General features: G+C 41.6%; 8 protein-coding genes and 1 long non-coding RNA gene across 14 annotated transcripts in view; 4 read left to right on the top strand and 5 right to left on the bottom strand.

Moving 5' to 3' along the window:
- The window catches only part of LOC144703679 (RNA methyltransferase family protein), a 3466-nt gene extending 412 nt beyond the window's left edge, over window positions 1-3054 (top strand). Inside the window, exons 1-10 of the mRNA XM_078575908.1 lie at window positions 1-44; window positions 128-370; window positions 448-612; window positions 726-835; window positions 1157-1265; window positions 1692-1847; window positions 2010-2125; window positions 2216-2382; window positions 2540-2670; window positions 2781-3054. The exon at window positions 1-44 is cut by the window's left edge and continues 412 nt beyond it. Of these exons, the coding sequence (XP_078432034.1) occupies window positions 1-44; window positions 128-370; window positions 448-612; window positions 726-835; window positions 1157-1265; window positions 1692-1847; window positions 2010-2125; window positions 2216-2382; window positions 2540-2670; window positions 2781-2891 (1352 nt within the window). The 3' untranslated portion in view covers window positions 2892-3054. The remainder of the gene's footprint in view (window positions 45-127; window positions 371-447; window positions 613-725; window positions 836-1156; window positions 1266-1691; window positions 1848-2009; window positions 2126-2215; window positions 2383-2539; window positions 2671-2780) is intronic.
- A 31-nt stretch (window positions 3055-3085) lies between these two features.
- LOC144703680 (protein HEADING DATE 3B-like) lies at window positions 3086-6039 on the bottom strand. Of its 2 annotated transcripts, XM_078575909.1 has the most exons (5): window positions 5741-6039; window positions 5284-5451; window positions 4497-4897; window positions 3902-3953; window positions 3086-3829 (listed from the first exon to the last, which is right to left on the bottom strand). In XM_078575909.1, the coding sequence occupies exons 1-5, from the start codon at window positions 5858-5860 to the stop codon at window positions 3236-3238; spliced, it is 1335 nt and encodes a 444-aa protein (XP_078432035.1). In that variant the 5' UTR covers window positions 5861-6039; the 3' UTR covers window positions 3086-3235. The 2 variants fall into 2 exon arrangements, with proteins under 2 accessions (XP_078432035.1, XP_078432036.1); XM_078575910.1 differs by lacking the exon at window positions 5284-5451.
- A 192-nt stretch (window positions 6040-6231) lies between these two features.
- LOC144703682 (sphinganine C4-monooxygenase 1-like) lies at window positions 6232-7173 on the top strand. The gene is made up of 2 exons (XM_078575911.1): window positions 6232-6465; window positions 6538-7173. The coding sequence occupies exons 1-2, from the start codon at window positions 6232-6234 to the stop codon at window positions 7072-7074; spliced, it is 771 nt and encodes a 256-aa protein (XP_078432037.1). The 3' UTR covers window positions 7075-7173.
- A 23686-nt stretch (window positions 7174-30859) lies between these two features.
- Window positions 30860-32254, bottom strand: LOC144703678 (uncharacterized). Its single transcript, XM_078575907.1, has 2 exons — window positions 31978-32254; window positions 30860-31914 (listed from the first exon to the last, which is right to left on the bottom strand). Exon 2 carries the CDS (start codon window positions 31888-31890, stop codon window positions 30991-30993), a length of 900 nt encoding a protein of 299 aa, XP_078432033.1. The 5' UTR covers window positions 31891-31914; window positions 31978-32254; the 3' UTR covers window positions 30860-30990.
- Window positions 32255-37222: 4968 nt separating this feature from the next.
- On the bottom strand, window positions 37223-38184 carry LOC144703194 (uncharacterized). The gene is made up of 3 exons (XR_013581493.1): window positions 38056-38184; window positions 37941-37990; window positions 37223-37853 (listed from the first exon to the last, which is right to left on the bottom strand). It is a non-coding gene; the product is annotated as an uncharacterized LOC144703194 (long non-coding RNA).
- Window positions 38185-52841: 14657 nt separating this feature from the next.
- On the bottom strand, window positions 52842-64598 carry LOC144703676 (3'-5' exonuclease domain-containing protein / K homology domain-containing protein / KH domain-containing protein). 2 transcript variants are annotated; one of them, XM_078575904.1, is made up of 11 exons: window positions 64452-64598; window positions 62821-62990; window positions 58615-58746; window positions 58453-58503; window positions 58184-58277; window positions 55804-55850; window positions 55285-55501; window positions 54101-54230; window positions 53967-54009; window positions 53821-53894; window positions 52842-53253 (listed from the first exon to the last, which is right to left on the bottom strand). In XM_078575904.1, exons 1-11 carry the CDS (start codon window positions 64510-64512, stop codon window positions 53199-53201), a joined length of 1074 nt encoding a protein of 357 aa, XP_078432030.1. In that variant the 5' UTR covers window positions 64513-64598; the 3' UTR covers window positions 52842-53198. The 2 variants fall into 2 exon arrangements, with proteins under 2 accessions (XP_078432030.1, XP_078432031.1); XM_078575905.1 differs by having other exon boundaries at window positions 52842-53198.
- Window positions 64599-64756: 158 nt separating this feature from the next.
- On the top strand, window positions 64757-69269 carry LOC144703677 (Homeodomain-like/winged-helix DNA-binding family protein). Its single transcript, XM_078575906.1, has 6 exons — window positions 64757-64976; window positions 65386-65579; window positions 66976-67060; window positions 68059-68142; window positions 68203-68488; window positions 68565-69269. Exons 1-6 carry the CDS (start codon window positions 64827-64829, stop codon window positions 68594-68596), a joined length of 831 nt encoding a protein of 276 aa, XP_078432032.1. The 5' UTR covers window positions 64757-64826; the 3' UTR covers window positions 68597-69269.
- DWA1 (DWD (DDB1-binding WD40 protein) hypersensitive to ABA 1) lies at window positions 68604-94051 on the bottom strand. Of its 4 annotated transcripts, none has more exons than XR_013581592.1 (14): window positions 93750-94051; window positions 93425-93661; window positions 93094-93146; window positions 92904-93011; window positions 91756-91811; window positions 87284-87329; window positions 84163-84223; window positions 81057-81110; window positions 80863-80943; window positions 69663-69702; window positions 69362-69471; window positions 69105-69215; window positions 68888-68994; window positions 68604-68799 (listed from the first exon to the last, which is right to left on the bottom strand). XR_013581592.1 is itself a non-coding variant. In XM_078575901.1 (14 exons), exons 2-14 carry the CDS (start codon window positions 93635-93637, stop codon window positions 68719-68721), a joined length of 1131 nt encoding a protein of 376 aa, XP_078432027.1. In that variant the 5' UTR covers window positions 93638-93676; window positions 93750-94051; the 3' UTR covers window positions 68604-68718. The 4 variants fall into 4 exon arrangements, 3 of the variants coding, with proteins under 3 accessions (XP_078432027.1, XP_078432029.1, XP_078432026.1); XM_078575901.1 differs by having other exon boundaries at window positions 68888-69004; window positions 93425-93676; XM_078575903.1 differs by having other exon boundaries at window positions 68888-69004; window positions 93425-93667.
- On the top strand, window positions 94035-101963 carry TAG1 (membrane bound O-acyl transferase (MBOAT) family protein). Its single transcript, XM_078575899.1, has 16 exons — window positions 94035-94492; window positions 94668-94748; window positions 94854-94927; window positions 95022-95097; window positions 95789-95856; window positions 96352-96472; window positions 98994-99092; window positions 99591-99692; window positions 99775-99911; window positions 100302-100383; window positions 100499-100519; window positions 100800-100862; window positions 100939-100986; window positions 101222-101284; window positions 101504-101557; window positions 101641-101963. The coding sequence occupies exons 1-16, from the start codon at window positions 94082-94084 to the stop codon at window positions 101749-101751; spliced, it is 1611 nt and encodes a 536-aa protein (XP_078432025.1). The 5' UTR covers window positions 94035-94081; the 3' UTR covers window positions 101752-101963.
- Window positions 101964-144179: the final 42216 nt, after the last annotated feature.

Below are 144179 nucleotides of genomic sequence, written 5' to 3'. Positions count from 1 at the left end.
GATTCATCGGCCGTGTTACGCGCAAGAAAGGGAATTACGCTGAGGTGATCCTTTTTTTATGATAATTTAGCTTTTATAACTTCGGATTTGCATAATGTTTGTAACCCTTTGTTCTGATTTTGTGTAGGTGCAAAAGGTGGAGACGCTTACTCCTCATCGGGACTATGTCGAAGCTCCGTGCAAGTACGCTTCGGATTGCGGGGGTTGTAAAACTCAGAATTTGATGTATGATGCCCAAGTCAGGGCGAAAGAAGAACAAGTTCGGGATTTAATCACTCATGTTGGGAGATTCTCCCTTAATGATCCGGAATTTGCTTCCCTATTTCGGCCTATTGTTCCATGTGACTTACACTACCATTATCGAAATAAGGTTAACACACTTTTTGAGATTTTGTTTAGGGTACATTTTTATTAGACGGTGGATCAGGCAGACTCCGATCTTTGCAGATGGAGTTTTCTTTTGGAAATCAGAAATGGGTTCCTGAAGATCAGTTTTCTGGGACCAAATGTTCAGATTTTGATGGGTTTGCGTTGGGTCTGCACGCTCCTGGTCATTTTGATAAAGTTCTTCATGTTGACAAATGCTTGTTGCAGAGCGAAGCGGCTAACATGGTAGGTGACCATTGTCAATTTTAATTTCAACATCGTCTTGATTAATAATGATCAGCGTAGGTCGTTTGATTGTCTTTATCTCCAACGGAAATGTGATTTATGCTCATTACTAGGTTCTCGCAGTTGTGCAAAACACGTGCACTGAACCTGCGTTTGGTCTTACTCCATACAATGTTCACACTCATGTTGGGTTTCTTAAGCATCTCATGCTGCGAAGTGGCAGGTATTTGTGAAGTCTCTAGAAATACTTATCCGATTTATGGTGAATAAGCGTAATCTACTTACCGGAAATACTAGAGTCATATCTGAGCGATCTATTTACTCTTTACACATGCCGGTTAATCGGAATGGATTGGCAAAAATATTGCCTTCTACTAATTGCTTTACTGGACCCATGATTTTATGTTCAGTAATGTACTGCCAATCTGATTGGTATCGACACCTTAAATTTTCCTCTAGTTTTACCGTGAAGTTACTCTGATCACTTTCTTTCCTTTTGCGCCTTGGATCCTTTGTGAACTAAGCTTTTTTTTTTCTCTTTAAGGGACATTGCTAGCGGCCTTCCTCAACTCATGGTTAATTTTGTGACTTCGTCTGACAATCCTGGTTTATTGTCACCTCTGGTCGATAAAATTGTGAATATTCCTGAAGTGGTTTGTTGCTTAATCTTTGCTTCATTATTCAAACTTTCGCTTGCTTCAAAATTTCAGTTATTCATCCAAACCTGTCTCGATCGAGCTTTTTTATTAACCGTCAGTCATGAAAGCGTTTTTGTTGATGTATTAATTGCTTCCAACCGATATTTTATCTTATACGGCGGTGAATCTACGCAAGGAATTGTGATGAACTACCGGAATTGTGATGAATCTATGCGGAAGCAAACTTTTTATTTCATTTTATCGACCAGCTGTTTAAGTTTTAGGTTTTAGTATCCAGGGTTTAAGATGTGTATAGGGTTAAGCGTTCAAGGTTTAGGGTTTAGGTTTTATGAATCACTGTTTCGGATTGAGGGTTTTAGGAATATTTTCTTTTGTCAGGGATTTGATTCTTTTTATAACTTGTCAACATGTTTTCTACAGGTGAGTGTTGTCAATAATGTTAATACATCAGTTGGCAATACATCTCTCGGGGAGAAAGAAAATGTTCTCTACGGAAAGTCAACTATCACAGAAACCTTAAGAGGCTTGACGTTCCAGATATCTGCCAATTCTTTCTTCCAAACGAACACTCACCAGGTCCACGCTTAGTCCCTCTCGTTGTCGGCTGTTATTGTCTCTCGTTTTAGAGAATCTTAAAATTTCTATTTTCAAAATAACTTTTTTGACTGTTAAAAAGTTTGATTCCTCAGAATAAAAAGTTTGATTCGACAGAATAAGTAATTGAAAATTGATCTTCAGGCGGAAGTCCTTTATAAGCTTATAGAAGAGTGCGCCGGTCTCACAGGAGATGGTTCGGAGGTTATTCTTGATCTCTTCTGCGGCACCGGCACGATTGGTCTGACTCTTGCGAGAAGGTCAATCAGATTTTATCTTCAGTGTCAATTCATTTTTGACATCGATCAAGAAAAAATGTCTGATTCTGCTCCTTTTTTGGTAATTTTCAGAGCTCGTCACGTTTATGGTTACGAAGTAGTTGCTGATGCTATATCAGATGCCCGTCGAAATGCGGAAATTAACGGCATAAAAAATGCAACGTTCATCCAAGGCGATCTAAATAAAATCACCGATGATTTTGGAAAAGACTTCCCCCAGCCTGATGTTGTTATTACTGGTAAATTTTACGCGACGAATTAACTTTGCCTGTTGTTATACGCCAGATTAGTGCGAACTAACATCTTCATCTAACTCCAAGATCGAATGTGCCCAAATATTTTTAACATACTATTATGTTTACCCAAAAACTCATTGGAAGTACCGTAACTGTGCAGATCCTAATCGCCCTGGTATGCACATGAAGCTGATCAAGTTCTTACTGAAACTAAGAGCCAAGAGAATTGTCTACGTCTCCTGCAATCCAGCCACATGTGCCCGTGATCTCGATTATCTTTGCCACGGGGTGGTATGTTCTCATTCCTCTCTCCCTCTCTCTAACTAATGATCAAATCCCTAGTTTTTACGGATTTTTGAACGATAATTAATCCTGGGCACTTGATTGGATCGTGTACACAGCCAGAGAAGAATATTGAGGGCTGCTACAGGCTACGGAGTCTGCAGCCCGTGGACATGTTCCCCCATACCCCCCACATCGAATGCGTTTGCCTCCTGGAAATCGATTCTTAATTAGAAGACATCGACGACCCACGAAACATATACATGTAAGCCATTTACTTCGTTCCACAGCTTCTTACACTACAACGATTTATCCAATTATCTTCTTGTCGGCTGTACTACTGATGTAATGGATCCTTGGAATTTTGATCAAAATAGATGATTCTGGCAGTCACCTTGATTTATAGGAGAGAGAGAGAGAGAGAAACCTGCCAAAGACCTGATTAGTCCATTGCAGGGATGCAAAATATTTGTTCATTACAAAGGGGAAAAAGGAAGGCCGTATAGGATCATATCATGCTAACTGCATATTCATCAACTCAAAGTTACACAATAATGCATTAGCAAAGGTCAAGTTATATACATTTATACTGCTGTCTTTCTCTCTGTATGCTCTGGAGAATTCTAGCTGCTGATTCAGGGGTTGACATGGGGTTATCTGGGGCCACCTTGATCACTTGACTCGGCGGCGCAGAGCCTTGGAGAGAAGAAATCCAGGGAAGAGGAGTAACGCAAGCCCTCGGAATTTGCACATCACTACTGGTACTCTTTCCGGATCTATGAACAGCAGACAAATCTAGTTGAGAAAAGGGTTTCGTCGTGGGTAATTCCCCATTGCAAGAACTCCAAGAATCCTGTTTCAGCAGGTCAACTTCTGTAATCACCGGAGAGTAAGGGCTGGTGCAATGGTACGGCTTGTAAATTAGGCCTTCAGTGGGGGACATGATCGGTATTAACCACTGGTTGCTATTTTCCATCGTCTTGAAGCGCGTTGGAAGAGGAGTGCAATCAGATGAAACTGGGTATGTAGATGCCTTCTGATTTGAGATCAACGGCTGTGGGTTGGCCAGAAAGTAATCTGGGTCTTTAGTGAGGTCCTCAGGCTGTACATTCAAGGGTGGGATTTCTCCAAGGAGCACTTGCGGTGATCCTGAGAGTAACTCTTGAACCTGTTTTCGGAAGGGATTTTTAGATTCTCCTTAAAAAAACAAGATATAATGTTTATGAATGAAAATTCTTACTTTAATCAGTCGATGCAGCTCGAATATCTGCATGCCGAAGACCCTCTGTTGTCTGCAAACAGTTAAAGTTGTTTCTCTATCAGATCATATAGTTTATCATGACATATTTCGACGAGATTTTCCTATTCATACAGATACGGATGAGATGATATATCAAGGAGCTAAATTTCGGGTAAATGGAATCAATCAACATTACAGTTGACATTTTCATTCGTTAACACTCCAGATTATAAAAGTTCATAAGACCCATTCAGTGGTATAGTTCTCACTCGTGCTGAATAAACTTAAGTGTATAATAACTGTGCAAGGAAAGGCTGACAGCAAAAGAATGAAAAATTTTAAATTCTGACAGCAAAAAACTGACATCGAATTGAGACAATGGCGATTCTCAGCTCATTGATGCATTCCCTGGGTAGAATTGACATACCTAAAATTCACCCTTTATAATCATAACCCTTAAGTGAGGAGAAGATATAAAACACAACCCTTTATCACATGAATGGCGCAGCAGAGGGCAGTGAACAGGTATAAGATCCAAGGCCGAGAATTACAAGAACAATCCTTTCAAGAAAAATTATTCAAGAACAACACTTACTTGGCGATTGTCCTCCGCAATTTCCAAAAGTACTTGGTACCAATCAAACCCACAACATCATCAGGAGATATTTCACATCCTGCTTCTCCTTCTACAGGTGTCACATGATCATTCAACTCTGCAACAGAACCTTCAACTGTTAAACCTTCACATGAAGAACTTACACGGCGATCCTCCTCGTCTATTAAACCTCCGGAGCAAAGCTCGCCTCTTCCATAAGAGAAATCCAGGTTAGTATTTCCAGATTTAGAGCTTTTAGCTTTTTCTGACTTTCTCTCTTTATTGAGATGATTTTCCAAAGGTTTTGTTCCTTCAGCTGCTGCCTCTCTTTCCTCAAAGTTCTTCACATTCGGAGCAGCAGTCGCTTTCTCTCTGTTCACCAGACGGTGATCTTTGTCTGGCTGAAAAAAGGGCCATCACGAACATAATCATCATGATAATCATCATCATTGTCGTGTCATCATCATTAGATTCAGGCTCCCTTTGCAAGCGTTAAGTAAATCACTTTAATAATTAAAAACAATTCGAGCGTACATATCAGAGTAAGAGGAAACCTTTTTTGTATCAACCAGAAATTTTACTGCCAATATTTCTTCTGATCAGTAAAATCAACCAACTAACAAATCAGTAGCCCTTTATCTAAAAACAACCTCTGGCCAAAACGAGTTATCATGCGGTTTTTTGATGGATTTAGGGCGCAGAAACAAGGAAAAGGAAAAATCTTTTCCGTGGGTAAAAGAATCATTCATCTCAATTATTTCGAAAGCGCAAGCAGGCCAATCCTCACCAGTTTATTGCTGGAGGCGGATATCATTCGCTCGAATGTGAGATAAAAGGAGCTCCTCTCCAGCAACGTTTTCTCACCGACGCTATTAACTTCTTCAATGGCAACTGAATTAATGCTAGAACTTGCGGACTTACGCGAATTCGCTGTCTTCCCCGAATTCCCACACCCCTGCGGAAATTAAAAATAATAATGATACCACGTCGAAATGGATCTTGAGATTTAGCAACACTGTTCTAACGTTTTAATATTCAGATTCTTTCTCCTCGAAGAATCGTTGCAACCGGGTCCGATTTTTAAAGATAATGCTGAAGCAAGAGCACCGCGGATCCCCCAATTTTAACGATTCGCGATGGGGCACAGACAGCGTTTCCACTTGCTAGATTGATCAGACTACGCAGCTAGGGCTCAAGGAATTCTCAAAGGGCGAAGAGGATAAATAGCCATTGAAGATTCAAACCTGGCAAAACGAGGACGGACGATCCGATTTCAACATGTGAGAAGGGATGGTGAACATCTCGTACAACTCCATCTTGTTCTTGGGCGGATCCCCCTCTTCATCTTCTCTCCCCCTCTTCATCCTTCAAAATCCGCATACCCCAGAAGAGAAACAGAGGATTAAACAACGAATCTTCTTCCTTGTCAAGCAGACGTTGATGGGCACTTGAGCAGGCCCCACTCTTCGTCTGACCAACTATCTCAAATTCTCAATAAAATGGCCGGCCACTTAGTTTTCCACGACGACCCGCGTCGTAGAATACAACGTCGGTTTCCCCCTGCGGCGCCGCATGAAACCCTTTAGAAAAAAACACGTCTTTCTTCACCAGAACAGCGGAGCCCACGGTTTCCAGCCCACGGAAATCCGGCTAAGGACGGAAATATAAACCGGGTCATCGCCATCTCCAAAACCCATCTCAGAATTCTCTCGATCTAGTTCGGAAGATCAGAAAGATGGAAACTTGCGTTTGTAGGTTGCGGATGGAGATCCGGGCAGCGCTCATCCCCTTCGTCGTCTACTGGGTTTACTCTGCTCTTTACATGGCGCTTGACTACGGCGGCAAGTTCAATTTCCGCCGCCGGCCGGACGACGAAGACAAGAAGAACTTAGCCTCCAAGCGCCAAGTCTTCTTCGGCGTCCTCATCCACCAAGCCTTTCAAGCCGCCCTCACCCTCTACCTCTTCAAGGTAAGCGCTTATAACTATCTCAAATTCCAACTGAACTCTTCAAATTTCTTACTGAACTCTCTTCCTGGGCAGATCGTAGCGGGAGGATGCTCCACCTCGTCATCCCAGCCGTTCGTTTTCATCATGGGGAGGCTGGCCGCGGCGATGGTGGTGATGGACACGTGGCAGTATTTCCTGCACAGGTTCATGCACTCGAACGCGCTGCTCTATCGCTATTCTCACGCCAAGCACCATCGTTTGGTAGCGCCGTACGCGTTCGGGGCGTTGTATTATCACACGCCGGAGGGGCTTCTGCTGAACACCGTCGGCGGGTTCGTCGCCATGGCCGCGGCCAGGCTGCCGCCGTGCGCTTCCGTTCTCTTCTTCTCGCTCGTTAACGTGAGAACGATCGATATACACTGCGGGATGTGGCTTCCGAGGCACCCTCTTAATCGTCTCTTCGGCAATAACGCTGCTTTCCACGAGTTGCACCACCGGCAAGGCGGCGGGGAGTTCAACTTCTCGCAGCCGTTCTTCGTGTTCTGGGACAAGATCTTGGGGACCCATATGCCGTACGCTGTGGAGGAGGAGGAAGGAGGGGGATTTCATGTCAAGCCGGCTAAGGCTTAGATCTTCTTCCCTTGGACAGGCTTACTGTTTTGAAGATTTGTTTTTTTTTTGGTTGATCTGAATACAAAACCGGGAATCGTCGTCTCTCGATCAGGAAAATTGAATTCGCGATGTTTATTTCGCTGACCCATCTTCGTATCTCTAAACAAAGACAGACCCATGTTACGGATTCAACTCTATCTGTTGGATTTCTGATGTAGGGGATAATGGAGGAGGGGGGAGGGGGCTTTGTCAAGCCGGTTAAGGCTTAGATCTTCTTCCCTTGGACAGGCTTAATGTTTTCAAGATTTGTTTTTTTTTTTTGGTTAATCTGAATACAAAACCGGGATTCGTCGTCTCTCGATCAAGAAAATTGAACTCGCGATGTTTATTTCGCTGACCCATCTTCAGATCTCTAAAACAAGACATGCCCATGTTACGGATTCAACTCAGTCCGTTGGATTTCTGATCTTAGAAGATAATGGTTTGAAATATCGGATCAGAAATACAACGGATTGAGTTGCAATAGATATTTTAAGAAAGAAGAACTTGATATCTTTGAATTGATCTCCGAGTTGGGGGCCAAATGGGGTTGTGAGGGAAGATTTTTTTGGAGTTTTTTATTTCCATCGTCTCTGACTCTGACATTTGGCTACTGCGACGACTGAACATTATTTTAATGCGAATATTGGACTTTTTGAGTTCAAAGGATGGGTTTTGTTGACATCGGAAAATAGGCTTACCTTACCAACGAACGTCGTTTCTCTACCATTGTCAAACTTTCTGGTGAAGAGTGGCTGACTATGAAGTATAAATAGGTCAACCAATAAAGAAAAAAATTACAAAAGAAGAATTCTTCCTTCTCTCTCTTGCCATGAGTGAGAAAAAAGAAGACCGGTCTTCAAAAATTCAAATTTTCAGGCTGATCGAGGGAAAAACTGAAGAAGCACCTGAAGAGAAACTTATTTATCATTGATTTCTGAATCTGTAGAATCCAAAATCCATGAAAAATTCAAGAAACCTCCTGCAAAGTTTGGTGAACAAGATCAAAACTCCAATCTTGGACAGATTTTTGACAGTGACATGATTTCCGATGGACCATTAGTGTAGGACAATGTAGAAATACATCTTTAATCTACAAACCTTCTTCTACTTGAAACAACCAATCCTTGAATCCATAGAACTGGCCTATTCAACCCTTAAGTCCATAGGGGGTTGTGTTTGAGTTTAAAAACATTACAACACTTAGAGGGGAGAAACATGTATCTCAATAAAAGAAGAGCACGCCAATAATAATCCTTCAAGGTTATTATGAGGCCACTAAAGGTTTAGGGTTGTCCATAAGGATAGTACCCTTTAAAATATAACTTAATACATTGAAAAAAAAACTTGGCAGGGATGAAATAGAAGATCAGATGCATCATAGGTGTATGCAAAATTATTATGCAGATTCTAGGGCATGTAGAATCTGTTAGTAGATATTGTGTAGCTCAAGGAGTTTCTGATATTACAATATGAAAGATCTACTCCTTTGAAAAGGTGTAACAGAGATATTTTGCATTTTTTGCTAGAAGAAGAATCTGTTAGAAGATTTTGTGGGTCTCTTGGTGATTTTTACTGGTATTGTCCACTTCTAGAAGATTCTCCATCTTATGCCACCACCTGGAAATGAGGCTCATGAAATGGGCTTCTAGGCTATATAAATTCCACAATCTTACTTTTACTACACTGCATTCAAGAGTATCTTTTACAACAAATCTAGTTTTTTGTATTGGCAAAAAACACGGTGCTGGGTACAGCCAACCCAAGGGTTGTGCCCGTAAACCGATTCCAGCCATGCCCTGGATGCCACCCAAGGGGGTATTATATATTAAGTGGAGTGTTTATAAGCGTTTATAGGCGTGGAGCAAGCATAAATGTCCCAATTACACACAGACCCTACTATCCCACGCCCATGATGCAAAAAGAAACGAAACAAGAGATGATACCGAGGCTGCTCCTAGAGAAAGCCATAGGCTCCCACCTCGTGCGCATGTCCCTTGGAGTTGGTGCTACATGGAGTATGAGGGTCCTTGTGCCATCTTTGGATGTGAGTGTGGAGGTGCGCTGAGGGACATCAGCTAGGCAGGAGGTCACTCACTCCCGCCACTAGTGCTCAATGCGATACTCCATTCTCGAGGGCTAGCCTTCGATAGGAGGTGACACATGTGGAGAGCAGGCAAGCCGAGGTTCTCTACACGATGACAACCACGAGCTGCAAGGGGGAGGCCCTGCCAAGTAATGAAGAGGGACGGGGTGAGGGAGTGATAAGTCAAAATTTAGGGGTTTAACCTAGTCGATGTTTTAATTTCGAGACTTATGCAATAAATTTATAATAATCCCTAATTTACTTATTACTTAAGTAATTGGTGAGTAAGGGGTCGAACCATAGAGAAGGTTAGTCATTAAGATTGTTTTTTTAAAACAATTTTATGATTAAGAAAGTGGTTGAGATGAGAGATTGAAAGAAAATATTTTAAATGAACATTAATATTTTAAAGTAACTAAGTGAAATTTATAAGTTCTTAATTCATATTCATAAGTATTAAGAACTTAAAACAGAGCCTATAATTATATTAAAATTATCAAATGATGTTTGGATGAGTGAAATTAAGTAATTATAATGAGAAACCCTAATTAGGTATTTCTTATGAAAACCCTAATTATGAACAGATATTTTCACCTCTTAATCCCTACTCATAGGGTTTAACCTATAACAAAGAGTGAAGTTATATAAGAATGTAAAATGGAAAGAAAGATGGGGAGAAATTAAATAAAAATCTTAATTAAGTGTTTAGGACTTACCTTTTCCTTTGGTGATGCTCCCAAGCATTAATCTCCCTTCATGAGCCCATATATTGCGCTTGATGCCATGACATGTTGTAGAAGACACGAAGATAGATCAAGATAGGTAAGGAAATCACTTTAGAAAGAAGCAAAAGACCTAAATTGGCACTCCAACGCCTTTGTTTTACAAGGTCTCCAAGATGGAGAAAGTCAAAAAGAGTAAAAGGAAATTTCGAACCTCTGCACCTCTATTTATAGAGGTCACTAGTCCATTGGAAGAGTGGGAAGAGAGTAAACTGCCAAAAAACTTTTAGCCACAAACTCCTCTAGAATGAGAAGTTATGGCCCTTTGAAAATTGCCTCATTTTCCTATTTTTTAGGCATTTTCCAAAATTTTATGATTTTTTATGGCCTTTTTTTTATTTATGATGATCGGATCAATGCTACACCCTCAAGTCATCTGATCATCAAGAGGGGGATTGATTTTGGCCGCTTGATCCTCCTCTTCAAATGCGGTCTTTTCTAGCTGTCTGATCTTGTTCCTTTATAATGGGATCGATCGTGTACAGTCCAATTGATGTGCCCTTTGATCTGAAGAAAAATACAAAAGAACAGGAGGTGAGCTTACCTCCAAATATCCTAATCCGATGGCTCTAATCCGGCCACGTTGCACATTTATGCAAATGGAGTTAGTCCCATGTGAAAAAATTTCAAAGTATTTTAGTTATAAAAAACGAGGCATATGTTAACTAACTGAAATTGTGCACATGCGTGCCCCTTGCTCCTCTCATATGCGCACACCTGTGCACACACGTGTGCCCCATCAGTGCCACCTGCACTCCCCATGGCGCTTACATGGCACGCCACATAGGTGTGCCTTCCACGTCAACCCAGTGGATAAGGCCCCTTTTTGTGATTTTAAGCTGAAAAATACTTAAAAAATATTCAAAATTTCAAAATTAAATATCTTCCAAATTACAACTTCTTTTTTTAAAAAAATTCACCAAATTAAATCTTTTTTAAATCCATTATTCACTAAAATCATAAATCCTCATAATATCGTTATTTAATTTTGATATTGGTTAATTAGTGAATTTATCTATTTTTGGTAAAATTACCTAATTCATGATAACACGCATAATTATTCTTAATTATGCCCTAGAATGTGTGTATTATTATGCTTATTTAGATGTTATCAGCGAGGATACCACGTAGTTTGCAAGGGCATCTACTGTCTACTTCCCCTTGCGATACTAGTGGCAAATTCTGGTCATGCAGGGCCGAAACCGCATGATGTCTTTCCATACACTCTGGAGATGCCATTGTGAGCATGAGCCTGCATGGAGCATGCTGACAAATGACGAAGCAAAAATGGGGTGTTAATTTTGTGTCGTTGCTATTATATTCGCTTCAATCAAATAAAATGTTTTTAATTTGTAAACTTACCCAAAGATGTATAAGTGAGAGTAAGGTCATCTCCACAGGGATTGGCTCTTAGCGTCGAAGTTAACTAATGAGTAGGAGAGCAAACAAACACCACTAGGTGTTTGTTGTAATGTCTAAGAGATAATAAGAAATAATTTAACAATGATTTATAAGGGAAGTTCTCTCTAAAGATTTTATTTAGTTCTAAAATTTTTTATTTATGTAGTAGAGGTATATTAGTGATATTTGGAATTTTTTGAAGAATTTTGAGAATTCTCTTGTCAGGGAAATTTTGAGAATCAAATCTTGCACATAAGCTGTTCAATAAAATGCATACTAGAACAAAATGGATTTATATGTATTTTTTTATAAGGAACAAGAGTTGTTTTTATGGTATTTTATCTTAATATGCACATAGAATAGGAAGTTTATCTTTCTAGATTTTATTGTATATTTATTATTAATTTTTAATTGGTTTAAAATTTTTTAAAATGGTTGTTTAAAAATTGTTTAGCAGATATGCACATCAAGTGTTTGAGGAAACGTGTGAATGAGTTTTCTGTTCTTTTTATTCTTTTTGCTCAAAATTAAAATTGAAATTGATTTTGAGAAATGGATTGAGGATGATTACTCAATCCTTTCTTGTACCAAATGATATATCAATTAAAACTAAAGTAAAATCAAATTACTTACCGTATTTTGGCTGTGGATGGAGGCCGCCAACGGGTCCAGACCCTGTTTCGGCCGAGTTTTCCTTCAGGTAAGAATCCTCGTTCTCCGTCTTCCATCTTCTCTCTTTCTAATCTCCCTTCAGGCCATGTCTCTGTCACCGCTGTTGACCGAGAGACCGATGAGAAATGAGAAGAAGACGGAGGATCTTACCCTCCGTCGTTTTTTATTATTTCAAATAAGGAATTCAAATTTGGTGGCGAAAGATGTGCGTTCAGGGCGATACAAATGAATTTTATAGGTTAGGACTTCTTCAGAGATTCTCTTCAACGATGTGGGATCATTTCCCCTTGCTTTTCAGCGACGGGACGACGGCGATTTGCCTCCTCATCGTCAGAATTTGGTCGTCAACGATGAAGATGGCGACCAAAGGTGGCAATAGGTTTTCGGTGATCCAGGTCTGTTAGATTCTCTGTTACAGGGTTCAATGGCTACGATTAAATCGTGGCCGTGGACCCTCTTTATTTTCGGTAGACCCTGCTCCGTCAATAGTGCCACATCAGCTCCGATTGTCCATGTGCGCGCATCGGATTTGCCACGACAATGTGACTGCTGAGCTATTGCCTGAAAACATAATAAAAACAAGAAACATATAAGGAGTTGATCTTGACCATTCGATCTTCAAAAAGAAGATCGACAATCAAGATTATATCATCATCTTTAAGGAAGGCCCAAATAGACACCGGCTTTGGGCTGGGTTAGCTCGAAGCCCGGTCTAGTTTTATTTCTGTTTTTCTTAAGATCTCAGCCCGATGGGTCGTGATCATACTCTCGCCCATCCTTGGCCCAGCCTGATCCTTTGGAAAGCAACGTTATATGACTCCCATATTGCTCGTTTTAAGAAATGCAAGCGATATATAAATTTTGAGATTCATTACGATTCGAATTGAATTATCATGTAGGGACTTACCTTGGGCGCGTGCTACAATTACCTTTGGGCTGCATTGAGGGGTCGGCCTTGGCTGTACCGGTGGGTGCCACTATGAGGTTGCGGCCTTGGCTGTGGCTGTGGGTGGCGCCTGTGGTGCGGCTAGGGTTGGGAAGTTTGTGTTTCATCGTCAAACGAACACTGTTCGACGACGAACAAACATAACAAAAATTGTGTTCATGTTTGTGTTTGGTTTGTTCTTGTTCGTTCACGAATGAACACGAATGAGACGTGCATCTAGAACCTTCCATTTTAATAATTGAAAATAACGAGCTATTTAAGTTAAATTTTCCTTTAGGGTCTGGAACGCGAACAAAAATTCAAAGATCCATCGACCCAACAGAGGAAGAGAGATCGCGATCTATTGACAAATTGATATCACTCGACAGATTAAATCACAAAATTATGGTTAGGAGCCTGAATATTAATTCAAACTCCATTGATCCAACATAGAATCATTGTCGCGATACATCATGAAATCGATTTTTCAAGACGGATTAAATCGCAAAATTGGGTGCAGCAGGAAGATCTGTTGATCAAATAGAGGAAGAGCAATCATGATCAACCGGCAAATCGATATTTCAGGGAGGGGGAATGATTCAAGATGGATTAAATCACAAAATTCAGTGAAGCAGAAGATCCGTTGATCCAATAGAGGAAGAGCGATCACGGTTAATCAGAAAATCGATATTTCAGTGGGGGGGGGGGAGAAATCGATTTTTCAAGACAGATTAAATCTCAAAATTAGGTGCAGTAGGAAGATCCGTCGATCCAACAGAGGAAGAGCGATCGCGATCAATTGCCAAATTGATATTTCAAGAGGGCAGAGGGTGGGGGGGGGGGGAGGAAAACCTAACAGGATGCATTGGGAAGCTAACATGTTTGTGAACGGTTTGTATGTTCACAAACCGTTTGCGAACAAGTTTGTGACCAATTTTTTATGTTCGTGTTCGTTCGTTCGTTCACATGTTTGCGAAAGAACAAGATTTTTTTCCCAACCTTAGGTGCGGCCTTGGCTGCCCACCCTGTATGCTCCTTGGAGCCCATTATTTATTTATTTATATTATTATTTTTATTATTTTCATTTTCTTTCTACTTTAATCAACAAGTTTCACACTAACTTTTTAATAATGCAAAAATTCATTAAAAATATGACATTTTACATTGTGACTGAATAATTTCATGAAAATGGAATTCAACATAAAAATGTATGTTCATTTAATTACATGATTTCATAAACCCTTAAAAATGTTTATTTGCATGCATGATTTATGGTACATCAACCAAAAACTGTGAGTCATATTCTATAATGATGTTGTGAAGGTTGCACTCCACGGAGAGGTGCAGAACATCACGTCTCACCATAGCCTCAATTGCTATGTTAGTTTGGACTCCACAGAAATATGAGAAGGCAAAAAGGATACTCCCTATGTGATCTCGTAGAATACCACTCCCTCGGATGGCCGCACCATCCACATTGAGCTTTAGAATACCCATTGATGGTGGATGCCAATGGACAATATGTCGCCAAGTGGTGATGGGGGGCAAGGTTGCCGGGATGCCCAAGTGCCAAGTAAATAACACGTAACTAGGGAGCTCCATGAAATGGGTGGGATGAGGTGGTGTCTGCACCTTAACCGGTGTTTAATGCATCACATGGCTTCCTATGCTCACATGGGGGACCCTTCAAAACGAGAAGAATTTCACCCTTTCCATATCTCCCATAATAGGTAAGCTATGGTGATGTGCAGACAGGGGCTCTGCTTAGAGAGTGTTGATGCGATAAAGATCTTGTCAAAAGGAGTGTGGGCACGTAAGAGCGGGCACCAATGATGAGTAAATTGGCTCCAAGATTCTATATCAATCTTACAATGGAAGAAAAGGTGTTCCATAGTCTCAACCTGAGGTGAGACGAGGCAGTATTGGCATCATGAACTGAGTGAGTGACCGATATGGGTTACCGTTAATTAGTAGGGAGGCCACGGTGCATGAGCCTTCAAAGGAAGAATGAGACGCGAGTGATAATCGATGGACGCCATATGTGGCAGCCCCATGACTGTATAGGAAATTTCTCTCGAAAATGGTCGTAAGAGGAGAGACAAGAAAAACTCCCATCAATCATGAACGTCCAAATAGGTTGATCACGAGAGGGCCCTATGGCAATAACCATTTCATGTGATAAAGCATCTAACGGGAGACCATGTTGCTCCCATAGGAGTCGCATGTTCCCTATTAGCAACTATGCCACAGTCAACCATAGTCTATGATGGACAAAATGAGGGTGGCAGTCTAAGAGTGTGTCGGTGAGCAAGGTATCATACCATCACTAATCATGCTTGGACCGACGTGTAAACAGGTCAGATCAGACTCCCCTTATCAAAAATAATATAAGGTATCATATCTCTAGCCAATGTCGCTACCAAGTCCGCCACCTTTTGTCGCCCTTGATATCAGACTCCCTACGAGTCCACTCATCGTACTTATATGAGATGAAGCTCCCCAACAGGTAGCTTGTGGTTCACATATGCCACACAAGCTTCTTTTGAAGCACTTCTTGGACGTTCTGAGGGCACCTGACCCCTAGAAGGTATCATATCTCTTCCATCGGCCACCATAGTTTCTGCCTAGAAACTCATCTTTGTCTATGGCCTCTGTCAAGATGTGCACATATATGCTCCATAAGGTGAAGAACATCGAACGATGACAACTATATCACTAGGGTATGCAACATAATGCTCATGATGACGTATCAGATTAGTTGGATGCGCTTCCCACAGGATGGAAAGCGGAGTTTCCATCCGTCTAGTTTCTTTCTTAGCTTGGCCATCAAGGCATCAATTTTAATGACTTCATGCTCGACCAAGAAATATGGGCATCCAAGATAGGCGAAAGGAAGGTATCCTCATGAGTATCCCAAATATTGCATGATGATAGGTGAGCGCTTCATGGTGGTGGATGGGCCAGCTATAAAATTACTCGTTGATACATTGACGAGCTAGCCAAAAGCTCGCTCGTACGCATTGATTACACTATAAGTCCCTTAATGGTTTTTTTAGATCTATTAAGGAAAAGGATAGCATCATCTTTGAATAGAGAATGCATGATCAGGCAACCCCTTTTCAAAAAATACGGTTGGATAAATCCGTGAGCAATTGCTCATGTGAGTGATCGACTAAAGACCTCCTCCATCGATATGAAAAGGGTGGGCGAGATAAGGTCACCTTTCTGTAGACCTTGTGTGGCAGTGAAGAAACAAGTAGAGTTTTCATCCACCCAGAGAGAAAAGTGATTATCTCTAATACAAGCATCAACTAGTTTGATGAATGCATCAGTGAAACCAAAGCGACATAACACTTTGATGAGAAAATTCCACTTGACTCTATCAAAAGCCTTCTCCATATTGAGTTTGATAATGACTTTCAAACCTGAAATATGAGTGTCCTCTGACCGTGCTTACTCATGAACTAGCATGATAAAAACACAATATTCTGGAGATATGAGTCTATTAAGGAAGGTCCCTAGTCGATTTCTAATAATTCTGGATGTAACTTAATAGCATACATTACAAAGACTAATGGGGTGAAAGTCTCTAAAAGAAACTCAATTTTGGATGTAATATTGAGTTTGATAATGACTTTCAAACCCGGAATATGAGTGTCCTCTGACTGTGCTTACTTATGAACTAGCATGATAAAATCACAATATTCAGGAGATATGAGTCTATTAAGGAAGGTCCCTAGTCGATTTCTAATAATTTTGGATGTAACTTTATAGCATACATTACAAAGACTAATGGGGCGAAAGTCTCTAAAAGAAACTCGATTTTGGATGTAATATTGAGTTTGATACTGACTTTCAAACCCGGAATATTAGTGTCCAGTGACTGTGCTTACTCATGAACTAGCATGATAAAATCACAATGTTCAGGAGATATGAGTCTATTAAGGAAGGTCCCTGGTCGATTTCTAATAATTTTGGATGTAAATTTATAGCATACATTACAAAGACTAATGGGGCGAAAGTCTCTAAAAGAAACTCGATTTTGGATGTAATATTGAGTTTGATACTGACTTTCAAACCCGGAATATTAGTGTCCAGTGACTGTGCTTACTCATGAACTAGCATGATAAAATCACAATGTTCAGGAGATATGAGTCTATTAAGGAAGGTCCCTGGTCGATTTCTAATAATTTTGGATGTAAATTTATAGCATACATTACAAAGACTAATGGGGCGAAAGTCTCTAAAATAAACTGGATTTTCAGATTTTGGGATGAGCGCAAGAAAAGTGGATTTCCAACTTCTAGGAAAGACTTTACGTATGAAGATCTCCTTGATAGCTCGCACTAAGTCTGTGCCTATGATATCCCAACAAACTCTGTAGGATTCAGCTGAAAATCCATCCGGACCTAAGGCCTCCTTGCTAAAGGAGAAGACCACCTCTTTGATTTTTCTGCTTGTAGGAAGGCGTGTTAATATGGCATTTTCTTGGTTGGTCATCGAGTGTGGGATGGAGGCTAGTACATCCTTTTCCACCTCAGTCACCTGTGAGGTACGGAGGGAACTAAAGTAAGTGATCCTAGCCATCACTAAGTGATCAAGGTTCTGATTATACTCCCCTAATAGGGTCTTATAATTAGGTCGAGTTGTGTGTCGAATCGAAGCGTGAAAGAAAAATGTGTTTGTGTCACCCTCTTGAAGCCATTGGATATATGATTTCTAGATATAGTAAATCTCTTGCTGCTGCATGACATCCTCCGTTGAATAATCTCTTGTCCAAAAATTACCAGAGCTTATTCGAGGAGTAACAGTAGACATGATCCATTCCGAGTTTCCTTAGGATGGATTGGGAATTATCCGATGTAGTCATCAATTCAATAAGCCCAATTATTCCTAGTTTGTGCTTATTGACGAGTGAGAGAAGATGGGAGTGGGTGACTCACATGGCGCACCCTCGATCGGGTGTAATATATGTGACATATGTGTGGGGTATCCGAGTGATGATGGGGGGGGGGCATGTCCACATCTGAACCCTTAGATATGGAGTCATCATCATCCTCTTGGTCCGTGGAGGCAAGTCCACTGGTATCTACCTTGCTAGGGATAGTGGCTTGACATTTGGTCAAGCATTCTTCTCTAGAAAGTGGTATGTGAGATGGATGGACACTGGGTGGTGATAGGGGGTGGGGTTGTGATGCTGGACGTCATCGAGGCCGTTGTCCGATCGGTACCGAGATGAGGCTCGGTACCTAGATAGTGGTGTCGGACGTCGACAATGTCAGATAGATAAACCCTAACGGGTATATGTAACTACGATGCACAATGGATGTGTCTTACGGTAGTACTTGCAGGCCTCGACTCAAGGGAGATGCTGAGCTCCGAGCTCCGAAGGGATCACCGACGACGGCAACGTTAGTCTCTCAAACCTTGTCAGAGGGAACGTTGACGTTTACGAGCCAAACAAAATCAATCCGTAGGGCTCGCACGTGATAGGCGGACTCGTCCGCACCGGTAAGACGCTCAATTGTGTATGTCGTTTTCTCTCAATTTCCTCTCTCACCCGAAAAGGATAATATAATGAGCGGGCCGGAGGACGGTGTACCTCATCATCGTGTGGCTCGTGTGTAGAGTCTTCGTCAATTGTGATGTTCGGCCCGTGCACGGTGAGGAGGTGCAAGAGAGGATCGGTGAGGCTCAACTGGCAAACTAGCGCAAGAGCGGTAGGGGAGGCAGGGGGAAGGGAGGCGGTGGAGCGACCAACGATGGTGACGCGGCTCGAGCAACTTGGCCGGTCCCATCAGGGCTAACATACGATTGTCGGCCCGGGCGAGTTGTTCAGCAAGTGTAGGCAACAACGATCATTCACTTGCGGGGGTGCAGTCTGGGTCGCGTCCGGTAGTCGATGGCAAGCCAAGCCATCACGCACCGACAACTAGTGGTTCAGACGTCCTACGGATCCAAGGCCAGGTCCAATCAGGTTCTGTTCGGATCGTCAACGTGACACGCGTCCACCGGCTGATGGCAATGGGATGCAATTCCCAGGCCGAATGCAGTGCGAGGGCGGCGGCTAGACCCTTGGGTAAACCAGCCACGATCTGAGGCGTTCGCGCAGTTCACTTTCGGAGAACTGCGGCAGCCCACGGGAATTCAAGTAGGCTTATCGAGAGTTCAGCAACAGCAAGAACCTCTATGGACGGTCTAGGTCTAGGGCGTGCCGATCAAAGTCGATTGAGGACCAGCAATAATCAGGTGAGAGGTCCTCGCCAGGGAGGCTGGTGTAACGGCGGCGTCGGCCTCTCTTTTGAACGGTCGAAATCCTGAGCGGCCCGTAGTGCAGTGAAAGATCAATCTCGTTGAGGTCCTCATGCCAATGGAGAATGCAGTCAGAATCCCAATTCTTTAGCGCAGCGTCAGGTGGGGGGTCGCGATTCCCTTGCGTCGCGACAAGAGGAAGGACGCGGCGGGGTGCGATCGTTGACAGGGCGGATGCAGAAAGAAACGTATGCTTTGGCCATGATCCTTTGGCAGCGAGATTCTCCATGATGGATAGAGCTGAGGTGGAAGTTTAGGATGGGGTCGGGGAAGATCATTGGATTTTCCCTACTCCTTCAGACTGCTCCCTCCCGAGGTACTACACTATTCTCCCTCTCCTCCCACTCTTCTTTCTCTCTGAACAAGGGATGAGACCAAAAAAGAACGAACAAACTGCTTCAACAATTCTTACTGCTCTGATTTCATTAGGGCGCCACCTTTTCCTTAAGTAGGGGAATTAATGGGCCCTAATGGACCCTTAAGGGAGGGGGAAGATGAATTCCATTAAGGGGCCCCTTATATAATGGCCCCCCCGTTACAAAATAGAGGAAAATAACATAAAAATAGGAAAGGAAAGGGGAAACGGAGGGGATCCAAAAGGCTGAGGACACCTCCCTACACAATGACAAGACACAGAAGCACAAACTAAACAATGAACGCGTCGCAATGTGACGAAGGCGACTCAACGAGTTTGAAAAACACGAAACACCACTAACAAAGAAGATGAGAAATCAAAACACGATAGACGGGCATAATTCACCCGGCAGTCGACGACGATGGCAGCGGCGCGGATGACGTCTTCGACGGATCTAGATGGCGTGCGCCATCAGGTTGGAGGGTGGGAAAGGGATGTCGAATGGCTAAGGGAGGGGGGATGTGGGATGGGAGAGGGGTGGGCGTCGAGTGGGTAAGGGGTGTGATGGGGGATGGGAGAGGGGTGTGTGCCTGGTGGCGAGGGGGAGATGGGTGACGGGTGGGGGGCATCGGGTGGCAAGGTTGGGGTGTAATGGAGGGAGGAGGAAGATGGCTAGGGCTGGGGGTTGTCAAGTGTGGGCAGGGAGTACAAATAGGGAGAGGTGTAGAGGATGACAGACCAACAACAGGTGATGATGGGGTGAGAGAGGAGGAAGGCTGGCTCGAAGAGTGCGTAGTGGTGGGAGAGGCATGCTTGGCCTGACTCACTGCTACCTCCGTGTGGTATCGAGCATTAATCCCATATAGGGATTTTAGGAGAGAAAACATGTTCGAGGTCGGTGCGTGGACTGTGGCCTCTTTGCCCTTGCTTGATGGTACCACCTTAAGGGGAGTTTTGGGGCACTTGGCAGTGCCCTTTTTCACCCATTGCTGTACTGCTGAGATGGTACCACCACGTAGAGGTGGGCCGTCGCTGATTAGGGAGGCACCCTTGGGTAGTGTTCATTGGCTCTACAATGTAATCATTGTAGGGCAAGGGGGGAAGTAAGTCGTCGATAGAGGGTCGGGTAGTTTGCATCGCCTTTTGACGACACGTGTGGATGGTATGCCATGGTTAATTCTCGTACATTAATAATCATATATAAGTGCGTGCATTAATAATCATTAACAAATATATTTTTTCTTGAGATTTAATTATTAAACAGCACTAGAAAAGTAAATATTCCAATCAATAAAAAAATAAAAAATAAAAGGTATAAATTTGTTTTTCCTTTGCAGATCTCCAAGGACAATAAACCAGTGACATTTTAGAAGAAAATTTTGAGATCAATGTGACACGTGAAGCTGAATTTTGACATCGATGTGAATACGTTGAAAAGATGCAAAATATTAAGATCTATTGATTGAATGATACTGAATTTCTGGAGAGTCTCAGTGAATAAATAAATTTATTGTACCAATATTAAGATATTCAAAATTATAGATAAATATTTTAGATTTGAAGATGAGGAGATTTGAGACTTAAAAGATCTTACTTAGGAGTTGAAAGAGCTGAAAATGGTTAAAATAAGGACTGATGTGGATTTAGTATGGAGATACAAAAAAGGGACATTGATGGAGTTATAAATCCAGCTTAATCAAATAGGTTAAAATTTTAGGGATTGATACAAATATTGTGAGAAGCTGAATTTGTGAGTGTGTTACATATTAGGATATAATATTAAGGTTGAGATAACTTCATGAATACTACACTGTTTTTGGTTTTCTCTGATAAGATTTCAGAGAGAAATCCATGGTATGATATGCCGTGGACATGAGAACAATTAACAAGAAAAAAATTTCCTAATATCTCTCCCATCTCTCTAGTTCATGTAATTTCCATTATTGATATTTTTTCCTGCCAAGCGCTGGCCCAATCACTGAGTTGCCACCACACACTGCTGCCCACCTCAAGAAAAATAAAAGATGAGTACTCCCCCCTCTTTTCATATAATCATTATTCTGTCTTCTATGCTGTTCTATTGTTTCTTTGCTGGATCTCTTCTTCCTTCCTTTTGTTATCTTATTCATTCATTTATTTATTCTTTATTCTCATTCATCATCTCTTATTTTGTTCTACTATATTATATTTCTCATCTTTTGATTTGATATGTCATTATCTCTTATCCTCCTTTCGTCCTTTATTTGTTCACTTTTGATGTTATTTTCATTAAATTCATTTCTCAATTTCTTCTTGTTTAATCCCCTCTCATCTTCTTTTGCATGAATTGCTCTACCCTTCTCTTATTTATTTTTTTGGACTACCTCTTCTCTATTCTCCCCTTATTTACTTCATAAGTTCTTTTTTTCTAGTTTTATTGATAGATTCTTCTTTCCATTGATGTGGCCTCCTTGATATGACCAGTTTGATTTTTTTGTCTTTTTGGGCTCATCTGGTCTCTGACAACCAACATGGTGAAAGATTTTGAGGATATACGATGAAGAAGAATAAGCAAGATGAGATAAGGGAGATCAAGATACTAAGAAGATGCTAATTGTAATAATACATATTGGGTGGTATTTACAGTAACAAAAAAAAATTGTAACTTTCTATTTCCTTATAATGCAGTAATCTATCCATTATAATAATCTTATTTATTTTTATTTGAAGCCATCAATTCTCATTCTATCTATCTTTAATCATAGGCATTTATCGTTAATCCTATATTGAACCTTGGACACTAATCTCATAACCAGTATATGGTATATGAACAATTCTTAAGAGCTATAGTTGAGCAAAATCTTTTTGGCTGAGGGTGATGCCGATGTATTTGTTCCTTTTAATGGTACTCCTTATTACCTGGCACCTCCCTAAGTCGACATCATCCTAGCATCAGCCTTTATTTTGAGGATATTGATGTAAAATTTTCAAATATCAGACACCATATTTTCAATATTTTTACAATAAGTAAAAATGTGATTAAAGAAATAAATTCGTACACTATTTTAATATTATTAAAATAAATAAAACTAAGTGATTTAACACAGCAAGTATGTACACTAATAAAAATATCTAAGATCTCTCTGCAATATTAAATGTCTTCTTTTATTTAGAATCATAGGAATGTACCCTAATAAGGCATAAAATTAACTACATTTATTATAAACCAGAAATTGGGTAAAAAGATGTTGTTTTAGGCTATGATTTATGAAACAATATTTCTAAAATTTTCATAAGTAGGAGATAAGGGTGGTATCCTTAGGGATCCGGTGGCAAGTTACTAAATTTTGGCTTAAAAATATTTAGCAATATTTTAAGTGGTGTTTTTATATTTTTTTGGTATTTAGGATACTTTCTTGGAAGATATTACACTAATATTAAATAAAAATTAAAAATAATTTAATTAAATATATTTTTTCTGTTTTTAAAAGATTAGAATAAGTGTATATTATTTTTGGAACTTTTGGGATTTTCAAGATGATACAATAAATGTAAAAGATTCAAATACCCTTTGCTGGCATTTTTATGAAAGTTTTTGTAATGTTTGGAGATTGTGCTAACCAGGTTGTTATACAGGTGATAACAAACAAATTACAACTTTAATTTATGATATTTACATGTTTTATGCATTAAAATAATTAAATATGTGTGTTATCAAGCTTAAGAGACTCAAACCTAATTTAGGATTGATATTATGATTTTTTGGATTTAAGTGAAAATTTTAATTTTACAATACAAAATTCTGACATATTCTGAAAGAAGATAATTTTAGAATACAAAATATATTTTTATAATTTTTTGGATGTAGACTCAAAGAGATATGAATTTTCTAAGTTGATATATATATATATATTTTATGACTTAGAATTTATTTTAAAAGAATTTATTAAAAATTTTCCACAATTAAAATGCGACAACCACATGATGCCATTTGATTCGTCGAATGGCGACCAATCGTGGCAATCCACAATGAATAGCTGCACTAATCATTGTGAAAAAACTCAATTATGGCATTGCAGAATTATTTTTTGACACACTAACATTTTTTTCGCAGGGGGCGACGTGGACAAATGAGAAAAAGGATCCATTTATCTGTAGTAAATGCTGACAAGAATCGAGAAAAGCAAGGTATAAAAACATGATAAAAGAAAAGTCAAAAGTTGCAGCGGTACACGTTAACAAAGATAAAAAAGACAAAACAATGGTGATGTGACACACAGAAAAATGTGCCACATCAGAGATTGAAAATGAGATCTTCCCTTTTTTTCTGATGTGAATGATGCACGTCAGCGCGTCATTTACTTAAAAAGAAAAAATGGAATATTCCGTGACGTGGTGTAGGTTGACGAACGCCACATTATGGAATAATCAATTAACTAATAAAAATCATCTTTTGTCCTTTTCCCCTACAGGTACATGTCACGACTTTGAAAGGTGTGAGCACATAATACAAGGCGATGAGGAATTTAGACGAGTTGATAGTTCAATCAAAACAAAAAAGATGAAGCATCTGCACCGATGTTGAGGAGAGAGAAAAATATGATGGAAATATATGTGTCCGACAAGCCAATCACACATTCGACATTTCATTCCATTTTCATTAATAGAACATATTCATTATAGTGCACGTGTGATGCTTATAATGAACTCCGTGAACACATGATCAGACTTAATGAATTATGATGAGACTGTAATACGGAGATCACTAATCTTTCAGCATGTGTTCTAAACATTCCTATTCGAAGGATATGCGAGAAAGACATCGAAGTATCCAGATAGAATAGCATTCTCTAGCCTCACTCATATGATGAGTATGGCTGTTCCCCTAGCCATTAGTGTGGAGACTCTAAGGATAGATAGTGGGTGCTCTTTAGTGGAAAGAGTTCACTAAATTAATCCATACGAATCCCTGAATGTTATTATACCGAACTATCAATCAGGTTGCTTCACGTCACAGTTGTGTAAGTGTTCCTTAGACCTGAGACACCAAAGACGTCTTGTGAACGGACGGTTGTACTTTGGGTAATGAGTCTCTAATCATGGGATTCTAAACGGTCTTACTTTGGGTACATCAAGAAGTTCGCGAAGACGATTGAGTGGTCAAGTTGGGATCGTCCACCCTTGGTATAAGAGGTGACAGCTCAAGGAAGACAATGCGATGAAGTCCTTGGCCAAGGCAGTGAAATATCAGAGAAGAGTTTTCCGATTATTTCTGAATGCATCAGTACTAACTCGGATGATCGATTAGGGTTTGACAGTTGACCATACCCTAAGTCATCCGAGGAGCATCAAGTGGATGAGGGATGATATATACATGGTAACTGATGATGAACAGGTTCTAAGAGTGAGTTGATACACACTCCTTTGTATCTTCTAGGACACGAGGTGTAGCTTGGCAACCCACGTGTTAGAGACTCGACCTATCGATTGGGTTAAATCGATCCGACATTAATTAATCTATATGATGATATATTTAATTAATTTGGAAGGCAAATAAAGGTTATTGGGCCGCCAGAGTCGATAACTAGACTGATACATGGGCCTAGAGGGTCACACGCAAATGGTCTTTTGGACGTCGGAAGATATACTTAAGTTTTAGGGTTTTTTATGAAAAATACCCACTTAGTATAAATAGATGAAGATTCTAAACAAAATTTGACCCAGGACAGAATTGTTAAGGGGGCCTTTCGCTTCTTCCCCTTCTCCCACAACCCCTCTCCACTCTTGATGCAATCGGGATGACGTAACGAGGGCGAAGGAGGTATAACGGGGCTCGTCAATGAGAAGGTGGAGATACGACGTGTCGAAGATCGCAAGGATTCATCTAGAGGCTGCACAATTGAGCAGGTCGACTTGTCTCGCTTTGGGATCCAAGAAATCTTGGATGTGATCCGTGCAAAGGTACTTTGTTTTAATGATTTTCTCCGATGCCGTTTGATTCTGTTATGTGTCTTCCGCTATGGAACGGTTTGATTTGTTCATCCATATCAAGGCCTCTAGAACTAAACAGAAAGAAGAAAACCAAAACGGTGGGTATTGAATTTTCACCAAATCTTGAATATTGGAGTCTCAATTATGTATTCCATGAGAAACTGAAACATATATAGGAAGATAAATTTTTTCAATATACTGAACCAAATCATATATATCCATTAACATATCAACTGCCTACTTCATGCCTCCCACCGTTCTGCATTATCTTTAAACATTAACGATAATCACACTGGTATTTTTATCACTATTTTTGATGGTATCTTTGTTCTCTTAGTAATATGACTATCTGCCATCATTTGAAGACCAATTTTTTCCATAATAATGCCCTTTTATCCTAAAAAATACCATAACTGATACCATTATTAGTAACATTTCAATTTTTGGGATACCAAAGATGATGATGCCATGTAATAACAATCTCCAAAGTGAATGTCAAGTAGATCTGATATAGTTAGTAAATTCAGATCCATCATTTCACAGAGAGAGAGGGAGAGACATGTCTAGATATTCTATGAGAAAAAGGGAAGCAAGAAGAACAATAATAAAAGAGAGAATAGAGGAAACAATATCACTAAAACCATGAATCAAATCACATGGGCATGGATCACATCTGTGATTCCTTGGAAATTTGATTAAAAATTCTGTAACTTTTTAATTTTGCAGCCTCAATATGTATCCACACAATGCATGATGTGTCGAATCTCCTCCATCTTGATGAGCTTCTTTCACGCTCCATTACTATTTCCATGTCATCCCGATCCCAACAGGAATGGAGAGGAACTATGGGGAGAAGGGAGAAGAAGGGGAAGAGTGCCGAACAGTTTTTGCCTTGGTAAATTCCATTTAGGGCCATCCCCAATTTATATTAAGAGGGTATTTTTTAAAAAAACCCCCAAACTTTCGGTATGTCTTTTGACATCCAAAATACCATTTACGTATGACGCTATAGGCCCATGTACCAATCTACTTAATGACACTAACGACCAATAACCTTTATTCACCATTGATAAACTCAAATTTAGGGTGTTAATTTGTCGTTAATATTTGAGTTAATCATTAATAATGTATAAACCTTTACTCATAACATAATTTGAGTAATTGGTGAAGGGGAACATTTGTCTCCACTGGGAATGAATCTTAGGGAAATTGGTTTCTCTATAGGGGGAATTTGAGAGGACGAGAAGGGATACATTTAACATAAGAGGTATCCATAAGATGAATATGGTAGTCCGATATAGGGATAATAACTATTTAATACAAGTAAGGTGAGTGTTATCATGAGTGGTAGATATTGGATCATGAATGAAGAAAGCCAAAACAAGAGTAGGAAATGGAAGATGCAAAGAGGTGACGACAAGGCAAGATGAGAACAAAGGGGAAATGATGATAATAAATATATGATTCAGAGATTACTAATTTAAATTATGGTTTAAACACAATTTGCCTTCTCAATATGTATCCCACACAATGCATGATGTGTCGAATCTCCTCCATCTTGATGAGCTTCTTTCACACTCCAAGTACTATATTCCATGTCATCCAGTCCCAACAGGAATGGAGAGGAACTATGAGGAGAAGGAAAGAGAGGGAAGAGTGCCGAACAGTTTTTGCCTTAGTAGAAGATTCCATTTAGGAGCCATCCCAATTTATATTAAGAGGTATTTTAAAAAACCCCAAACTTTCAGGTATATTTTGACATCAAGCCTACATTCATTATGGCGCTATAGGCCATGTGTAATCTACTTAATGACACTATGACCAATAACTTCTTTATTCCACCATTGATAAACTCAAATTTAGGGTGTTAATTTATGGAATTAATATTTGAGTTAATCATTAATATAGATCAAACCTTTACTCATAACATAATTTGAGTAATTGGTGAAGGGGAACATTTGTCTCCACTGGGAATGAATCTTGAGGAAATTGGTTTCTCTATGAGAATTTGAGGGCCGAGAGGATACATTTAACATGAGGTATCCATAAGATGAATAGTCAGTCGATATAGGGATAATAACTATTTAATACAAGTAAGGTGAGTGTTATCATGAGTGGTAGATGTTGGATCATGAATGAAAGCCAAACAAGAGTAGGAAATAATATTAAATATGAGCGGGATGTGTGATGTAGCTGAAAATCAACGCGCACCATTGATATGCCTAAAAATGCACGTAATTTTGTCGTTGATTTGACGTTTCGACTTATACAATAAAATTTATAATTTCCCTTAATCACTAAATATAGAATATAGAGCAAGAAAGGGGTCGAACCACAGGGAGGCAACAAATAATAATTTTTATCCAATTTCAATGAATTAGTTCAAAGATGAAATAAATTTTCAATTAATAGATTTTAATTATACTTAATAATGTTTTTAATTAATCAAAATCAAGTAAGACTTAATTTTGATTTTAAATATTTCGGTCAGAAATCTCAAGATACGAATATTTCAGTTTTAAGATCAGATTAATTCGGATTATTAATTTCCCAATTATTATGAAATTTTAAGACAATTTTTATGAATTAAAATGGGGAATTAAATAGTCAAGAAAGGGATTTTTAAATTGGACTTCAAGATGGATGAATTTTTGAATCAAATTTTATTTTTAGATTTTTAATATATTAAATTAAATTCCTAAACAATAAAAATCAAAATCTAGAGAGAGAAACTAGATAAATTAATCTAGAGAGAGAAAGTAAAGAATTTGGGGAAATGATGAAATCCAACCCTAAATTAAAAATCTAATGAAGCAGAAATGTTCTAAATTGATGTAGAATTAAGGATAAAAACCAGATCTTGAATCAGAATCAAAATGAAGTGCTAATTCCATTCAAAACAAACTTCTAGGGCATGTACATTTCGCCCATACCTTGGCGTTTTAGAATCGTTCAAGAAGATGATTGAAATACAAATCAGAAACTTACAAACTTGAGTGCAAAAGCAAGATCTGTCAACTTCAAGAACCCCTCCTGTGTCCTTCCTGGCCAAATGCTTGGGGAGAGCCTCCAAAAGTGATTTTCGCCCATTTCCAGACCTCCATTTAAAGGGGGAAAATACGAACCTACCCTCAAAATTTCAGCCCAATTGCACGTCTAGATCTCAAGTTATCAAGGTTTTAGTGAGGATAAATCTAGGCCGTTGGATCGTTTTATTATCTAAAAAAACCGATTTTTCTGATTGGCTGAGCCTCTTCTTCCTTGTTTTCGCCGCCCTTGGATCGCATGTCGACATGTGTTTGCGCGCTTCAAACGGCCGTAATCATTGGAAGGTGATTGGCCTCTTTGAGTGGCTATAAAGAAGCCACGTCGCTCCTTTTCTTTTATTTTTCTTAAAAAAACACAAAAACGACAACTCAAGCCGCAAGGTTTGACTGCGTCATTCTAAAAAATATAATAAAGAATGGAGGTAAGCTTACCGTTATCTAAAGCTCTCTTTTTTTTAAAAAAAATGCGGCGTTGATTTCCGCGTGCATTTTAATGCACACGGCGAATCGACGCCGCATACATGAATAATAAAAAAAAGACTGTTTGCACGTGCTTGTCGGTTGCCGCGTGCATTAAATGCATGGGGCAACTCGACGCCGCATGCACGGTGCTTAACGCACGTGCATGTCGGTGGCTTTATATATATTCAATCGATTTTTTTTCTCTCTCCTTATTATTTGATAATAATCATCCAATCATTCGCCCAAATTTTGGGCGAATGACGTGGATGCCCTTTAGTATATATATATAAATACATTATAAAATGCCAAATAAATTAAATATGTATTATTTAAATATATAAAATCATTTCTTGGCTATATAGAGGTCGAAAAATTATATAAAAATATGGAAAAATTCCAGAAAAATTTGAATAGCCCTTACCAACCTTTAGCCAAATATTTAAGGCCCTGCAAAAAATATTTCTTTACTAAAATGAGGTCAAATTCCATGTAATAAATGATCAAAAATCAGAAATAATAATAAAATGAAAGTGTAAGTGATTTATCTTTATTTTAATATGATAACATGCAGATATAGTCATTAAAACACATAAATATAATGTAAAATTCATTAATTAATCATGTTAATTTGCAAGTTATTAACCATGTCAGCACATTTTTTAAATAAGCAGAATGAAATGATGATACACCCATGCCACATATCTCATGATGCATTGTTGCGCCCCTATTTTTGATTAGTTAGAGGCTTTAATAAATTCTTTTTTAATGATTCAATAGCCTCGATCCATGCGCACATTTATTGCAAAAAAAGTGGACATGTTTTTTTATTCAGCCAGGTCATCTTGTCATTAAAAATAGGAAAGAGAGTCATTTATGATGCCATAATGGATTGCTTTTAATGGTTGGAAGATGTCAATAAGTAATGAGGTTTGATGATTGGCTGTCGCCAATCATTAACTGTAGTGGCTAATTGGCTACCGCTAGACAATTCGAATGCTGATATGTAGCACTATGAAAGAAAATCTAACATTTCCGTAATAATTCATATAAAATTAAATATAAATATAAAGAGAAAAACACATATGCATTCCAAATTAGAAAAATCATATATTGATGAGTAAAATGTCAAAACATTCAGGAAAATTTATATTACGATTGAAAAATTATTATTTTTCATAATTTGTGGTAAAACAATCCCAAAAAATACTTAAAATTTGCATAATTAAAAGTCTCATTCTAGAAATGGATTTAATCAATTTAAGTTTTATAATACACATAAATAACTATTTTAATGTGAATAAATATGTAAATAACGTCATAGTAACCTATTAATATAGTGTGTTATCAGCCATTCAAACTATATCATCATATAGATTAATTAACATCGGATTGATTCAACCTAATCGATAGGCTGAGTCTCCAACTCGTGGGGTGCCAAGGTACATCTCATGCTCTAGAAGATATTAATGAACATGGAACAAGATATGGAATGTGTTATTGGGTTGCCGACCACATATGTTTACATTAATAACAAGAGTAATGGTGTCAGTTAGTTCCTGTCTATGTTTTACCCTATCCTATGTTTAATCCTATATTGAATCCTATGACTGAGTTTATGGGGGACGCATTCAGTTTTTACTAGGTAGTCTTTATTAATAGTCCTATTATACTGTTCTGGCTTTTGAGGGTTGCTGACTCTTCTTCAGAAATAACAATGGAAGAAGTAACGCTGGAAGCAAGAAGGAATTCAAATAAGTCGAAAACCATGATTATGAATCCATGATGCAGTCCCAGATCTCGCATAAATCATAGCGATGAATTAATATATTTTTGGGACTTTTAGGGGGAAAAGATTGCGAATTTAGGAATAAAGGAAGAGGCTTTCAGTTACATCGAAACTGAGGGAGACCAGGTGCATAAATCGGCAACTCGGCACAAGATTCAGGGAACGGAGAAGAAAGCTTATGAGACGACGAAGACAGATTAATGCACCCCACGTAGCCAAAACCTTGGTCTCGGGCTTCTAAAGCATTGATTTCGGACTTGAGGAACTTGACATAGTTGGCAGCCTCTTCAAGCATGGAAGCTGTGTCCATCCTACTGCCGCCAGGAACAAGACTTCTCAGCATTCTCAGCCTCTCGCTAATCCTCTCCCTTCTTTGCCGCGCTACAACGGTTTGAGGGTCGTCTGAAGTCCTTACCTTCTTCCTTCTGGCCTTCCCCACGGCTTTAAAACCCCCAGCGCTGACTGGCCTCATCGCCGCTGCCCTGTAGATCATCTCCTTCGCCTGCACCTTGGCTTCCGCGTTGTTCTCAAGGGCGACTCCTCTTCCTCTTCCTCTTCCTCTTTCGATCTGATTCCTCTTCGATCTCCGCCTTGAAAGACGAACCATTGGGCTCGAACAGTAATACGAGCAAAGCATTCCAGAGTTATCGAACTCGGGGGGAGAAGCGGTCCCATCAGAGCTCTCGCTGGGGAAGATATATCCTCCGTGAGCTCTCTCATGGAATTGATTGCAGAGAAGAGCGTCCATCGGATAAGGTGCAGTGTTAATGTAGGAAGAAAAAGAAGAACCAAGAATCGAGGATATCCTGATAGCTGTGTCTTGTGATGGAGAGAACGGAAGCTCATCTTTAATTGGTTCCGTGGATCCGAAGGAGGCCTCGATGAGACCAAAATCTGCGTGGTTAGAGCAGGAATAGAGAAAATGCTCGCATACTTTCTCAGACAAGTTCGCCCCGCAATCCATGACCCGCGAGCAATCACTGCCAAAGCCATCCATATCCGATTGCTGTGCCTGTGGATACTTAACGAACCAAAAGACAAGTGACGTGGGAGCAGTTCAGGACGAAGAAGATGCGTTTGTTACCTTGTATTGCTATCTCGGCTCCCCTGAAAAATAGAGATCGTGGGCGAGAAAGGTTGGGACTTTGCACTCAAGTACAAAAAAGCCAACCTAAAACCAGGGTCAAATTCGACTCTCCTCATGCGACGAATAGGGGGATATGCTTAGGGATCTGAGCACCCATCGCTTGTTTCGATTGGACGAATTGAATAACCCAACCGTTCTCCTGGAATTTGCACCCCGATGCCCCTCTCTCTCTATGTGTTTGTATGTTGATGACTGCAAAAGGCACAAGGTTCTATCAAATAGCATGGCTTTATAATCAGTAGGGTAGAGAATGAATCCTACGGCGAGTAGGCAGATTCTGGACTGATGTCTAATAAAATAAATTTAGGAAAAGGCTTACGTCCTCTCTTGGTTTCTTTTGCCAACTGTCACCAGAGAGAAGGCGAACTTAGAGCTCGGATAACTTGTTTGCCAACCCACTGGCCGTAGCCGTTGAGGACCACGTAAGGCTCTCTCCGAGCGACAATAGATCGAACCTCTGTCCAGACAGCTGACCCGGTCCGGGGACCATCTTCTTTAATGGCCTTGGGGAGAAGCTGGCGAGATCTCTATCCCCGAGATGGAGTCAGGCCATATCCATCCACGCAATCTGCCATGGGAAACGACACTCGATTTAATGGCGGATAAGTCTCATTCTATTTTTTTGAGAAGTGACGCGGGTGCGGAGAAGGAGAACTGAAGAATTTGGCAGTGAAAAACCGAGTTGATGCCTTGATGGACACGAGCCTAGACGAATCCGCAGTGCAGGCTATGCCGGGTCTGCCTTGGCAGTTCTGCAGTGCCCTGACGGATCTCTCTCACGGCTCCAGTATTGTTCTTCTTCTGACCATGCAAACGAGTACGGCCAAGTCTTGATCTCGGTCATGATCAAACGTTAAGTTGTAGTTTCTCTCTCTCTCTCTCTCTCTCTCTCTCTCTCTCTCTCAGCTGCTCGGGTCCAATCGCCGCGTAAAGTGAACGTTTCGCATGAGTTTGTGTTCTCTCTTCCGATTGACAAATGACAACTCAGGTGGCATCTTGCATTCAGAGAAACCCACAGAGGTTGAGGGATCGTCTCATTTTAGTTGCGAATGGCGAGTGATTCTCCAGGCTTTGCACATCTTTCATTCTTTCTGACCTATTATTCCCTGCCGTCAAGTTGAAGAGATATCTTAAAGAGGGTCATTATTGCTCACTCTGCTTTTTTATCTACGTCTGAATAATGACTTGCAGCCAAATTCTTATAAGGGGGAATACTACGTATCAGCATGAACTCCCGTTTTTGTCAGCCAGGCAGCACGAACTTTCATACTTGTTCAAAAAATAGCATGAACCAATAAGAAGACGCCAAGTGGCGTCTTCTTATTTTTTTTTTCAGCGATTGTCAAGTGCTGACGTGGTAGCCAGGTGGATTCCACCGTGGTAGCCAGGTGGACTCCACGGTGGCATCCACATCTCTGGCCGCCGACGGCGCCCGTCTACGACCGCCGACGCCGCGCGTCTCTGGCCGCCGACGCCGCCGCGCGTCTCCGGCCGCCGACGCTTCCTCTCTTTTGATAATGGCGTCTACAAATGTCAAACCGCAGAGAAGAAGGACGAAGAGGAGAAGAAGAAGAAGAAGAAAAAGAAGAAGAAGAAAAAGGAGAGGAGAAGAAGAAGTAGTAGAAGAAGAAGAATAAGAAGAAGAAGAAGCATCGGCCGGAGACGGGTGCTGTCGGCGGCCGGAGATGTGGATGCCACCGTGGAATCCACCTGGCTACCACGTCAGCACTTGACCATCGTTGACAAAAAAAAATAAGAAGATGCCACTTGGCATTTTCTTATTGGTTCGTGCTATTTTTTGAACAAGTATGAAAGTTCATGCTGCCTGGCTGACAAAAACGGGAGTTCATGCTGATACGTAGTATTCCCCCTTATAATATGTCATCGGCTCTCTCTCTTTCTCTATTTCAAAATAAACAAGCAAGTTGTATGTTGGGAGGCTTGAGGGTCCCACGTATTATATGGTGCAATTACCACGATCCTTTAAATATATAGGTTTTTCAAATTACAAAATTACCATAACAGTGTTTGTAACTGACCTAATTTATGCACATAATTGCACCATCCCACTACGAATAACACATTAATCCTAAGCTTCATAGAAACCACTTAATTGGTATGTTTAGCCAAGTAAAAAATATTTATTTACCATTATATATCTGTTAACCCTCATATTAGATCCTAAAATGCATAAAACGGATAAAAAATAGAGGGACAGAGGGGAAAGAGTTCGGGCGAAGATGAATAAAAAGAAAGTGCTTATCATATATGGAGCAAGAATAAATAATAAATTGAGAAGCGGATATCATGACTGGAGAGAGAACAGTAAAGAGAGAGAGAGAGAGAGAGAGAGAGAGAGAGAGAGAGAGAGAGAGAGAGAGAGAGAGAGAGAGAGATAAAGGGAGAGGGACACAGAGAGAGAGGAGGAGAGCCACAGCGAGAAAGGGACACATAGAGAGGGGGAGAGGGACAGAAAGAAAGGGACACAGAGAGAGAGAGGGGGAGAGGGCGAGGAGAGAGAGAGGGGAGAGAGAGAGAAAGGACAGAGAGAGAGGGAGAGAGGGACAGAGAGAGAGGGGGAGAGGGAGAGGGAGGGAGAGAGAGGGGGAGAGAGAGAGAGGACAGAGAGAGGGGGAGAGGGAGAGGGACAGAGAGAGTGGGGGAGAGGGACAGAGAGGGAGAGAGAGGAGGAGAGGGACAGAGAGAGAGAGGGAGAGGGAGAGAGGGGGAGAGGGATAGTGAGAGAGAGGGAGAGAGAGGGGGAGAGGGATAGAGAGAGAGGGACAAAGAAGGAGAGAGAGGGGGAGAGGGACACAGAGAGAGATAGGGACAGAGAAGGAGAGAGGTGGAGAGGGACAGAGAAGGAGAGAGAAAGGGACAGAGAGAGAGGGAAGAGAGGGAGAGAAAAAGGGACAGAGAGAGATAAATTTGGAGAGTATGCAAATAAGAGGGAGTGAGAAGATATTGACTAATTTTGAGCAGTGGAGAGAAACATAATTCAGGATAAAAGTAGAGATAATATGGAATACTTGAGATAAATATAAAAATAGAATGGGGGATAGCAATAACTGGAGAAAGACTAATAGAGAGAGAGAGAGGGAGAGTGACAAAGAGAGGGAGAGGGACAGAGAGGGGGAGATGGACAAAATGAGAGAGGGAGAGGGAAATAGAGTGGGAAAGGGACACAGAGAGGGAAAGGAAAATAGGGAGGGAAAGGGATATAGAGAGGGAGAAGGACATAGAGGGAGGGAGAGAGGGAAAGGGACACAGAGAGGGAAAGGAAAATAGAGAGGGAAAGGGATATAGAGAGGGAGAAGGACATAGAGAGAGAGAGGGAAAGGGACATAGAGAGAGATAGGGAGAGAGAGAGACAGAGAGAGGGGGAAAAGACAGAGGGAAAGGGAGAAGGAGAGAGAGAGAGAGAGAGAGAGAGAGAGAGAGAGAGAGAGAGAGAGAGAGAGAGGGAGGGAGAGAGAGAGAGAGAGAGAGAGAGAGAGAGAGAGAGAGAGAGAGAGAGAGAGAGAGAGAGAGAGAGAGAGAGAGAGAGAGAGAGAGAGAGAGAGAGAGAGAGAGAGAGAGAGAGAGAGAGAGAGACAGAGAGAGAGAGACAGAGACAGAGACAGAGAGAGACAGAGAGAGAGAGAGAGAGAGAGAGAGAGAGAGAGAGAGAGAGAGAGAGAGAGAGAGAGAGAGAGAGAGAGAGAGAGAGAGAGAGAGAGAGAGAGAGAGAGAGAGAGAGAGAGAGAGAGAGAGAGACAGAGAGAGAGAGAGAGAGAGAGAGAGAGAGAGAGAGAGAGAGAGAGAGAGAGAGAGAGAGAGAGAGAGAGAGAGAGAGAGAGAGAGAGAGAGAGAGAGAGAGAGAGAGAGAGAGAGAGAGAGAGAGAGAGAGAGAGAGAGAGAGAGAGAGAGAGAGAGAGAGAGAGACAGAGAGAGAGAGAGAGAGAGAGAGAGAGAGAGGGAGAGGGGGAGAGAGAGAGAGGGGAAGGACAGAGAGAGGGAAGGGACAGTGAGAGGGAAGGGACAGAGAGAGGGAAATGACAGAGAGAGCGAAGAGAGAGAGAGGGAAGGGACAGAGAGAGGGAAATGACAGAGAGAGAAGAGAGAGAGAGGGAAGGGACAGAGAGAGGGAAATGACAGAGAGAGAGAAGAGAGAGAGAGGGAAGGGACATAGAGAGGGAAATGACAGAGAGAGAGAAGAGAGAGAGAGAGGGAAGGGACAGAGAGAGGGAAATGACAGAGAGAGAGAAGAGAGAGAGAGGGGGAAGGGACAGGAGAGAGAGAAAGAGAGAGAGAGAGTGAGAGAGAGAGAGGGAAAGGGAGAGGGAGAGAGAGAGAGAGAGGGAAAGGACAGAGAGAGGGGAAGGGAAAGAGAGAGAGAGAATGAAAAGAAAAGAGAGAGGGAAGGGAAAGGCAGGGGAGAGAGAGAGAGAGTGAACGGAAAAGAGAGAGAGAAGGGACTGAGAGAGGGAAAGGCAGGGGAGAGAGAGAGAGTGAAAGGAAAAGAGAGAGGGAAGGGACTGAGAGAGAGAGAGAGAGTAAAAGGAAAAGAGAGGGAAGGGACTGAGAGAGGGAGAGAGAGAGAGAGAGTGAAAGGAAAAGAGAGAGGGAAGGGACTGAGAGAGGGAGAGAGAGAGAGAGTGAAAGGAAAAGAGAGAGGGAAGGGACTGAGAGAGGGAGGGAGAGAGAGAGAGAAAGGGAGAGAGAGAGGGAAGGGACGGAGAGAGGGAGAGAGAGAGAGAGTGAAAGGAAAAGAGAGAGGGAAGGGACTTAGAGAGGGAAAGGCAGGGGAGAGAGAGAGTGAAAGGAAAAGAGAGAGGGAAAGTTGGAGAGAGAGAGAGAGGGAAAGGAAAAGCGCGAGGGAAGGGACTGAGAAAGGGAAGGGACTGAGAAAGGGAAGGGACTGAGAAAGGGAAAGGAAGAGGGAGAGAGAGAGGGAAAGGAACACAGAGAGAGAGAGAAGGGGCAGAGAGAGGGAAAGGCAGGGGAGAGAGAGAGTGAAAGGAAAAGAGAGAGGGAAAGTTGGAGAGAGAGAGAGAGGGAAAGGAAAAGCGCGAGGGAAGGGACTGAGAAAGGGAAGGGACTGAGAAAGGGAAGGGACTGAGAAAGGGAAGGGACTGAGAAAGGGAAAGGAAGAGGGAGAGAGAGAGGGAAAGGAACACAGAGAGAGAGAGAAGGGGCAGAGAGAGGGAAAGGGAGAGTGAAAGAGAGTGGGAAAGGGACAAAGAGAGAAGAGAGAGTTAGAGAGAGAGAGTGAACTCGAGAGAGGGGGAGAAAGAGAGGGAGAAGGACAGAGAGAAATTTACCGTGACTGGTGGCATAATCTTGAGCCGATAAAAGACAGTCTAAGCGGTTGCCAGCAGATACCTCATCGGCGGCGGAGCCGGGACAAAGATGACTAGATCAACTTGGGTGGACCCAGGAATTGCCATCACTTGTTCTCCCCGTCACAATCATTGAGATATGATCCTCCGGGACCAGACCAGAGTAATCTTATTCTCTCTCTCTCTCTCTCTCTCTCTCTCTCTCTCTCTCTCTCTCTCTCTCTCTCTCTCTCTCTCTCTCTCTCTCTCTCTCTCTCTCTCTCTCTGAAACTGTCTCATCTGTTATACGTTGCGGATCTATTCCTGGTGAGGGGAAATTGGCAGCTGCCCAGTTGCCGTTGGCACCACCGCTGTCGACGGGGACCATGGCACCAGTCGACGGGTTGAGCAATTGGTTCTCGTCGTGGAGGGCTCGCTGCGTGCTCCCCTTATGAACAAGTCGAGTTACTCGAGTTACTCGAGTTTTTCCCCCGAAGATGGGATGACCCAGAACTGGGGATTTCCGATATCCCGAGTTACCCACTGGTCTCTCACTAACGAGAAAAATCAAGACTGATAATCCAAGACGAAGTTACGTACCTCTCAAAATGCATCTCCTTTCTGCCTCTAGGAGATGCCGTGTTCTGGTGCTGGGTGCAGACGTAGAAACTATGAGAAATTCTGTAGATAAGAAGGGTTGAGTCGAAGTCCTTACAGATCCGCACGGCTCAGAAAAATCCAGACAGTTAGAATTTTGGCATTTGGGAGATGCCTTCTGACAAATAAATTAAGAGAGAGAGAGAGATTGAGGTAGAGAGCGTACAGAAAACCGATTTTCAGACAAAGAATCGGACTTAACAAGACAAGAGTGGCGGCTGCCCCTCAGGCCATTGATTAGTGGGAGAAGAACAATAAATATCTGCGTTTTAAGAATCTTCAACTTTTGTGCCATCCGTGTGATGTCAGTGAGTTTCTGCAGTAATAATATTTTATTGACATATTGGGAAGCATGGATAGACAAACCAGGAAATAGAGATATAAAGGCAGGATAATGACAAGATATAAACAAAAGCCAATATCAGTACATACAATTATTTGGGATATTTCCTATTTTTAATTTTCGTATGGCTCCTATCCCTATAAGTATTACATAATGAAGGGACCAATATCTGGAAGAGAACAATGAATGATACATATGGGAAAAGCATGGACAATAAAGATGAGGGATATGAACACTTCCCAAGCTGATGGCCATTATCATCATGGAGTTTCAAATGTTAAAAAAATAAAATGACAATTTGTGGACATTACATGGACATGCTGTGGCTAATCAAGAGATTAATTTATGAAGATGTCATCAGTAAAGATTCAGAAGTGAAGAGTTTGCTCTGACATAGGTCAATATTTCACATCCTTAATGACCTATTAGCAATTAAAGAAGTGTGAAGACATAGAACCTCAGGCCATGAGATACAATATGACGGAGCTGGTTGACAAGTTGCATAGGACTTAAAAATATACATCATCAAAGGAACACATGGTCCAGGGATCACCAACACATGAAGATGTGTAGAAGAACCATTTACTGGACTAAGATGTGACATTTGATTGGAGAATGCTTCTTGTTTAAATTGGCAGTGAAATCATCATTCGATTCTTTCATGTCTTATATTCAAAATCATTGTCAATCTTAACATGAATGAGATTCTATTCAACAAGATTGAACTAAAATCACTCAAGAATGTAAAGGGTTGACCAATAGAAGAAAGAAAAGAGAACATAGGACATTAAGGTTGCTCTATTGCAAAAGGATATAAGAAAAAGAAATATATGAGTATATTAACTTTCTCATGGAACCTTTACCATCATCTGTTATCATGTACAAACAGTCCATCTTCTTGAGGCTCCCAACTGACTTAGAACATGGCTAAATATCAAAAAAAATTCATAATTCTAGTCATTGCTTCTTTGTAACATGAATAATGAAAAAAATATTTTCTAATATTTTCGCCAAACCAACTAGGAATTATACGCATATTCTTCCTTGTAACAATCTTTTCTAATACCAAGGGTGGATAAGCTCATCTCAATATCCTATCATATCTGCTGACTTCTTGAGTTGACTTGGGCACTCGTAAGTAGACATGGTCGTTCTATTTTGTTCGTTTAAAACGAAAAAAAGTTTGCACAAAAGAGCCACACAGGGGTTTGTTCATTGTTCTGTTATTTTTTTGTGCAAAAATTAGGACAGATGTTCGAACAATTCACACAATCCGAACAAAATTTGTACAGTTCTGAGATTTTGCACAATTAGAACAATTCGCTCAGATAGAACAATTCGCACAATCCGAACAAAATTTGCACAAAGAGAACAAAACTCGCACATGGAGTAAAAAATTGCACGCTGCGACAGAATTGCACTGAATTTGCATAATTAATATTAATTCTCTGGAAAAAATGTTTATAGTATTTTTTGTTAGTAAGAGTGGATGTTGAGTAACATTAACATTGAATAAATAATATTGGTAATTCAAATGATCCTAATAACAAGTTTTTAATTGGCATGTAACATCTACGTGATAATGTTATTGTTCACATATGTGCATGACATCATGTTTATGAATCCTCCTATCAAGTATCAACTGTTGGGTATCTCTGCAAATGAGATCAGAAAATTAAAACGACGCAGACAATAAGGACTAACGGGTGTAGAGGCATGGTGGGAGCCTAAACTATTTGAAAAATATAATACCAAATATTTTAAATGAATGAGTATGGTGTCGAGGTATCCGTGTTATCCTTCTACTCAGCACTTTGTAGCCGTGAAAATAATTGTGGAGGCAAAGAATGTGTGTTATTCTATGCTGGGTTGCCTATTCCTCAGTTGAATTGTTATGTGGATGATGAATGGACAGTAGAAAGAAATGAAGAAAAAATACAAAAGATTATGTTTAATTATTGGCTCAACATATCTTTAACAGAGCCGAAAGAGAGAAGGGGACAGTTGTACTATTTTCTTCGGAAACTGAGTTTTTGGCTGCAGCAAGTGAAACTTAACATCAGATATGGGTCAATAAAGTCTTGAAAGATCTTGGCATTTATGAGGATGGAGATTTTTATTCTTTGCGTGATTACAGGTCAACCATTTCCATGGCCAAGAATCCTGTGTTTCATGGAAGAATAAATCACAGGGAGATCAATCATTACTCATTCTGAAAATATGAAAATGCCATAGTGATTAACATGCAACATTTTTGAGCCCATCATCAAATAGATGATATATTTGCCAAGGTTTTGGGTCAATGAGGGGTTGATACGTTTGTACACTATTTGGGTTTGATGTTGTAAACATTAAGTAAGAGATTATAAAAGTGTTGACGTATAGGGGCAATGAGTCTGCTGCCTTATCCCTTATTGCAATTAAAAGAATCCGCATCAAAACCACGTGAGAAATGTGGAATCTATAAAGCAAATCTATGAAAAAACTTACACATTCAAAGTAACCGATATCTTGTATTATAAAAGGATTTACGTAATCATACTTCAGAGGAACTCTTCCACCACTAAATTAACCAATATGGCAAATCTGATAGCAAAAGTATTATGTCCGATAAGGATTAACGAGAAAGAAAAATATCAGTTTTTCTGAGACAACAAGTATTGACATTGGATTTTGGTGACGTAAAGAAGTCTGGTGCCTTCATTATCAGAGCCTTGATTTCCCTCCAAGCCCACAAAAGAGAAATCTGGAGCCATCGATCAAATTCAAAGTAACACCAAGATGAAATCTAAATTTTGCAAAGACTGATGTGAGAGCATAAATGGGAAGATGAATCGTTTCTTGTGTCAAGGATGAAATCACGAATGTTCATTAGACATTTTCTTGCAGTCAAAACTGTCAAATTTATCTTCAAATGAAATAAATTTTTTATCTTTAACTCTTAATCATAAGGAAGTGCGAACCATTCTGCTAGGCAATAAATCTAATGGGTTGTAAATTAATATGAAATGGAGTTGGCATGAACTAACTTACATCGTCAAAAGTAGGAAGGAAAAACATTAATATTCAAACCTCGATCACAGATTTCAGTGCTATATCTGAGAAACTGTCTTTCACATCAACTTGCTTTAAATGCTTAAAGGTGAGGTGTGATGCAAGGGTATAACCCTAAACAAGAATAAACTCGAGGGAGATTTCAAGAACATTATGGCGAGCATTTGATCATCACTAATGAAGACAGGGGCGAATGAAAATAGGCTGGGCATTTCTGGATGATAAAAATGAAATCAGGATCTGACATTGTCTCCCATCAGTATGATGACGACCATGAACAAAACATAAACCTAAAACGGAAAGAGAAGAACATTAACAAAACCTAAAACGCGTTTACCTATTTCGGAGACCCTGGAATGGTGGTGGCCTATTTAGTTGGTCCCCTCGGTTTGCAGCAAAAACCTCCTATAGCCCTTGGCGTACTCATTGAGCTCTTCTTGAAGGTCTATCATTAGAGTCTTGACACTTCTGATGTTTCTAGAGAGGCTATAGCGTAAGTTACATGGCCGGGCTGATGGAGCTCAGCGATCATGTCGAGTTCGTTGATAAAACCGTTCAAGAATTCGGTTGACGTCAAATCCTGATGAGTGCAAGGTCACATGTCATCATTGCTTGAGTCTACGTATCACCATCTGAAATCAATAAAACATATTTTTCAAAAAAAAAACATAATAGCTGCAAAATTGGACAGTTTATCATCACCACATATAGGCCCACCATGCATTAGATAGGGTAGTAGGGTTCTCATTTCATAAACTAAAATTTTTATGTTACACTTACCAGATTGTGACATTGTGCGAGATTGGTGCTCTCAACGTGATCGACGCTGTGCTAACAAAAAAAACATTAGTAAAAAAGGAAAAGAGATATGAGGGTCACGACTCATTTAAATTCCAAAAATACAGATCCAAATATGTGAGAAAAGATGAGTGAACAATCATCCAAGACACAGTAATTATAGAGTATTCTTAACATTGGATGGAGGATTATTTTTCCACAGGACTGCTAGAGGAGTCTCGCATCTAGCTCGCGGTCCTCTTCCATCTTCGTCACTGGTATTGTATGTTGGACAACTAATCTGCGCCATGAAAAAATGAAAGAATTTACCATCACCATCATCATGATTTTTGTGCACCAAGTCAAGGAGCAATAACATAGTTCAATACAGATATCCTTCGCTGCCAATGCTAATGCAGGGTAAGAAACCTAACCTGTTATGGGGATAAAAGCCATCAGATATTCAAGAAGGGAAGTACGCGATTTTAAATCTAAAAATGCACATTATATGATACCCTTGATCTTCCACCAATGCAACACCTTCGTACCGAATGTTGGGGGGTGGCATCACGTATATGTCGAACACTTCAATCGAATCAACTCTTTGTGGTAGATCGGACGGATCTAGTAGTTCTTCGAGCTCCATTTGTATGAAATCATTCGTCGTTGATAGAGCAAATGGTTCAGTGGGTTGATTCCCAAGGTTTCTGGATACTGAATGTGACTCCATGATATTGCGAATGGTATATAGAACCTCATTCTTAGCCTGTAGACCAATGAAGCGAAACTTCATAGATGGATCAAGTAGAGAGGTGATGGTGAAAGCCTCACTTTGTGTTAGTGCGGACACATATTTATCTAGCTTCACCTGCATAGCGGAACACACATTAGATAAGGCGTTCCTTCGCCTAGCGGAGATAGCGTGTCCAATTGGAAGCATGGAGGAGTTTGATACACCCACTCTAATTCGCTCAAGATGCTTCATCAATCCCTTAATAATGACTATACACTCATTTGATGTTGGTGCCTTGCTGTGAATAGCAACAGAGGGTACCATGCTGGAGTGGTTTGAGTAAATCGACAAATTTTTCTACTAGGTCCCATTTTGCGTCAAGTAAAGCACGTTTTTGAAGAGCGGATGACATCATCATATCAATAACTATTTTCTTCTCAATGCACCCGCATAGCATTTTGAAAGTGGAGCTCCACATAGTAGGGCAATCTATAGGGATCCTCATCATGTTTGACATATTAAACTGTCTGCATATGAAAAATACTTCACCTCTTGCCTCGACGATCCTCGTATAGCGATAACCATATCTCTTAGGCATCGAACAACATCCCCTAAGGAAATAGCAGGAGGATCGAACTCCTCTACATCCAACACATCATCAAGGTTTGTGAGGTTTACTTCATCAATGGAACTTGACTCGGGCCCATTGTCAACGACATCGAGAGCCTTCAATCCGGCCTGCATAACTAAGTTGATCACATGTGCAATGGACAAGACATGTCTCTTTACAGTGAAAGTGGCGTTCATTGGGCGCAACTCCCATTCTAATATAACCATTATTGTTGCGTTATTCGAAGCATTGTCTATCGTAATAGCGCATACCTTCGCGCTCAACTTAAATTCTGCAAGAACCTCCAACATAATCTCGCTCAAGCACTCCCCAGTGTGCGATCTCTCCAACTGGCGTATAGCGAGAAAACATTCACACATTTTCCATTCCGTGTCTACCCAATGAACGGTGAGACCTATAAATGAGATTCGATTTGCAAAAGTCCAACAATCTAAAGGGATGGCCACTCTATCAACACTCTCCAATCGGTCACAAATACTGCTCTTCAACTCAATATAAAGCTTGCAAGCTTTTTCCTTCACAGCCCTTGTCGATGATATGAATATCTCCTCTCGTGAGATGGATCAAAGTAGTCGTATGAAGTTTTTCTTACATACACTGTTTAATGGTGAGGCTGACTGACAAATGAAATGTACAAGCTCTTATTTTGTCGTCTCTGACGTGTGACTAGTGAAGTACAATTTTTCATGACCTTGTCGGCCAAAGATGTTCACCACCTATGGTTGGTTAGAAGAGCTGTTTTCTTGAGCGTCCATCTCGTTATACTGTTTACGGTGCACATTTAGCAAATGTTGCCATAGGACCGTACTACAACTATACTTATTTTGCTCTACTCTCATAGCACGACCCCAAGTACGAGTTGCACAAAGATTGCACGTGAAAACCTTTGGCGCCACTTATGTGAAGTGTATCCGTGCAACACATTCATTCTTTCTCTTTTTCTTCTTTTCGTTGTGGTCAACACTCCCCTCGGATGATGCAAAGCTTCCATAAGAACCAGAAGCATGCGAGAGAGGTGCTCTAGGCATCCTAAATTACAATTGAAAATATAAATTTATCTAATAATTCATCCAATATCAAACTAATTTGAGACAAATTTTGAAGAGCAGTTATAAGTAGAAATATTAAAGCAGAGTTTTAAATTGAAATAAATCAAATGTATGACAACTATAATGTAGAAATATAGATGCGTCCTCCTCCGGGTAGATATAGAAGCAAAACAAATGAAATATATGACAATTATGTAACAAAAATATTCTCCCATCCGTGTCTCCTTTTTCACATATCTACGCACCTTATAAAATACCTCCGAGGAAAATTCAGGAATTGCTCTTATCATTATGGGGAAGACAGAGAACACCATGGAGAGCTTTGTCTCGAAAGCATTTTTGTGCGCTGATTAATTTCTTTTGAAAGCTACCCTGTAGAGGGAAAAAATCGGTGAGACAAATGCATGATTATCATCATGAATCATAAAGTGAGATAGTGAAAAGTTTAAACCACAATTTGGGTTCATTTTAGTGTTCAACGACTTGGGTCAATCCAAAATAAAAAGACATTCACACCACATGCAGTAAGATACCATGTTGTGTATGTAGGCCACATCACACAATCTCCCACTCATAATTACTATTAACCTCAACAGAAAACTACTGCAGTTTTATCCAAAAAATTCCATCAGAAACATGTGCTTCATCCAACAGTTTCGTGAATCAATTAAGGGGACAATTTTTAGTCACTCGAAAAATTTCCATAGATTGAAATTTCATATTTCCCATCTTGTATTTTCTGTGGCAACAAAAATACATTATTGCTTTCTTTAGTGAAACATTGAACAATCATTTCCAATCATAAGCTCAGGATTGAGGATGGAGTTGAAGCTGATGATATGTTAGTTTACAAAAATATTAATGGATAAATGTAGGTCTTTTGCTCATACTAAAACAGATATAGCCTATGCTGCCAAAAGTCATGTTATGCATTCCACTAGAATCATGCATCTTAAAGCTGCCCACAGTGCCTTCATGTATTTGAACGGGCAATGGGAAGTTAAATTTAAATATCAAAATTAAATGTGTTGGAAATGGTTAGATTAAATGAAACAATGTATTGGATGAATGGCTACGATATTGACGAATTGGTCATGGATATTTCATTTGGAGTATTGCATTGACCAATATCCAGACAAATAATGACAGCAAAAGTTTGTTCAGTCTAAATTCTTTGTGTTTGCAAGCAAAAAACATGCAGATGACGCTACTCAAAAAGGCGGAAAAATGTACAAATTCCGAGAGAAACTTCCTGCTGATATCATCCAAAGCTCTAAAGGCCCCTTCATGATTCAGTGAAAGCATCAAGGAAAAATGCATGTCTCATATACATTACACTTTGAAGATATGAAATGAAAAATTAATTCAAGAATGAAGTGATTCTGGTGTTACTGAACCTTTTAGTCATTCACTTCATTCATAAATTAATTCAAGAATGAAGATATAATGTCGTTTGTATGAAAATATTGAACATTTATGGCTAGTCAACAAGGCCACAAATCTTAGTGGCTATAGCAACCAAATTGATAATAAATCAAATAATAGTTGCAGATCATGTGAATGTTTCACAACGTAGATCTTGAATCAGATGATGAAGCCAATCATGAGTTTGCTCGTGTTCCCTTTGATCAAGATAAAAAAATTGTTCTATGTGCCTCTCATATATAAACAATCTGAAGAAGCCATTGGTTCTTCAGATTTATAGGGGACAAATCCTGGGTTCACAAATTTCTAGATTCACAGTGCAATGTGGAGATATGATCTAGGTTCACATATTTCTGAGAACTTCATCATCTCAGTCTGTTTGAAAGAAAATACCTCAAACTATATTCAGGTACGAGTCTACAATGGTCATAATTCATAATTCAATTATAAATCTGATCTTCTTAAGGTGTCTCCAAGTAGGTTGAGACGAATTACAACGATGGTTAAAGAGAATTGCAGGGGTGTTCAGTTCCTAGTTCAATTTAATATGCTAATCTCAAACAAAAGATTAATGAGAACGGGAAACAGAGTGAATCATAAATTATTTCACTGATTTCTGGGTCCATTTCTTAGCCAAAAATATTTGAAATGCATCATGAAATATTAAACTTTTTTCAGTCCCTCATGTCCATCACCCATCTCATATCTCTCGACCCTACGGTATTTGCTTAGAAGATATCTAATTCATCCAAACATCACCAGCTGAACAATTGCGGTATTGACTCAACCCGACTGGAGGCGCTAGGCGTCATGACGGTATCGTAAGGCTTAATGTCATGATTAAATGAAACAGTGTCTTGGAAGAATGGCTATGATATTGACGAATTGGTCATGGATAGATGGACGATGATAGTGATGAAGAGATATCATGATCATCGTAATCTCTGCCCTGTATCCCTACTTAACAGGTTACCATCGACAGTATCCCTGCATCCCAAGCCCGATTACCTTTTTGACACACCAGACGAACCCAATCACGACATCAGAAGGGTGAATTAATCCACAAACTGAAGATCAACCGAGACAGTACATACATCTTCAGCTAGATGGGGGTGGATCAAAAGATGCCCAAAAAAAGGCATCAAATTGAAAAAAATGAGATACATAGATAGAGAGAGAATGGGTACTTCAAAATTAAAAAAAACACAAACTGAATTCAAAAAAGAAAAACATCTCACGGCAACCAATATTCTAACACGAACTGAAATCAAAAATAAAAAAAACGTACCAAAACCTTAGATATCTGAAAAAAATTCGCTTCCTATTTTTGCCTCCACTATGCTCCTCATTCGAATCCAGTGTTGGAGCAGCGAGTCTGGCGACGGAAACCGTAGGGACCCTAGGCTCAGAGTAGAGAATAGAGAGTAGAGAGATAGAGAGAGGCGGAAATAGGGTAGCCATGACCGACGAGAGACTGAGAGTCTAAGAGAGAGGGAAGAATCGAGTAAGGTTTTTAAAAAAAACTTAAAAAAAATTCGCACAATTTGCATAATCCGAACCGGACATGAGTCTGTGCGAATTCAATTTTGTTCTGTTCGGATAACCAAACAGAACACACAATTCGCACACATTCGCACAGAACAAACTGAGCGACCATGTCTACTCATAAGTTGTAGTAAAAATTCAATCATCCATGCACACCATTTATTTGACGTCTCAGGTTTGAGGACCACTTACATAACTATAACATCCATCAACCTGTTTGAAAGTTAGTTATAATAAATTTGTATTGATTGCTTTACTGAAATATTTCCCAAAAGAGCAGCAACCATCCATCCTCTGTGTTGATCACAACAAATCACATGCTAATTTTCAAAAATAACCTCATATATTTCATATGTTTATCATTGCAATGGTCATAACTGCGTTAATTAGGGCTAAAAATGATTTGTGAAATTTTAATAATGAAGTTGTAATTTTCTAATTATATGACATTTAAGTCATAGTGGATAATTTTAATATGTCAGAATATATAATTTTAAATTTATTTAAATAGTTCTGAGGTTTATGAATATTTTTAGAATGACAGTCTACTTTTTATTCAAATTTTTATACTTAATGGACTTGTTCGATATCATTTTCATAAGGAATATAATTGTATAAGTTATAAAAGATATTTTTATTCATCTAAAAATTTTAAGGAGTTCTTTAATTTTTTTTTATTTTCTAGAAAAAAGTTCCACATTAGAAATCCACCAAATGAATCAAAGAAGAGAAAAATCAGATAATTGAGAATGATTCAACTTCAAATCATAATCTCGACATATGTCGAAGGAGTTTCAGGCTGAAATTTTGAGGTTACCTTTGTCTCTCTTCCATTATCCATCCATATCCACTGATCTCTAAATAAACCCCCTATCTTTAGAAATAATTTAACCTTGCATTTTTTGCATTAATACAATAAGCAGAGTGATTTGATCATTCAAAATCTCACTTGGATTCGTAAAGTCTAGAGAGTGAATGATTACATGAGCGAAGTTATAATCCAGAGTTTTGATAATAAAGCACAACTTGAATATTTGCATTCCTGAAGACATTGCTAGTGTAATATTCATTTTTTGTCATTTTTTTATTATTTTCCAAATGGTATTTTCATTCAGGATAGCATACGTTTTCACCATCCTGAAGGCCACCACCAAATCCTTCACTCACGCCTCCCTATCCTCCAGCTCCTTCAACACCAATGACAGTAAACATGTACCACTTACCTTGCCTCACAGCTAGCTGGTGCATACCCATTGACATCTCTGTCAAAGTCAGTGATGGTTACTCATTCACCCAGTCCACTCCATTCACACACTAGAAATTGACAAAAAACTCCTTAACTATTTTTAAAAATTAGAATAAATTAGATTAAATCATACAATTATTTTCTCATCATCTTTATTACTCTGAATTAACTTTGAATATTTTTATTTTACTAAATTAGATTTAATTACTATAAAAGTATTTAAAATTTGTTAAAATATAAGTTATACTTAAAATTTCCTCCTTCAATTCTTGCTCCTGATGAATTTGACCCTTGATCTCTCTGTGCTACTAAGGAGACTTATATATTTATATAAGCAAGAAACTTCAAATGATGTTACGAACCCTTATTTATGCTTTATCAATTGGTGTTGTTCCTAGGGAGCAGGTGTCATTAAGTTATAGAATTTTTGTATTATTATTTTTCAATCTTATATATTTTTGGGGTGCAAAAATACTTTAAAGTATAATCCAGAGGAATACCAACTCAATATTTTTATTATTTTATTACAATTCAACAAGTTCATATTTACATAGAAAAAATAATGAAATATTGTGATCTTATATATAATGGATAATGTGATACTTAGGATGCATGTAAAGAATCATATAAAAAAAACCATCCTAAATTTAAGCCTTTTGACCGAAAATTTATTGATTCCCTTAGCATTTTTTTGAAAATTATTATCATTCTTTTTTATATTTATTGCATTATAATTTCATTCAACTGATAATTTTTCTGTTTGATGATTCTCCTACAAATGATTGTGACTAGAGAAATTATTTGAGGCATCAATAGAATATCAAGTATGAATGCCTTTTTTTATAATGGAGTCACTTTAATTTTTCATTAAGAATGTAAATCCTGAGTATAATGACTTATATACAAGAGTAAGATAAAAATATTTGCGAATAAGATACAATTATTTTTGATGTTTACATCTTCCAACAAGACATTCCTCTTGCCAACCAAAATTTTTTTTGTTCATCATGATGGAAGTACTACCAAAAGCTTCTCTTTTGGATGTCCATAAAATCGTTAATGTTGACTCTTCAACTTCAACTTCATAACTCTAACTACATAACAAATCATCTCTTGCGCTAGACTTTTAGATGGATATGAAACTCAAATATTTTAGTTACTTATAACAGCCTTGAAATATAATGTTATGAAAATCATTAAACAATATAATAGTAGTAAATAAATATGCTTCTCAGCTGAACAATATTTTCATATCTTCACAAAAAAACTCCTCCGCCACAACTCACTAAGTCTCAAGTTGCTAACCTCCTCGCGCAATAAAAATAATTGGGCTAAAAATGCTTTGGTTTAATTTCAAATAAATGTGTTGTTCGTATTTTTGCCAATGCAATAATATTTGTAAATAGTTCTTGATCAATTCTTAACAAACATAGAATGATATAGGGGTTGGTCCACAGGGAAGCATTTATTCAAAAAAATGAACTTATTTGTTTTTCTGAAACATTAAACAAAGTTAGAAAAGAGAGAAATATTTATAGGATGTAAAAATTGAAAGGGAAAATGAATTGAGTTTTCTATGGTAATTTTGGGGAAAAAACTGGATATAGGAAATTGAAATTAGGGATTATAAAATTCTGGATCTAAAGAGATAAAATATAGAATCTACCACATGGATGTTGGTTAGAACCATGCTAGATTAGTTTATATGCATTTTAAGCATGCTCTTTAATGAAATGCAATGTTCTTAATCATCAGAATTCTCCAAATGCATATGTATCAAGTGCAGGTCGTTGAATTGTGCAGACGTTAAAGAAATAGATCAAAGAATTCAGAAGAAGCTTTCAGTTTGACTTCAAGATCAAGAGAAGTTTTTAATCCAGAATCAGGCTACCCTTTCTGAAACACTAGGTTAGCACAATTTTAAGAACATTTGTTATATCTTCCCCACTTCTTTAAATCAATGCAACCATATGGATGGATAGGGGGTAAAAAGATGAATCTATCCCTGAAGTTTTTACTCAATTGAACAACTACATCTCCAGACATTTCACCTAAATTAGCAAAATCTCTTGATTGTTCAATCTATCCTACACATAGCTACCAGTTGAAATTAGATCTTACCATCTGATTGGTTATCACATGCCTCATCATTTTTTGTCCACCAATCAGTGATAAGTTGCAACGTGTCATCTAAGATAAAAAGGAAACAAAACAAAAATGAAGATCATAATAATCCATGCCATCATGTCTTGCCTTTTATCCAACTCATTTTGGTACATGGAAAGGCCTACGGCCAAAGTCTGGCTGCATTTTGTCACATTTATATGAAAAAATCAGGTTTTTTAACCACATGTCTTTGTGTCCAAGGCAGGTTTAATGTGTACAAACAATTTTTGATATCACACCACTCATATCTATGCTTACAAACTAATGTTTTCAATCTAATGATTCAGTCATCATGGGAATCATGAATCACAATGCAATAATAACAAATCTATAAATGGTTGGGCTAAATCCTTAAAACTAATTTATAACCAGGAAATAGCTTGAATTAATATTGTGAATATCTTTTGGAGAAGTAAAATTAATTTCTTAAATAGATTGACATAAAAAATATGTGCAAATACTGAAGCAATAAAAATAAGAGTAAATACCTTCACTATTTCTAAGAAAATATTATCTAACTTAGAATCAATTTCTTATTGAATACAAATTCAAAAGGACCGTAAAAGTACCCCCGTGTTAAGTATATTATAAAATCATTCTGAAAGATCTTTTGCCCAACTTAAACTGTGGTAACATGAAGTATTATCATTATGGTGCAAAAATTGATGTACTATGCATGCCTTTTATTAATTAATTTAATGTAATATCATAACCCCTTCTTATATAGGTCCCACAGTCAAATTGTGGTTCCGATCATCCGTCAATCCTTATGGAGAATTAAAATTTTGATTAATATAAATAAACATGATATTGTTTATAAATCGTGCATCTCTATAAGTACATGCATAAAAAGTAAACAAAATATTAAGACTCTCCAAAAATTAAAACTGATAGTTTTTTAATACTAGCTTCTGATATCAACCTTCTCAGCCAACCATTCCTCTTTAATGTCCTAGGAAATACAGAAGAAATTCATACTTGGTGATAAATGAATGAAATGAACATCAAAATTATTTGGAATATATTTACTAATGAATAGCATCACCACTACTCATTTTTCTCCTACCCTTCTTCCTCCAGATTTGCCGCATTAGCATGTGACCAACACTTAAATGTTTGATATCATAGCCAATCTGATTGCTGTATGAGTTCAACCTTGTCCATTTTTAGTTGTGATCCCCGACCAATTTAGAAGAATTTCTTTAAAGGTGTGATACTGCCTCAGCTTTATTTGTGCAGTTGGCACATGAGAACCCATAACTTCATCACTGCCTCAGCTTTATTTTTGAGGATGTGTGCTTGGATCATCCACACTTAATGACCTTTTTGCTGGGGAGAGTCTAGGTCAACATGTGTTGCAAACCAGTACAAGTCCTTAATTGTAGTGTCTCGACAATGCTCTACATCATATTAATTAATCATTCCTTCGTTAAGTCCTTAGTCTCATTTCATGTGTAAGCCTTTCAAGGTGGACGTAGTACCACTTCATGTGATTCACCACCAATAGCCAGCATGATCGATGATGTTTCTCGTTGATAGCACCCTTCAGTTTGTCATATCATGAAACCTTGTAGATGACAAACCTTGAGATGTTCCCAAGAAAATAGTGCACGAATCTGCCTACTGCATGATAACTTTTTTCTTATTATGTGTTTCTTCTGAATTGAAAGTTATGTATAGTACCCACCATCAATTGGTGCAAAGTAATCTATGATGACAGATCACTGTGTGTAACTTTAGACCCAACAAGATGTTTCATTGCTTTGGTCTCCACCTCAGATGTGCCTTGGGTTGGGACATAACAACCAGATGCAGTCATAATTTTGGGCAGATTTTTTACAAAGAGAGTCCAACTGTAATAAAATAAAAGAATAGTAATAGAATTATTAAATAATTAAAACAAAAACAAACCAGTTCAACATAAAGGAAAACATTATCCATGTGTAACAAGCTAATTGCCCAAATAGCAGACAGATGGATAAAAAATTTCTATGAAGGGAATGAGGAATGGGAATGAAGAGATACCATTCATGGCTGCTCACCCTGACCGTGGCACTACTGAGACAAGAGGAAGAAGAAGACGAAGAAGCAGGTGTATCTTGTTCATAACACCACCACTGCCCACACTTGGCCATTGCTTATTCTCTCCCTCGCCCCTTGTTGTCAGTCTCCTGCCACTGGTGGCTCACCACAGCCCAACAATCTCTCATGGAAGGATAGACTTGCAATCACCTACTCACCCAGTCGTTCGCCAGTTTTTGCAATTTGCACAAGGATATCAAACAACCTAGTGAACTTAAATGTAATATACAATATGATTTATGTAGAAAATATGTGAATTATAATACTGATTCTACATATTCTAATGTGCTCTACTCATTCTACAAATAGGAATTATAATATCATCAAATATCAAGTACCGACGTGTTGGATATTGGGAAAACTGATATCTGGTACTGGAATATATCCCTCAGACATAAGGGAATGCCAATATCAGGATATATGATGGCGTCTGATATAGGTATTATAGTAACAAGTACGTGTAAAAACAGATATTGGATTTGCACTTTCCAATATCTAGTACATCTGCAACAGTATAATCATCTGATAAATGTATTTTCCCTTTTCCAGGGGTTCAATCACTGAATAACTATATAAATCTCTAATGCTAATTGAGTTTAGTTATTCCTAGAATGGTCTGGCCCCACTCCCATGGAGATCCTCTCGCACTCTGCTCTTCTCTCTCTCTCTCTCTCTCTTTTCTTGGATCTAAGAGTTCAAGTCAGATAACTGGCTTCCTGGGATAGAGAGAGATAGTTATTGAGAGCAAGAAAGAGTTATTGCCGTCCGTTACCATAAGTCCAGCATGCGGCCTCGAAAGATGGCTTCTGCTTTCCGCACTTCCTTCACTGGGCCGATGATGAACACCTGTTACACATACAACAATAACGATCTTTTCTTCTATGTATCTCATAGCCATCAACCAAGAAAGAAATTCACCTTGTCTGGGGGTCCCTTGTCTCCTCCGAGGAAGATTTCTGCGCTGAAAAGGACCAAGGTAGAGAGTGTGTATGTGTGAGAAAAAAAGTGATGGGTCACAGAAAGAGGTGATTGGGGTCATGGGGGAGCTTAACTTGCAGGACTGCTTGACTGACATGATGCATGCTCCTCTCTTCCCAATCACGCGGCCCATCCCCCCTGGAGGAACATTTAGCACTGAAAGTATCTCTTCCTCCGCTGGGTACCCTTCTGCCTTCAGCTCTCCTGCCAACTCATAAATTTTAATAAACAGAGAGGGAATGGAAGATCAAAAGACAGATATAGAGAGAGAGTACAGAGAAGGACAGATGGAGGGAGCAGTGAAAAGAGAGAAAATAGAAAGATAATGAAAATAGTGGGAGACAGAAGATAGAGATGAAATAAGTAGAAAGGTAGGGAAAAATGAGAACGACAGGGAGGGAGAGAGAGAAGAGGAAGATAGATGAAAGAGAAAGACACAGGGAAAATAAAGAGAGTGAAAGAAGAGGATGATAGAGGAAAGAGAAGGAAAGAGAAAGACACATAGAAAATAGAAAGAACGAGAGTGAAAGAAGAGGATGACAGATGAAAGAGAAAGACACATAAAGTAAAAAGAGAAAGAGTGAAAAAAGAGGAAGATAGAGGAAAGAGAAAGACAAATTGAAGATAGAAAGAGGGAGAGTAAAAGAAGAGGAAGACAGAAAAGAGAAAGACAAATAGAAGATAGAAAGAGGGAGAGTGAAAGAAGAGGAAGACAGAGAAAAGAGAAACACAGAGAATAGAAAGAGCGAGAGACACAGGGGAAATAAAGAAAGAGAAGAGGAAGATAGAGGAAATAGAAAGAAACAGGGGAGGTAAAGAGAGAGAAGAGGAAGATTGATGAAAGAGAAAGACACAGGGAAAATAAAGAGAGATAGTGAGGAGGAAGACAGAGGAAAGACAATGACAGAGGGAAAACGCAGAGAGACAGAGAAGAGAAAGACAAGAGAGAAAGACAGAGGGCAAACACAGAGAGAGAAGAAAAAGAGGAAATAAAGTGACAGATGAAAGCACAGAGAGAGAAAGAAAATGATTGGGGAAAGACAATGACAGGGAGAAGGCACAGAGAGAGAGAAGAAAATGATTGGAGAAAGACAATGACAGACAGAAGGCCGAGAGAGAGAGAGAGGAGAAAAAGATAGTGGAACAGAAATGACAGAGGGAAAATAAAGAGAGAGAGAACGGAAAGAGAGAAAAAAGAAAGAACGGGAAAGAGAAGAGAGATAACACAGAAGAGAGAGCAGAAAGAGAGGAGAAAGACCCGGGATAGAGGGAACAGGGGGCCAATCAGCGAATTCATTGTTGTCAAGGCAGAAACAGCGGCAATACAGTGATCCACGGACTTTAAGAAGAGAGAGGGAGAGCTTGTTGAGCTTTTCCATCATTTTGCCATAGATGTAGAGAAGGAATCTGACATCATCGGCAGCTGTGCGGATCATGAGCTCAGACATGGGCCTGTAAGCCCAAAACCCTGGATCCTGTCACCAAAGCTACAATTTTCATATCTGATTCACTTGGATGCTCATTTAAGGGAGAACACAAAATCACTCATCATAAAACAGGATAATACTTTGCGAAGCAGAAAATTTGAAAAGCAAAGTTTTTTGGGCAAGAAGTTAGGAAGGGCTGAACCAGTCGTGAAATCAAATATTTTCCGATTCCAGTTGAGAAGAAGCCCGTCAAACAATATGAAGAGGCGTCGAACAGTTTTGAAACTAATAAGTGATTCCTAATGCTCTCAGATTTCTAAATCTGACAAGCATGCAAACCAGCAACTGACCTTTCTCATAAGTACACGGACCTCTTCCTTCTCATCATAGGAGGCACCTATATAAAAAGTGCCATTACATGGTTATCAACAAATAACAGGTGGAGAAAAAAATAATATTTCATTTGTAAAAAGTTTCACGGTTATCTGGTTTCTTCAGTGGTTCCAGCAAGATAACTAACTGTGCTATATTTATTGGAAAATAAAGTGGTGAAGCAGATTTGGCAAAAGATGTGAACTGATATTCTAGGAACTGATTTGACAAAGTTACGCTTCTAATAAACAGATTCAAAGTGATTTTGATTTATACTTTGTTTCCCCAAAGGGTATCACACTGCTGCAATATGCAGACGAGTCCACATTTTGATGGAGGGCTGGCTCTGTGGAGGAAGCTAAAAACCTTTCCACGCTGTTAGATTTATTTACAAATTTTTGGGGCTCCACGTTAACAGCACCCAGTCAACTTTAATTGGGTTTGGGTTTTCTCAGGAGGAGGTGGTCTAATGCTCTGAGGCCTTGGGTATGTCGATTAGGGCGTTTTCCTTGAGCTTATTGGGCCTACCACTGAAAAAGGGCAGGCTTCCAATCACAGATTAGCTTCTGGTGATAAAAAATGTGGCGGCACCTGGAAGGTGATACAGTTCCCATTAAACAGTATATGAGAAAAGAAAATAAGGGAGAGCCAAATAAAGAATGTTGACCAGTCAACAGGCACCAGGAGACCTAATGCCCCACGTGGCACTGATGTGGCCACTAATTCCCAGTCTTCACTGGGAATGGTTAGGGAATAAAGGATGCCTATAAATAAGAGGTGAGACCTCAAAGAAAGGCATCTGCTGGCAGTCAGACTTCTTGGAGGTTGTGAGAGATCTTAGAGAGACAAGCTGTATGCGCAAGGGTCTTCTGAGGGCGTTCATAGCAACAAGAGGAGCTAGATACAGGAGGATCGGCGTCCTCTGAGATTTCTGAAGAAGGATCTGGCTGTGGAATTGCGACATTACATCTGTAAGTTGCATTTCTTGATCTTTTTCTTACCAATTTGATACAGATTGTATCAGAGGGGTGCCTGGCCAGGGTATTATAGAGAAGGGGCGACGTCTGGTACTGTTGTAGCCAGTGATTCCAGCGATCAATGTATTCTATATCTTGATCTTGAAGCTACCAGAGGGAGTTTGAATGCAATGGAAAAGCTTTGATGCCAAGGTTTCTTTTGAAAGTCTCAGGGTTAGGGAGGGTAGGGGGTGGCACTGGTCTCTTGGGATGTAGTTTGCAGACCTGTCAATTTGGGGGCCCTGGGGTTATGCAGTTACACATATTAGACTTTATGGGGTCATGTTTACTTTATTACCCTGCTTTTTCCATTTCTTTCGTCATAGCTTTGTCAAGTCTACTAATGTGACCATTGTTTTTAGTCGAGATTCAGATCCGTGGAATCAAACCCAACATATTAACATCTACTAATTGGGCACTTGTCCTAATCAATGGAATAAACATTTTCTCACTCATGTTTCATATGCCACCTGTCTCGAACATCAGCCCTAAATGCACTCGTAACACGATTATCTCCAGCTGCTGATGCTGCTAAATCATCTCAGGGCTTCCATTACAAAATATGAACCTAGCGCAGCAGACGAAGTGGGGCCGATCTGACGCTGAAGGTTCTGAAGCATAACTATGGCATGTGGCCAGATTAGGAGGAGCATTTGCATTCTCGCAGGGTTTGAGGTAGAAATCCCCTGAGTCGGGGATTTCTTCTACGCTTAACTACTGGATGGTTCATAATGCCAAGTGGGGTAGAAATCCATATTCATTACCAGGGGTGGAATCTTCAGGAGCAATGCCAAGTGGGGAAGGACACTCACGGTGCAATGTGCAATCGGACAGCATCGTAATGAGATTATTTTCAAGGGAAGTATGGCTTTGATGGACTGTACTGTTCAGGAGGGTGAAAGGATGTAAATGGTTGGAAAGAAAAACAGTTAGAACCGAGTAATCTAGTTTATATCTGTATAGTATTGGGTTGATCACCAATTTCGGGTGATCTTCCTATTTTCTTTCAAAAAGCACATTAATTGATACCTCTGAACATGACGAAATAAATATGCCTCTCAAATTTGGGCCCAGACGCACACCACAAAACATCCTTTTTAACATCATCGGTAGTAACTTAGACTAAAGTTAAAATAACTACATAATGGAATAAGAATAGGATTCAAATGGCCACCATGAAAATACAAACGAGAAACTTTGAATTTGTATAAAGCATACATCAGAGGGCAATTCTGGTTAGCTTATTCTTGATATGATTCGGTGAATTATTGTTGAGCAAAGTTGAACCTCCAATTTACCATGAAATTAACGGGATGACATAAATCACAATGAGAAAATTTACCACAATAGCGTGGATCTGCAAGGAGGCTGACAAAAGAAATGTGGTCCAGTGATCGTTCCTTTCCTTCTTGTTCCTCAATTAGAGAGTATGCAACCTACGAGTGAAGGGTTACAAAATTAGCCACCAAATGAGCATCCAAATTATTATATGGGATTAAAAGCGATAAAGTAGCTTTTTCCTTCATGCATTAAAGAAGGTATTTATCACAGTTTCAGATGAAACATATGTAAATAAATAGTACAGCAAGGAATAATATGCCAATCCATCACCTGAGTATCCATTACATTGTGCAACTTGATTCCAAATTGATAATAAAGAGCCTATATCAAAACCCAAGTCATTAAAAGGTGAAAGCAGCTTAAGAATAAAAAAATCTTCTGAGAAAGAATATGCACATAAGAGGGAGAATCAGAAAAAAAACTTCTACAGACCTCACTATCCCTTTTGCAGTCATGAATAACCTTTGTGATATGATTAGACTCAAGCGCCTGCCTGCAGGCCTGGATAAGTGCTTCCCCACCTTCAATGGCGTCAACTAAATATACAGCATCGGGAAATGCAAACTGCAAGAGACATAATTATAATTATAAACACATTTTTTGAAGAGATCTTAAAGCTAAACAATAAGAGACCAGAAAAAACATACATCAGTAACAGGAAATATCATAAAAATGAATATGGATAATTAATACTGAGAAAGTCTGAGGAAGAGGATAAAATTTCAATCCCTTAAGCTAGCCACAAAAAGGACATCAGCAAAACAAAATCATTTTTGAGCGACTACTTTCACTTTGAATAACTATAAAGAAATGAAGGAAACTTTAATCAAGGGACTCATAATTCATTAAAAAGAAGTAAGAAATCAAGTTAATGGGTTCAGTAGATTTTATTTTATCTTTGAGTATTTTTACAAATTAATTTCCATTCCTTTGGTTATTGTCTTTATGTTCTCATTATGGCGCTGTAGTAACTGGGCTCATCAAGTTTACTGCAATGACTAACCTCAGCCCAGCCCTTTTTTCTTGTAACCTATTTAAAGGCCTGATTTATAGATTTCGCATTCGTTCATTCTTCTACAGCAATCTTCTTCAGTTCTCTTAAAAATATGAAGATCAGACTAGAGCCGCGACCAAACTGATGTTCTTCAAATAGATGAATCCTCAATACACACGATGACCAAAACAGCCCTCCCTTCACCCCCTTCTAAACCAGTACACCACAAGAGACTCCATGTCACGAAGAACATTGTCTGTTGAGGCCATCCTCCCCTTGAACACCACCTCATTGCAGCGCAGCCAGATTGCCCATAGTACTCAGAGAAGCCTTCCCCATTCCATCCTTCTAGTGGATCTGCCTTCCCTGATAGAGTCCCAGAAGGCCTTGTGAGAAGAGAAATCCATCCCTGGGATATGCGGTCATGCCCATATCAGCTTGGCATACTGATACGCAAAGAAGAGATGAAAACAATCTTCTTGCCCATTGTGCGCATACCAAATTTTTTCGAGGCATCCAGGAACATTTTTTTTTGTGTCACAAGTCACTGCCTCATCAACTAACCAAAAATTTGCACCTTCATGGGAACTTTCTGTTTCCACAACAGACCACATGTGGTAAATGGTTGTTGGATCCTCCAACCTCCCCCTGTGATCTTCATGTAGGCATCCCTGACGGACAAGGAGATGCCACGACACTCCCAGCCATCTTAATTATTGCCCAAAGGTCTAACATGTTTGAGTGTCTGTTTCATACTGATCTATTCTTCCACCCTCTGATCTGACAGAGCCCCTTCCAAGATCAGGTTCCAAGTACCATCCTCACATTCTCTAACCGTGGCATGAGAAATCCACAGAAAGGCAGAAAGCTGTGAAAACACATGTAGGATCTAGCAAACCAATCTGATATGACTCCCTCCAATTGATGTAAGCAATGCAGAACTAGTGCTAGAAATCTTACGTACCAATACTTCCAGTCTCCTCGATGCCTCATCTATCCCTTGGATGCAGAGTTCCTCCCAATCCAACTCTGATCCATAACTGTCCTTCAGGACGTCAAGGACCAGATCCTCCAACCACGTAGTTCCGTCCTCCCATTTTGTCAGCAGTGGGAAATCTTCTTGAGTTGTCCCAGGACATCCCCTTCTCTCCAGCCCAAGGGCTCTGACATGCATAAAACCATCGATCTAGGTGAGATCTGACCGTCTTAGTTTCTGACTTATGCACCATGTGCTATCCTCTCCAGTAAAAAAACGTGTGCGCCAGGAGTAGATTAATGTGACGAAGAAAAGAAGATATAGAGAATAGAGAGGGGCTGCAGTGAAACTGGAGGAGCCTCCCCCCAGTGCTATGGCACATCAAGAGAGAACCAAACAAGAGAAAAATGGAAGAGAGACACATGAGGGAAGGTGTCAATCTCTATGTTTAGGTAGATTACCAAACCCTAAGACAGAGAGAGGACAAAGTAATCCCAAGAAGAAGAAAACTGGCCCATGATAGGCCCAATAAGAAAGAGATAAGCCTGTTTCACATGTTCTATGTTTGACAGTCTGCACCAGAGTGAAAATGCCAAAGGTTGTTAGAGTTCTGTTCTCTATCTCTAGATTTGCTTGAGATGGACCTTGATAGGACAAAGCCTATGAAAGTACCCCTTGTACATGGGCTCCTCCCAGTGGGTTACCAGGCCGACTACTAAGGAGCTGGTAATCTATGGAAATGAGTACTTGCAACACTCTTCCATTCTTCAACATGACTGTTCATCATTGTCATTGTCATCGTCATCACGGTTGGAAACAAAGGGCAATGATGATGCCAATTTTTTCATCATCTCTAGCCATCCCAGTGAGGTTAAATTAGAGAGCAATATAGGCTGAAAGTCAATGACCCTAACAGCCCCGTGGCACTTAGACGGAACATGTGTGATCTATTGATTCCCTCTAAGCCATAATTTCCTCTCCAAAACTCTTCCAAGGTGTCCATAACCTAATTCTCTACTAACTCCAAATGCATATGGACCCGAGTCCCCTTCCCCATTTAACCCATCGCTGGCCTCCCTCATCTCTTCCACATAGGGTCGACCTGATGCTCATTATGTCATCCTGGTTGCTAATAATCTGCCACTTCATCTCCATTGGGCCCCCACCCAGAAAAGGACCTGGAATGGACCACAAGAGCTCCATCCAGTTATTTTGCACCAACGTATTCAGGTTCGGCATGTTACCCTAATTTATAGGTCAATTTCATCAGAAACCTCTGAACAGCTCATTCCATTCACAATTAGATCAGATAAAGCCTGAGATAAAAGCAATCAAATAGTACAATAATCTTTAAAGACCCATGGGATACTCCATTAAAGGTCTTGTGCAAACACAGCTGAATAGAATGAGGTTGCAGAAAAAAAGCTTGGGCATATTCTGGAGAAATAGAGACACACCAATTTGACAGTTGTAGCCAAAGCATTTTTGGGGGTAGGCTGCTCTTACTGCAAGCCATCTTCATAACAAATTCTCCGTCATCAGTAAGAATGGCAGATTCCTAAATCTACTTAGAACCTTTTTGCTCACTAAGTGCTTTGACACCAATAATATTTGGTTCTACCTGCATGTTCGCTATCAATGACAGAACATAATAGGTCCTCAAGCATTAAAATGTGTGTTTGTAGGCTATGCTAATACCCATAAGGCCTAGATGCTATTCCCCTCAGCAATGTAGGATTGTCATCATTAAGAACGCCTCTTTTGATGAGACCAAAACTTTTTATTCTTCTCAAAATATAGTAATACTGACACAATCAGAGGTAGAGCTTCCCATCCCAGGATGAAGCTGTCATCATCACAATCACTTGTAATGATGATGATAATGATATTCAAGTGAAAACTGGGCGACGATGACAAAAAGACGATCCATACTACTATATATCCCTCTTAACTTCTATAAATTGGAATCACCGATGACTTCTAGAAGCTGAGGCATATCCTTACTGTTTAACTTCCATTGTTCTGATTGTTTCAAGTACAGCCACTCATACACATTATCTGACGGATGTCCCAGGTTATTGTGTTGGGGTGCTATCAAAAGCCAGTGATACATCACCAAGTAACACGTAGGAGCTGACTAAAATCATTTTTTAGTCAATAGGTAACGTAATTCCATCATTTTTTTATGACTTGTAGGAGACTGATAAGGACCTCCCTCAGACCTATCAAATAAAAACGAAGAAGAAGACAAAAGAATCACATCCTACTTAAAGAGGCACATGCAAAGATAAGTATAGGGAGCTGGCCGGATGAACCTTCTATAAAAGGATTAGAAGACAGTTTTTCAAATAAGATGCAGACAACAGACAAGAGCGTGGGCTATTCTCCTGGTCGAGAGGAGAGATCAATCCGACCTTAGTCTCCTTCTTCAACCATCCATTAGTCAATCATCCATCTTCTCCATTCCTATCCTCCTGCAGAATACCTTATTCATTAAACTCTAAATCTGCGGAACTTGTTTTTCCAGATCTGGAAACGTTGTTTGGTATTCATTGAATCGGATATTTCCTCAGATATACTACCATTAATATTAAGTGATAATTATAATCATAAATGACTTAAACACATCAAACAAAACGTGCAAGAGAAGAAATCTCCGAGAGATGACCTGCATGATACAAAGCGTTCCATTGCGACACAGGTCAATACCCTCACAGTCAAACCCAATAACCAACTTCCTATCCAGGGACGGCTCCAGAAAATCAGCTGGAAGTTGAGATGGATCCGTTACAGTGTGGATTGGAACAAGCAGGCGATTCTCACTGAGAGCTTCAAATCCTACAATGAAGGTAAACAAGAATTGTAACAGATTTGTTCAAAATGGTCAAGCAAACGAGGACAGAAAAAGCAAGATAAGAGAAACGAATGAAACCGTTATATAGAAGGGTCACGTTTCACCAAAGTCTTTCTTGATAGAATTTCAGAGTTTCGCCGACTGCGCTGTGTTCATCGAACCCAGTATTCAGTACACTTGATCATGTTACACTCAGTAATCTGCCGTTTTGTGGACTCAATTTAATGCTGAGGTGTGTGTATGATATTTTTCTAGGGGAAGATAAAATATGCTTGTTTAAAATGTGGGAAGATCACAACTTTTGATGATCTCTAACAGTTATCATCCTCTTAATATCTTCGAGATTGCAAAATTTTATTACCACAATGATAGCAAGAGATGTCACTCCGGTAGATCATACAGGTCACATTGCTGAGGATCATGGATGGAGGACATGAAAATGTCACCTCAATCAAACTTACAGAAATAATATGAAACGCATCAGTTGAAAATAGGCACACAGAACTTATTTGATTCACTCCAGAAAGTCAAACCGAGACCTAACATAATGAATAAACTGGAACAGATAAATTCATAGGAGTGAACAACGCCGAGAAGAGGATCGGCAGGATTTGACAGGATTTATCCAATGTCAACATCTAAATGACGCCACGAGGACTCGGGCAAAGCCCCAACCATTATTTTTACAAATGAACACCCAGCAACAATAACTAAATATTGAATCATGATAGGGTACGTCTTGATAGAATCACGCTTGAAAGACGAACTGATGGTCATCCAAGTTCCGGGTAAAAAGCTACAAAAATTATGTGAAGATGCCAAACCAGGGATAACATAGATAGAGAGAATAAAATGGAACCAAGAAAAATTGAAATTCAATCCACACAAGATGTAAGAGTAACGGTTGGACTTGGATTCCAAATAACATATTAAACCGGAATTTCATCGCACCACCAAAAGGCCACAACATTGAGGCCAGTCCAAATGGCGGTCAAAAACAGCCGGAAAACTCAGGCGGTCGAGATAAATGATCAAAAGCGCTGCGTTCGAAAAAAGATGACTGGGACTTCCTATAATTATTCACAATTACTAAACAGGTGAAATCACATTATCGCCGAGAAATCCACCGAGGTAGGTTTTAGGCCAATCCAATAGGCCCCCGAAACATACCAATCAAAACGAAAGGCCTGAAACCTCGCTAATCCTCGTAAAATCCAGGTATTCGTGATTAATGATCAAAAGGACAGCGCTTGGCAGAGAACTGGGATTCCCTATGATTACGCATGATAGCTTAAAACGTGGATTCAATCAAAATACTAGTTCTTTAGCGACGCATCAACAGAGACAGGCAAAAACCTCATCATATCAAGGACAAAATCGTAGGAACAAGCGCGACAACGTAGATCATCAATCAAACTTCAGAAATAGAGGGTTTGAGAGAATGCCTGCACATCCAAAGAGCGGGACTTGGGTTTGGTGAGGCGGCCGATCGCTGGGCGAGGCCATCTCAGGCCTTCTCCCAGAGATTTCCTCTCCTCTTTCACTCTCTTCCAACGCTCAACACTAGTTACTCGAAGAACAATACGAAATTAACGAATAATAAACCCAACATACGCAATCCACACCGTCATCCGTCCGGCTCCGGATCCGAACCGGAACGAAACCGTTTGTCTTCTCCCGTCCCGTCCCGTCCCGTCCCGTCCCGTCCGTCCGTCCCGGGAGAGGTACTATAAAAGCTGCTTCAGCCGTGGCCATCAGTCGAAGGGGGAAGAGAGAGAGAGGAGAGAGATAGAGAGGAGAAAGGAGAGAGAGAGAGAGAGATGGGAGCGCCGAAGCAGAAGTGGACGGCGGAGGAGGAGGAGGCGCTGCGAGCGGGGGTGGAGAAGCACGGGGCTGGAAAGTGGAGAACTATACAGAGAGATCCTGATTTTAGCCGCTGCCTCGCTTCCCGTTCCAACATCGATCTCAAGGTTCTCACACAGAGCACTCTAGTCTTTTATGATCTTTTAATACGACGTTTAATTCAAGTTTGTGTCTTTGAATACGTTTAATTCAAGTTTGTGTACTCATTTGTAGAAATAGATTATGATGTTTGTTATTTCGTTGTGATGATTTGTGACGATTTCTTACGCAAGTTTTTGTATCTATAATACGAGTTTTTTGAATGTTTTGCTATCCTTCTTTTGGGTATATCACTTTAGAGCATAATTATTTGTCATGACACATCTACTTTTGGACGGAAGTGAGCTTCCGCCCTTCGAAAATCATTCCTTTCTCCAGGAAAAGAATTAGTAATTTGTCGATTGTGTATGTTTAGCTATTGATTAGTGTGGGCGAAGTAGTGCTTGAATTGTTCTCTTAAAAATCTTCTTGACGCAGGATAAATGGAGAAATATGAGTTTGTGCGGGGGCCAGGGCTCCAGGGAGAAACCTCGGGTGCCTAGGATAAAGGCCCCCCCTGGCGTCTCGTTTCCTGGCTCCCAGGCTCCTTTCTCTGCACCAGCCAAGCTGGGGGCTCTTGCAGTTACCCCAGATATTTCGAAAATTTCTCAGGAGCAGAAGAATTCTCCTAGGTATGCTTGATTTCTAGTTACTTCTATCTTGTACTTAAAATCCGTAGCGTAAATCATTGATTTTGTATTCGGCGCACCTTTGGGAGTTTTTTCCGGTTATTGGTGTTGTTATGATTGTAGAGTGATGGCAGGACTAAATTTCCTGGCCTGGTAAAATCAATATTTCTGTGCAACTTGACGAAAACCTACCAGATAGACATTTAAGTCTTGGGGGTTTTCATCCGGTTTTTCCGGTCATGATAATTATGGCAAGTTATTTCCCTTGATTATTCTTTTATTGTTTTCTTTTGTTGAATGGTTGTTCACAGGTATCATGACTTTTTGGCCAATCTGGCGAGTTGAACTTCTCATTGAGTTTGTCTTGCTTAATATTTTAAATACTGTGATACTGTCTTCAGTCGAGAAAGATAACCAATGTCATTTCTTTGAATAGTGGTTCGAGCTGATACTACTGTGTATTTTTCGGTGCCTCTGACTTTTTTTGATCGTACATTCTGGTTTATGAATAGTTTAACTAAAGTGTTATTTGGCATTGTGCTGTCTTTAAATTGGCAGTAGACGTTCCCTTAGCATTGTGATTGGTGATATATCCTTGGTGACTGAGTGTTAGGACCGATTGTGAGATGGGTAGGGTTTGGAGATGATGATGAGTTTCTCCTCTATGGTGGGCGATGACGAGTCATCAACTCCATCGTCCGGTTCATTGCCAGAATGATGAGGGCAAAATCACATTGTAGACCTATCAAGAGACGAATGGCTGGGACAATGAGAAATAGTCATCCGCTCTCGCCATCTTAAAGAGATTATAAAATATGATGAAAGGACGCCGATGACAAGCCATCATCCTTGCCTGCAGTAACAGCAACCCAAATTATGGGCTGTGCAGTTTTTTTCAAGCTCGTTTTGTACGCCTAACAGAAGGAATATTTTAATATCTGGGTGATACGCAACGTTTCTTCTTCAAACAATATCAATGAAAGAAACGTCTGCACGTGTGAGCTGACTCAGCGTTGACTGAGCACGTGGGAGTCAGGTATGAATAAACAGAAGTGGCGACCAGAAGAGGCAGTCATTCATTTTCAAGAAGTCAGTTGCCTAGAGTGGCAGAGGCTGGGGAGCAGGATCGGGCCTGCCATCCAGAGCGAGGGGAAACGCTAGGAGCCCTCTGCATTTCTTTCCTTCTATCTCTTGATCTATTTTCTTTCCTATTCTTCCTTCTGACATTGAGCTTGGAGATTCTCAAATCACTTTCTATCGATCAATATACGAGTTCTCTTAATATTGTTGATCCTTTATCAATCTTATCTCTACCTGAGATTGTGAATTGATATCAGTGGGCATGGATGCTTTCAATGACATAAGGGTGTGCTAATGATTCATTTTGGGCCTTATTTAGGTACAATACAATGATACTTGAAGCTCTGTCAAATGTGAGGGAGCCACAGGGAATGGATGTGGGTTCTATTTGCTCTTACATTGAGGTAAACATGGCCCATCTTCCTGGTTCATTTATTTCAATTTTTTTTCTATTATTTTCTGTTCTAATTCAGTTGGTTGAAGCCTTCTGTTGACTCCTGCCTATTAAACTTCTTGCTTGGTCGGTATTTGAAAAAAATGAGAAATATTCTGAAAATGGTTCGTTTTTTGGAATGGTTATAAAACTCGGAAAAATGAGATACGTCTTAATTGGAGTTCTGATTTAGACCATCTTTTTACTCAAAAACAATGGACATGGCAATAACTCATTAGCAATTCTTGCATCTGGGCTTCCGGATATCCCCCACGGATCGTTTGACCCTAAACTATCAGTGTAGTTCACAAAATGGGATGATACGTCGGTCTCATATGCCCAGTCGTACACATATGATATCAATAATAATTCTGTACGTCTCCCTCTCGTCTCTTCTTACATCCATGCTCCGTCTCCCTCTACGATCCCCCTCCACGTGATCGTCTCTGCTTCACCGTGTCTTCATGCGGCTTGTCCCCCGGCCGATCCCTACCTCCCCTGCTTGGCCTCCTCCCCTACACTTCCCGTTTCACCTCTCCACCCGGGGAATTCCTACCTCGCCTAGTCCTCTACTCCCTCCGATGCGAACCTAGATCAAGGTTCGTGTCAGATATCAATAATAATTCTGAATTTTCAACCTTACACATTTGTTCTCAAACTTGCTGAATCAACTAATTTTCATTTCCCAGTTGTGGACATGCGGTTTTAGTCAATCTTCCTGTCCTCTCAACGTGATAATTTCTTTCTCAAACTGCATGAAATCTCAATCTCAATTCAGTTTCTACTTGTATGCCTTGTGGCAGTTGATTGATTGTAGTTTATCATCCTGACTTTTCAACCTAACAATTTAGTTTTTAAAATGGGGTTGAAATCTCAATCTCAATTCCGCCGCTTTCCATTTCCCAAGACTCACTCAGTCATGCGATTATAGTAAATCTTCCTGACTTAATCATCTTAAAAACAATGCAGCACCAGAATGATGTGCCGCCGAATTTCAGGCGCCTGCTTGGCCCAAAGCTGCGCCGGCTTGTTGCACAGAACAAAATTGAGAAGGTGAGTACTCATCTCCGGAATCTTAACTTCCCTCAAATTTAACTGAACCCGTCTACCCAGGTAGAGAGAGGGTACAGGCTGAGGGAGGCCTTCATAACGAAGACGCCGGCGCCGAGAGAGAAGGAAGCAGGATACCACCCAAGGCATTTGCTGTCGTCCTCCCCGTCTATGGGCAGCCACCCGGAGGCCATGAGAGAATCGTCGCCCGCTGCTGCGTATAAGATATCAGAAGCCGAGGCCAAGTCCTATTTGGCATCAGAAGCAGTGAAGGAGGCGGAGAGAGTTGCCAAGTTGGCTGAAGAGACAGATTCAATGTTGATTGTTGCCCAAGACATCTTTGAGCAATGTCAGTCTCCAACGCCTCTTCCATCTCTTCTTCCTCTTCCTCTCTAACTCTCATTTTATTCTGCTTCTTTGTGCAGGCTCTCGAGGTGAAGTTCTGATAGTTGTCTAGAGCTGCCTACAAAAAGCTTTGGCTGTACAGCCTGTCTGCCACTGGATAGATAGGGAGATAACCGTGAGGAATAATGTGATTTTGACTAGTGCTTTGCTTATGATAAAAGTGAGAGAAGGGCCTCAGCAACGAAATGCGCACAGATGGCTGCTGAATTCAGAGATGACATCCACCAAGCCACCATAGCCGGCCACAGCCACGAGCTGTAACACAAGTAATACGTCAGTGGTAAATTTTACGGTTAAGGGTTTAGGGTTTAGGAAATGTGTTGTGTTGGCAAGGGATTCTCACCCCAGAAGAGTGGGAGGAGACAGAGAAGGCTGACTTTGGTGCACAGTGTATCTGAGAAATGACTTTCCCACCTATGTTATAGCGTGTGAGTGCAGAAGATGAGCCGACTGCAAGAATCTGCTCTTGGTCACATCGTGAGATATTATTATGCAGACTCGGAGATAGTGATGATGCAGGTCTTAATGAATTTCTCATGGGTACAAGAATAATGAATTACCTGGCTCTCATGAAATGAAACATCCTGCAGAGGGAAACTGCTGTCGATACTCCAAATGCATTCAAAGGAAGGGAGACTCCAAACTGAGAGATTACTGCCAGTACCACAGACCTGCATGTGAACTGTTATTAGGTGCACGGCCAATAAATATTTTTAGTTCTTTGAGTCAAAGATATGTTTATTTCTGTTCCAACTAAAATATAAGCAGAAAATCAAGCAATATTAGGTAAAGTATAGAGATGGGAGCTATCTTTTACCATCCAACTCTCGCTTGTATCAACCGCGATGCAACTAACCCATGATGGCACCTTAGAGGTTGCGCCCTTTCCTGGGTAGATCAGCTGCGTGCATTTACCAGTTCTGCAATCTTACAACCACAAAATAACCGCCCCAGGTTTTACTTTTAAAATTAAGAAAAAACTGGATTGGTGTGTGCATATACTGTAGGAATATCCACTTAAAAATAATAAGTAACAGAATTACAACTGTACTATACAGCTCTTATAGAATGACAGAATGCGAATGAGACCATGCAAAACTAAGATAAAAGATCCTCACCCCATATGCGAGTAGTTCCATCTTCGGAACCAGTAATGATCTGAACAAGGAAAAGTGTGATAGTAAGAGATAACATAGAGGTGCCCCCAGTAGTTTATGACTAACGAAAATCAAATAAGGAAACCAAAAGATGCTGATTAAAGAGATGACTTATTCTGTAATTATTGCTTGAAGAAGGGACACTAAGACCCTAAACCCTAAACCCTAAACTGGAAGTGACATACAAGAACCAACAATTGAAGAAAATATATGTGACTACCACATCAGAACATGAAGATCAAGGGCAATCCAAAGATCAGGCATCAAGGTCACTAACTTTTAAATTTGGAACTTATGCTCTTTATGTTGCTGAATATTTCTCTGATTTAGCTGAACTTTGTAGCATCTTGAGCACTAGAGTCACAGATTATATGTCCCTCAACTGAGTAGACTTTGTTAAATGTTTGGTTGTTGAAGGGTCTAGGAAGGTACTAAAGTCTGGAGGAGGATGCCCGTCTGTAATGGTAATTGGTGATGTTAAATTCAGCAAGTCGGGAATACTGAATGCAGTTTTGCAAGTGCCTCATCTCAAGCATCTCAAGGCACATCTGATTCCTCTACAGAAACTTGTTGCTGACACTGGGTAGATGTTTGTCATTGACCATGATTCAGCTCTTCGGCAAGATAAGGCGTCGAGAAAGAAGATTGAATCTGTTACGTGGGAGAGAGGCCTTCTATTGGAAGATCGTGCTGCTGCCTGTCTCACATCAATGGAGATTTCAACCAGTGCCAGGAAGGCTTACTTGCAACACAGATGCGTGGAGCATCCATCTTTTAAAATACTGAACTAATTATTTCCTATTTTCTACAAAAAGGCGTTGAGTTTGGTACCTTGTGATATGAAGCCAGTCATCTGGCTAAGCAAATAATGAGAGGTGTTTGTCACCTTTTGAGCGCATTCATAATGATAATTGGGCCCATGCCCAATTCCCAGCCTGTCCAGCTGCAGGTGGTATTTTGTAGATGATTACACTAGTTTTAAAAGGCTCTTCCTTCCAAGTCAAAGGCCAACATTCCTAGTTTATTTAGCAATTTGACAAAATGACTAACACTCAGTTTGAAGCCAAGATCAAGCCGATCAGGACAGACCATGGAAGATTGGGTATTTTAGTCGCAGCCAGGTGAATTAAGGGAAACTACGAGGGAAGCTTTTGAAGAAAGCTTTTCTCACTCTAAAACCTGATTATCTGAGTTCATGCCAGGAAAACTGGGCCAATGGCTCAAGTGATTTATTGTCTCAAATTTTCCCAAATGCAAGACTGAGAGTTAATATCCCTCCAAGAATTTTTGGATGTACAGTGTATATATTTGTACAAGATGTGTAGTTGAGCAAGCTTGATTGTGGAGTACTCTAATACCATGAGATGAAAGGGTATTATCATCCACCGATTAAGATATTCTGTGTCTGCTGATGTGACATTCTCCAATTATGACATACTCTATCTGAAAGAGGAAGAGGAAGTAGCAGATCAACCAGTGACCCAGGGGTCAAATCATCACTTTCTCATGTTTCCCAGAAATAGACCGCCAGAGACAGCACGACAGCCACAAGGCGAGCATCTGATACGAACCTTGATCTAGGTTCGTGTCAGAAGGAGGTTGGAGGGCGAGGCGAGGTAGACGTTCCCAGTGTAGAAGAGTTAAAACGGGAATGAAGAGAGAGGTCGAACAGATGGGGACAGAGATCGACCGGGGACGAGCCGCCTGATGACGCGGTGAAGGGTTGACGATCGCAAGGACGGGGATCGCCGGTGACTAGAAGGGAACTGAACGGCAGGGGTAGGGATCGGATTGGGGGGAACCGGCTGAAGATCTGGTGAGACAATCACGGGGGTAGGGGATCGTTAGACGGTCAAGGGGACGAGACCGAGACGAGGAGGATCTAGATAGTGAGCCAAGAGGCCAAACTTACCTTCATTCTTGACTGCCCTCCTCCAGGGAGGGCTACACGTATTTATAAGAAATGGAAGCAATTACCCTAAACATGAAATGACTAATATGCCCCTAGCCGGCTAAAATCCCTAAGATACCCTTTGGGGGTAGAGGATCATATAAGCACCAAAGAACCTGTTGTTGAGAGAGCACAGCCCCAAGAGAGATCTACCTGTCCAGGTATGGGTAGACCTAGGGGATGTGGAAGAAGTGATACACCAGGGGAAGAGTAGCAGGTTGAAGATCCATTTTGTCAAAGTGATGAAGGCCATCAAATTGATTCCCACTGAAAAAAAATCTGGGATGGCCCATTGCTCTACACAAGGGGGTGGGAAGTTGCAAAACTAGAGGCAGATACCCTCTGACAGACTATATTTCATTTGAAAAATTGGGCCCCCAATATAGAGCTTTTATGAACTTTTTGAACTGTATATATATATATATATATATATATAGAAAACAAAACTGTATATATATATATTCAAAATTTTAAAAGAAGCATTGCATATTGTGGAGTTGGAGGAAATGGACGATGAGATGAAGAACCTTAACAGAAATGCGACATGGGAACTAGTGAGACTGCCACCAGGTCAGTAACTTGATGGATTACACTCATAACTATAAAGCACATGGAACCTTGGAGAAATATAAAACCAGGCTAGTAGCAAAGACTCACACTCAGTCCAATGGGATTGATTATTTTGAGACATTTTCCCCATTTGCAAGTTCAATAAAGCTACAATACTGATCTCCTTGGCATAAAAACTTGATTTGGACTTATATCAGTATGGTGTCAAAAACTTGATGGGTACTAGACCGTGCTTTCAGATTATCAGTCGGCAGACCAACCAAATGTTGTATGCAAGCTACTTAGAGCACAATATGGCCTAAAGCAGTCCCCCAGAAACTGGGTTTCTGAGGCTCACCCAGGTGATGAAAGACCTGGTTTATAGATAAGAGCGATGGGGACCACACCATACTCATTCATTTAATCCAACTGGTCATCTGAATGTCTTGATTGTTAATGTTGATGATATAAAAATATCATCAGAGATGGCAGAGAAGGAAATTCTGCCTTGAGTAAGAGTTACTCTCAACAATTTGATATCAAGAATCTGGGGAATCTGATGTTTTTTTTGAAATTATGAGCTGTGATCACATGCCCATGCTGTGGTCACCAACGAGGACTTCCCAGGTGGTCACACGCCCAAGCATGCTTAACTTCAGAGTTCTAATGGGATCCAGTACACTAGTGAGCTGATACTAGTGCAAACCTGATGTACTTTCTGGAGATCAAAGTGGTGTGTTCAGATTAGGGTATAGGTTTGTTACAACACGAGTACATACTTGATCTGCTGAAGGAAACAGGAAAAGCTTCATAGTAAGCTTTACTGGGATCCCAGTCGACTGTCATGTAAAGATGGACAAGAGAGAAGAGAGTGCACTTGTTGACAAGGACTTATTCGAAAGGTTGGTTGGAAAATTGATATTCTTGAATCTGTTTTTTTTCTGAAAACATATTCTTGAATCATACAAGTCCACATATATCATATATGATTAATTCACAAGGTCAATTTATGAGTGACCCACACAAGACCCACACAATATTTGAGAAAGAAGATCTTCGGTCAGCACTGGAGAGGAGAATCAAGATAGGGAATGGCAAACATCATCTGACACATCATTCGTCACGATGATGGATCCGTGATGGATGATTTTCAGCCCCGTGGGGGTGACGGATGACCTGATGAAAAACCAGTGACCGGTGACGTGACGGGACGGCCATCACAGATGATGATGGTGACAGTAATCTTAAAGCATGAAATAATGGAAAAAAGGGGAATAATATTTCTTTTTTGTTTAGAATAAAGAAGAAATATTGTAAAATATTTATACTATAAATATAATGAAAAATAAAATTAACGCCAGACTATTTATCACATTATTTAAAAGTAATACTATTGGTCATAGGATCATAGAGCAATAGGATCTTTGGAAGACCAAGAGAGGGAGTCTTGATAGAGAGAGAGAGGAAGATCAAGAGTGGGAGGGAGAGTGAGAGAACGAGAGAGAGAGGAAGATCGAGAGTGGGAGGGAGAGTGAGAGAACGAGAGAGATAAAGGAAGATGTAGAGAGGGAGGGAGGGTTGGGGGTCGAGAGCGAGGAAGATAGAGAGGGAGGGAGAGTGGGGGATAGAGAGAGAGAAAGGAAGATTGAAAGAGGGAGGCAAACTGGGAGAACGAAAGAGAGATAGAGGAATGGAGAGTGGGAGAGTTGGAGAATGAGAGAGAGAGAGAGAGCACGCGCGCGCGCGAGAGAGAGAGAGAGGGGGAGAGAGAGAGAGAGAGAGAGAGAGAGAGAGAGAGAGAGAGAGAGAGAGAGAGAGAGAGAGAGAGAGAGAGAGAGAGAGAGAGAGAGAGAGAGAGAGAGAGAGAGAGAGAGAGAGAGAGAGAGAGGAAGAGCGAGAGGGATGGAGAGTGGGAGAACAAGAGAGGGAGGGAGACTGGGAGAACGAGAGAGGGAGGGAGAGTTGTAGAACGAGAGAGAGAGAGAGAGAGAGGGAGAAAGAGAGGGAGAGAAGATCAATAGAGAGAGGGAGAAAATGAGAGAGGGAGGGAGAGTTGTAGAACGAGAGAGAGAGAGAGAGGAAGATTGAGCGAGGGAGGGAGAGTGGGAGAGCGAGAGAGAGAGAGGAAGAGCGAGAGAGAGGGAGGGAGAGTGGGAGAACAAGAGAGAAAGAGGAAGATCAAGAGAAAGGGAGGGAGAGTGGGAGAAGAAGGGAGAAAGACAAAGATCAAGAGAGAGGGAGGGAGAGTGGGAGAACAAGAGAGAAAGAGGAAGATCGAGAGAGCGGGAGGGAGAGTGGGAGAACAAGGGAGAGAGAGAGAGAGAGAGAGAGAGAGAGAGAGAGAGAGAGAGGAAGATCGAGAGAGAGGAAGGGAGAGTGGCAGAACAAGAGAGAAAGAGGAAGATCAAGAGAAAGGGAGAGAGAGTGGAGACAGAGAGAGAGAGAGAGAAGAAGATCAAGAGAGGAGATGTCCTTTCTTCACCTGTGACGAGGAGGCCATCAGGTCACAGGACGGGTATGGGACCGGGAGGGGACGGGAGCAGGCCGATGGACCTTGTGACGGTTGCCGAAGATGTGACGGGTTTTTGTAGAAAGCGATGAATGGAGGCCCATCACGCCTCCATTCATCGCTAGTCATCATCTGTCCCGTCACATCCGAGCTGTCACGTCCTGGATGCGCCATTCCTCACATCCAGAAGGAGCAGGCATGTCTAATGATATGATTTCCCATCCCTCTATGGTGGTAGTTGTGCCTGTTTCACCCACGAAGAGTAATCTCTTCCTGAATGTTCTTTTAAAATAGGGCCTGCCTCCCTTTGGAAGGCAATCAAAAGAATATTGAAGTTGTTTCTAGTTCCTTAATCTCCTGTATGATGTTTATTCCACTAGTGTCCCTCCTGGCATCCCCTTATCCACCGATGATGTTTCAGGCACTTTCCCTTTCCGTCTGAGTTCCTGGAAACGATCTTACAGCCGGATTAACACGTACTCTTGGTAACTTAAGCTCTTATTGTGAAACCAGGTTTCTTGCAAACTCTCAAAGAAATGTTCAAATACATGAAAAATAATATACATTATTTATTTATTTTTTGAATAAAAATTGTTAGAATGGCACTCAGAGTGAGAGATGAAAGAACAAAACAGAAACTTCTAATTACTGGCGGCTAGGGTTTGGGGGCATTTAAAGCCCCCTATTACATTCTCCCACGTGGGAGGTTCATTAGATGCCCCCCCCACGTGTGACCACTTATTAAATGGGTCACACGCGGGAGAATCCTGCGCAGGGGTTTAAAGAGAAAGAAAGGAAGAGAGAAAGAAAGAAAGAGAGGAAAAAATGAGAGAGAAGGTGGGCCACTTATAAACCGTGGCCCACTTACAATAGGCTGAAGGTGAGAGAGAAGGGAGAGAACTGTAGGGGCCCAGTTTAACACCCCCCCGCAAGCTAGGTGTGGACGTTGACCATGCCTAGCTTGGACACCAGCAGCTGGAATCTGGGGCCCGGCAGAGACTTGGTGAAGATATCAGCTTTCTGGTCTGCAGAAGGGATGTACGTCGGTTTGATGACTTCACGATCAATATTTTCTGTCAGGTAGTGCCGATTCAAGGCCATGTGCTTAGTTTTGTCATGCTGAACAGGATTCTTCGCGATGGCCAGTGCGGACTGATTATCACAATACAGTCTGACTCCATTGTTGTCATATAGACCAATATCTTCTAGGAGGTGTTTCAGCCACCGACACTCTGAAACGCCCCTCTTTAGGGCACGTAACTCTGCTTCGGCACTCGACAGAGAGACTTCTTTCTGTTTCTTACTCCTCCATGTAATAAGACTGCCTCCCAAGAATGTACAGTATCCCGATGTAGATCGACTATCAATCACGGACCCTGCCCAGTCAGAATCTGTGTAAGCTTCTAGAGCTAAACCCCCTTCCCGTGAGAAAAGGAGTCCCTGCCTGACAGTAAATTTCAGATAAGCAAGGATACGGTAGGCTGCCCGTAGATGAATCTCATGGGGCTCACTCATGAACTGGCTCAGCAAACTGACGGCATACGATATGTCCGGTCTTGTATGATTGAGATAGATTAATTTCCCAATCAATCTTTGATATGTTGTTCTATCCACTGCTGCTCCATCATCACCTCTTCCAATTTTCACGTTCGCATCGAGGGGAGTAGAAGCCGGCTTGCACCCCAACTGTCCTGTCTCTTGGAGGAGATCGAGGGTGTACTTATGTTGACCGAGCAATATGCCATCTCTCGAGTATGCTACTTCAATTCCCAAGAAGTATCCCAATTTTCCAAGCTCTTTCATATAAAATTGTTTTGATAGGTCTTTGGTCAACGGGTGAATTTCTTCACTGTCTTCTCCAGTGATCAATATATCATCCACGTACACCAATAAAATGGTAACCTTCCCGGTCGTTCCCTTCTTGATGAATAACGCATGATCCCCTCTTGCCTGGTAGTAGTTCAATTCAACCATCGCTTTGGTAAACCGTCCAAACCAAGCCCTAGGGGACTGCTTCAGTCCACATAGTGCCCTTTTTAGTCGGCATACTTGATTTTCCTTATCTGTCAGTGGATATCCAGGAGGAAGTTGCATATAAACTTCTTCTTCTAGCTCTCCGTGAAGGAAAGAGTTCTTCACATCAAGCTGTAGAATGTCCCAATTACATTTGGCAGCAAGTGCAATCAACACTCGGACTGTGTTAAACTTTGCCACTGGGGCAAAAGTCTCACCATAGTCGATACCTTCAGTCTGGGTATATCCTTTAGCAACTAGTCGGGCCTTTAGTCGGTCTAGTGTTCGATCTGATGAGAATTTTGGAGTGAAAATCCAGCGACAGCCAACTGCTCTCTTTCCCTTGGGTAGTGTCACGATCTCCCAAGTTTCATTCTTCAGGAGGGCAGTCATCTCTTCATCCATGGCTGCCTTCCATCCAGGGTCTTGAAGGGCCTCTTCAACCTTGTTTGGAATCTGAAATTCTCCTAGCTGAGTCAGAAAGCTCTTATAGTGGTCACTTAACTTCTCATATTTAACGTAGTGACCGATAGGATACTTAGCTTTGGCTCTGCAGGTCTGCACTCCTTTCTGAGTGCTATGGGCCAACTGAGATCATCCTCCATGACGTTAATTTGCTGACTGGGCACTGAATCTTCTGGTCCCCCTTGATTCTCCTCTGTTTCAATCTCACTTTGACTGTCCAGGTTGGGCTGCTCACTCTCCTCCATCACAGGTTGACTTACTGGGTCTTCATCACAGGGTTTTTCCTCTGACATAACCCCAATTTCTTGATTTCCAGGGGTTTGTACCTCGATCGAAGCTGTGGGAGATACTTGAGTGTATCCCATGTGACGAAGAAATTCCAAGTCTGTTCCATCTTGATTATCATGAGGCCTTTCAGCTGGACTGTCTTTCTGGAAATAAAATTCAGACTCTTGAAACACAACATCTGCAGAGTCAGAATTTCTGTGATGGAGGATGATAGCATCTATACCCCTTCTGGGTGCCGGAATAACCCACAAACACACATCGCACTCCTCGTGGGTCTAACTTTCCCACTTGTTGATGAGTGTATCCAACGCATCCAAACACACGGGCAGGGAGTCCAGAGAATAGACGAACCTCTGGGAATGATTTCTTCAAGTGGTTCAAGGGACTTTCATAGTCTATTATCTTCATGGGAATTCTATTTATAAGGTGAGCAGCAGTCAACACGGCCTCTCCCCAATACTTCTTCGGCAAATTCCCTTGAAACAATAAGGTTCGGGCAGTTGCAAGAGTATATCCCAGGCGCCTCTCTGCTAGGCCATTTTGCTGTGGAGTATTCACACAAGTAGTTTCATGGATGATCCCCTTGTCTGAGAAATGTGATCTGACGTTGGAGTTGAGGAATTCAGTCCCGTTGTCTGATCTGAAGCGCTTGATTCTCTTCCCAAATTGATTTTCAATCATCTTGCAGAACTCCACAATTATTCGTGGAACCTCGGCCTTTCATTTCAGCAGATGCAACCACATAGTGCGACTGTAATCATCAATAAAGACTTTGAAATATCTGCACCCAGTCAGACTTTCCACTGGACATGGCCCCCATACGTCACTATGTATGGAATCAAATGGGGAATTAAAACAATCATCTATGGAATTAAATGACGTCCTTTGAAGTTTTGCCATTTGGCAGGCCTCACAAAACAGGTCTTTAACTAAAATACCCCGAAACACAGAGGGGTAGCAAGTTTTAAGCAAATCAAAAGGTGGATGACCCATCCGTTGATGAAGACGGACCACCCTCTCCTACTTAGAGCTCATCCATTGTGACACCATGCACTGTCCCGCACTGCCATTCAGGAGGAGCAAGCCACCTTCCCGCCTAAAGGATGAAATCCTCGTCCCGGAGACCTTATCACACAAAAAACAGTCATCACTGTCCAATATAAACCTCCAACCAAAATCATCAACAGCTTTTTGTATAGAAATCAGGTTAGCTCTCAAGTTCTCCACATGGAGAACATTCTTCAGCAGACCAAGTGAATTCAGTAGAACACTGCCAACTCCTTTCGCCGACAATGCTCCTCCTCCTGCTGTCTGAACTCTGTGACTGTTTCCGGCAGCGGAGTAATGACTGAACATGGATCCATTCGGGGACATATGATCCGTCGCCCCGGTATCTGCAATCCATGTGTCAGAGAAGTAATTACCTGATTTCACCAAGGCGGTGGAGCTGAGTTTGTCTTGTAATTCTTCGACTCCGGCACCCGTTCCGGCAGATCCTGAACTCTGTGATTCCGATGCCACAACCATGGCCTTCTTACTCGAATTCTGATTCTTCCAAGCCAGTTTCCAGCAGTTTTCTTTTGTATGACGCCTCTTCTTGCAGTAGGTGCAGAAAAGAGCGTCACGATTATCTTCTCCTTCGCCTCCCCCGGGTTGACTTGGCTGAGGCGGACAAGGTGTCCAATTTCCAGCAGGATTGGACTTGATCTCAGGCCTTTTTGAAAGAAGCGCAGCGGAATTTTGGGCCTGAGAATCAGGGGTAACGCCAAACCTGCTCTCAGCCTGCAGGATAGCGCTGATTGCTTCTTCCAGGGACGGCAACTTCTCACGATGAAGCAACTGGCTCCTCACAGACTCATAGACGGAGTTTAGGCCCATGAGGAATGTGAAGATTCTCTGCTTGAGTATGTACTGCCTCTCCACCGATTGTGGATTCTGCACAGGCCAGAGGTGGTCAATTTCTCTCCAAATTTCTTTTAACCGGGACGAATACTGACGGACATTTTCTCCCCCTTGGCGTGCCAATGTTTCTTGGACTTTGAGTTCATAAATGCGCCAGTCATGGGACTGCTCTGCAGTGTACCTCTGGATCTCATCCCAGAGTTCTTTCACGGTGTCACAGTAGAGGAAATCTCTCCTCATTTCGGGGGTCATCGATCTCAACATCCATCCCAAGATTAGGGATTCTTCTGCCTTCCATTTCTTGAAATCAGGATCCGCTGGAGTTCTGGGGAGATCAGTCAGATGATCTCCCAGAAAGCATCCATGTACTGTAAGTGTAACCATCTTTGACCATTCAAACATATTTCCCCCATCAAACTTCACTTCTGCTGGGGGAAATACAACTGCAGCCCTTCCAATGTCTGGATTTGAGGCACTGGCTTCCCCTACTCTGGCGTCAGAAACTTCCTGAACCACCCCAGGGTTACCCTGGGTCGAGCTTTCACCTCCGGGGCTTGCCATGTTTGAGGAGGAAGCAGGAAGATGCTACAACTGGTTGCTGAGGTGCTGAAAGAACCCTTCTAGGGTCAGATTCCAGCAAAAAACTCCCTTCGAGATGATCCAGAGATGAGTTTACTCCAGAAACTGCTCTGATACCATGTTAGAATGGCACTCAGAGTGAGAGATGAAAGAACAAAACAGAAACTTCTAATTACTGGCGGCTAGGGTTTGGGGGCATTTAAAGCCCCCTATTACATTCTCCCACGTGGGAGGTTCATTAGATGCCCCCCCCACGTGTGACCACTTATTAAATGGGTCACACGCGGGAGAATCCTGCGCAGGGGTTTAAAGAGAAAGAAAGGAAGAGAGAAAGAAAGAAAGAGAGGAAAAAATGAGAGAGAAGGTGGGCCACTTATAAACCGTGGCCCACTTACAATAGGCTGAAGGTGAGAGAGAAGAGAGAGAAGAGAGAGAAGAGAGAACTGTAGGGGCCCACGAAGGGTAATCTCTTCCTGAATGTTCTTTTAAAATAGGGCCTGCCTCCCTTTGGAAGGCAATCAAAAGAATATTGAAGTTGTTTCTAGTTCCTTAATCTCCTGTATGATGTTTATTCCACTAGTGTCCCTCCTGGCATCCCCTTATCCACCGATGATGTTTCAGGCACTTTCCCTTTCCGTCTGAGTTCCTGGAAACGATCTTACAGCCGGATTAACACGTACTCTTGGTAACTTAAGCTCTTATTGTGAAACCAGGTTTCTTGCAAACTCTCAAAGAAATGTTCAAATACATGAAAAATAATATACATTATTTATTTATTTTTTGAATAAAAATGAATATCATTATGTTCCAAAATTATGATCCTTTGACCAGTAAACGAGAATGAACACGCTGAAATTGAGTTACAATTAACTAAAGGGAAAGTGACACAGGAATATAAAGGTTACCTGATTACAAGAACTTCGAGCAGCAACGCAATGCAAATAGTCCTTATGTCCCTTAAAGGTCACTCTCACCTTCTCAGTCTCCTAAAATGCCACAAATTCTCCGTGAAAATGGATTAACTCCAACAAACAGTGGACTTGGAAAAGGGTAATGAGAGTGATACAAATGTTCAGATACTTCAAGGAAAACATGCTACCATATCCCAACAGTAGGCATTGCCATCGCCAGCAGCAGAAAAGATAGATCCTTGCTGCATAATGAGAAACTAAATTGATTAGATACTGACCAGAAAAAAATATCACCAGAGCATCAGAAAGATATCTTCAAATCTGGGCCATGGAACACAATTCAGGAAATTTGTTAAATTTTCACGATAACCATCAACTCAGATTCTCCCGTTTTGGTTGTCCACAGAAAGTTGAAATAACCTGACACTAGATCATTTTATGAGGAAGTCCACATTGTCCTGTTCAATATCTATGAAACATATTTTCACAAAAGGTATCCTAACTTAATTTGAAAAATTTTCCGACATAACATCTTCAATGCATAACCAAAGCCTTCTTCCGTGTCCAAATTTTATTAAATAAGATAAATGCCTCAGAAGGATATTCGATCAATGGGATTACATGTATGGTCATGCGATCTGCACTTACATCCTGAGACGTTCTTCACAAGAATGTATCATCGGCTTTCAAATAAAAGAACCCAACATATCGCACGTGCGAATGTTCGCACGTGTGAATCAGTTTAAACGAGAGGAACAACCCGCGACGGGAAGTATAGGCATTTTTCTTGGAAGTTTTACCAGAAACTGGGAAGAAGCGGCAGAGAGCCGGAGGTCGGAGCAGCAGAGGATCCATCCGCGTTAAACCAGATGAATCCGGAGGTCGGAGTCGGAGGTCAGCGGGGAACTCATCCATCAGGTGTTCCATTTATACCTTTCTTTTCATCTCTCTATCCCTCTCAAGACAGATTCATCAGAACGTTCTTGAACATTTCATGATTTGATGGCAATTGAGTTCAAAGAATCATGTTGTTCTGGGTTAGTTCCTTCGTGATACAAGCTGGATGTATCACATCCAGTACTGTTGATGTCAGCCCAAACAATGAGAAGTCAGCCCGGCTCAGGCCGGGCCAGCCCCATGTACCATTTAAGCCTCCTAAGAGGAGTACCAGCACTAGCTCTCCAAGCTTATCATCTCTACATTCAGAAAAAGTCAGGCACCTCTAACCAGCTGCCCAATGCACTCTTCGACCACCCTCCCCCAATGGAATTGCAGTAGGCAGCGCATCATTGTCCCATGTGAGACATAGAGGACATTCGTCCAGAGGTGGAGCAGGACCCCAAACTGTGGAATGTGGGCCAGAAAGTACGGTCTGAACCAGGTAGCCAGCACAAATTTGTGTTGAAAAAACAACACCCTTCTTCGTGCAGGCCGCATGGTCCTGCGTGCATCATAGACTCTGATTCTCTGCACCTTGGCAGAGTAATAAGCATCATCAGGGGACACTGGAGTTTTCTCGACACATATAAGTGTTTTTTTGGAACAATCTCGACATATAAGCGTTTTTGTTTTTTTTTTTGAAAATTCATGAGGCGGTCACCCGAACTAATCAGTGACCACCCGACAAGTACATGCCTTGAGCCCTGAGGCTGTTACAATCCCCATGGAGATCTAACAAAATCAAGAAATGGGATGAGGGGTAGAGAGGAGAATAACGGAGATGGAAGAGGTGAGAGAGAAGAAGAGAGAACGATAGGTGAACAAACTCTCAAGAACCTCCGAATCGGGAGTTCTTGCCCTCACGAAAGCCGGATACAGCTACTAATGCAAAGAAACCACAGGGTAATCATTCATCAAAAGTCCCTTTAATGACCTTACAAGGGGTTACTTATAACCCTACAATTTCAAGAATCTGTTTTTCATCAGGACTCTAACAGAGGCTCTATTACATCTATGTTTGTCCTCTTCCCTCTACAGCCCCACCTCGAGGGAACCATGCCGCCATGAGACCTTCTACCTCATGGGCTAGCCCGTCCGTTGAAGTCTTTCCCCCTCTGAAGATCACCTCGTTTGACATATAGGTGTTAGTTTATTAATATATCTTTCTTCTATCTAGTATGTAAGTGAGCCATGTGTTATAAGTGGCCCATATGACTTGTTGAAATTTGTGTGAGCGGGCCACTTACTTGATAAGTGGCCCATGCAAACTGGCATCAACCAGCTAATTCATGACTAAGAGTAAAAGGTTTCTCTTTCTTTCTCCTTTGTCTCTTTCTTTTGACTAACCCTAATAGGACAGGTGATGGCAGAAAACTAGGAGGAGATTTCCCATCAACAAATAAGTGAGTGGCAAGGCAATTCAACTTGCCAGACATGAAAAAGACCATCAAGGTACACATCAACACGTCCCCAATGCCAACAACACCCCAGGACGTCATCCCACTCACTTTCTGGCCTATTGCAACCATTGCCCTTCGGCAAAAAATCTGGAATGACATCTTGTTAGTTTTGATAGAAGGCCTACCAAAAATGGGTGGGGTCAACTGCATCTTGGTGGTCATCGACTGTCTCAGCGAGTACAATCACAAGGTCGGTAAGCATCACCCCTTGTCCAACCAAGACATCACCAAAAAATTTGCACGGAAAATAGTGAAGCTCCACGGTACCCTGTGCAATATTATCCCTGACAGGGAAAGCATTTCCATCACATACTGGGGGGAACTTCCAGAAATCAAAGCAATATGGGAACTAGCCTTGAAGCTGCCACAGAAATTTTTGGACTTCCAGCTTGAGGACAAGTTGGTCGGGATTGGCGGGAGTCCTGATGCAACCCGCTGTCACATCTGCGAACATGTTGGTCCAAACAAGGAGTCCTCATCCTGGCCCGGACAGGGCCAACCCCAAGTACCTTTTAGGCCTCCCGGAGTAGAGGGACAGATGGCTTTGGATACTTTATAACCGCATATCCTGCCCCCTCCAGCTCTTGCCGATTATTATTACCATTTCCTCTTGCTGATGATCATCCCAGCATGCGTGGTATGGCAATCTCACCTAGGGCAACTTCTGTCGACCATCCCGCCATGCTTGGCAGTCTCATCTATTCTGCCAGATCGGTCTCTTCCTTTTCCCTCTCCACTCTCACTTCTCTGAGAACGTGGACCCCAGTTGAATTAGAATTACGATTTGGAAGCCTTTTGGAAATACATCGAGTCGTATCATATGACCAAAACACCATACATTGCAATCACATGAATAATCTTGTTGATAATAAAAGAGAGAATCAGAATAAAAAACCTGAGCATTTGTCGCAATAGAATTGGTCTCGGGAATTGGTGATAGTGCACCCCATGGACCACTGTCGAAAATATCAAACACACGTCAAAGACTATCATGATAGGCATAAGACGATAAGAAACACCAAGAAAAAACTTAAGAAGAAAAAGAAACAGCCTAAATTACATTTAAATTATCTGAAAAAAGGACACTTGACATATGTTGAATATTATCTTTATTTTCATACTTTAAATTTATTTTTCTATGCATTCTACTAGAACCCTTTAGTAGATTTGACAAAGAAATCATTGGACCTCTTAATGGTTGCTTCGCATGTGAGTTCTGGCCCTTGCTCATTATGCTTCATAACAAGATTTTGGGACATTTGAAATAGTAACGAGATTTGTTTTCGTGGGGACTCTATACAAGCAAACTGGCACCACTGGAATTGGTGACAAGGACTCCGCTGACATGGTTTAAATATTTAGTCTCAAAAGTTGAACCTTAAAAGCTATAATACAATTTGGTGACAGCGGCACTGTTGAAACAATGCATTCTCTCCCTCTCCTTAAATTTTACCTGCTCCTTTTCTCTTCTATCTAAAATCGGGTATCAGGTCTGTTTTGATACCCCTTCTTCATTTGAACCCTATGTATCATCGTTTCTTCCTGGAGCGAATTTCATCGTAGTTTCTTCCTCTAGTGAATTGCATTTTCTCTTCTTCTTCCTCTCCCCTACTGCCATGATCCCACCTACGGATCCATAAGATTTTCAGTTATTAACCATTTTGGGGACAACATAAAGAAATGTGGATCAGATAATGCACAAGGTTATTTTGATACAATTCTTGAGCCCTCATGAAATATTACATTTCAACAGAATGGTGTGCCGAAAGAATTGGAAATGGATTGGATACCACCAGAATGAAAATTATTCCACTCACACACTCTCGGGCAGCATTGCAGCGTCAACTTTTATAGCATCACATTTGGTTAAACTCATTCCACCCAGGCCTCCTCAACTTTTTTGCCCATGCACTCCTATTACCAATTGACAGAGAAAAAGACAACAGGGGGAGAAGAAAACTTGAGAAGGTGTATTGAATGCTCTGACCTTCAGGAGGTTAAAAGAATAACAAGCAGTGCTGAGACCCTCTGAGGCGTCTCAAACTAAACACCACCAATGGTTTGCAGTAACCTACCAAGTTTTGAACTTTTACCCTTTGACCTGTGGTTAAATGACCTTGTTCTTTTGGGGGTTTGTTACGAACCTTGATCTAGGTTCGTATCGGGAGGAGGTTGGAGGACGAGGCGAGATAGATGTTCCCGAGGTAGGAGAGTCGAAACAGGAATGAAGAGAGAGGTCGAACAGATGGGGACAGGGATCGACCAGGGACGAGCCGCCTGATTACGCGGTGAAGGGTTGACGATTGCGGGGACGGGGACTAGAAGGGAACCGAACGGCAGGGGTAGGGATCGGATTGGGGGGAGCCGGCTGAAGATCCGGTGAGACAATCACGGGGGTAGGGGATCGTTAGACGGTCAAGGGGACGAGACCGAGACGAGGAGGATCTAGATAGTGAGCCAAGAGGCCAAACTTACCTTCATTCTTGATTGCCCTCCTCCAGGGAGGGCTACACGTATTTATAAGAAATGGAAGCAATTACCCTAAACATGAAATGACTAAAATGCCCCTAGTGGGCGAAACTTCCTAAGATACCCTTTGGGGGTATAGGATCGTATCAGGGTTCTCCACACACAATGCATGAACTTGGCCTGATCCCAAAATGGGTGGGCAGAATAATGCTGTGGAAGGAGGATCTATTCCTGAACGTCCTAAAGATAGATGCTGCTCAGGGCTGGATTGGTAGAGGCATGTGGCTTCGGTTTGAGGGGAATCTACCTTTTGCATGGCATGAACAGATATTTGTCACCAAACTAGGGGATAACACTGTTTTTAGATATTGGTTGGGTGATTGGTCAACTAGAGGCATCCTATGGGAGGAGTTTCCATGCCTTTTCGACCTTGCTAGGAGTCCTTGTGCCACAGTCAGGGAGTGTTGGCATGGCGCATGGAATTCGATCTTGGAGGGTGCTCTGTTAGATCAGAGGGTAGAAGAGTTGATGGGCATGCAACGGTCAGTATTGCATCTCAGACCTTTGAGTGAGGCACAAGATTACTGGGAGTGGAGAGGGATATCCTTTTCTGTCCAGGATGACTACGTGAAGATCAGAAAGTTCATATGTATCCTCCATTGGAACAAGAAAGTTACTGTGAAGGTGTGGATTTTTGGATTATTGTTGATTATGCGAAGACCTGTGACATAAGCCCTTCGGAAGATAAAGTTCCCAGATGCCTCGGCAGAACGTGCTATATGCGCATGATGCGAGGAAGACTCTTCTCACAGTTTCTTTGCATGTCAGTTTACCCAAGCGATCAGGCCATCGCGGCAGATCCCATAGGTGGATGTCTCCTCTGACAATGCCTTTTGGGGCTCTGTCAAGGAAGGTGGATCCAGGAGGAAGAGGGAATGGGAAAAGCTCCTCACAGTACTATGGGTGGTATGGCTGAACCGTAATGAGGTGGCACTAATGAGAGGACAGCCTAAACGGGGAGCCTTCTTCATGAAGGGGAGGCGTGGGGAGGGGGTGTGGAGATTCCTATTTTACCAAGTATGCCTATTACTATTAGTGCAAATCTTATAACGCCATAAAATAAGAGGCAGACTGAGTCGAACGTGCATGAAGGGATTCTATTATTTGCACAAACCCTAGCTTGCATAACCAAAGGCTGCAAGGTACACAACCAGCCAGAGGACAAGAATCAACACTAGTCATCATGTGTATTAATTGTTCAACTATTTTAATTGCATCAGGCTGATCACCATTCTAGCGTGAACATTCTTATTTTTGAATAAAAAAACCATTGTTATCTGCTGGGGATGTATTCCTAATTCAAGTAGTTCCAAATCCTAATAAATCACAACAAATTAATGATTTGAGGAACAAGTTCACGCATATAAAGAGGAATTATTTGGCCACAAGGATAATGAAAACGAAGGAAACCTGAAAGGCATGAATAAGAAGTAATGATAGGATGCCCTGAAAGAAATTGGTGAGAATGTTATAAGATAATTATCTACCTGCTCTGAGGATTAACCAAATTGAATATTGTGCTCAAAGTCTGATCTGAAGCAATAAAAATGAGGCTTGATTTAGTTTAAATAATTAAATTTCAGAAGTATAGTGAAGTGATTTTTTTTTTTGAAAAGTAAGTATAGTGAAGTGATTGTAAAATATATTTAAAATACAACACAGTACAACATAGTCAAACGAAGAATGTTGAAAATAAAATGTATTCCATTCGAGAAAAAAATGGCTCAAAGATAATGCAGTTGAGGTAAGTTTAAATTGGCACATCAGGCGGCAAACATCCTCACCAATGGTGTGCTTGGAAGTTTGTTTCGTCGGATGTTCACTAATCTGGGGATCCACCGTCTCTTTAACGAAGGGCCAATCTACCTCAACATGTTATGTCTGGTTTTTCTGGACCAGATTGGGTGCATCCCCAGCAGTCTGGAAGTGTGTTCCACGATTCCCTCAATGATTGTATTCACCTTCACTAGGTCTGCAGCCGGCTACACCCTTATCGATCTCTCTTGCTTTCTCTAGTTCAATCTCCTTCTCCCTCTCCCTATTCCTATGTTGATCATTCCCAATCTATCAGTGTTAGATTCAATTGCTTACCAACTGCGCTAAAAGCTATAGCTGATAGCAAGGGTGCTACTTTTCCTCTACAAGCAGGATGTTGCGCTTCAACAGTCGAAATACATTATGATAGAACCCACAGCTTTATCAATTTTCTTGATCTGAACCTAACAAAGGCTCATATCAATAGATCCAGCTATTTGGGACTGCCATTGACCAGAGAGCGTTTGAAGAAGGCTGGTGCTGCTGGAAGGTCGAGAGATGGCTGGAAGGTTGGCAAGCTAAAGTGTTATCCAGAGAGGGCTGGCTGGTGCTGCTGAGGTCGGTACTATCAGCTATCCCCATCTTCTATCTCTTGGTGTACAAGATGCCAATCGGAGTCAGCCAGAGACTTGCAGGCTTGATGAGAAAGTTCTTCTGGAGAGGACTCGGAAAGGACCAGAGCCGAGGAATGGCACTGGTCCCATGGGATACTATTTGCAAACCCCTCAACCAAGGAGGCCTAGGTGTTCTTCATACCCAGAGTATGAATATGGCGCTACTAGCGAAGTGGGTGACAAGGATGATGCAGCCAAGCGAGGATCAAGTCATTCAAATCTTGAGAGACAACTATGGAGAACGTCTAATCTGAGACGAGAAATCAGCTCCAGTCAGGGGGGTGTCCCCATTCTGGCAAGGCCTTAGGCAAATCTTCCCCAAAGTTCAAGAATTCTACTCAGCCCGAATAGGAGACGGCTTGCTATTTTGTTTCTGGAAAGACCATTGGTCGACACGTGGCCCTTTGCGAGCAGCATGCGCCTTCTGAGGGGTCTTTTGCTTTTGCCGGATCTATAGAGATACTACGAGTCTTCCGTCCCAGATTCCCTCGCCGCGGCCATCTGGTCCCCACAGCTATCAGCACTAGCACAACGCCCTGAGGGCACAGTGGGAGAGTGTTGGGACGACACATGGAACCCGAGGTTTGGGGGCGCTCTGTCAGCCCGAAGACGAACAGAGCTTTTGGACATGCAGCAAGCGTTGAATCAGCTTCAACCTAGAGCCGCTGTGAGTGATGGCTGGGACTAGTCCAATGCCCCCTTTACAGCGCAGAAAGCCTACGTGGGAATCCGTCAGGCAAACATAGAAAATATAGAGATGGCGCACACATGCCAGGTGATATGGCGTCTAAAGGTCCCTCTGAAAGTGAAGATCTTCGGGTGGCTTGTGTTTCAAAAAAGAGTGACAACCCAAGTCTTCTGAAAGAAGATGTATCCCGACGCACTGACGGAATGCGTATTGTGCACAGGAGGAGAAGAGGATTGTAATCACCTATTCTTCGAGTGCCCTCTTGCTCGCACGATTTGGGCTAACTTGAACTCAGATGGCGGTGAACCCAACATCAGAGGAAGCCTTCTGGGGCTCGATACAGAGGCTCGGCTCTAGACAAAGAGAAGCAGGGGGCAAAGCATTGGCAGTGCTCTGGGAATATGGCGCCACAGAATGACGTGATCTTTCGTGGGGGGATGTCCTCTACGGATGGGCTAGCCCACGAGGTGGAAGGACTTCTGGCAGCTTGGTTCCCCTGAGTCGGGAAAAGAAAGGGGAGAGGATAAACCCCTTTGTAATAGAGCCTTACGGCTTAAGGCATGTAATCGGAGGGTGGTTACCCACCCTTTTCGGGTGACCGCCTTTTTAGTTATTCAAAAAAAAATCAATAGACCCATCTAAAACAGCAGAATTCATCAACAAACATAGTCAACCACAGCAATTGCCATCCACACCCAGTGAATCAGGATCCCTTACCTCGCTCACAATGTATCAAACAGAAAGAAAATTAACTGTCTTTCTGTCAGAGCGCATGATCAGCCCTTTTATACATTGCCGACTGACACACGTCATAAACTTATCAATGTCTTGACCCACACACAGATATGGAAACATAAAATTTAAAAGAAGAAATGATGGATGTCCCAGTTGTTGTTGTAGAAGCCTCAACTGCTTGCACTGCACTTGAGGGGTAATGCTGTTGAAGTTGCTCTCCCTGCAGTCAGTTATCATTGGCTGGAATCTTACTGAAGGTAAAGTCCTTCATACCCTCTACCAAGCCGAATTCTCCTTCATACCCTCTACCAAGCCGAATTCATTGACATACAACCATTTTACACAGGAAAGCATCAATCCTGTCGAAAATAGAGTGGAAAATTTTAAAATTAGATTGTGCTTGCAGATAACTAGGGAACAGTTGGAGAACATAATGGATAAGGTTCAATGGTAGATATGGACTAAAACTACCCTACAAAAGGTGTCAAAGATCTGTCCAAAATTTGAACTTTTGATTTACTGAAACAACGATCATAGGTAGTTAAAATTTGGGACACTAGGGTCATGCGGTATGTTTCCCCAGAGTTTAAGATATTAACTTCGTTTCATACATTGTAAACTAGATGTATCCAGGCAAAGAACATGGGAGTTAAATGAGTTGGCTAAAGTGGTTGACCCCACAATTGAAGCATAGGAATTCAACAAGCTTTTAAGTTGGGGGTTTTCTTCTCAGTTGGAAGCTGAGGCACTGTATGCACTGTAACAGAAAATTTGTGGTCCACTTGGACCTTGCCACAAATTTTCCACCTGTGTGCGGTTGTCTTGGGCCATGAATGCGTAATTCTGCCGTTATGTCCTACTGCAATAGACTAAGGGCTTTGGGCCACCATACAGGTCGGAACCCAGTATGGTGGTTTCCAGATGACTCTCTACCATGTTTGTTTGGTGCAGATGGGTTCTTGCAATAATTACAAAACTGTGGCGCTTTGGCGTCTTCTTTTTCCCTTGTGACTGAATTGGCACATTGGTGTCGCACCTAAAACTAGCTGGTGCAGCTCTAATACTATGATAAGGCTGCAGCACCAGAAATGAAGATTATATGCCCTCAAGTGATGAGACACGAGAAATCAGAAAGAGTAGATGAAGATACCTGATAGGAACTCAAGGTTCCTTTGGCGAAGACAACTGGAAAAAAAGAAGAAGACTATCAACAGGCGGAATGGACGTCGCCTTGGAAGTCTGATGGGGTGGATGTCGCTGGAGGGAAGATAGCCCCAAGATGAACTATGACGGAGAGCAAAACATCTCTTGATACTTCTTGGCTGCCATCCTATAGGGAGGGCTCCCCTATTTAAAGGAGATACATGAATCAAATGACTAAAATGCCATTGTGGCCTAACATGACGAAACTTCCCCTACATAGGATGAGGATTGAATCAAGACCTTGTTTATTTTTTTGAAACAAAATGAAAGAAGTATCAATACCCTGTTAGTCTATCAAGTGGTTTACATACAGACAAGGCCGGGACCATCATACACTAGAAAAAACTGGAGCCATGATTTCCCATGTCTGATTACTGACAATCTGATACATGACTGACACCCAAGAAATAGAATCAATGAGTCACTTGAGCGAAGACCACATACTGACGACTCAAAGATAAATAGTCCCCGGCTCCAAGAGCCCCTCCTTCAGATATCAAGCTTCTGTTTAATAGGATAGCATATACAGCCTCTCCCACATTCCCTGATTTTCTTCCCCCCATCATAACTCCCCTAATACTAAATACCCCACATATTCCCCCCCTTTCCCTTATCATGCATCAGTTCTCGTCGCCCATGTAGCGGCCTTGGAAGGTCAGTACATCCATAAATCTTCACATCAGGGAGCTGGGCTACCAGACGATCACCTCACAGATGTGGATGGCGGTTAAACTTCATTCTTCTCAATTCATACACCATAGCAACTATATCAAGATTGCATTCTCGACACCAAACAGAAAGTATTCGTGATGAATATTTGGATAGCCAGTTTATAGGTAGATTCCAGAGGCCTCATGTTGGCCACTGAGACACCCATTGAGAACAGACTTCAAATAAAGCAAACCTTGGTCAAGAAAGTCCTTCCATCTCCATCCACAGATCCGTCCATCATCTCCACAGCTGCAAGGTTTTCAGAAAACGGTTCAGCTATTCAATTTCCAAGTCCAATCTAGAATGAAAAGATAACTGGAAAAAGCTGCGAAAATCTTGAATGAGGACAAATAGAAAGAATTGAATAAAATTTATAGCAACAATGAATTTTAAAAAGATAGCTCCTGAAATGGTAGGATGGGGAGAATATTTTACAAGACTTGGTGTTCGTCTTTGGGGAGAATGGAATGAGAAGGGACGATGGAATGTGTGACGTCAGGAACCGGGGTGGGAGATCCCATACATGAGGAAGGCATCGCTTAAACTGAAATGAAAACCAAGCCGCTTAAACTATTTCCTAAGAAGTTTAACGATTCATTAGAAAATCTAAGAGCTCTTACTTCAACGATCTTTTCCAGGATTCTATCCTATTCGGTAAGGTCTTATCTATTACTGTCGGGCACAACTGCTCAGTTACCGGCATAATTGGTAACTTAAAAATGTTGTCCTCAGCCCGGATCAGTAAGAAAAGAAACAATCAGATAGATAATTTTAGAGGAGAAATGTTCACTCATCGCACAGCTAGCCAACTTTAGGGAGCGTGAACATCTTCAATTTTAATTGGAAAACTCATCCTGGACACAACTTCAAATTTGACGCTGCATCTTGATTTCTGACTTTATTTTCTCCAAAATTTTGCAGATACTTTGAAACTACATGAAAAATTTTCAATTTCAATCCATAAATATTTATTCCAGTGAGGAGAGGCTCATTAAGTATCAAATATTGAATACCAGAAACTTTTACACCATTTTGCAGTACAATGCAAGCAAATGTTGATTTAAGTCGTCAAAGATTAATCCAGAGTTAAATGTCATATTTTCCGCAACGAAAGAAACGTCTGCTGTCGCCAAATCATAGAAAAAATTGAATTCGCAGCCTCCAGAGATTGTGTGTTCCATGGATAAACATAAATTAACCAACGTGAAGATATGTAGGATACTGGATGAGTTAAAAGGAATGGATGCATGGCCAAATTCAAAAAACAAAGATTCCAATAACGAAAGACAACAGATGAAAGAGAAGACATGAAAGAAAAAATAGCACTATTATTAGACGAACCTCAATAGCAGAGAATCCTCCCCCCTGCCATAGAACTTGATATCGTAGGCGGGCCCTGCGTGTGCACGATTTAAGCGCAGAGGTTGAACCAATAATTGCTCGGATGCACTTCAAGAGAAGAAAACATGAAGTATTAGATACGAACTAAAGAGATCAAGGACGGTAAGTGAGAGAAGTATTAGACACGAACTTTTCGAGTGCGGGTACGCTCTCGCGATCCTTCGCGTTGCGAGAAATTCCTTGCTGGTAAAGCAAAGCGGAAGTAAATTCAATGATCATCAGATTCAGTATTACAATGGCATCGTGATTGTTTTGAAGGACGGCGCGTTTCGTATTCAATTTGTAAATTATTGATGATCTCGCATGAAAAGATTTTCACAATTGCATCTAAGAAAACAACGAAGATTTCCAAAATGCGTTGCGGCACAGCTGCGTTCCAATCTGTGCCGCAATTATCCAAATCAAATTCAGTAGCAATCCTTCAGAAGCAACCAAAGAGGAGAGAAAGGGAGAGAAATTACGCGCGGATAAGCGGCGGCAATGCAGGACGAGATGGAGTAAGGGGAGACAGAGCCGTCGCTCGAAGCTACGACAATGGCGTCCGATTTCGCAGCCCAGGGTGGAGAGAGGACGGCTCTGAAGACAGTCTTCGCGCTCTGCTCTCTCTGCCGCAGAATACTGTTCCTGTATTCCTCTTCATCCCACTCCCGCAAATCGCCCATCGTTTTCCCCATCTCCGATTTCAGGAAGAACACCTCCTGTTCCTAGCCAAACTTCTCAGTTCACAGACAATCAAAGATACTGACGGAAGCACGATTCAGAGCAGAAAAATGACGAGAAACGAACTTTGGCAGCTTGATTACTGTTCTTGCGCTTCGGCCTCGTAGAAGACGACCGGCGAATTGGCGAAGAACACGGAGACGCGGATCGTCGAGGAAGCGGACAACGTCGGCCGCTTTCAAAATTTGTCGATTAATGGAAGATTTGGGGGCAGTTCTTCGCTTCGAGAAGCAGCGAAGAACAAAGAAAGAGCGGCACGAAGGCGGAAGTGAAACCACGCGGTGGGCCTCCTCTCCCACTATAAATACTGGGTTTACTCTTCTCCAGCGCTGTCTCTCTCTCTCTCTTTGTCTCTGTCTCTCTTTATCTCTCCTCGAGCGACGAATTTCAAACTTTCAATGGCGATTCCGGAACCCCAAGAAGTCCGAGGACCGAAGCGCGAGTCTGATCTTGGATCTTCTCTTCGTCGGAGGATGGCGACGGAGCCGATCTCAGATTCGTCTTCGGTTTCGAATTCTTCGTCTCCCGCGTTCCTGCGAGAAGCTGTGGGTTCGACCGCGGGATGGGAGGACGAGCCATGCACGGAGTCGTGCTCCGAGCATGGAACAAGAGATCGAATCGCGGCTTCCGCGAGGTGTTTGGATGAGAAGACGGAGAGCTCTTTCGGGACGAACAGCGATGGTTGCGCGGACAGAGCTGGGATTCAGGAGGAACCGGAGTTTCACCCGAGGTACTTGTATCCTGCGTCGGCTCCTGCTCACCGCGTGTCGAAGGAGAGCCCCCTCAGCTCCGACGCTATATTCAGGCAGGTTAGCGCGGAACTGATTCGATCTGTTTTGACGTCTTCGTGCATTGAATTTTCTGAATTTTTTTTTTTGCGGCATCAGATCAAGGATCGGAGATACTCAAAGATTGGTATTTCTCCTGAATATAGTAGTGTTTTTGTTATAGCTGATGATTTATTTTCATGCTGTGTTGTATCAGAGTCACGCGGGATTGTTCAACCTTTGTATTGTGGTCCTCGTGGCAGTGAACAGCAGGCTTATTATTGAGAACCTAATGAAGGTATGCGGTTTTATCCTTCATTTAATTCGGCGATTTCATAGGATTAATCGTGTTTCATTTATTGATTCTGATTCTTACGATCAATTTTTATTCTCCTCTCTACAGTATGGGCTGCTGATTAGATCCGGATTTTGGTTTAGCTCGAGATCACTGCGTGACTGGCCACTTCTCATGTGCTGGTATGACTACTGGAACATTTCCCTCCTCCAGTTTTGAGACTGTTATCGGCAAACAAACCGATGCTTATTAGTATGTTTTCTAAAAAAATTCTAGCCTCACCTTGCCATTGCTTCCTATGGGATCTTTCCTGGTGGAAAAGTTGGCGTGGAGAAAGTTCATTGCTAAGCCTGTAAGTAATGTTCATCCTGCCGCACCTATTATTGTTAGCTCTGTTGTTTGCGGTACTCATCCTTGTCCATGCTTCTATTCGCCGTTTTCCTACTTAAAGCTGTTTGTATAAGTTTCATGCATGCAACTCTTGTAAGAATTTTTCCTGCGTAGTTTTTAAAATTAATTTTTAAGTCAATTTTTTAAAAGGAGTTTGTTCACATTAGAGAATTGACTTAGATTATTTTTTGTTGTGAGTGGAATAATTCTTCAGATTCTGATTCTCTTGTAGAAAGAGGAATCTTCTGAGTCATTGGCCATCTCCCACGTCAGCCTTCTTTCAAAAACGAAAATTTCTCCCACGTCAGCCCTGCATAAATAATTAGTTAGTTTGCAAAGCCATTGGAAATAGCTCTGTCCTGCCTCCATAGTGACGAACAAATGATGGTGTCTTTATCTTATTTAATCATTGTGGGCTGCAATTGCTTAAAATTGGGATCAATTCTGACAACGTCCACTCTCAAGATAGAGCAAAATAGTTGGAAATGAGTTGCCAATTCTGCAATAATATAGTTTGCTTGTTTCAAGTTCTATGAGTGAAAGATGGATGTGAACAAGCTTTTTTATGCGTTTTCGTATTATATCTGTTTATTTTTCAACGTTTTCTTATATTATTTGTAATGACTAATGATGATTATCCTGCAATGGAGTAGTTGACAATCTTGCTTCAATTGCTGATCAGTACAGCATCGATCCTTTGGCCTGCTTTCATGATTCTACGGTGAGCTGTTGGTTTCTTTTTTATTTTTTGATTAGTTATCTATAGTATATACTTATCTACTTCTGCCTTGAAGTAGCTAATGCTTTGATTTCAATCATTAATCGATTGTTTCTGGTCATCAGAATAGAGATTTTCTATTCAAGGTGTTCCTTTTGGCCTCTTGTAGAAATGTGATGAAGAGATAGAGTTAGTAGATGCCTCATTTTATGATTTTCCCTTATTTATCTTTTAGCCAGTCTTTTAAAAATACTGCAGAGCATGTTGTTGCATTATTAGTCCTCCATGTGCTCCAGAATGAACGGAAATCACCTAAAGTAATAGATTTAGTGCTTCAGGATTGCTAATGGTTTATTTTAGCATTTGCATCTTGATCATCATAAGTAATAGGGGCATGCTCTAAAGAAAGTCATTATTTGGCAATAACTAATGTCTTAGTTGCGAATTTGCTGATTCTTCTGTCTTGCCATTTACATTTTATTATTTTTCATGCTACAGATGTGATTCTTCAGTTTTATCTGGATTGACGTTGATGTTATTGGGATGCGTCCTGTGGTTAAAGTTGGTATCTTATGCGCACACGAATTATGATTTACGAGCATTGGTGGAGTCAACAAAGGTTGGTTCCTTTGTCATGTTTTTACCACCTTTGACAGAGAAGGGCATCTTCTAAAATCTTGGATTACAAACCCTTCATATGTCAGATTTTTCTAGTGTAGGTCATGTAATTTGCTGCAGTAAAATGATTAACTACGAAAACCAGTTTACTGCTGTGCTACGCTGCCACATTTTTTGTGAGAGTTATTCATGATGGTTATTTTGGCAGCTATCCTTTCTTTTGGACTCCCATGCTTCTTAAGACAAGGAAATGTTCGTTTTTTTTTAGTTTAATTTTTTAAAAAAATAAGGAGGGAAGATCACCCGAAATTGGTGATCAACCCAAAATTAATATTAATACATATGATCGTGACAAATACAGGAGTGACCATCCTGGCCATTTTTTGCATCTTTCACTTCTCACTGGACCACTAGGATATACATTTCTCCACATCATGTAGTACGGCGGCCAGCGACACAGCCCTTCCCTTAAATACCACCTCATTTCGGTGTAGCCATAACGTCTAAAGCACCACGAGGATCCTTCCCCACCCGAAGCGTCCTTTGCATGCAACCCCCGGAGTGATCTCCAGCATGCTTCGTCCGACTTCACATCCACCCCAGTGAGCTTGTACGATCTCCAAATGTCCTGCGCAAAAGAACACTAAAAAAACAGGTGAGAAACATCTTCCTCTCCTTGGGCGCACATGGGACATGATGCCAATGTGACTGGGATCATGAGTTTTCAGAGGGCACAGGTAATAGTTCGTCTCCTAAGAAGCAGCCATCCAAAAATCTGCACCTTTAATAGCACTTTCTGCTTCCATATGCATTGGCATGTACGGATGATGGTCTCAGCTTCTGCTGTACCCCGCCCTGATCATCTTGTAAACCTCCCAAACTGAAAATGGTGAGCCCTTCCATACTGAACTGTCTCATGTTCCAAGGTTCGGTTTTCCATCCTCCATACTTTGCAGATGTCAACTTCCCAGTCCGCCGTGTTCCACTGGTTGGCAGACCACCTCCCATGGTACCATAGCAACTACATTACCATGTCTCAGCGCAGGCCCATTCCAGAAGAAGCACCTCATCAAGGCTTCCAAATATCAGCCTACCCCCTTGGGCATCTTAAAGACAGAGAGGTAAAATATCAGTATTGCAGAGATTACTGATCTCAGTAATACCTATCGACCAGCTCGTGTCAGCACACCGCGAAAGAGTACTGATCTCAGTAATACCTATCGACCAGCTCGTGTCAGCACACCGCTCTGCCATCCCTCCAATTGCCTCTCCACCTTTTCGATCACCGGCGTCCAATCCATGCTTGACGTCCGCCTTTCTTCAAGGGCGATCCCAAGGAGCGCTTGGGTAGCGTCCCAATGGGAATCCCCAATGCCTCTGAACATCGAGATTCCTCTTCCGGTGTAAGACAGAACCCCACAAAAACGGATTTGGCTCTGGTAATTTGGAGTCCGGAGAAGTCTGCAAAGAGGTCTAGCAGTGTTGAAAGATTGTGGGCTTCCTCTGTTGAGCCTTTGATGAAGAAGGTAGTGTCGTCCGCATACTGAAGTAGGGGGGATACCCATTGGGAAACTCAAGGACTGGAAGCCCTTCAGCCTTCCATGTGTGCATACTTTGACTGTACATGTGGCCAGGGCATCCACTGCTAAGGCAAATAATAATGGCACCAAAGGACATCCCTGCCTAACAACTCTTTGAGGCTGGATCCACCCGCCCTCTGATTTGCCATTCACTAAAACTGAAAGAATGTAATGTCATGCACCTCCTCACCCATTTTACCCATTCTTTCGAGAAGTCTCTCTTCCTCATAGAAGGCCACAGGAAGTCCCAATCCCGAGTGTCATATGCCTTAGCAAAGTCGACTTTCCAAATCAAACCTTTCTTCCCCTCTTTGTGCCATGCTGCTATGATTTCCCCTGCTACTACTGCACTATCTATTAATTGTGGACCGGGGATGAAAGCGGATTGGAAGGGTCCAACCAAATCTCCAATCACTTGTCGGAGTCGGTTAGCCAAGAAAGTACAATTGACTGAAAATGCTACTGGAAAAAATCTACATCTATGATATTTCCTATAGATTGGAGAGAACAGTAAAGAGGAATGATAATGTTTCTTGTGGATAAGATGTTACTAGTTTTGTCTATTTACTATTGTGCTGGTGTACTTTAATCCAAACTCCACGTCAAAAAGCAATATTTTATGAATATTAGTTCAATTATCAACTGTGAAAGTTAGACATGGATTGGTTAATTCTTCAAATTGATGGATCAGCCAACATTATACTTTCTTCTTCAAACGATTGGGTATAAAAAGTTGGGTTTTCAAAACCTAACGCTGTAATTCTCGGAAAAATAAACATAAGTTGATATTTCTCTCTGGCAATCTTTTTGTATGGGGAAATTCAGGGTGTTGCCATCCCATGGACTGTCCAACTCTTTTTGCCTCTCGTTTACTCGCGAGCAATTTCTTGGTTTCATAGTTAACTCTTGGTTCCATTGTCTTCATGTTTTTTGATAATCTAGGTCAATGTCTCCTCTGGCTTCAAACAATTTGAGATATCTGAAGGTGCGAATTTTCAAAGCTTGGCTTATTTCATGGTAGCCCCTACACTGTGCTATCAGGTAGTTTTTTTTAAAATCGTATTATCAGTAAATTATAGTTTTTCATTTGCTAGTCTTCATTTCATGAATTATTAATTTTTTCTCTTCTAGCTTCTTAAATACATCTTCTCAAAGAATATTCGATCATTTTTTTCTCTGACAAATGAACTCATTCTTTGAATTGAGACCAAGGAATTAGTTCTTCAGAAAACCCCATTTTTCTTTAAAATAATTGCATTTATACAATGTTTACATGGGTTTTAATTTTGTAATGAGGTATTTCAATATTATATATTCCTTCCATTTGCCTATATGGTATTTTTTGTTCCGGTTCCCGAAACCTGTATCTGGTTTCTGAGCGTAAAGAGATAAATTTGTTCAAAATGTTGATGGCTTTTCTGAAAAGTATATAATTATGAAAAATGCAGTATGCCATATAGGTCAACTGTGTTGAACTGAATGTTGTCTTTTAGTTCCTCATATTTTTATTCAAATTGATGCTTTGAGAATGTGATCTAGCCATCGTACCCGCGCACTACCGTCATTCGAAAAGGGTGGATTACTCGACAAACACTCAAATTGGTTATTTTTACTGGGCTAATGGGATTCATAGTTGAGCAGGTTACCTCCCATTCTCTCTTCTTCTTTCCTACTTTTCCTTATATTAATAGCATGATGTTTATTTTGCATGGAATTTCTGCAGTATATCAATCCAATAGTAAAAAATTCGCAACACCCGTTGAAAGGAAACTTCTTATATGCGGTCGAGAGAGTCTTGAAGCTATCAGTTCCAAATTTATACGTGTGGCTCTGCATGTTCTATTGCTTTTTCCATTTGTGGTGAGTAAATCCCTTTCTGTTGGGCCTCACATTCTGAATAGATGCATTTGAAACCTGTTAGTTGATGTTGTTTTAGTTGGCTTCATCGATGACTGTAATCCCCATCTGGGAGACCTGGAGCATTATCTTGTATTTATTTCTCTGATTTTTTTTTATTTTTAGTTGCCGATACTTCTTTCCGTTCGCCCTTTCTTTCTGAACAAGATTTCTTATACATTTTTTTTGATTTCTTCATAAGGTTTACTGAGTATGTGAGCTTACGCATCTTTCCAGTTCTGCTCTTAATGGGTTTCTTCTTGCATGTTGTGACTATTGTATCAATCTCACTTCACGTGCTCTGTACACATCGCGCATTTGATTCCAACTGTTTTGTACTGGCTATTGTCGCAGGTTAAACATACTTGCTGAACTTCTAAGATTCGGTGATCGTGAATTTTACAAAGACTGGTGGAATGCAAAAACAGTGGAAGAGGTAGATATGATGGCGCTGGTTCAACTCGTATCTTTGTTTGGCAATGGTCGACCACTTCCTTGAATTGACTTTTTCAATGTTTTTCTTTTGGGGATCTCTTTGGCTTTAACTCCAGTATTGGAGAATGTGGAATATGGTACTATTCTTTCACTTAAAGAGATTTTTAAGATTCATTGATAATTTTTCTTTTCTGTTTTCCTCATATAGCATAACATCCCTGTCATTGTCATTGTTTCCAGGAAAGAATCCATAGTCCCAGTAATTATTATTTATTTTCCAAAAGTTAGGCAGCTTGAAAGTAAAAATATACTCATGTAATCGTTTGTTATATCTGATTTTTTTTCTGGGGGCATGCAGTTGCATATTCTGTTTACTTTTATGTACTGAATAGTTGACTGCTGTATTTTTCCTTACAGCCAGTACACAAATGGATGGTTCGGCACATATATCTACCCTGCTTAAGGAACGGTTTACCGAAGGTACTGTCCTAGGTTTCTCATTCCTTTCTACCAAGGTGAAAAATATTGACATTTTCAAAATGAGCGGAAAATGCAGACTGCCGCTGTTATTATTGCTTTTCTGGTTTCTGCAATCTTCCACGAGGTAAACAAATCTCAAACGCTCTTTAGTTTTATCGGATTATTTGATGTGTGGGTGTTGGCCTTAATCTATAGCTATTCCTTACATCGGAACCTTATCGTGCTTGATTATAAAACTTATTTTCCACCTCTGAACGCATGTATTAAACATTAAATCGGACTTCATCAATTTGAGTTTGAAGTAAAAACATAGCAGTTGGTCTATTTTCTACTTTTTGAGCTCGCTTGTATGAATGCAGCTGCTGATCGCCGTCCCCTGCCACATATTCAAGTTCTGGGCTTTCATTGGAATAATGTTTCAGGTATATTTGACTCAAGCTCCCGTGTCACATCCTAATATGATAAATCTATGGTGAAAATAGGAAAAAAACCCAAAACACGGTTAATCTTTTACTATGAAAATATTGTCATGACTAATCATTTCACGCTATCTTTTTATTTGGTTTTTTCTGAACTATAATCTATACAACCCACCAACCTCGATGGGGACTGTAATAGTATCTTCTACTATGTGAGAGCAGGTGCCTTTGGTGATATTAACCAACTACTTGCAGAGGAAATTCCAGAGTAACATGGTAGTTCGCCTCTTTTTCTCTCCATGAACTTTCCCATTGCGAACAAACAAAAAGTTATATTCTGTGTGTTGGGTACTGAACAGGTGGGAAACATCATATTCTGGACCTTTTTTAGCATTTTTGGCCAACCCATGTGTGTTCTTCTCTACTACCACGACGTCATGAACAGGAAAGGAAGGGCAAGCAATCTGTAGATTTGTTCTGTCCGTCCCCGGTCCTCTTACCCGGCTCCTTACCCAGACCCCTCCAAACCTTTGAAATTGATTGTTGCATGTATCATGCCATGTGCCACGTTGGATGATTTGGAGAAACTGAGTCTGGAAGTAGATAGAAAATAATGGGGGCCTTTTTGTTACTCACTTCTTTTCGCTAGGGAATGCACTTATGAGTGGTGGTTTAATAATCACTTGCAAGTGATGTTTGTTCGGCAGAAAGAATGTCTGATTTCCTCATCAGCCTCGAGTGTTTGAAATAATGAATAAAGCTAGAACTGTATTTAAGATTTTTGGTTAATGTCAAATGTCAACATATAAAGTAGCGATGACTATCTTTATGTATATTTGATAAATTGAAGGATTCAATCCCGTTTTAAACATGTTATTCGCCTGTTGTATGAGTGATCTGGTCATTATCGATATCATTTTCCGTTTGAATGGATGCAAATGGTACTAAGTTCATGCACTTGAAAAAGGAAAAGCGCCAAAGTAATATTTAATTTGCATTATTTTGTGATGGTTGTTTGGTGTCTTCAGCGTTCTGGATTTACTCCCATGTTATTTGACCGAACATATTGCTTGTAATGATTAAATCCCTCTTTACCTGTTGATATAAAAAGACATCACCCATGTTAAATGTAGGTCTTACATTTTATTGTCCAGGATATAAAAAGACATCGCCCGTGTCAAATCCCTAATTTCCTCTTTTTGGATATCCTCTCCTTTTTTATCTGAAAGTCTTGATAAACGATTGTCAACTCAAAAGAAGCAGTCTTTCTTTTGAGCTTGTGGAGCTTTTACTTTAAACCTTGATGTCATTTCAGGTTATATAATAATGTTATGGGCATACTCTTAATCCCAAAACACATCGGTTACACTAATACTAATTTTATATATCGATTCTTTACTCTGTAGTGAAGTTAATGTTGTTCAAACGGATTGATGGGCACTTAACATCTTAATTTTAATTGGATGATGTAATTGCTTGCCTTAAGAAGAAATTCATCATGTATCACTTAAATTGAGTAACATATACTTTCTGATCCTTTATAAATTACCATTAAAGTATTAGTTTAGGGCATAATCCAAAAATCCGGCATGCATTTGCCACTCTCAACTCCAATAGACACAATATTAGAAAATGTGTGATTTTGGAATTAATAGAATGAATAAACATATTTCAGTATACGCATAATAGCTTTGATCGCCTAGATCAAAAGTATATTCTTAGATGTTTAGGTATAGTTGAATGGGTGTCTGATATATCATTAATTACCATCGTTCCTTTACATGAAGCTCATTAATCAATCCTCTTAACCAGTTTGCTTTCTTAAATGCCTCAGTAATAGCCACGAACTCTGCCTCAGTGGTGGATAATGCAACTGTAGGCTGGAGAGATCTGATCTTCCATAACATCTGGGCAATTTTTAAATTGGAAGTTTAAAAGCCTGACACTTTTTGGGTTGGTATTCAGTCAGATTGAACTGCTAAATTCCATCATGTTAAAGGAGGAAATCAAATAATGGTTTTTAGAAATGATCATAAAAAACCTGTTATCAAAACAAATTTGAAGTTTGGAGTTTATTTGTGAGGTATTCCTATTAGCCGAAGATAACTAATAAGTATGATGTTGAGCAGCTTGGTGGGAACATGAGCCATAGTCTTTGGTAAATTAAAATGACAGTAATTTCGACTCATCAACGAATCAATAAGGCACAATTAGGGATTAAGAGTATGGCTATAACATTTTCAATGGTTAGGAAAAATAAGAGTTGGATAAAATGTGCTTCGCGCCATTTAGTTGTGCCTATTTAATGGGGTGTTGAGAGAGGTCTAAGAGTAAATAACATCAGCATCGATATGAGCTAAGTTGTAATCCTCGCGATTGACTTCAATACTTTCTGAAAAGTTATATTTGAAGAAAAAATGTTTTCTGTTAAGAATGATTAATGTAGTCATTATCAAAGCTCATATAAAAGAATTCAACCTCAACTTTCATAGACTTGGAGAATCTTAATGTGAAAATAGATGACGGCAATCAAGCTCTTCAATTGCTTTGTTCTTTAAGGTAGAGATTCAATTAATTTTTCATAATGTGAAGACAGTCTTAAGGACAAAGGATATTTTAGATAATTGCTTGAAAGGTGGGAGTAATGAAGGCTCAAACTATGAGGCCTTGTTTCTGATAGATATTATGTGATCATCAAGCTAAATCATGTCATCATGTTTATTTAAACGTTCATTATTATTCAAGCGTGATGTTAATAAGAAAGTATGAGAATACATGTAATGACATTGTGAATTATGATGAGATCATAATATAATAATCATTTGTTTTAAACATGTATTCCAAATATTCCTATTCGATGGATGGTCGAGATGAACATCAAATTATCCAGATAGAATAGCACTAACTGATCCTACTTATACAATAAGTATAGTTGATCCTATGGATATTAGTGTGGTGACACTAAGGACTGATAATGGGTGCTCTTTGGAGAAAGATTTAACTGAATTGATAAGAAGAATCCCTGAATGGTATTATACCTTAACGTCAATCAGGTTGGCTTATGTCACACTTGTATAAGTGATCCGTTAACTTGAGACACTAAGGACATCTCGTGGATGGACGACTACATATTGACTACAACCTACATGCCTCTAATCATGGGATTCAAACAAGTCATAGCTCGATGTAATAAGAAGCTCACAAAGGTGATTAATTTGTCAAGACATGATCATCCGCCCATGGTATGAGAGGATATTGACTCAAGGAAGATGATGTTGTAAATCCCTCGCTAGGGTAATAAGAATATTTGAGAAGGCATTCTACGATGATCCCCATTACGCATTAGTACTAATCGAATGATGTATTAGGGTTTGACGATCAACCATATCCTAGGTTGTTCAAGAGTCTAGCGCGGATGATGGATTACATTTACAATACCGATGAATGTAAAGGTTCCACTAGATAGTTCAAACACTACTCAGTATCTTCTAGAGTACAAGGTGTAACTTGGAACCCCAGGTGTTGGAAACTTAACCTATCAATTGGATTATATCGATAATATTAGCTAATTTATCTATTGTGGATATAATTACTTAACAAGGTTGGTCATTAATTGTTGTTGGGCCAATAAAGTTATTAACTCGAATGATACATGGGCCTAAAAGGTCACATGCATAAGATCATAGGGTAATTGGTGAATATATTATAATTTATGGGGTTTTTGAGAAGAATTTAAGTAAAATATAAATAGGGAAGGGACACTCATTTCAATCACCCAGGCCACCGAGAATGAAGAGCCCCCTTTTCTTCACTGTGCTCTCTTCTCCACTCAACCAAGGAGAGTGTCTTCATAGTGAGAAGATTTTCAAGATGTTCCACAAGAATAAAAGAAAAGGTGGAGATCAAAGGCCAACATAATCGTGTGGATACTTCTATAGGTCAGACACTTGAACGGCTTCAAAAAAATCTCAGAAAAGGAAAGTCAAGGGTGGAACAAGTTCCTCATAAGGCACATATGATGTATTGATTTTATAGATAGATTGTGCATCATGGAAGCCATGTTTTTCATGGTTAACTAATGCACATAACCCAACAGTTTTCAAAGATCATCTAAGAGAAAGAAGCAGCCAAGGTGGAGGAAGAAAGGAACCAATATCAAAATCACAAAACAAAGAAAAATACTAGCTCCTATTCTTGCAAGAAAGGACACATCAAGGCTGATTGTTAAAACTTCAAAAGGAGCAACAAAACATAGAACAATGTGAAGGATGATTAGATCTTTCTATTAGCCTTATCAGAGTGAATGTTTATGAGATCTTGGGCTCGGCATGCATGCACCACATGATATCTAAAAGGGATTCTTCTGCTACTTATGAAGCTACTGATGGAGGAATTGTCTTGATCGTGAATGGTACTCCATGCAAGTTTGTCAGGATTGGTTTGGTAAACATCAAAACTTGGATAGTGTTGTGAGAACCATTACTCATGTTAGGCATATTTTGACATAAAGAAGAACTTCATCTCCTTAAGCACACTTAAAAAGAAAGCTTATTGACACTTGGTTGAAGGAGTATTAAAAATCTAAAAGGGTAGTCTATCTGGCACTATAGGTTTCGGTAAACTTTCTTCTGCGACAAGGCATGTAATGTTACAAATTATGGCATATGCAGCACTGGCATATGAGCCAAAAGGGACTAAAACCGTTGAGTAAGAAATGACTGCTACGTAGTTAAAGCATTGGCAAGATAGAGTTATGTTACCCTTTGTATTTGGGAAGCAAGAAAGAGATAGCTTCACTACATTGGTGCATAGAACTCAAGGTACCCACAACAATATCCCCTTTGATGTGTAAGGGCCTTCTCAAGTCGAGTCTAAACCTGGAACTAATTACATAGTCATTGTTATTGAAGACTTCTCAAAAGGTATCTTTATATATCATGCACCAGAAAACTGAAGTTTTCAAGCTCTTCAAGCAATGGAAGATGCGTATCAGAACTCAAATGGGAAACAAAATCAAGAGGCTGCATAGTGATAGTGCTATCAAATTTTTTTCATGTGAGTTTGATAAATTTTGTATAATTAAGTCACTGCATCAAACTTTTTTGTCACACACCACAATTAAATGATATGTAGAAAGAATGAATTGACCTTGATAAAGAGAATAGATCATGTCGCCACACTAATGACACAGGATCAGCCGTACTAAAAGGATAAGTAGGGTTATATATTGGCATTCTATCAGGATAACTCAATGCTCATCTGAAGTATCAAATTAAGATGAATATTTAGAATACATACTTTTACACTAGTTATCACTGTATTACAATCTCATCATAATTCATTAAGTTACTGCATGGATTTATTGAATTTATTATAGACATCACATGAAAATAATAGTCAATAAAAAATTATTCATTTACTAATGATGCATTTCTACGTAACTAGATGGATGTTTAAAGTATCCAACGAATACGAATATTCAATATACACTTCAAGAAATTAATTAATATAATATGATAATTCACTAAGCCATTGTGTGCCTTGAGGGACTTCATTATCAACATCACATGATACTAACAATGAATAGCTAGTTAATTCAATGAACTTAGATAAGTCATAGACATGTAATTGAGTTGAAGACCACATAATATCCATTATGGTGATCATGGAGTAAGTGGAAACTCTTCAAAGTAATCATTATTGGGATCTCAAGAAACCTACTAAATATAAGAACTTCTTTGGTCTCAAATGACATGAGTCTTAAACAAGAAATGTGGAAGTTAAGCACTGGAGGATAGACGTAAAAGGCATGTTTGGTTGGAAAGGGTTGTAGCCAAGTGGAGGAGGTCAACCATAGTGCATACCTTTGTCTAAAACCTTTGTATCTTGCTGCCTCTTGTAATATCTCATGAGTAATATGAAGCAAGATTCTTGTAACAGCCCAAAGTTTTTGATGTCAATGGCAAAGAAGAACATGTGTGTTCCCTAAAAAAGTCTTTATTTGCCTTTAAGTAGTTTCCAAGGAAATTGCCTAAGAAATTTGATGCATTTATGAGGAACATTGATTTCATGACGAGTAAATTGAACAGTTGTGTCTGCCTTTTGAAGTTGTCAAATAACCCTTTCATTTATTTTTTGACATCATATTAATGATATTCTAATTGCGGCAAAGGATATAACTCAAGTCTACTGGATCAAAGAGTAACTTGGCAAGGAGTTTGAGATGAAACCTTTGGGAGCAGCAAAGAAGATCCTCCCATTGGAAATTGGAAGGAATATAAAGATACTTAAGATATATCTTTCTCAATCTAACAACATGGAAAATATTTGAAAGCACTTTGACATGTGGAACACTAATCCATTGGCCGCATCCCTTGCTACTCACTTCAAGCATTCATGTTTTTTATCTCCCAAAACAATTTAATCTGAGAATAGTATGGAAAATGCTAAGTACTATAATGCAGCTGGAAGTCATATGAATGAAACAATGTGTACTCATCCATATATTTTACATGCGGTGAGTGTGGTAAGCATATTTTTTGCAAATCCAGGAAAATCTCATTGGCATGCATTAAAATGGCTTTTCCTAGACTTAAGTGGAACATCAGTGCTTGCCCATTCAGATTATGCCAGAGAGCTTGACAAAATAGGGTCTCTGACTGGTTATGTATTTAGTATTGGAGGAGGTGCTCTGTGCTGAAACATAACAAAGTTGATGGTTCTATGTATCTCTAAGTTACTATATAATTATCAACCATACGATGTCACACAATCTACTTTGAAAGAGGATTGTCATCATTCTCATGTGATCTATTTGCAATGATATTTCCGCACTTGTTCCCTTTGCTTCAAGAAATATAAGTTTCTACATATAATGAGAAGGAAATCATAGCCTTTTTTACTGTTATACTACGTCATTGCATCTCCCCCTACCCCTTCTACCCGTTCCTGGGTAGAGACCTTTGAATCTTTTCAACAGTACTTTTTCCTGTTGAGGGAAAAGCTGGCATAAGCAAATCTGTCCTTGAACTAATCTACAACACTAAATTTCATGGGATTTCATGCATATCTATATCCCCACTTAATTTAGAACCTTATACCAGTGCGGCACATCTGTACTGTGAGTCTATGAAAGAAAGTTATGTATATTATCCTCGTGTGGCCCATTCACTCAAGAAGACACGGTTTCCCATCTCCGCAACAAACCCCTTCCCATGGGGACCATGTTTAATCTCACGCTACATACCCCCACTTTCCCATATGCAAGTCAATCCAATGACAGCTAAGCATCATAGTAAATAACTATTCTAAACCCTATATAAATACCTCTTGGTTGTAAATCCCAGAAACACAACTGAATGCATTTTTTTATTTTGTTCTTTTTCTCTATCTTCAATCAGTCTCTTTCTTATTTCTTAAATATTCACATGGTATCGGAGCCAAAATAGCTCAAGTAGATGCAAAGATGGAGGCTCTTGATGCTACCTCGCGGGCCCTAATCGTTGCATCAAACCCACATTCTTTATATATCACTCCTGGAACAATCATGTCAATAAAGATTACCAGGGAGAACTTTATTGCACGAAAAAACACTATCACTCCCATTCTAATGGGCTATGAGTTGATGACTTTTATAGAAAACAATCCTCCACCATGATCCATGATTGACCACAAAGGAAATGTCAAAGTGACTGCTGAGTTCAAGACTTGGCAGAAACACGATCAACAGGTAATAGGTTTCTTAAACTCATGCCTATCTGAAAGTGCGATATTATCCCTTGGACAGGGAAACCTCCAAAGATATTTTAAGGATTAAAAACATTCCAAGGAAGATCTAGACTCAGAGATATCCAGAGGCAACTTCACAATGCCACCAAGGGAGAACATTCCTCTGAAGAATATATCAAAGTGTTCTTGATACCTTTCGAGCAGCCAGCTATCGCCGATCATCCTGTTGACGATGGATCTCTAATAGTCTCTTTCTTATGTGGCCTTAGACCCCAATACTCCACTTTTTAGGTATGCATAGATGCAAATCTAGATCATCTAAACTTTGATCAAGTTACAGCAAAGCTTAAGTCACATGAGGTGTATATCTCTTATTATCAACAAAGCTCTGGTGCCACTGCCTTTCCACCAGTTACAAATAACATCCAAGTCTCCTCACATCATCATACCAAAGTCAATCTCAAGGAAACACATAAAATCAAGGAGGAAATCAAGGGAGAGGTGGATTAAGTAATGGGGGAAACAAAATCGTGGAAGAGGAGAAAAACAACTACACTTCCCACTGCAAAATATGTGGTTTTTGATGCAATCAATTTAATCTCAACCACTTTCCTGCACAATTCCAGCAACCTCAACATCAGCCCTATCATCCAAAAAAACAATCCCAAATGCATCCATAAGCATACTTTGTACAAGGGCCAACCATCTCTGACTCTACACCTGAACCATTAGTAGCTAGATCATAATACCCAAATACTGGGGCCACACACCATGTCACACCCAGTCCCACTGTCATTAGACAGCCACTAGCCAACCATGGCTCCGATCAGTTGCAATTGGGTAATGAGATAGGTTTGACAATCCTCTCTCATGGTTCTCTACACCTCTACTCTTATACATGCCTACTTAAATAGCATAACATCCTACAAGTTCATATGGTTAAAGAGATCTGCTTTCAATTGAAAAACTAACCACTCATAATCAATTTTATGTAGAATTTGATTCTGAATTTTGTCTTATGTTTAGTTAATTAGTTAATTATCTCCCTATCTATCTTCTTCATATACATATAAGTACTGCTCTAGCTTACCTATCTATACTACATTAAATAATCTTTCCCTATCCATCGAGATCCTCCTTCTTCCTATTCTTTACTCTTATTAAACTATTTAAAATTATAAAATAATTATGTATCTTTTCACTAACTATATTTCTATGATTCTAGATATTATATCTTATATCTTAATTCTTTGTTATTCTTAGTATCTATAATATTCATTAATATAATATCAGATATTCTCTCTTCTCTAGTTATATTATTAAACAAATATTACCTCTATTTAATAAATACTTAATTCTTCTTAGATTCATTATCTTTAGTATTATTATATCTCATTAAATAAAAACTCAATTATTGAATATATCCATAATGGCCAGTCCCTGTCAAAACGACCTTACTCACACTATACATTTGAGTAAGTTTACATGTTTTATCAAATTTATTTGATTGTATGGAATTTAAGTTTACAACAAAAAATTAAAAATTTATTTTGTAATTTGCATTAATCAATGAGAACTAAAAAAAACTTACCAGTCTATAAGGAAACACATCTATAGTCAACATGGAAATGGCTGCAGCCGAGAAAGATGCAACTTTCACATCAGGCATTAAGCTAGGGCTTGGTTTATGGTCTGAAAAATGGGTATCAAAGAGAGCTGAAAGTTCTGAGGAAAGTATAATTTGATGGACATGAAAATAATAATTCATAATGGGGACATGTAATCAATTACATAAGTCGGAAGTTGATTGATCAAATAAGCAGCAGTTACAATCACTTCATCCCAAAATGACTTTGGCATCCCAAAATGAAGTTGAGGAAGAGCGGTTCCAACTAAATGTTTGTGTTTCTGTTCAGAAATACCATTTTGTTTAGGAGTGTATGAACAAGACACTCTATGAATGATACCTTGAGACTTTGAGATAAGTATTGAGGGATTGGTATTCTCCACCCCAATCTGATTGGAGATATTTATCATGGAAGAAAATTGTTTTCCCAACTTGTTTTAGAAAGTGTTGGAATACTTGAAGTAAATGATTTTTCCTTTTGAGTGGGTAAACCCATGTAGATAATCTCAATACTTAAGGTTTTAATCATCGTCGGTAATTGAGATTATTCAATATAAATATATTTAACGGTACTAACATAGAAATATTTGGCTAGTGATGAGTATAGATCCTCTCCCCACGAAATTATGATTAACAATTAAATTTTCTTAGTATATTGGTTAATGATACTAGAAAAGATAAAAATGAGAATATAATATGCTAGATAGTGATATCAAGTAAAAGGTTATGAAAGTTATAAGTCAAACTTAAATTAGAAATAAAAGAGGAAATAAAAGTAGAATTATGTGACGTGTTATGGGAATAAGGTAGTGGATGTGACGGATATGATCGTGATAGAGTGCGAGAAGAGTGTGATTGTAGAGTGAGAGATGAGATAATGTTTATGTAAGGAAGTGGGATGATGGTGAAAAGATAATAATAAACTTGAATTATGCTACGGATGATGTCGTGAAAGAAACAACATAAGGCGAAGATGCTTACCAATGATCCTTACGTTCTGCTGGTATCACGGCAATTTGAAAGTGCAGGTAAGTTCTCCCTCTTCTCTATATTTTTTCCCTTACACCCAAGACACCAAGAACACACTTGATGGATCTCAAAAACTCACTATCTTTCAATCAGCCTACACAAGTAGAAAGAAACTTAAAGATAAATTTCAGAGTGATTCAAGCCTCTATTTAGGGAACGGCACATCCGGGACGTGAGGCCTCGGATGTGACGGGATGGATGATGGGTTGTGACGAACGGTGATGTGACAAAATGTTCGTCACGTCACCGTCACATCACGTGTCTGAGGATTTTCAAAAAATTCATCACGTACCCGTCACGTGTCCTCGCATCCTCGTTCCGTCTAGTCATCGTCACGGTGACGGCATCACCGTCACTAGTGATGGGAAATTCCCCTAAATTGGTTACCAATGAAAGAGAATAAACTGGATTAATTCTGTGACCTAAATCATTCCTACACTTGGCCCCTAAAGAGAGAGGAGAGAGAGAGATTCCAGCCACGTTCCTAAATCGTTCTGACCCATTCAACGCATTACTGTGAGTCTGTGACACAAATTCCACGCGCGAGAGCGACTCAGAGTCAGTTTCTTCCGCTTCATTTCTCCCATAAATGTGCACCATTCAATCCTCTTGTATTCCACAACACATACTCCAACTCTTTGCCACTGTACTTGCTCTCAACCTTCGTTCTTCTCTCTCTGTTCTGTGCGTCAAAATCCCTCTTGTCAAAGAAGAATCACTCGCAGAGAATCCATATCGGAGAATCCCAAGGCGCTTTTTGAAAGGCAGAGAAGGTACGTCGCCCTAAAACGCGCTTTTCATGGGTCGACTATTAAACCCTGAGTTTTCAGCCATTGATGATGGAAATTCTCAACCTTACTTGCTGTGCATAGGTTGAGAATTTCGACTGCATTTGGCTGAAACTCGAATAATTTATAAATTGTATCATGAAATTTTTATCCTCATTGATGATTAAACCCTACCTGATCTCATCTTATCCTTCTAATTGGCGGCCTTACCCAAATTGGAAAAGGAATTTATAAGAAAAAGGAGAAAATCCTTACCCAAATTGAACATTAGCAAATTCCCTGTTTTGAAGGACTAAAAAAATCAAAGATGAATGGATTATGCATAGTTAGAAAATGCTGAGAAATGAACTGAGGAAATAATTAAGATTCAAAGTTGAGGATACTTCATGCGTAAAGAAAATGTAGTCAACATCAACAATAATTAATATTATTAGTAAATATTTCCTGCTTATTCTAGGGTTTTTTTAAAATTCAGTTATAATTAATTAAAAAATAATTGTCTTAAAATTCCATCAAGGACGTCATCCGTGATGAACTTTGTGTCATGACACGCGTTCGGACTACCCAGTCATCGTCACCGTCACCGTCACGGCTCATTTGGTTTGTCACCGTCACCGTCACGTCATCCATCACAAGTCCGTCATGGTGACGCATGACGTGACGGATGACGTTTGGCGATCCCTACCTCTATTTATAGATCATAGGGTATGGCTGGAAAGAAGAGTTGGAGACGAAGCAGTGCTGAAACTTTCAGCTCAATCAGACCTGTAGATTGTCTGATGTCGTCGATTGAAGTTGGAGCAATCCTAGCTTGTGTCGAGAGGCCACGTTGCCCCACATGCCTTCATTGACTCTTCCAAATAGAGAGAGAGAGAGAGTAAAAAAGTCAAATTTGGTCTTATTTTGCCTCAATGGTGGTGCACACGACCATACCCCATCATTGGATGTGACACCACCACTACAAAAGGAGATGAGTCATATCATGGCACGTCGGCATCGTCAACCTCATACTCGGGATCCAAATTTCATTTCGTTTTAGATTTGATTTCTTAAATTTCTTTGAAACCTCTACGACTTTTCTCTTTCCTCCAAGGTCTACAAATAGGCCATTGCTGTAATCGATCATCGGGGAATTTTGGAATTGGATATTTCTTTTTAAAGATTGCCCTCAGCCTCCTCTCTTCTGCCACTACTGCCAATCATTGCCAAGCTGCTGCTGAGAGGAAGCACCCTATCTCATGTGCCGCATAAGTATTGAGCGCCAGCCGCACCACATCCAACATGGTGCACTACAGAATCGTCCACGACCACCGGGCGACCACTGCGCTCAATGGTCGCCTGTGCGACCATCGTGTGCAATCGCGACCCAAGCGGGTACCGCACACAAACGCAGCCGCCGCCCACGCAGCCACCGGGCATAGCCACCTCCCATGCGGCCACCATGCGCAACCACGGCTCGTGCAACCACCACTTGTGCCACATTCTGCATTGGCCTGCATCAGATGTCTCATCCTACATCAGTGTGCCCCATTTACCATTTAGGTTTGGGGCGTTGCCTTGAACCTCGCAAGGGGGCGACTCCTCCCTTGACCCCCGCCAACTGACCATGCAGTTGGATCCCCTCCAACCTAGTAGATGTGCACGCCAATAGCTTTTGCCATCGAGTGCCACCCCAACTTCCTGCATTGTCCATTGTGCTAGGCCTATGCTAAAGGTCCACTCTTTACTCTTTGGTGATCATCACTACTTTATTCAGTGTTTTCTTGTGTGTTTTTCCCCTGTTATCAGACTTAGTATAATAGGTCAGTGGAATAGGTTTTGGGTCTTCTCATAATCGATCATTTGAGATATTGGCTTTGGAGCTTTGTTTTCATTATGGCAGTTGTAAGACAATCCTCCAGCCCACGACCGAGGAAAGGGGCTGCACCATCATAATTTTCTCTGGATTAAAATGTTTGACAATGGGTCGCGTTGATTTGTGGCCTGTTTTATCCATCCTTAATTGACCTATATCTACCCCACCTGCGTTATTCCTAGCCATTCTGCATCACTAGGTCCACACAATGAATCGCGTTGCTTGGCACGTGGTCCTTTGCTTGACAAGTCAAAAAATGATTCGTTAATCATGAAATGCAACCTTGGCTTTGCTAATCGCGATGTCATAACTAATTAGCTAAATGTTTGGTTAACGCCAATCATTAACTTAGTTAATGTGATGCCGTACATCGTTGGGACGTCGTCTTGTCTGGTATCAAGATGATATTCTGATGCCAAGATGAAGCCAGATGTGGTCGATGACATCGTGCAACTGGTAAATTCCTAAGGAAATATAACTATGTGATGCGATGAACCTAGATGAAGGTACGTGCAAGCCCCGGCTCATGGGGGATTCGCCGAGCTCTAAGCTCCTATATAGGTGACCAGTGATGGTGACGGTGACCTTCTAACCCTCGTCAAAGCAATGACGATGACTATGGTGCCGAATGGAATAGTTCCATGGACGCTCATACATAACAGACGGGATCGACTCGTACCTAGAAAATCACTCGACTCATATTTTTTTATAGATAATCTCTCACCTAAACTAACCAGAGCACAACTGAGCAAAGTCGACAATATCCTAAAGAAGGTAATGTAAATGACGAGCAGAGGGGAACGACGTACCTCGTCGGTGGTGTCACCCGTAGTTAGAGACCAGAACAGGTAAATGCCATGGGAGTGTGATAGAGAAGGTTGGATGTCATTTGACGAGTGGTGGGATACAGCATCAAAGAGGATGAATGTGGTCGGAGACGAGGAATGAGAAGAGGAGTGACAAAGTGGCTCAAACGCACGGCTGATTTCGGCAAGCACAACCTCACATTGGGCGGCGTGAGGGGAGACACGCATCGGGTACGAGCAGCGACATGTTGTTCGGAGTGAGGGCAAATCCGTGCGACAACTGGCGGCTCACAAAACAACTCAGTGTGGTGCATGTCTGAGCAAGTGGCATGCGGGTTAGATGAGTCCAACCAGGACGTGGGTGCAAGCGCAATCAGTTGCAGCTGCAATAATGGTGACACGCAGGAACGTGCTCATGCGTGGCAGTGTGAACAGCCACCGACGGTGCTCAAAGGCATATATAAGACTGGCGGTGAATAGCAGCACACATAGGACTGGTGATATTCGGAAACACAAGGGGTTGGCGCTGAATGCTGCGTTGATGGCGAGCCGTGCACACACAGTTGGAGGAGCACGTGATGCGCCCAAAATATATAGTCAGCGTGCAGAGGCTTCACGATTCAACGCGGTGCGACAAGACCTTGGCGAGATTACGAGATAGCCACGACGGGGGTCTGCTGAATAAGGTGGCTCGAGCTGAATGCTTACGTCGCTTCAAGGGTCAGCTATAGGTTCACACGAGAGCGTGGCAAACTACATGGCGTTGCCGCGGTCACATGAAATGGGTTGACCATTCTATGGTTGTGCCGGATCGGTGGACAAGAGAGCGTGGTACGACAGCAGATCACTGGATGAGATCGCGTGATTCAGGGGGCAGCCGATGGTTGCACGGTCGTGGGACCGGCATAGAATGAAGGCACCGGTGGTGCACTATCGTGTGGTGTGTTCTAGGGTCAGGGAGTTAGCATCGACCGAAGGATGATTGCACGGTCCCGTTGAGAAACTGGTTTGACCAATGCAGTGCAAGAGGCAAGCACATTAACTTGCGCTGGTGCCAGTGGCGGCGAGTGGATCGTGCGACGCGGCTCTCACGGTGAAACGACAGCTGGCTGCACGAACACAAACAAGCAGTGCGAGGCAACCCGATGGGCAGGCTTTCCCTCCACTTTTTATCCCCTTCTCCTCCTCTCTTTCCCTCTCTTCTTCCTCGTGAGATCTGGATGGCAGTAACTGCCAAACTGAAAGAATATGCCAGATCTAACTGTGTGCGGTGCCCATCATGGTCTTACATAGGGCCATGATGGGCCCTTTACAATGAGTCCAAAAAGGGAACCCCTTTTACAACAGAAATAAAAGAAACTATGGAAATTAAATGATACGATGATACGTACGAATACAAACACGACGATATGGAAAAATACAAACATTATGATACATTAAAGGCAATATGAAATCAAAACACGTGAAAGATATGGACGTGCTTTCACCCAGAATATTTGAACTGGGGTGTCTTCATTGACAACTTGGAGTGTTGGTGGGGGGGGGGGGGACGCGCGGCGACGGGATCGTCAATGATGATACTGACGGTGTTAAAGATGTCTTCGATGGAATGGGCCTGCCCACTCCATCATAATGGTTGGTTCTCGCCAATCACTATCACTAGCTTTGATTCATAGCCATTTATGAATTTAACGATGACATGTGGCAACACAAATTAGATATTTAAAATTAAGTTATCAAATCCATATTTAATAAAATTAAGGTCCACAGTACATATAAATATATGTTTTGACTTAAAACAATAATATGTTTCCAAATTTCATGTCAAAAAATTCTAGAAAAATCATATTCTAATGCAAAAAGTTTTATTCTTTCAGAATTTATTGTCACAAAAATGCCAAACATTCTTAATATCATTCTAAAAAAATATAATTATTTAAACTTGATAACATGCATATATAGTTCAATTAATGCAAATAACATGCATATATGGTCATAGTAAGGTACTTAAAATGTATGTTATCACATGTATATCTACCAAAATCATCCAGAGAAATGAGGTAGTTAGAGTATTGAGAATGAGATAAGATGGGGGTTGGATCCCAAAGGTCAGAGTTAATGATTTCTAGACGACATTTTGAAGATGAAAAAGACTGTTTATGCACCTTAGAGATGTGCATGAATCACAAATTAAATGTTTTTGCAGATGGGAAATAGCAAGTACAAACTTATGAAGGATGCATTCTTTGTCCTGAGCTGAGGATGACAAAGCCATGAATGCCATGTTGCTGAAGAAGATTGTTCCCCGACATTTGAAGACTTTGATGGTGGAGGCTAGAAGAAATGGAGATTACCTTTAGTTGGACCTCGAAAAAGTACTAAATTGGTTGTTTTGTCCTTCACAAGACAATAAGAAGCATGCATTTTAACATAGACGTCATTGTCAGCTCTTAATTTCTAGAGGGATGATAAAATTTTTGTTATTTTGGGAGCACGTAAAATGTTTTTGTGGGAAACAATTTGGTCACATGTTATAATTTTCTATGGAACCAATGGCTAGTATGTTCAAACCTGTACCATTATCTATTTGAAGAAGGTCACTACATTGATTGGTCTGTAAATGTTGAATTATGTTGTCAGTCGTGATGTGGAGAGTTGCTTTATTATCAGGTGTTATCCCTGATTTTCAGTAATGTAAGTTTGTGGTGTCTGCCTGGATCTGTTTTGTAAGTATTGTTGAGTTTCATGAGTTCTTGGAGAGTCTGATGCATTCGTGACATTCACGTGCTCGATGTCCAAATTGCGAACATACCTAGCATTGAGGTTGAAAACATTGATTTCTATGCCTCTTCCTTAGCCATGAATTTCTTGGATGATCATGCCTTCTAGAGCCGGGGTTTTAGTTGTTGTAAGATGGCTGATATGATTGATTTTTAGATGCGCTAGCCATTAGACGGAATCCTTTGGTATTCTCCTCTTGATGATGCATTAATATGCGTCATGTGCTTTCAGATTTACCACAATTTGTTCAAAGTTCATGTGACCACTTTTTTCATTTATACTGATCACAAATGGAGAATATGCTGAGCCTAAACATTTGTAAGAAGGTGAATATAATTGATTTCACTTGTTGTATGGCTGCCTCTAAGGCTTGGACAATTCATCAAAAATTCTTCTTCTCTAGTCATGGAACATTGTCCCATGTTATGAAATTGTATATTTATCTCCATGACCCGTGATTGGTGTCTTTTGCTGAAGGTGCTTTACAGCTGTTCCCATGCCTCTCTTGATGACTTGGCCTTGCTTACACATGGAAGTGTAGCTTCCAATATGGCGTAGTGTAGAAATCTGAGCACTTGCCAATGGATTCACCACCAAAGCTTGAACTCAGTATTGTGGACCAGATTTTGTAGTTAATATGTAATTAAGCAAGAGGAGGCGTGCTATAAATTCATTTAAATCATACTCATTTTGCAAAGGTCGGAAAATGCCTTTCCAAGAATGATAGTTCTCTGAATGGAACTTTGTTGAGATAGTCACTCCTCCGGGAATAACAAATGGAACTTGTTTAATGCCTATTCTTCTTGATGGGGGGACTAAGGCAATGGTGAGCTTCCCGTCTGCTGTGGACATGACTCTCATACCATGTACAGAATCGTGTGTATGTTTGCTTTTGAATGGGGATTGATATAAGAGAAAAGGAAGATATAGAGGGTAGAAAGAAGAGGAAGAAGAAGAAGAAGAAGAAGAACAAGAAAAAGAAGAAGAAAAAGAAGAAGTTTTAGGGTATCATGACCCCTCTATAGAGTTCCAATTCACACATACGTTTACAAATCAATCATGTAAGAAGAACTGGAGAAGGGCAGCGGGAAACTGAGGATCGTTCTGCACAGTCATTGACATGATTCCTTGGAGGATTCCTTTGATTCTAGGTCACCTTTGGGCGTAGAAGACTGGTCTCAACCAGGTAGACTCCGCACACGTGGAAGCCATTCGTCTGCTCTCAAGATATATGTATTTTAACTGGTTGAGGTGCGGTGATGAGAGGAGTGGCTGGGTATGCAGATCCTTATATACAGCGTAGTACACCTTATATCACAAACATGATTTTTGGGACGATATAAAGATGGCAAACCAAATTTTTATATAATATGCCTTAAAATTTTAAAATGGGGATGGCCCAAACAATGATCCCAAACATGAGATATATTTTAACCAAGAAATGTTTGAGGTATGTTCAACGTTGACTCCAGCAGATTTAATCCATCTTAAGTCGTTCCTTTGAGAATAATTTGTTGTGAAGAGAATATTTTATGGAATTTTATAAATGTTACTTAGTTATTAAATAATTAGTATGCATATCTTATATTTTATTTATATTTTTTATAGATTTTGATATTTTATTTATATTTTAGGTTGATTTAGTCAAACACCTTAGAGGTGTTTGACCAAATTATTTAGAGGGGTTCGAAATAACAGAGTTATACAACTTATTAAGTTATTATATGACTTTTATAAGTGATTTATACAGGATTTATATAAGAAAATTTGGGTAGAAGAGGCAATTATGTCGAACGCCCCTCAGGTGTTCACCAAAATGTCTGATGCAAGATGGATAAAACTTATATAAACAGAGCGCCCGCCAGAATGCCCGATAGGGATGTATTTATATTTTTATATTTTGTATAAGGTTGAGAGGGATAAAACTGATGTAAATCAAGACATATTCATTGAACACATGAGATGTTCGATGAAATGTCCAAGAGAATTGGCGGTGATAAAACTCTAAGAAACTGATCAATCTCAGTTCGTGCAAAAATCATGCATTCAAAGTGTCAAAATACATAAAAAATCAACCGAAGAAAATCACAAGATCACCTGAATTGCCCTGATTTGACGAAAAAAGTGGCAGCGCCTATCGCCCCCACGTAACTTAGGTATGCGATTTCCTTTGCTCGTCTCCTCCGTCCTAGCGCGAGTCCAGGGTACTCAGACTCTTCTTTGGCACCATTAAGAGATCCAAGAACATTTGGCAAGGTGGCACACCTCTCCTTCTGATCCCACCACCGCCAGAAGGGGTCCTTGCCGTCGTGAATGCCAATGGTCAAAAGATACTGAATTGGGGCCTTCGGCCCCCTTTAACGAATTGGGAGGGAACTCTGAGGCCGTCCGATCAAGGGTAGAGGCCCTGGGGTTCTTCCCAGGTTGTTGGATTGTGTGGCGGTGCCCCACATTGGCTAACAACCGTCGTCTAACCGGTATCATCAACAAGTAGGGGGAATGTTAGACTGAATGGTCCCTGGCCGTTCGATGGGCCTCATCTAGGACCAACAGTTATGATTAAATCGGAGCCGTGGACCCATATTAAAATTGTGTACCCACTGTCCACATCATCCTGCCCCGTCAGCGCACCCTAGAAGGCCTTCCTCTCTTCTCATTCGCTCGTAGGAGGGGCCCCCATCTGTGTCATCCGCGCCAGCCAATAGGAAAGCCTCTCATGTACGCACACAAACTCTGCTTCTATGGGCGTCTATGTGGGCTTTAGCTGGAGCCTCTCTGATGGCCTCTCCAATGGCCGGTTGGGCTTGCCTGCTAAGCATCGCCTCTTGCCAGTTGGGGGCGGGATTGAGCACCCTACGGGCAGTTGTACTTGTGGCTGGCTTGGGAGCTGATGCACGTGGTATGCTCCTAGCTGGCCCAATAAATCCAAAATGTTTATAGCTATTATTTATTTCTTTTATTTCTGTCTTTAATTTCGACTTCTTCCCTGCGATAATATAGACCAACATAATAAATAGAGCATTAAAAAAAAAATTTAACAATTTCTTAAATATTGAATTTTATTAAGAAATTATTGAGTATGTTAAACATGTATAAAAATGACATTAAAATGCATGTTTTTATCACTTACTCTATTTAGTGCATGAAATGCAATATTTCATTAAATTGACGATAATACACATGAGATTTCCTCAAAATGACTTAAAAATAAGTATGATTACATGACATGTCTTGGGTCTATCACACGTCATGTTATTTTCCTTGAAGATTGTCCTCTATTGTTAACAACTTGAACATACTTCTTGGACACTTCTGGTTATCAAGTATACCTTGAATCACCTCGAGCTCCCAACTCCTCATCTCCTGACCAAGATGTATCTCCAGCCATTCAGAACCTTGGACCCCCATCTGAAATCGACCCCCATCTTGAACCCTTCATATCTAACACTTTCTCAACACCATCCAGTCCATGCTATTCTCCTAATCTGTCCTCTATCGCCCCCAACCATGTTGTATTTGACCCAACCAACCCTTCCCACTCTGGTCTCCCTATTTTTACCACTATCGAAAACTTGGGGATATCATAAAGTTTTCCATTATTCAGGATATGTACTTGTAAGGAGACATTAAGACTCACACTTCCCACACTACCGATGCCTCAACCCCCTCAAAGTCAATACAATTCTCATCCTTCCTGCCCAAACATCCCCTTCTATAGTGTTTGCTCATTCAAGCCCACAATTATGAAGAATCCACCTCCTTTACCCTTGCCTCTAAAGATAAGAATTGGGTGCATACCATGACATTAGAGATTCACACTTTAATGCAAAATCCTACATGGGACTTAGTTTCCCATCATCCCAATCATCATATAAAGATAGCCTCGTTGCCAAGTGCTTCAATCAACAAGAAGGCTTCGACTTTAAAAAAATTAGGAATTTTATTTCCTTGGTTTAAGATTAGAATCGCCTTTGAGAGCGGTCTGAACGTCTACGAGCAGTGATTGCTTACCCACTTTTGTTAGTGCTCGGATCGTTTCGCAGGTCATTGAGAGGCTACCGGCCCCTATGATTCCTCGTGTCATCCTTCTGGATCTATCATCTTATACAACGCCAATTGAGTGCTCTTTGTCATTTTAAAAGTTGCATCATTATTTATCATATTTCACACAGTTCATCCCCTGTGGTGTATCCCGACCAACGAATCTGTCGAGTCGTGTTACATCATATTGGTATCAGAGGTTGAGTTAAGTGCTTCTGGTTCATGATCTATCTGATACATCATATTGGTATCAGAGCCGATCGTGCTAACCTCCGTGCTTAGCACCTTCGGTCCAAAATATATTTTTTCCCTTATTTCGCACGTCTTGCACTCATCACGAAAATTCAAAATTCATAGTACGTGCATTCATACTTATCTCTTCATCGCATCATAGTAGAGAAAACCCATAGATAACGAGATATTTGGCCTTAGGATGGTCCGAACGCACTGCTAGTTGCGGTCCAACGTCAGTGATGATTATTATGACGAGGATCACATGCATGATCCCGAGGGTCCCGACCCTCAACTCAAAGATCCTTCAACCCCACATGTTAAGGAAATGTTACTTGAACTTGCCCTGGTCGAGTCATCTACTCAGGCTGGCAGGAATTCTCCTCCCAGGGCCCCTACCTCTCCTAGTGGAGTACCCGAGGAAGTACCTCCACTCTGATCTGAGGATCGGGAGCAGGTTTCCCTGGCAGTGTCTCCTAGAATGGCGTCTAGTGCCTGCCATGCCCCAGCCTCAATGGAAGATCTTTCCCATCGACCCGAAAAAACCCTAGTGAAAGATGGCCCTACGTCACCCCAAGCCATGACGTGCAATCGCCCAGTCTCAGCATTGACCGTACAAACAATAGGCCCGCCATCACCAGCAACGTTATTCGCCTTGGGGACAATCAAGATGCAGAACATCGCCACCAGCCCGACCTCGGTTCCACTGCCACTTCGAAGACTGATACTATCCCTGGGATAGATTCCCATGTTACCACGAGGTAAGATATTTGCCTCGAGACGAGGAACTAGCACCCCTGGATTATTATCTGTTAGGTGATCCATATGATTATCAGGATTGACCTTACAACGCAAACCCTCTATCTTACTTGGCACAAGCCGCACACATTGTGTGACAATATGCGCTGTACGATCCACCGGCCCGAGCAGCCCCATATCACAATGGGTCATTGTACGCACCATACTTTCACCACAAGCACCGCCACTGCTCCACACCTTGCGTGGTTGATATGCAACCGACAACATGCGTTGGAATGACTACCCACCGGGACCGCCCACGGTCGTGACCACACTCCACACACCCTATGCACCGCCCGCTCACCGTGGTGATTATGAACTCTCAGCGCCATACACGCTACCGACTGTGGGCGTGCAAACCGCACAACACGCCTGCCAGATTTACTACTCAGCCCGACCGATTTCCCCAGCGCCCAGGACCTAGAACCCTGTGATCACTATGGACCACCAGATGCAAGCAACCTCATCCTGTCTGTCAACATTATAACGACGACAATGGAGACCGAAGAAGAGAAGCACATCGTGCCATGATCCAAAAAAGCATTCGTATTGAGGTTCTTGTCTACGAGGGTATGTAGACTTGAAGGATTACACCGATTGGGAGTCAGACTTGGAAAGCTATTTCCAGTGGTACGACATGAACGACAACTTGTGCGTCGCGTATGCCGAAGCCCGATTTGGAGTACAAGCTAAAATATTTTGGAAGAATGAGAAGGATGCTGCACGGCGATGTGGAGATCCACCGGCCACTTGGGAGGTCATGTCGAGGAAGCTTAAGGATAAGTATATCCCTAAGCTTTGCATGACACGACTCCTTTTAAAAATGATGGATCTCAAGCATGATAAGCGCAAGGTGGGTGATTACATCAATCAATTCGAGGAGTTTGAGATGCACTGCTGTTTTGTTGAGAGCTTGCAGATCCTGATTGCACTCTTCATACATGGCCTCCAATCGGAATTGGGTGCTAAGATGTTGGAATAGAATCCAGCAATAGTGGATCAATCCTATAGCATTGTGGAGAGTAACGAGTTCTCCTTTCAGGTTACGACTCCCACACTGAGTCCGGCCACTTGGGCCGCTACTACTGCTTTGAGTGTGACTACTAGGACATCCCCGACCACCGAATTGACTAAAGGGGTTCCCACCACTCCTAGGAGCACCACTCCACCACCGACCACCATCACCATGACACCCGTTGCCTCTTCAATTATTTTGACCGCTCAAGCCCAGATCGTGACCCACGAGCTGGTCTAGTGCTTCAAGTGCAAGGGCTTTGGGCACCGTCGATATTAGTGGGAACTCGATCGGCCCTCTAAAAGATGAGGATTTTGAGGTCGATATCTATCTAGGTGAGTGTCTAGAGGATGATGTCTACGAAGATGATGGGGGACCATCTCACCATCAAAACGGAACGATGCCAGCAACCTCACCGAGCCACACGAGCTGACGCCCACAACGCCTCGTTCAAATACTCCAAGTGAAGATGAATTGTTTCAGTCTTCGTTTATTTTCTTTTATTGTTGTAATTTCCCATTGTATTTTGGACTGGGCCTGTCGTTTTTTGGCCTCATCCATTCCGAATGATTTTTATTTTCTTCATCATTTTGAGAGAACCGCTCGTCTCGATACGGTTCCCTCCAGTTACGCCCAATTGGGCATGCCGACGGCCCTATATAAGGACGGCATGCCCAAGAGGACAAGCAGACTGAAATTTGGAATCGAGTGCATTTGAAGTTTCTTGTTCTTAGTTTATCCTAGCAGTAGATAGTCATAGATAGTTTCAAAGCTAGATCGTGGAAAAACGTGGGTTCTCTCCACGTCACAAATTCATGGGTCGTCGCCTTCGAAAGATTAGCAGCCGCCCATTGTCATCTCTCTTGTAAGAAACGCCATACCTTGATCAATTGCTGCTGCCTCAAGAATCATTCAAGACGGTGTTCTTGGTTCAATCATGGAGCTGCCCTTGCTCGCCTGCCGTCCTGCCTCATGACCAGCCAGTCTTTGCCAAGATGGGGGAAAATTGTCGATCTAACGCCCTCCCTCTCCCTGGCGTCTCGCCCACTGCCGCGGAGCCATGGTCGTGGGATTCTTGATTCAAGAAACTGCGGACCCCGCTCCCGCTAGTACAGTTGCCCTCTTGCAACTCGCCGCGCCACTTCCAAGCACCGCACGCGCGATGCACAGTCTTCTAGCGTTCCTGCCTCGCGCGTTGGCGCCACGACACGCCGACATCCTACCGCGTCCGCAACCTGCCACGCCAACATCTCTTGGGCGCGCCTGTGAAGGCCGCACAACCCATGCACACCACACCATGTACCTAAGTGCCAAAGTGGCGATTTGCTATGCATTTGAACGTCACGGCTCTCTTGTGTTTACACCATTGCACCTCGCTGCCCTGGTCGGAATTCCACACTGGTCTTCTTGCACCGTGTCCGTTGGTGTCCAATGCGTTGCTTCTTTGCTCCGCCTCAACCACATTCTACTCTTGTTTGGGTCTGCTTCCACGGCTCTGTTGTGACGACTACAAACATCAATCTCCCAGGTTCTACCGTTCTCTCCTCGTTACAGTTCCGTTATTTCTTGTGGTATTGTCACTTCATTTTCGTGCCCTAAGAGACAGGAACCCTTATGTCAAACCGAACTTATTTGATTTAGTGAGAGATAGGAATTATTTTCTTTGCAGTAAAACATTAATCGTCTACTTGGAAAATTGGACGCCGACGTGTAGGGTGACTACCTCTCATCTTATGCGTTGGATTTGGTCCAAAAGGACGTTGGGAAGATGATTGTGCCCAATCAAACTTCACCAATTTAACTGAAGATCATACTTTATTTGTTAATTCGTCATACTTGTCATTACTTCTCAAAGTTGCATCCTTCATTTAGGTAATTTGTGCATTCACGTCGTCACTTGTGGTGTAATATGCGCCGAACGATCCCGGCTGATCGTGTTTTACATCAGAAGAGCATCTCGTCTATATTCAGATCACTCCCGCCACCACGACACATGTCTCACAGATGGTGAACTTACGGATCCAGCAGGACAATCCAAGTTTAGAGGCCCCTAGATCCTAGTGGGCCATACCATCTACGCCATGACCCGCTACTCCATTGGCCATACCGAAGACCATACCAGAGAATCCGACATGCACGAACCCACCTACTCGATGTACGACATTCACACAGTAAAACCCTACCCCAGGGGTCATATTTCCACCACCATCAAATCAGTCGACGACTGCCTCCACTAAGCTTGTCTAGCGTACCTTGATCTTCTATATGTATGTCAAGATAAGAGGGCGTACATATAAGTTGATTGTCGATAGTGAGAGCTGTATCAATTCAGTCTCCAAAGATACTGCTGCCTCGCTATGTCTTCCATTGGTGTCGCACCCGACACCCTACAACATGTTGTAGATTGATGAATTTACCCTTCCGGGGAAGTCTCAATGCCACGTGTCGTTGAAGATGAGCACATACAACAAGGATGTGTTGTGCGATGTGCTGCAAATGAAGATTGACAATATAATCTGGGCCTACCTTGGATTTTTGACCGCGATGTCCAGCTAGCAGGACGAGCGAACACAGGTTCATTCATCTATGGTGGACGGTGACTATTATGGTACCCCTCAACACGAGAGCCGATTACGCTGGCCCCATTAGATTCGACACCAACACCATTGCCCAGGGCCCCGTTAGTCACTAATGGGTGCATATTCAGCCAAGAGCTTGATAAAGAGAAAGAAGCTTCTCCCGTATGCTATGTTTCACACATGATATTCCATCGGAGGATTCCCCTTATGATCCTACTGCACCTGAGTTAACCGAGCTCATGGCTGACTTTGAGGACGTATTTCTCAAAGAGCTCCGTAATGAGCTCCCACCCATGCAAGGCATACAACATGCCATCGACTTCATTTTGGGTGCATTGCTCCCGAACTTACATCATTATTGGATGGATCCGGTAAAGTACAAGGAGCTGTACCGGCAAGTGAAGTAGCTCTTGTTGAAGGGCCTCATAAGAGAGTGCCTAGTCCTTGCATTGTCCCTTCGCTCCTAGCACTAAAGAAAGACGAAAAAATGGCGCATGTGTTACAATTCCCACACCATAAATAAAATAATGGTGAAGACCTCGAGTACAAGACCTATTCAGTCAGATGGTAGGAGCGTCAATTTTCTCGAAGATTGACCTATGCAGTGGGTACCATCAGGTACACATTCAACTCGTAAATGAATGGAAGACACCCTTCAAGATCAACGATGGCCTGTATGAGTGGAATGTCATGCTTTTGGGGCTTTCTAATGCCCTCATCATGTTCCAATCATTGATGAAGGAGGTCATACGCCCGTTCATCGGTAGATTTGTCATCATTTTTTTTGACAACATCCTGATCTTCAGCAGTACCTGTATTGATCACTTACATCATTTGTGAGAGGTGTTTGTGGCGTTACAATGGGAGAAGCTCTACGTGCACCTAGAGAAGTGCAACTTCTTTATGGCCGAGGTCTCTTTTCGTGGGTTCTTTTATCGTCTCGTAGAGTCTTAGTCGAACCGGCCAAAACCAAGGCCACCACATCTTGGTTGAAGCCCAAGGGTGTCCATGACGTTCGCAACTTCATGGATTTAGCGATTGTCTATCAAAGGTTTGTCCTGGGGTTTTGATGCACGACAGCTAGATGATGGATACAAAACGACTTATGAGACGGGAAGGATGATGACAGGTGCTGGGAATGGGGTTGATTTAGGAATGGGAGGGATAAATCAAACAACAAATCCACACGATCGATTTCGAAAACTTAAATCTGATGAAATAGTAGTGGTGCAACCCCTTTCCTCGTCGAGGGCGGGAGTACTGTCTTCAACCACCGCGATGATGCCAAGCACCAAAATTAATACTATCGAATTCACGCTCACGGGAAAACTCAAGAAATATCTAATCCACTGGTCGTTGAAAATTCCAGGAAAAAAACCTAGAAAAAATCCGATGGCAGTGGAAGAACTTCTCGCGAAACACTGGACAAAGAACACGGACACCAAAGAGTTTGAGGGGTACCTCTACACCAGGAGTGCTTGACGACGCTGCGGGAAATTCTCGACGCCTCGTTGGCGGGATGATTGACGTGCGCTTCAACAGGGTGTCGCGGATCCAACTGCGCAGTTAGTTGGCGCGGGGGCAAGGGGGGAGTCGCCCCCTTGCAGGGTGAGGGGCAGCACCCCGACACCAAAATGGTATGCACGACAACTTGTGGCGGCGAGGGCATTTGGGGCGTGGGCGGTTGGCGTGGCAGCCTGTGTAGTGTCGCTTGTGTGGGCGGCCGGCGTGGCGGCCTGCGCGGGCAGTGCCAACGTGGGTGCCCAACGTGGAGGCCTGTGTGGGCAGTGCCTACGCGGGCGTTGGCGAGGCGGTATGCGCTGGCGACGCTTGCACGGGCGGCCGACGTGGCGGCCTGCGTGGGCGGCGCTGGCGCGGGCGTCGCTTGCACAGGCGGCCGGCTTGGCGGCCTGCGCGGGCGGCGCTCGTGCGGGCGGCGGTCGACTGTGTGTGGCGGCGATGATGGTAGCGACGGCGGCAATCCAGAGAAGAGGGATGGATTAGGGCAAGTCCTCCAAGAAGAGAAAAACTCAATTCTTGAATATAACTTCGCCTAAATGTTTCTTGCAGCATTGGCCTACATATATAGGCCTCGGAGGAAAGAGAAAATGTGAGAGATAAATATAAAAGTAAAGATAGGTGACATGATATCATGTCACGTCAGACGACAGTTCTTGATCAGGTGTTGACGATGTGTCATGACGCGTGACAGGGCGTGCATAGGTTGAGACGTGCTTGATGGGGTGTGCGTAGATGGAGACATGCTTGATGCCGGTGCGTTGACTTGGTCGGTTGACGGTAGCGGCATGTCCGTATAAGTCGTGTTGATGTCATTGCCATCAGGTTTAGTGGCATCACTACACCCATCAAAAATCTAATTGGGCTCGAGAAATTTGAATGGATGAAGGCAGACGTCATCGAGGACGTCATCGAGGACATTGTCCGGTCGGTACCGAGAATGATGGCTCAGTACTGAGATAGTGGTGTCAGACGTCAATGGCGTCATCGTCCGACAAATGGATGAACCCTAACAGGTATATGTAACTACGATGTAATAAGTGATGCGTCCTACGTGTCGTACGTATAGGCTTTGACTCGAGGGAGGTGCCGAGCTCTGAGCTTAGATGGGGTCGCCAAGTGACTGCGATGGTGGCCTCTTGAACCTCGTTAGAGCGACAAAGACGTCTATGGCCGAACATAATCAATTCGTAGGGCTCGCATGTAACGGACGGACTCATCCGTACCAGCAAGACGCTCAAATGTATCATAGTTTTTCTCTCAATTATCTCCCTCACCTACCTAGCCCGAGCACGGTGGAGTCAAGACAAAGGTACACTACAAAAAAATTTAAAATAACAACCAACAGAGAGATCACGTACCTCATCGTCGAGCGGCTTGTTGTGCAGATTGTTCATCGCTACAACAACCAAAGTGGGTGTGGTGGAGAAGAGTCGAAGAGGATGGCGTGCTCGACTAGCGGCACAACGCAGGAGCAAATTAACGGAGGTGGGAAGTGGGAAGCCGAACGGTGAGCAGTGCGAAGAGGAGTCAGCACAGACAAATGGCTGAAACTCAACGGCAACTGCTGTGTCAGCGATTGACCAGAGCGGTTTAAGCAATTGTCCATCGGCGACATCATCGTCGCGGAATGGCAGTCATCGCGGACACACAAGTCGTCTGATGTCCCACGAATACCGGTTGAATTTGTGGGTTGAATTGGTTGTGAATTGATCCCATGAATCCCACGCCCAATACCCACAAACATCATCCCACTAGGCCGTCAGATGGTCCCTGTTGAATTACCAGTCCTACAGGTGTCGATCATCAACGTAGGATTCCCAGCATGGTCGTTCGCAGTGCCAGAGCATGGCCCATCATCAACGGTGACGCCCAAGGGGCAGAGGTCCTATTGGCGCACAAGGGTTCAGATCCTGTCCGCGGGCGCCCACTCAACCAAACTTAGAAGGTTGCCAAGTGGGACCTGTACTGTCGGGGTGGATCTGCTCAACTAGACATTCCTTAGACCAACAACAGGCAAAGTATGCGGTCCTCGTCGACCTCAATCTCTAACCACGGGGTGATGGTGGGTCAAAGCGACCATCGCACGGTCGAAGGGACCCACTATACATGGTCAGGGGTAGTCTTCTGGTCAGCTATTCCTCCTGCAAGCACTCTCGGAGTGGCCACCGCACGCCGTCCATATGGGGGTGAGGGACTCTTTGGGGGCTAGCAGCAATGCCACAAAACCCACAGGGAGGCATTCCTCAACCCGCCGAATCTCAATCTCTCTTCTGTCGTTGGCCCTGGCAACAGACGGTGGCTTCTTCCCATTTGATTTCCTTCATCCTTGTCTCCTTCTTTTCTTCTTCAAGGTGAGACCAAGAATATGATAAACTGTTTGAAAAAATTCCTGGTCTGATTCTTAGGGCGCCCCCCTCTTCCCTTATAAAAGGGAGGTCAATTTTGCCCCCTATTGGGTCAACAAAAAGGAAGAAATTAGGGTCCATTAGGGGGCCCTTATAGAATGGGCCCCCCATTAAAAAATAAAGTTGAAAATTAAAACATAAAAAGAAAAAAGGGGGAAAAGACAAGGGAGGGGGGTGCAAATGACTAAGGACCCCTCCCCATGATGACGAAAGCACATGCATACAGGATGCGTTGCAATGCGATGAAAACAAACTGACGAGTATAAAAACACAAAATATGACTAAGGAAGAGGATGAAAATCGAAATGTGATAAACAAGCATCTTCACATGGCTGTCAACGACGGTGTCAGGCCGCGTGGACAACATCATTGATGGTTCAGGATGGCGTGCGCCATCACCTTTGGTACTTTCTTCCTTGTCCAACTTAGGGTGGTGTGCTCGAGCATCGTCAGACTTTTGGTTCTCAGTGTCCCGTCACATTTGTCATCTGCATGCTCTGGAAGTCAGATTTCCGTCGCTTGGAATTTAGACGATTGCAGATTGGCCACAATCTATGATACCTAGTGAGCATTGATTGGGCCATCCTCTGAAGTATTCATTCCGATGTCGAGTGCACTACATCTGGTTTCCTTTCGCAAGCCATTCGTGATCCTGTGGTGGACCATCGCCATTGTTCTCGTCCGCCGTTCGCCAACGATCCTTTGACTTAGAGATGATCTGCTAACTACTGGAGGCTTCTAACTTTTGTATGGCCAGGTTTGGTCACCCTAACATTGTTTGGCCCACGAGACTTCTCTGTCACCGAGCCTCGGCCATCGCCCGTTGGAAATTCTCTCGTCCGATAAAAGATCCGATAACTGCTGGGTCTGTTGAACTTTTGGGCGGATTGTTTGACCGCCCTAACTTTGTCGACCCAAGGAATTTCTGCTCCTCCAATCGGGTACAAAGGGCTCCTTTATTGGGGGCCACTTTTAGTCTTTTGTTGACCAATTCGTAAAGAGTGAGCAAGCACACTCAAGGTTACAGAAGGATTTCTCCCCTCCAGACATTCCAGGTGCCTTGCCTTCATTTAGAGTTTACACCAAGTTCTGTTCTTTTCCTTTGAACCCCTAATTTTCCAAAATTACTTGCTTCACTACCAAACTCATTGCATCACTGCCGAAGAGTTATGCGCGGGATTAGGTGATCAATTGTTAAAAAAATAAGGAGTTTTCTTTCCTTGCTATCAGATTAGAATCGCCTTAGACAGCGGTCGAAACCTATACGAGCAGTGATTGCTTACCCACTTTTGTTAGTGCTTTAACCATTCCGCGGGCATTGGGAGCCTACTGGCCCCTAGGATTCCTCTTGTCATCCTTCTGGATTTATTGTCTTATATGACAACAATCGAGTGCTCTTTGTCATTTTAAATTTTGCATCATTATTTATCATATTATACTCAGTTCATCCCCTATGGTATATCCTGACCAACGAATCCATTGAGTCGTGTTACATCAGCAGGGAGCCACATGGCTGCACGCGGGCATCGCGTGAATCACGTGCGCGCGGCAGGAGACATCTATCTAGGAGACCAAGACATTGGCCACACAATGAGCGTCGAGACGGCATGGGGTGCGTGGAGCCCCCATGGTTACGCTGGGCACGCGTCACCCATCTTGATGTGCTGAACAAGACGGCGCGAGAGCGGACAGATCGAAAGATACCAGCACGGGTGTTGTGGCATGTGTGATCACCCAAGGTTGGGTTGGTGTGTGTGATCGCTATGCCCACGGGCGCGTGGGGCCTGACCCAAGGGCACGCATGTAGCAGTAGTGCCAGCAGGACCGCGTGCGGGGCGGCGGGCCTAAAGGCATAGGGGCACCCCTACCCAAGCGCTCAGCGCCTCATCTTGTTACTTTTGTATCAATCCTAGTCTTCCCCCATGTAATGCTTACGGTGAGTATGTAACCCTTTGATGATATTAATGCAATGACCCTATTCCTTTACAGGGCTGTGTCCCACCCTCTCTTCTAACCCCTTCTGTGCAATCTTAAGCTATTCAAAAGACTTTCACTACAAGCGATCAAGGCTGGTCAGTGTTCTACTTCAAGACCTGAGGCCGGCACATGCCAGATTCAAGCAATTGTGTTAAGTTTGGAATTTGACCGCGTGACACTACTCAAAAGCTGGACAACCTCCTCACCCAACCCAACCTCCTTCCCCGTACTCTCCCCTTTTAGTCTGGTCCACGCCCCTCCCCCCCCCCCACACCCTTACTCCATCTAACCTACCACTAGCACCCTCGCGCGCCCCCTCTCACTCGAACTAAGCCCTCTTTTTTTCTGTTTTCACTTTCTGTGCTCTTCCTATTCTTCTTATTTTTCTGTTCTTTTTTTATTATTCTTCTCATTATTTTTTTTTCTTCTTTCTCTTTCTCCCTGTTTTCCTATTTCTCATTGTATTTGCTTTCATTCTTCTTCATTTTTATCTTCCTTTATTACTTTTCGTTAATTCCTCTTTACTTATTGTTTTCCTGTTCAATTATTCTTCTTGTAATTATATTGTCTTTGTTTCCCTTTGTACAATGCTTATTTCAACTTCCAAGATGGACTTTATTCATTATTATGCAATACATTTTTATTTCACTACAAGTCCATGTCTTTTTTTTTTTTGAGTTTGAATAGTCCACATAACTGGCCTTCAACTGGACCAAGACCAGGGTGGGACCAGACAAGAACATACTAGAATTGGACCAAACTTTAGGTAAGTTTTAGGTCCTTGCTAAAAATACGGACCGGATGGGACTGTCAAACATTAGTGAGATGTATTATAACTTGATAAAAATAACATAATATTAAAAAGTAGAATGAACTGAACCAGAACAAAAGTTAGGTTCCCCACTAAAAGGATGTGCCCGCAGTCTCAGGTTAATCAGGTCTGACAGAACTGCATTCAGACCGTGGTTTTCCTTAGCCAGAAAAAATAGGCCAAGTATATATATTTGTGAATTGTGATACAAACATTTCTCTTTTATCAGATGTCAATGCGCATACATATTTTCCTGAACTAGTACGTTAAAAATTTTAAATACTCTAAAAACTAATACTGAAAATATTTTCTTAAACTAATGGATTCTAAGTATCGGTTGGGGCTGGCCCGAGCATTTGATAAAAACTCATTTGATGGGCCGCTGGCCCAGAGACGGATTGTTCCTCCCGATTGAAGCCTTTCTTTTTCAATGGAAGCGATAGAAGTAATATGTTGACTTTTCTCTTTCAGTGTAATTGTGAGAGCATAAAACAGTTAATGGATGGTTTTGAAATAGTTTCTTAATTAAGTAATGACTTGGACCATTCACTGCGTTCGGTTATTGGATGTAAAATATTTTCTCGCTCTAAAGAAAATGATTTGTTATCAACGACTATGGTGCTTGGCTGAAGAATTATACCTCAGGTCAGCAGTAACTTTATTTAAGGTCTCTACTAAACCATGTGACCTTCATTGCATAGATGACAACATATGATAATTTAATTTTGAGTGTCAATCTTGTGAGGGTTGACTTGTTCAACACTCATGTTCTAGAAGCTTCCAAAATGATCTAGAATTTTCTAGACTCTTCTAGAATCTTCTAGATGCTTCTAGAACCATCAAGACTCTTCTAGAGCCTTTTAGATGCTTCTAGAATCTTATGCCTAGACTATTCTAGAAGCTAATGGATCTTTCTAGAAGCTCGTGGGTCTTTCTAGGTTTTCTAGAAAGTTGTCAAAACCTTCTAGAGAGGGAGGTTTCTAGAAGCTTCCAAGGGGCTCTACCCCATTTTGTGTCAGAATTCTTGTGAAGGAATTCTGAGGGAGTTCTGGAGGAGTCCAAGATGGAATTCTTGAGAGCATCCTGTGAGCATCCTTGGAAGATTCAAGCTTAGCAAACTGGAGAGTTGTGAGAAGAGTTGGGGACAAAGCATCTTGCAAGAAGGCTTTTGGAAGAAGGTGACACCAAGTGTCTATCTTCTTGTTCGTTAGTCCCTTTTGGTGAACTTGTTTTCTTTTCTCCTTTTGTACTTGCTATTTTTTGGACCTCTATTGTGAACACGTGTCATCTCATTCAAGAAAGCTATTTCCTCCAAATCAGGGTGTGGGTTTTGTTTACTCTCATCCCCATACTCTTGGTGGATTATTGAGCTTGGCTGGATACATACTTTAGGCTCCATTAAGCTAAGATCCTCTACAGATCTAAATCCAATATTTTTTTTAGCTTTTTACAAAATTCGCAAACGTCTGGAGAATGGAAGCGAAAAATGGCGATGTTGGTTTATTCAACAAGCGAGTACGTTTAATTGAGTATAAATGATGATTTTGCTGTGAAATAATGATCACTTATTATCAGAAGGAAGAATGGTGCAAAATCTTATGTGGAAACAATAATTAATTTTATATAGCATCCGGAAGTCTGAATGGAACAAGGCGAGTGTGAAACGTGACCTGTAATCCCCATAACCGTTCATTTCAATAGCAATACATATAAATTGATTCAGTTTGTCACGGGTGGAATTGTTTTGCATGCAGACGTTGATATCTATCCCGGGCATTATCAAAATTATAGGCAAGATCTGCGTTATGTTTTGCAATATATTTTCCTACGGTTGGAAAGGAAAAAGTCTTCAGAATAGAGAAGAAGCAGAAGAGAGATAGACAAAGAAAAGGACGTATAATGTCGTGATAAAAAAGTTTAACTTCATCGTAATTTCAGATTTTTCTGTACAAGGATCTTTCTGTTCATACGCTCGTCGGCCAAGATTTATTGGTCGTGAGTTGTTATTCAAAGCATGACGCCTTGTAATTATGGCGTCAAGCCGTGTCACGCATCTATTTACCTGCAACTAGTCCGTATATTCATGGGTTAGGGGTAAATGTTCTGTCTTGATCTATATTGCCGTCGACTCTATTTCTATTGATCGATCTGTTTGGCTGTTGACTTGCTTAGAGACCCAAATCACTGTTCTTTGCTCGAGTAATGTACCTTTCAATTTGGGTATACGGTGACCATCCCTCTCCTGACTTGGCGAGTAAAACCCTTGGTTTTACCTTAATAAATAATTCTTCATACTACTTCGCAAACTGTTTATAAAGGTTAATAATTACTTATTACCATAGATCTCTGCAACGCCATCGACCTCTCACCACTGAAGTAGCGGCAGTCCGTATCTAAATTCGAATCGTTCATCCAAATCTAATTTTCCCTAAGCTTTCCACGATTTTGCAAAAGCTCAGAAAACCCAAAGAAAATAATGACAGTATAGCTTCATCAGCCAGGAAAGAATAATTTTTCTGGGTAATTATAATGGCCAGACAATAAAAGACAGGAACATTCATTCATTACTAACACGAGATAAAGAACATCGCTGGGCAGATATTTCGGTTGGGACAATGGAGTACAACACGTTGGTGGGATAGACAATGAAGAAAAATAAGGTACTTAGCATAGGGTTGTGCATATTTTTCCCCAAATAAAACACTAGGGACAGGTGAGGGCTTGTGAGGTTGGAACGCTGCACAAGCTAAGTAGTAGATTTTGATCCCCAGGTATTCTGGCAGCTGCTCCCAAAATGCCTGAACTAGCAGCCTGACAGAGGCATGTTGCCAACCTCTCAACAGGAATAATGCGCACGTCATTGTAGCAAGTAGCCGACCCTCTCTGATGAGAAATAGATGTTCTACAAGTGGAAAGGCGTTGGATGCGGATACTGCATAATTGATTAATGGATACCGGTGGTGGAGGTGGAGGAGGAGGTAGAGGTGGAGAAGGTGATGGAGGAAAGACCGGTGCAGGCGGTGGAGGAGATGCATGTTGCGGAGGTGCTGGAGAGACAGGTTCAGAGGGTGGAGGAGATACAGGTTCGGGAGGTGGATGATGGAGGACCATCTCAAGGACGACGCCACGATGACAAAGAACCATCTCGAGGATGACGCGACGGGACGTCGTCAGCCACGCCGAGCAGCTCACGCCGACACTCGCCACCCGGGGTTTAAGTACCCCGCGTAAGAACTTTTATCTTTTTACTTATGCTCATTTTCATGTGTGTTTGTATTTTCGGATTCATGGACTGGGCCAATGTTGTTGGGCCCCGTCCTCGTCGTTTTTACTTTTTATGTTTGTATTTTGAATTTGTAAGGAGAGGCCGAACCACGTCTCGCGACGGTTCATCCTCTCCCACGTTCACTTGGCACCCATCCTCACTATATAAGGGGATGGCATGCCCAAGGAACACCTTGGAGTCATTGTTGAAAAGTTTATTCACAATTTGTATCCCCCTATCGTAGAGAGTAGTGTAGGGGGTTTGGCTAGCCCCACCCCACGTCGAGATCACTCCGTGGGTAGAGCTCACGTCTCTCCCATCAAGATCACTCCGAGGGAGACGTGTTAAAGCGCGCCGTCGAGATCACTCCAGTGCGAGGAAAGAGTTTCAAGAAGCCGCCACCATCAAGAATCGAAAGAGGCCTTCGTCGAGATTACTCCGGTGGTTTTGGGAGATTCAAGAAGCATCGCCGACACGCCATCAACAGGGGAAATCTGCTCCGCCGAGGGAGCACACCCCAGATACGTCAAGAACTTCTCTTTCTTGGAGGGTTCTTGGTTGTTACAGTTCAAGAAAGCCATTTCTTGGTACCTTTTTCCACCCTTCCACCATTCCTGATCCATACCCCCCCTTCTCTTCGTTCTTGATCCACCCCACCACCGTTCTTGAACATCCTCCCACATTTCTTGAATTTCCCCTCCTTTCCCCATCATTTCTTGATTCCCAACCGCCTCGTCTTACCTTTCTTGATCGCCTACCCTCCTTTTCCCCATCGTTTCTTGATTTCCAACCGCCTCGTCTTGCCTTTCTTGATCGCCCACCCTCCTTTCCCCATTGTTTCTTGATTCCCAACCGCCTCCTCTTGTCTTTCTTGATCGCCCACCTTTCTTTCCCCTTGATTTCTTAATTTCTTGAATTCTTGATTTCTTGATTTCTTGATTTCTTGATTTCTTGATCTCACCATATCTCCTTGATTCCCCTTCGTCCTCCCCTCGCCCTCATCTTTCTTGATTTCTTGATTCCCACCCTCTACGCCATAACCGATTACTTGGTTTTCTGCCCCACCCACACGACTATTCCCACGATACTTGGTTCGCTGTCTTGCCCGCCCACACGACTATGTCGTGCGCCAGCCAAGCGCGCGCCTTGTGCGCCCTCTACTCCGACTCTTGCTGCACGCCACCCGTGGACTCAGCTCTCTGCTGGTAGTTACGACCGCACCGTCCGCACCCTGTTTCGTCCTCGTCAACGACACTCGTCCGCACGACCCGACACTAAGCATCCGCTCGACGACTTGGACGCTTTGGACTAAGCGATACAAAGGTTAGTCTCGTCTCCCCTCCGTAAACTCCAGTATTATTATCTTCGACAGTCTCGTCTTCCCCTATCGCGTCCGCTACCGTGATATTCTCGAACATCATCGGATAGGACTAGCCACTTTGTCGAGCGTAGGGATTCTTGTGGTAGACAGATTGTCATCCGACTTGGACACCGAACGCACCAAGGCTGTTAGACGCCCCTCATTTAGTAGACGTCTAGTAGGTCCAGCGGGTCATTGGGAGTTTGATCTTAGGATCACTCCTCTCTCGTTGAACGGTACGGCCGACGTCGCTATCCGTCAAGTCCTTATCTGCTCATTCGTATTTTCTCATCATTCGGCTTACATCCCTTACATTCGCATCATAACTCTGTGACGTGAAACGCGCCGATCGATCCCGGCCGTCGTCGTTTCACATCAGTGGAGGAGAGATGGAGGTGGAGGAGAGATGGGTTCTGGAGGTCGAGGAGAGACATGTTCGGGAGGTGGTGAAGGGACAGCTTCAAAAGGGGGAGGAGACAAAGGTTCAGAAGGGGGAGGAGGCACATATTCTGGAGGTGGAGGAGAGACAAGTTTAGGGGTTGGAGGAGAGACAATTTCGGGAGTTGGGGGACATACAACTTCGGGAGGTGGAGGAGAGACAGGTTCGGGAGGGGGAGGAGACACAGGTTCTGGAAGAGGAGACGCAGATTCTGGAGGTGGGGTAGAAACAGGTTATGGAGGAGGAGGAGGAGACGCAGGTTCTGGAGGTGGGGGAGATACCAGTTCTGGAGGTGGAGAAGAGAAAGGTTCGGGAGGGGGAGGAGACACAGGTTCTGGAGGTGGGGGAGAGACAGAATCGGGAGGAGGAGGAGACACATGTTTTGGAGGTGGGGAAGAAACAGGTTATGGAGGTGGAGGAGAGACAGGTTCGGGAGGGGGAGGAGACACAGGTTCAGGAGGTGGAGGATATACAACTTCTAGAGGTGGAGGAGAGATGGGTTCGGGAGGTGGGGGAGATACACCTTCTGGAGGAGGAGAGACAGGTTTGGGAGATGGTCGAGAGACAGGTTCGGGAGGCGGAGGAGGCAGAGGTTCTGGAGGTGGGGGAGAAACAGGTTCTGGAGGTGGAGGAGAGACAGGTTCAGGAGGGGGAGGAGACACAGGTTCGGGAGGGGGAGGAGACACAGGTTCGGGAGGGGGAGGAGACACAAGTTCGGGAGGTGGGGGAGATACAGGTTCGGGAGGTGGAGGAGAGACAGGTTCTGGAGGTGGAGGAGATACAACTTCGGGAGGGGGAGGAGACACAGGTTCGGGAGGTGGGGGAGATACAGGTTCGGGAGGTGGGGGAGACACAGGTTCGGGAGGTGGAGGAGAGACAGGTTCGGGAGGTGGAGGAGATACAACTTCGGGAGGGGGAGGAGACACAGGTTCTGGAGGTGGAGAGACAGGTTCGGGAGGGGGAGGCGACACGGGTCCGGGAGGGGGAGGGGACACAGGTTCGGGAGGGGGAGGAGAGAGTGGTTCTGGAGGGGGGGAAGAAACAAGTGTTGGAGGGTGAGGAGACACAGGTTTGGGGGGTGGGAGAGATACATGTTCTGGAGGTGCAGGAGACACAGGTTCCGAAGGTGGGGGTGATACAGGTACTGGTGGTGGAGGAGACACAAGATCTGGAGGGGGAGGAGAGACAGGGTCAAGGGGAGGAGGAGACAGAGATGCTGGCGGCGGGGGAGAGATAGGTGCAGGCGGGGGAGGAGTCAGAGGTGCTGGCGGCGGGGGAGAAATAAGTGCAGGTGGGGGAGGTCGGGGAGGGGACCCAGGAGGGGGAGGTGGGGGGGACGCAACAGGTACTGGAGGTGGGGGGGAGAGAACTGGCGCAACAGGTGGAGGGGGTCTGTTCCCACTCCCACCAGGGACGCCAGGGGTTGGGGGAGGGGGAGACCTGGGGTTCCCGCCAGTCTGGGAAGATACCAAGTTGAAGAAGAGCAAAGAGAAGACTAGACTAAATGTCCCCGTAGATCTAATCTTTGGAACCATGCTTCTAGCAGGCGGTGACCGGGAGCCAGCTTGGCCTGGCAAAGTAGCGAAGGAGCTCAGCAATTTATAGGCCTTGTTCTGCTGGGGGCTTTTTAAAATTTCGACGAGAGTGTAAAAAACATAGTTGTTTGGTGCTTGTTTTATGGTTTTAAAGTTCATAAGCAACCAGGATTATTTACATTCCTGAAGATTACAGTTTTTAATATTTTCATTAATTGAACATCAAATCATAGTTTAAGCTGATGAGCCATCAGCATACCAATTAGGCTCTGTAAGTATCTTTAACGTTTTCTAACGCGTGTCTAATGGGTCGTCATTGAGTTGAATGCATCTTTTATTTCCTTCTCGCAAGCTGTCAATACACTTGTTTTAATAAAAAAACGTGAACACGGTCTGCGATTCCAATGCATCTCATCATCGCTGACGTTAGAAAATCGAGAAACTATTCTCCAATATGCAATTAATAGCTCAATAATTTTAATATCATTTTTTTATTACCAAACCAAAAGTCAATGGCGTATTATAATATGAAGTACCTTTAATCTGTAGTTGGATATGGACTGCGAAAGACGATCAAGAAGAGTAGACTTGTCTCGCCCTAGTTAGTTACCGCCGTCCGTCGCACAACAGTAATTTGATGGCGGAGCTGAGGCACCGTTTACGACATATTTTATTACGGTTGACTTAGTCCTATTAGTTTGAAATACACCGAATGGATCACCCAACATGCAATGACTTAGTCCTATTAGTTTGTATTCAAGATATGAAATATGCGACTATAAGTTTTTTCCAGGAAGAATTAGTCACTCTGTCGGGAGCTAAAAATGCGTTGTGCTTACCTCAGTGTTTGTTTTCTTGGGCATGACATGAGCTGGTTTTATCTTCTGTTAGGATAACGACGTGAAATAGAGCCGAATAATCAAAGTTTTTGTCATCAGGGCCAGTAAAGCATTAAATGGCGACAAATGTGAAAATAATTAACACGGTGAAGCAGCTTACTGTGCGTGCCAAAGTTCTGAGGCAAGCCGCAAAATTATCCAAACTTGACTGACTTCGGGTAACCGATGTTTTGAGCAGTCCTTCGCATTATTCACTGTGGGTCACTGCATAATCCATAAAATAGAAAGAAAAAATATATGGGCCATTCTCGAAATGCAGATGAAATAGCGGGTCGACTAGTTTTGTCGCCTCCTTTGATGTTTGGTTTTCCGTCGCAGTCAGCGCACCTATAAAAGATAAGAAATGGTTCTTAGGCTACTCTCATGGTGGACCACTAATAATGATCCTACTATTAGCCTGTACGCATCGATATCATAACCAGAGTCAACATGGAATGTCATCGAACATTGAAGGTCAAGTTCCCGACTGGTTTCTTAATGGCGGAATGACACAATGATGGGATGCGTGGGGTTTTATACGAACAGTCATTTAATTGGGCAGCGGCTAATGAGTTCTTATCCATGTGGATTACCCTTACGCAGTCAACAAGCTTATGCCACTAAAACTAGTTTTTTGGATGCATGTCGGAAGTGTTATTAGTTAATCAACTAGGCGCATAAAGTTATTTGGACGGCTCATAGACGTTTCTTTCGAGCCTTCCTAATGGTTTTATATTCATCCCACGCAAGCTGAGATCAGACTTATCTGGATAAAAGGCGTGAACGCGGTCGAAGGATCTAATACATCTTATTATCCGTGACTAAGAAACTATTTCCAATTTGTGCTAATTAGTTCAAGCCTTTCAACATCATTATCAAGCAAAAAGTCAACACCTCGCGCTAATATGAAGTACCTTTCGATTGGTAATTAGTTATTAACAGCCAAAGACGTTCCGCATGACTATACTTGTCCTAACCGAGTTATTTAACGACAATCCCAACACACTCGTAAAAATACATGCGGGAGCTGAGGTACCTTTTACAACATAATCTATGGCATTTGAGTATTCTTCTTACTTTGAAATAGCTCTTATGGATTAACCAACATCCTATGCTCTCATCAATGAGAAAATATGCGGCCGTATTGTTTTGGGGGTATTGGTGACAGTGCATGTAGTGAAAAATGCGGAGTATTGCTTTTGAGGGTAGCAGCTTGTTTTACTGGCCGATAAGATACCGCAGGGAACTAGAGCAGAATAGCCAAATTCGTTGTCTTCCAGGTTAAAGAAGCAATAACTGGCAACAACTACGAAAATACTTCAACAAATTAAGAATCAAAATTCTGTGCACACCAAAGCAGCGAAGTAGACCTACTAAATATTATCCTAATTGAAATGACCGATCGAGGCCGAATGTCTGCGGAGCATTTGCATTCGTTATTATGGTCCACTACATCCACAAAATAGAGCGCAAGAATGTTTACGGAATTGTCCAAGGGCAGATGAAATATGCGTCGACTAATTTTGTCCCTTCCCTCGGGCTTTTGTCTTTGGTTGTTTCCCATCGCAATCGACGCTTTTCAATAAGAAAATATTGAGAGTTATTTTATGCTCATTGTGGTCCTAACTTATCTTTTAGTGCATTCAATTTAAAGCTGATGCGTCATTGATATCGCTCAAGCCGCTTTCAAAGGCACATGCCTTAATATAAAATTTTTTGATTGAACAATATCTTACTTAAGCGTGTCATGTCCACGATATATACCTTACATGTAGACTACGAATATAATAGTAATACTGAAATCATAGAACATTTAATGGCAAGTTCCAAAATAGTTCTTTAATGGTGGAATGACTTTTAAGCGATGAGACGCATCAGGCTTTATATGAATAATCTTCTTATTGTGCGTGAGCTAACGAGTTCTTACAGAGATGGAGTAAACGAGCTTGCACTACCGCCACTTGTTTTCCCAGGGAATTGGTGAAATAAAAAGATGAACTTCGAACTAGTTTAGTCCAACCATCAATATTTTCACTAAATGGAAAACAGTTTTTTCTCTTTCAATTTTATGGAGCTATAAAGCTATGAATATTGAGATTTTGGCAACAGGTTTCTGTTTTATAGTTATTGATTACCATTTTATCCCCAATTGAAGTCAAATAAGATCGGGATTTTTAATTGACGAAAGAGATAGAAGAGGGCGAGAGAGAAGATCAAGACAGGCTACATAGGGGGATCAATATTGAGAGAGAGAGGGAGAGAGAGACTGATCTAGAAAAATAAAAAAAGAAAAGGATGTTGGAACATACCTCTATCAATTCAGCAACTCACACAGAGAATGGAAGCACAAGCACTCACTCTCTTGATCTCACATGGAGGAAAAATATTAGTTTCTCACTTTCTTGATCGCACATAGAAAAAAAAAGAAGAAAGAACACTTTGAGAGAGAAAAGAACCAGCTGATGCACACATCATACTATAACAATGGAACTCATACATATTTATAAGCACTCTCCCATAACTGCCTATGGACTAAAAGAAAGCATGGGCACACACCTGTCCATGTACTTGGTCTTCCAGAACACCCAGTCATGTTCTCCTTAAACTGAGCTCCTGCCTCTCCATCTCCTTATACCATGCTGATTTGGGTTTTCTTAACTTATTCCTTGAACCATTCAAACTTCTAACTCCTATGATAACTGAGTCATGATTAACTATGCAACACAAGGAAATGACAAGAGAGAGATTTGAGTGCACCCCGTCTCCCACATTCCCAAAGTTGAGGGGGGGTGGGGGGGGGGGAAGGGGGTTGTGAAATATCCCCAATTTTTCTCTGCTCCCCCTTAATTTTGCTTGTTTAGCCGTGCTCTCCTCTGTCGCTCACTATCTCTTCATCTCTCTTAGGGTCATCTGCTCTCTCAGCTCTCTCTGGTTGGGCACATATATCTACCCTGCTTAAGGAATGGTTTACCAAATGTACTATTCTAGGTTTCTCATTCTGATGGCGCACGCCATCGAAGTTCGTCGACGACGTCGTCTGCGCCGCCTGCCCTCGACGTTGGAGACCGGGTGAAAGATGCTTGATTATCACTTTTGTTTTCATCGCTCTCTTCGCATGTTTCGTCTTTTCCCATTCTCATCATTTTGATTCATCGTGTGCGCGATGTTTCCGCATGCCCGTCGTCGTCATCACGGGAGGGACCCCTTTGCCTCCCTTGTTTTATTTTTATATTTTTATTTTCCCCTTTTGTCTTGTAATGGGGACCCAATTTATAAGGGTCCCCTTAATGGACCTCGTCTCCCCTTTTGTTGACCCATTTAGGAGGCCCAGACCTCTTCTCTATATAAAGGAAGAGGGGGGCAACTTAAAAAAATCAGACTCAGAAGAAGAAGAGTTAGTTGTTTTTTTTTTCACTTGGTCTCACTATT

The sequence above is a fragment of the Wolffia australiana genome, chromosome 5, assembly GCF_029677425.1.
Source record: "Wolffia australiana isolate 7733 chromosome 5, ASM2967742v1".
Classification (NCBI taxonomy): domain Eukaryota; kingdom Viridiplantae; phylum Streptophyta; class Magnoliopsida; order Alismatales; family Araceae; genus Wolffia; species Wolffia australiana.
The sequence above is the reverse complement of the archived record's forward strand: the minus strand, read 5'-3'. Positions and strand labels throughout refer to the sequence as shown.

Coding starts and splice junctions, on each gene's coding strand:
- LOC144703680 (XM_078575909.1), bottom strand. CDS start 5,860: ATGAAGAGGGGGAGAGAAGATGAAGAGGGGGATCCGCCCAAGAACAAG. Junction 5,452..5,740: donor GTCCGTCCTCGTTTTGCCAG/GTTTGAATCTTC, acceptor TAATTTCCGCAG/GGGTGTGGGAATTCGGGGAA. Junction 3,954..4,496: donor TTGCGGAGGACAATCGCCAA/GTAAGTGTTGTT, acceptor AACTGTTTGCAG/ACAACAGAGGGTCTTCGGCA.
- LOC144703682 (XM_078575911.1), top strand. CDS start 6,232: ATGGAAACTTGCGTTTGTAGGTTGCGGATGGAGATCCGGGCAGCGCTC. Junction 6,466..6,537: donor TCACCCTCTACCTCTTCAAG/GTAAGCGCTTAT, acceptor CTTCCTGGGCAG/ATCGTAGCGGGAGGATGCTC.
- LOC144703678 (XM_078575907.1), bottom strand. CDS start 31,890: ATGGATGGCTTTGGCAGTGATTGCTCGCGGGTCATGGATTGCGGGGCG.
- LOC144703676 (XM_078575904.1), bottom strand. CDS start 64,512: ATGGCCTCGCCCAGCGATCGGCCGCCTCACCAAACCCAAGTCCCGCTC. Junction 58,747..62,820: donor GAACGCTTTGTATCATGCAG/GTCATCTCTCGG, acceptor TGTCTCTTGCAG/TTTGCATTTCCCGATGCTGT. Junction 58,504..58,614: donor ACTGCAAAAGGGATAGTGAG/GTCTGTAGAAGT, acceptor GTTTTGATATAG/GCTCTTTATTATCAATTTGG.
- LOC144703677 (XM_078575906.1), top strand. CDS start 64,827: ATGGGAGCGCCGAAGCAGAAGTGGACGGCGGAGGAGGAGGAGGCGCTG. Junction 65,580..66,975: donor GAGCAGAAGAATTCTCCTAG/GTATGCTTGATT, acceptor GGCCTTATTTAG/GTACAATACAATGATACTTG. Junction 67,061..68,058: donor CTATTTGCTCTTACATTGAG/GTAAACATGGCC, acceptor AAAACAATGCAG/CACCAGAATGATGTGCCGCC.
- DWA1 (XM_078575901.1), bottom strand. CDS start 93,637: ATGGGGAAAACGATGGGCGATTTGCGGGAGTGGGATGAAGAGGAATAC. Junction 80,944..81,056: donor ATGCCTACTGTTGGGATATG/GTAGCATGTTTT, acceptor GTGGCATTTTAG/GAGACTGAGAAGGTGAGAGT. Junction 68,800..68,887: donor TCTCCTCCCACTCTTCTGGG/GTGAGAATCCCT, acceptor CTTGTGTTACAG/CTCGTGGCTGTGGCCGGCTA.
- TAG1 (XM_078575899.1), top strand. CDS start 94,082: ATGGCGATTCCGGAACCCCAAGAAGTCCGAGGACCGAAGCGCGAGTCT. Junction 99,093..99,590: donor CCCCTACACTGTGCTATCAG/GTAGTTTTTTTT, acceptor AATGTGATCTAG/CCATCGTACCCGCGCACTAC. Junction 100,863..100,938: donor TAAGGAACGGTTTACCGAAG/GTACTGTCCTAG, acceptor CGGAAAATGCAG/ACTGCCGCTGTTATTATTGC.